Consider the following 118,971-nt stretch of genomic DNA (forward strand, 5'->3'; position numbering starts at 1 on the left):
TTCTGGGCCTCCATTTTCCTGTCTGAAAAGTGGACATGAAAAATGATACCGTCCGTGCTTCACAGACTTCTAGGGAGGATTAGTTTCGATCTGGGCGAATAGTGACAACGAGGACTGTTGCCACTTCTTGGAGTTGGGGGTGGATGGCAGTGTTTCAACTAAGTCCTAAACCACAGATTTCCTTTTGTGGGAGCAGATAGCGTTCACTATTGATTCTTCTCTGAACTGTTCAAGTTCACACTAAGAAGTGTCCCTCCTGTTCCAGCACCCGCCTCCCCTCCTCCCTCTGCTGGGAATCAAAGCCAGGCCCGCCCTCAGGCTTAGCAAGTGCACTGCCACTGAGATATATATCCGGAGCCCTATTCCCCTCTGTAAAAGCCATGTCTCCATTAGGCATGCGCACTGGGGCGTGGCCGATGGAGGGCGGTCCGGAGTTTAAAGTCAGCCTCAACTACCTCAGGGCCTTTGTACCGGAAGTTTCCTTTCCATGAGAGTCTCCATTCTCTTGTGAGGTTCGCTTTCTCAGTTTGTTTTGTCCTGATCAAATGCTGCCAGGTCAGGAGGACCCTGTAGAAAATAGCTTTGTCTGCTGCCCCTTCAGTCCGATCAATCGTATTGTTTGTGTCCACAGATGTCCCTCCACATCCTAACATGGCACATAACAGATCCATGTGACAAGAAAGAAAGAATTGAGGGTACTTTTTTTTTTCCTGGAAGAAAATAATTATAACACGAAAGATAGTTTTTTGTTTTGTTTCTAATGAATGGGAACTTGGAGGTAGGTGCATAGTTTGGCCACAAGGGGGCAGCAAAGCTCTCGTTAAAAGCTAGTGAGGGCATCTTAACCATTGCAGCAAATGGAGAACAACCACACATGCCATGGCCAGCATATGAAATGGAGTATTTTAAATCTTAGCTCAGCTATTTACTATATGATTTTGGTTCAGTCATGACCTATTTGATCCTTAATTTCTTCATTCATAAAGTAGGACAGTGTACCTGCTTCCTTAGCACCTTCCTTTGTTTGGCTGTCTTGACAAGGAAACGGAATGATTAAAATAATAGGTGATGCTGGCAGGATGGTTCAGTGGTTAACGGCACTTGCTGCCAAACCTGACGACATCAGTTCAAGTCCCATGATGCTCATGGCGGAAGGGAGAGAATGACTCCTGGAAATTATCCTCTGAACTCCATGTTTGCACCATGGTGCGCTGTGTGTGTGTGTGTGGGGGGGGGCATGTGTGCATTCACACACACACAATCCATCCATCAAAGTGTAATAAAAATAAAATGATAGGTAAAATTCTGATTCGTAACCAAATATTGGTACTGTGAAGAGTCAAAGGATCTGTTATTGAATATGTTTTATGCACCAGACACCTTGAGTCATTAAAGTGATCAAGTGAAGAATGACTAAAGGTTAAATGAGAGACGGTATGACAGGTGAGAAAGCAGACAACATACCCAAGGCCACGTGGTTTTTGGCAATAACAGTAGCTAATACCAGCAAACGCTTATCACACACCAGGCACTCATTGCTGTAAGCACTTTGCATGGCATTTCTCACTCTTCCAATGATCCCATATTGTAGGCTTTCTTATTATACCCATTTCATGGAGCAAAAAACCATCGGACAAGAACCTGGTTAAATGAGAGCTGAGGCAGGAATGGGGATATACTAAGTGATAGAACACATGCAGGAGAAGAAGAAGAAAGAGGAGGAGGAGGAGGAGGAGGAGGAGGAGGAGGAGGAGGAGGAAAACGAAGAGAGGGAAGTAGAAAAAAGGCAAGGAAAACAAAAGCTGAGACAGAGGCAGATGTAATAACGCACACCTGTAACCCCACCACTCAGGAAGCAGAGGCAGGAGGATATGGAGTTCAACACAAGACTGAGCTCCAAGAGTGAATCTGAAGTCAGCCTGGAGTATATGATCCTTGTCTCAAAAACAAGCAGAACAAGAAAAGCTCTGATGGTCCAGTACATATAAGTGCCATACCATCTAGCAGAGATGAGATTTAAATCAAGCTCCAGCTGGCTGGGTGGTGGTGGTGGCACGCACCTTTAATACCAGCACTTGAGAGGCAGGTGGATCTCTGTGAGTTCAAGACCAGCCTGGTCTATAGAGCGAGTTCCAGGACAAGCAGAGCTACACAGAGAAGCCCTGTCTTGAAAATAATAAACAAATAAAATTCTGTGTATCAATGGTATGCCATGTAATTGTACTAACTTACTCATATTTTATTAACATATATTAATTATATATACTAATGAATTTTATTATGATTTTTAATTTTTTCAGACAGTGTTTCCCTGTATAGCCCTGGATGTCCAGGAGCTCACTAGGTAGTCCAGGCTGTCCTCAAATTCACAGAGGTCTGCCTGCCTCTACCTTCCAAGTGCTGGGATTAAAAATGTGTGCCACCACTGCTCAGCTCATTATGACAGCTTGAAACACATGTACGTAAAGTATTTTGACAACAGCAACCCCCAGATTATCCTCTCTTGATCCTTTTCCTTCCCAACCAGTCCCCTTTCTTCCTGTCTTGTGTGCGATGTAGTGAGTTTAATTAGGGTTGCTTACCTGAGCATGCGTGACGGGCTATTTACCAGAGTCACTTACTAACAGTGACAACACTGAGGAAGCCCCCTCCCCCAGCCACTCTTAATTGTCCTTAGAACCTCATGGAAAAGGTGTGACCTCGTAATTCTCTCTCCCCGTGGGATGTGTTGAAATATACATACACTGCATAATTTTAAAGATTTTTTGCATTTGTTTATTTGCGTAGTGTGTCTGTGTGTGCAGGCATGTAGGTCAGAGGCAAACCTTCAGAAGTTAGCTCTTTCTTTTTATTATTAATTTGTTTGTTTTTCAAGACAGGGTTTCTATGTATAACAGCTCTGGCTGTCCTGGAACTCGCTCTGTAGACCAGGCTGGCCTCGAATTCACAGAGATCGACCTGCCTCTGCCTTCCAAGTCCTAGGATTAAAGGTGTGTGCTGCCACCACCTGGCTATTTCTTCCTTTCTACCACGTAGTTTCCAGGGATAAAATCCCGTTTGTCAGGTTGGCAGTAAGACCCCCCTTACATTCTGAACCATTTTGCCCTCCCAACATTGTGAAATTTTGTTTTGTTTTGCTCTTTTTGAGACAAGTTCTCATGATGTATCCCTGGCTGGCCTAGCTCTCGCTATGTAGATCAGACTGACCTCAAGCTCACGACTGTTAGGATTAGGGAATATGATGTCATATCTTGAATATGAATTTTTTGGGGGAATATCCTTTTTGCTATCTTTGATAGCTCGTGAACCTAGGTACTAAAATAAACTGAGAACTACATCTATAAATAATGTGAGCTCAACATTTTGTTTTGTGCTAAAATTTTGCTTTTTAGGCTTTGTGTATTGTGTATGAGTGTTTTGCTTGCATACAATTATTTATGTCGCATTTGTGCCTGGTACCCTCAGATGTCGGAAGAGGGGGGTCAGATCATCCAGAACTGGAATTATGGACGGTTGTGAGCTACCTTGTGGGTGCTCGGAACCAACCCAGGTCCTCTGCGAGAGCAACAGGTGCTCTTAGGCGCCGAGGCATCTCTTCAGCCCTTATCTTGTGTTTTCGAGACAGGATTTCACCAGGTAGCTACCCTCCCAAGTGCTGGGATTATGCGATGCCACACCCAGTCTGTGTAATGCTTAAATCAGGCTAAACAAATTCATCTCAAATGTTTGTCACTTATCTACGGTGACACTATTCACCGTTCTTCTTAACTTCTCCAGGGGTACCACATGCTGTTGTTCCTGACGGTCACCCTACTGTGGAATTGCCCGTCAGAATGTCCTCTTCTTCTCTGTAATGTTTTCTCTTTTGAGACCGTTTCATAGCTCAGGCTAGCCTGGGACTCATTATGTAGCTCAGGCTGCCTCTAATTCTCCATCCCATCTGCCTGCTTCTTCATTGCAGCCCTCCCAGTGCTGGGATTGACATAGGCCACCAAGCCAGCCAGTTCACTTGTTACGGATCATCCATCAATGTACCCCTTTTCTTCCTCACTCTAGTCGATGCCATTACCACCTGCTTTTTGAGACAGGGCATCCCTTTGTAGTCCAGAAGGACCTGGATCTTCTGGGAATCTTCCTGCCTCGGCCTCCAAAGTGCAGGGATTACAGGCCTGAAGTACCACACCTGACTCACTGCTCAGTTTTCTCCCATCTGCCTCTCCCTACTCTCCCTGGCTTCTGGTAAGCACCCGTCTCCTCTCAGCTTCTCTGAGATCAGCTGGTCCATATTCGGTATGGGATGGGTGAGATGTTCCACCGCAGAATGATCTCCAGCTCTATTCCTGATGTCGCGATTGGCAGGCTTTCCTTCTTATGGGTGAATAGTATTCCGCTGTACATTTTCCTTATCAGCTCATCGGCGGATGCACACAGGTGCTTTCTGTTTCTCCACTCCTGCGGCCAGTGCTGAGATGGACGTGCAAGTGTAGCTGTCTCTCAGGCATACTGATTTGAATTTCCTCTTCGTATATCCCCACCCAGGAGATTGCAGAGCCATCTGGGAGTTCTACTTTTATTTGTTGTTGTTTTTTTTTTTGAGGACCCCCCGTACTGTTTTCCATAAAGGCTATACTAATTTACATTCCCAGCAGTGTGTGAGTTTCCTTCTGCTCTGCTTCCTGACCTTGGTTACAGTTGTGACTTCATGTATCTGCATGACCTTAATTATAACTGACTTCTGCTAATCTGCACGCTCTCTGAGGCCAAGATCATGCCAGTGTTTCCCACAGCTCCTTCCCCAGATCCTAGTGCGGTGCTGGCTATCCATCACCTTCTCATTGAGCACTTGTGAGACAAGAGATTTCAAAAGTACAAAGGGATATTGTTTTCATTATTTTATGTGTGTGGGTAGTTTGACTACGTGTAGGTCTGTGTACCACATGAATACCTTAGTGCCCATGGAGGTCAGAAGGTTTCAAGCCACCTTGTTGGTTCTGGGAATCAAGCCTGAGTTCTCTGAAAAAGCAGTAAGTGCTCTTAACCCCTGAGTCACCTCTCCAGCTCCGCACACCATTTTCTTTTGCCTGAACTTCTACTGTTGTCAATGACACCTCACCTAATATCCAGGAAACTGGCTATTCTGGCCCACTTCTGCCAGGAGGAGGAATGGGTTGAGAGAGGGAGCCTTACACATGGGGCCAAGGAGAAGTGCTAGTTAGATATGTTACCACTTCCAGTTCTGTCTGTATTAGAAAACTGGAAAAAGTCAGATGTGGTGTTGCGGGTCTTTATTCTCAGCACTTAGAAAGCTAAGACAGGAGGAGCTTGACTTTGGGACTAGTCTGAGATACATGGCCAGTTGCGAGCCAAGCTAGAGTACATAGCGAGATTTTGTTTCTAAAAGCAAAAATGTGAGAGACAGAAGAGGGAGAGGAAGGGGGGAGAAGCTGGGGGAAAGCGGGAGAAGGAGAGTGACTGTCACACTTTAGCCATGTCACGAAATAGGAACAATTTGGAGCTGGGAGACTCTTAGATATCACTGAAATCATACCTCAAGTCCCCAGTTCTCCTTTCTAGGAGTTGGGGATACAATGATAATCAGGATTGGCGTGACCTCAGTCCTTGAATAGGGTGGAACAGATAAGCAGACATTATAGGACAACATGATAAGTCTTCGGAGATGTACAAGCATAGTGTACTCTGGAGTCCAGAAGAGGGGCTAATCTAGCCAGGAGGGGAGGGTGACCTCGAACCTCATTTCTTTTGTTTGTCTTTCGAGGCCTGGTTTAATTACTTTTCTACTGCTGTGAAGAGACACCCTGAACAAGGCAACTCATAAGATAAAGCATTTATGGGGGGGGGATTGCTTGCAGTTTCAGAGGGTGAGTTCATGACCAGCATGGTGGGGAGCATGGCAGCAGGCACGCAGGCATGGTGCTGGAGCAGTAGCTGACAGCTTACATATTATCTTTAAGTTGGAGGAGGTAGAGGGGGCTGGGGCTGGCATGGATTTTTGAAACCTCAAAGCCTGCTCCCCAGTGACACACCTCCTGCAACAAAGTCACACACCTCCTTACCCTTCCCAACACAGTTCCACCAACTAGGGACGGAGCATCCAACTATATGAGCCTGTGGAGGCCATTCTCATTCACACCACCACAAGGTCTACATCCTGCTACATAGCAAGAGTGTCCTCAGATACTAGATAGTCTAGACTGCTCTTGAATTCCCAATCCTCCTGCTTTAGCCTCTTGAACAGCTGAAATAATAGGACTGATGTACTATGTCCACTGAATGCAATTGAGCCCAACCAGGTCATGGATGGGGCTGGGGGGGGTTGGAGGTCGGAAGAAGGGAGGCGGAACGGGACTGTGGAAGGTGTGTTTTTGAAGGAAATCACGTGAGTGTGGAGCCCCCAAGGGTGGCTCTGCTTTGATGGGCAAGGTTGGCCTCATCGGGAGAGGAGGCTGCAGGGCCAAGGCATGGCCCTGTCACTTGGGGGCTTGCACACTATAACAAAGGCCGTGGAGAGGGCTTAGTGCGGGTCTCTTCAAGGCAAGGGGTGAATTCATGGTTTGGAAAGGCCCTGCCCCAGATGCACACAGAGGGTGCACGTTAGTCAGGCACTGTGAGTGGAGACAGTTCAGAGAGTATGTGCTTCTGTGGGAGCAGTTGCATATCTGAGAGATGTTTACCCTAGCAACAGGTCATTGTCAGAGATACCCAGTAAAGGGTGAGTACTGGGTTTCTCTAAAACTCTCATAGTACATAGATAACTCAGTAACAGCAAAGAAAATGGAGGCCTCATGTTCCCAAGGAGCACCTCCTCACATTCATCTGTCACAGAGAAGCCCCACAAAAGGAAGTTTCTAGAAGGCAGACGTATAAATGATCAAAGATGCCAACAAAGCATCACACATCTGGAAGAGGCAAGGACAGATTTCAGAGCGAGCATGGATGCGCCATAGCTTTTCTTTTGGACTTTTAGCTTCCAGAACTGTGAGACAATAAACTCCTTTTCCGTTCCCATATTTCAGGGGGTCTGTATTATTACCACTACCACAGCCCCAGCAAATGGATGTAGGGACTGTTTCCCAGGGAATGGCAAGGATGACTCCAGAAGAGGCAGATGCCCCAAACAGGGACCACTGTGCTCAGCAAGCCCCTTCGCTGTCAGTCACTCTCCTTTAGGAATGAACCTATAATGTATCCTCTGCAAGTGGCCCTCAAGGGGACTCGATAGAAGAAAGCTGTTTCCAGAAATGCCACAGCCACTTGAAATCTCCTGCCAAGTGTTTATTTAGTACCTCCAGCTCCTTGATTCTGCACTAGGCTCGGGAGTTTAAGACAAGGGAGTGTGGGCACCAGGGAGGTGGCTCCGCAGTTGAGAGCACTTGCTGTGTAAAGCCTATGACCTCGGTTCAGTCCCCAGAACCCACAGCAGGAGAGAAGAGATGCCTGAACGCCATCCTTTGCCTCCACACTCACACTCTGGCACACTGTGTCCCTACTGGCACAGACCATTAAATGCATGCTCACACAGGGCCAGATTGGTCTACATAGTGAGTTTCATTGGCAGGGAGAGCTACGCAGTGAAATATTGTCTCTCTATCTCCAGTTCCCAAGTGTATACTTATCAAATAATTGTCAACAATGATTTATTGTCTGTTTATTGCATAAATACACTATGTTAGGGGGCTGGGGAGGTGGCTCAGGGGGTAAAGTGCTGCCTCAGAGGCATGAGGGCCTGAGTTTGGATCCCAGCATAGAGAAAAGTTAGACATTGGTGGTGGGTGTCTGTAACAGGGCACGGCTCAGGGGAACAGACAAGTTGTTAGCCAGCCAGTCTGGCAAACAAAACAAACAAACAAACAAACAAACAAACAAACAAACAAACAAACACAAAGAAGAGTTCCATGTTCAGTGTGAAACCCCAGTTAAATTAAGGCGGAGCTGGGTAGTGGTGGTGCACACCTTTAGTCCCAGCACTGGGGAGGCCAGCCTGGTCTACAGATTAAGATCTAGGACAACCAGGGCTACACAGAGAAATATTGTCTCCAAAAAAAGACATTATGTTAAGGGAAATGAAAACCTGGCTTTGGAGGGACACTGTGTCCAAGAGCAGAAACAAGTAGTTGTTGTTAGAGCTGCCGTTGAATCAATCAGAACTCCGTGTTGTGGACCAGGGAGATGGCTCAGCTGGGAAAGCAGCTGCTGTGTAAGCATGAGGACCTGAGTTCAAATCCCCAGGACCCATGCGAAAGGGAAGCTGTGGCGTCGGGCACCTGGCACCCCAGTGCAGGAAGCAGCAACAGTGGAGCCCCAGAGCTCGCTAGCCAGCCAGTCTAGTGTCAACTCCTGCTTCCCTGAAGGAGCATCTCCTACAAAAATAAGGTGGAGGGCAAAAGAAGAAAACATTCAGCATCAGCATCTGCCTTCCATACATACTTGTGCATACTTGCGGGTACATGCGAGAGAACATGGCAACATACTCAAGACTTGCACAGGCACGCACACTAAACACACAAAAACATCCAAGAAAATCTGGTTTTCTTTTCTCTTTTCTTCCTTTTTCTTTCCTGAGGCGGGGTTTTATTATATAGGACAATTAACCTTGGGCTTGCTATGTAGCTCAAGCTGGCCATTTATTTACTTGCTGTGCATACATAAGCTTAGATGCTAATACACACCACAGCATGTATGCGAAGGTCAGAGGACAATTTACAGGATTTGCTTCTGTCCTTTTACCAAGTGGCTTCCAAGGCCATGCCTGTTTTTTTTTTAAATATATATTTATTTATTTTATATGAATGGGTGTTTTATCTGCATGCATGTGTGTATACATCATGCATACCTACTGCCCACAGAGGCCAGAAGAGGGCATTGGGTCCCCCTGGAACTGGAGTTACATATAGTTTGGGTTTTTTGTTTGTTTTTGTTTTGTTTTTATTTATGCTTTGTTTTGTTTACAAAGAACTGAACACCAAAGACCAGGCTGATCTAGAACTCGTAGGTGGTCTTTATGTCTCATCTCCTGAACATTTGAGATTTCAAGCATGTACCACCATGCTGAGAAAAGTTTGAACGTCAGTAGAAGCTATTTGAGGTCTCCATGGGCTGCGTACCCTTCTCACGTGCATTCATTTGATTCTTGTTGTAGTTCATTATTATTTTTATGTGCATGAGTGTTTTGCTTACATGTACATATGTGTACCACATTGTTGAAGGAGCTGCAGGCTGCGTTCCTGCCACCCAGCTCCCGGCCACTTGGCTAGCTTATGCCCTGAAATAGCAACACACAAACTGTATTCTTTTAAACACTGCCTGGCCCATTATATCTAGCCTCTTCTAGGCTAATTCTCACGTATTAATTTAGCCCATTTCTAATAATCTGCGTAGCACCACTAGGTGCGCTTACCGGGAAAGATTCAGCATGTCTGACCTGGCGGCTGGCTGCATCGCGTCTGGCTCTGAGAGGAGCTGCCCTGCATCTGAGCTCACTTCCTCTTCCTCCCAGCATTCTGTTCTGTTTACTCCACCCACCTATGTTCTAACCTATGAGGCCAAGCAGTTTCTTTATTAATTAACCAATGACCTTCCTCCATCACCACATGTGTGCCTGGTGTTTACAGAGGCCAAAAGAGGGCATCAGATACCTTGGAAATGGAGTTACAGAGGGTTGTGAGCTGCTATGTGGGTGCTGGGAACTGAACCCCGGGTCCTCTGCCAGAGCAGCCAGTGCTCTTACCTGCTGAGCCGTCTCTCCAACCCCCTGGTTATTATTGCACACGGACTACATATATGGCCTTGTGTTAGATTCAGTGAGTATATGAAGAATTTAAATATGGTTTGTTTTTATGGGTCTTCATGGCCCACTCATATAATCTCAACACTTGGGAGGCTGAGACAGGAGAATCACAAGTTCAAAGCTAGCCTGGGCTACAGGGTGGAACTCTGTTTCACAAAAAATATGGTTTGGTTTCAATTGATTACCAGTTTTTATCTGTGTAGGAGAATTACAGGGTACCTTTCCCTCAAAGTAACAAAATTAGCACATGATGGATACAATCTGACATTCAAAGAAATGCTTCAGGAGCAAAATAAATTGTAGTTACTTAGCTAGAGATGATGATGGCTGAGTGAAATCAAATTGCATTCAAGCAAGGAGAGTCCAGAGCAATGCATCAAACACACTGGGCGTGGCTTCCTGGGGCAATAGATGTCGGGTTGTCTTCAATGCTATGATTGAGCTGGCGGTGTAGCTCAGTGGTAGAGCACTTGCATCGCATGCTGGAAACTCTGGGTTGCCACAAAGAGCCCCACAGTGATAACAAGAGTGATGGTAATGAAGGAAATAAAAGAAAGGCTGAATTATTCAAGGCAGGTAGCTTGTCGGTCCAGTAGGGATGATGTATCAGTTTCTCTTTCTAAGTCTTCAGTCTCTGGAGCCATCCAGCTAGGCTCTCTACTCTGCTTCTGTGGTCACTAAGCAACCTCCTGGTTAACTGTGGTCCCCTGCATGGATCTCCCTCTCAGAAATAATAGGCTGAGTTCTTCTTCTCTCTTGACCTTTATTTTTCAACATGTTTTCCTCACAGTATTTGATCATTCCCTTATTACAACATTAATATATGCTGCTTATAGAGAAAACAGACATGCAAAAAATCCTTCAACACAGAACAGCTACTATAAAGAGTTTCATGCGAGTCCAGGTCCTCTTCATGCGGCTATGCCCCTACAACACATATGTATGTCTGCCTTTTGTGGTCAGTACTTATTTTTCTGTTGTATTGGGTAAATTATTTAATTATATAAATGATCTAAGTTAATTTTCATTTGTTTTTGGTGGGCATTGAACCTCATTTACTTATTTTTCTTAAAGTATTGCTATGTGGCTCAGGTTGTCATGAGTAGCCCAGGATGGCCTAAAACTCATGCGAATCTTCCTGCCTCAGCCTCCTGGGTGCTGGGATTGTAGGTGTGGGTCACTGGGCCATGTTTTGTGTTTTCTCTCATCATTTGGATATTAAGGGCTGATGAGGTGGCTCAGTGGGTAACGACACTGACTGACGAGCCTGAGGCCCTGAGTTCGATCCCTAGAACTCTCAGGTAGAAGGAGAAAACTAACTTCCCTAAGTTGTCTTCTGAGCTCTACCTATTCTCTGACAAATAGAACCCCCAACTCCACACACATTATTAATGCAGACACCTTAGGGTTCTTTCATCATCTTTGGTAGCTATTTCTTCTCATAATTTTTCCTCAATGTATTATGATCACCATGATTCCAAATGATTTATTTATTTCTAGCTATTGTTTTATTGCTACTATTCTTGTGTGAGCATGAGTGGGGACACACATATTGTTAGGGGGAGCAGACCTTGGGTGTCAGTTCTCACCATCTCACCAAAGGAACACTGGAACTGCAGACACATGCTACCATAGCCAGATTTCTGGGGTTTCTGGGGATTCAAAATCAGGTCCTCATGCTGTCGAGGTAAGTACTGTGTTCCCTGAACCATCTCTCCAGCCCTACATGACCATTTTTAATGGCCACACAGTATTGTGTTCCATGAATACTCTGTGACTTATTTAATATAGGGCCTTATTGTGCAACAGTAAGATTGTTACTGGTGTTTTCCTCTTGCAAACAGCGTCTCAGCCAGCTTCCGTCCGAGTGTGCATTGTGCACATAAGTGCTCATTCACTTGGGCTAAATTCGCCTGGGCAGAATAGTGAGATCAAGCCGTGTGAGCATTTGAAGGACCGATTGGCTTCCATGCAGGAGCTGCCAATCTGCACCCCCCTACCTGGAAGAGAAGAGTTCTCATTTGCTGCCATCCTTGCCCAGGGTGGATATTTTCCGTCTTTTTAGTCTTTGCCAATCCGTGGGCACAATGATGGGTTATTGTTGCTTTAATTAGCATTTAAAATTGTTCCTGAGGTTTTCTCATTTATTTAACAAATATCATTCAGAGCCTGTTGCGTGTCAAACACTGTGTTAGGCATCACTGATACAATGGGGAAGACAAAGGGCCACAGATGTTGATCTTACACAGGTTTTTATTTATTTATTTATTTATTTATTTATTTATTTATTTATTTATTTAAGATTTCTGCCTCCTCCCCGCCACCGCCTCCCATTTCCCTCCCTCTCCCCCAATCAAGTCCCCCTCCATCATCAGCCCGAAGAGCAGTCAGGGTTCTTTGCCCTTTGGGAAGTCCAAGGACCTCCCACCTCCTTCCAGGTTTACACAGGTTTTTAATCTAATGAAAGAGACAGGCAGTAGCGAAATGATCCCATAAACAAAGGTCAGACCAAACACACACACACCGCACGCACACACGCACGCATGCACACAAGTGCGCGTACGCATGCACGCACACGCGCGCGCACGTGCGCGCGCGCACACACACACACACACACACCACGGCAAGAAGGACAAACACTAACTGCTCTCTGAGCATAAAACAGGGGGACTTAGGCTTTCTGGGAAGGCTTCCCTGAGGAAGTGGTAATTAAGTTGGTCAGTAAAGGCAGAATAGGCATTATCAGGTAAAGCAATTTAGGAAACATTTTTGCGTGAGCAACATGCAAAGGCCCAGAGGTAGAAGGGAACATGGTGTGCTCAGCTCAGTGAGTTGGGGGTGAGTTCAGAGATATGCGCGGGGCCAGGACTTCTAAACCTTAGGGCTAATCAGCCATGCTAAGAATTTTTGTGTTTATGCTAAATATAAAAGAAAATCAGGAGTAATATCGTGATCAGACTTGGTATGAAATTCTCACTGTGGCTGTAGCGTGCAGGGCAGGGAGGGGAGAGAGTACATAAGCGGATGAGGCAGAAGGAGTATTCAAGAGGGAGGGGGTGAGCCTGAGCGATAAGGCTTGAACCAGTGTGGTAGTCTTACAGACATGGAAACCAATTTACAGGCACAGATTCTAGCAGTATTAGGACAGATAAAATGGAAGCAGGAACTGTGTCAAAAAAGAAGTCTTCCCTAAGGAGCTAATGATAGTTAATGGTTGCTGGAGAAGGGGAAATGGCTTTCTTCAGTGGTAGAGACATTGGTAGGTTACCCATGCTCCAGTAAATGACTCTTACTCACGCTCCTGCAAGTAACCCCAGTTAACCTCAGGGAGGAGCTGGGTACGGTGGCACACACCTTGAATTTCAGCCCCAGTGAAACAGAGGCAGGTGGATCTCTGTGAGTTCGAGGACAGCCAGGGTTATACAGTAAGATGCTCTTTCCAGATAGAGAGACAATAAGCCAAATTCAGAGAGTTAACAAACCAAACAGACATGAAGGTATGAGGTGGAGTTGGGAAAAAGCTCAGTTGGAGGGACATGAAAAAGTGATGGGGTGAAATTGACACACGCACACACACACTCACATGCACACACATTTTTTTGAAGAATAAAAATACATTAGGGACCAGTAAAATGACTCAGTAGGTAAATGTGTTTGCTGTGCAAGCCTGGTGCCCTGAGTTCAATCCCCAAAACCCATGTAGAAGGAAAAGGGAGGAAGTGATCCCATAAAGTTATCTTGACCTCCACATTCCCAGCACCACCACCGTCACCAATACAATTTAATAAAAAGTTAGAAAATTAAACCATTATTTGGGATTTTAAAAAGTTTATGTATATGCCTGCCTGTGAGTCTGTGCACCATGTGGGCAGTGCCCCAGAGGTCAGAAAAGGGTGTTGGATTCCCTGGACCCGGAGTTATAGATGGTCATGAACCCCCAACGTAAGTACTGGGCTTCAAACCTGGGTCCTCTGGAAAAGTAGTACTCTTAACCACTGAGTCATCTCTCCAACCCTAGATGAAATTTTAAAAAAAGTAAATGTAAAACAAAACCCAATTAATTATCAGTTGACTGTGGTGGCCAGTATTTGGGAGGTTGAAGATGGAAGAGCATAAGTTCAAGACCAGACTGGGTTAATGTAGTAAGGCAGTCTCTCACCATAATCCCTACCCAGCCCCACTGCCCAAAACCCCAAACATTAATTGCCAGCAAGTCTTGACCTATCTCTAGTCTGATTCTCTCTCGCTAGCTAACGAACCCTGTCCCAGGCTGTCTGCCTTCTGCTCAGACCATGCCCTGTCCACTCATGAGACCTCCAGTCTGCCCTCCACGGGACTTTTATAAAATAGCAACTTGACTAAGCTATAATTCACATTCCACACAACCAGCTCTTTTCAAAGGTACAGCTCAGGGCTGGAGAAATGACTCAGCAGATAAAGAGGACAAACTGCTCTTGTGTGGACCCAGGTTCAACTTCCAGCACCCCACATGATGACTCAGAACCTCTGTAACTCCGGTTCCAGGGCATCTGAAGCCCTCCCTATTCTGGCCTCTGTGAGCAATAGGCACAAACGTGACACACAGACATACACGCAAGCAAAACACTCATGCACATGAAATAAAATCCAAGTAAAAATGCACAACTCAGTGGCTTTTAGTATTTAACAAGGTGTGTATGGCTTTCGCAGTGCTTATTTTTAGAACATTTTCATCACTCCCAGAAACCCCATACCCATCAGTAGTCACTCCCCATTCCCTTCCTGCCCTCCAGCTCTTGGCTGTAATTACTAATTAGTACTACTAATTTGTAATTAGTGGTTACCAATCCACTGTCTATCTCTGTAGAATTCTCTGTTCTAGGCGTTTCATAAAATTAGAATCATACGGTATTGTGGGTTCCTATTTGTTTCTTTTTCGGTTTCTTCATTTAGTATGTGTTCAAGGTTCACCAGAGTTGGAGTGTATATTAGAACTCCATTCATGGTTTGTTGCGGAACATACTGTAATGTGTGGACATTCTACATTTTATTGAAGCCATCCATCCATCGATGGAATATGTTATTTCCATCTTGGCTATCATGATCAATGCTGCTGCCACAAGCATTCATGTACAAATTTTTGGATGAAAATATGGTATTGTGAATAGTGAATATTTGTTGGCTATACCAATGGGTTATACTTTCATACATGAATATCTTGTACTTTGCTCATGCAGTCCCTCACTATCTTTTCGAGTCCCAACATTTTCTGCTGGGTCACTGTCTTCTTCTCAAGTAGTCATGCTATGTTCGCGTGTGTGTGTGTGTGTGTGTGTGTGTGTGTGTGTAGATTCTGCATATGATAAAAAACAGCCTTAGTCTGGCTTTTTTTTTTTGAGATAGGGTTTCTTTGTGTAGCCTTGACTGTACTGGAACTAGCTCTGTAGACCAGGATGGCCTCGAACTCACAGAGATCTGCCTGCCTCTGCCTCCTGAGTGCTGGGATTAAAGGCATGTGCCACCACGGCCCAGTATCTGGTTTATTTACACTTTTCCTGAAAATGACAGTTGTATTATTTATGTCCCAGTAAAACAACATTGGGCATATAACACATAACCTATTTTCTTTATTCACATCCTCTGTAGGTGAGCATCTAGAATAATCTCATATCTTGGCTAATGCGAATGGTTCTATGATAAAATGAGTGAGCATATTGTCTATGTAGTGTGCTTACAATCTTTGTGGTATGTCTTAGCTATTTTTCTGTTGCTGTGCTAAAATACTCTGACACAAGACAAAAACTTAAGGAAGGGATGGTTCATTTTTGCTCACAGTTCAAAGTACAGTCCATCATTGTAGGGAAGTCAAGACAGCAGGAACTTTGAAGTGCTGGTTGTATTTTATCCACAGTCGGAAAGAAAAGAGCAATGAACGCTTGTGGTCACCTCATTTTCTCCTTTTCATACAGCCCAAGACCCAGCCCAGGGAATAGTGCCACCCACAGTAGATACGTTAACCTCACCTAAGTTCAGTTAACCTAATCAAGACAGTCTCTTAGAGGCATTCCCAGAGCCTCATCTCCCAGATTATTCTAGATCTCACTGAGTTGAAAATTGAGATTAACCATCACAATGTATATGACTAGGTGTGCCATAGCTCCTTCTCATGGTAGAATTTTTAGAGTTTTGAGGAACCTTCATTCTGATTTCCATAGTGGTTCCACTAATTTACCTAACAGTGAAGATTAACTATTATAGAAATCTATCTAACTGTAGAAATTATGTCATTTGATAATAGTGTTTAACGTTTGAGTAACTGACAAACTGTTTTCCCGAATGGCTACACCATTATACAATAGTACCAACTGGGCATGAGCATTTCAACATCTCCTAATTCTTGGCAACACTTGTTATTGTGTCTTTTTTATTATAAACATCCAATTAGATGTGAAATGACATTCCATTGTGTTTTTTAAAGTAGCATTTGTGTGTGGGGTGTGTGTGTGTGTGTGTGTGCACATGCACACACCATGGCCTGGCATGCATGTAGAAATCAGAGGACAAGTTTTGGGAGTCAGTTGTCTTCCTCCATCGTATGAGTCCTAGGGATCAGGTTGAGACCAAGGTTTAGTGACAAGTGCCTTTACTGATGAACAACTTGCTGGCTCTCACCGTGGTTTTGATTTGCATTTCCTTGATGTCTAATAATATTTGGCATATTTTCATAGTGGTCACAAGCCTATCATCATTGGAGAAATTCCCATTCACATCTTTTGCTTTTAAAATAAGTTATTTGGTTTATGGATTTGTGGTAATTCTTCATATATTTTAATTATAAGTGTTATCAGATGTATTTTGTAACAAGTCCTCCATTCTTTTTTTTGAAGATTTATTTATTATATATAATAGTCTGCCTGCGTGTATAGCTGTCGGCCACAAGAGGGCGCCAGATCTCATCACAGATGATTGTGAAGTGAGCCACCATGTGGTTGCTGGGAATTGAACTTAGGACCTCTGGAAGAGCAGCCAGTGCTCTGATTGTCTGAGCCATCTTGCCAGCCCAAAGTCCCCTGTTCTTTATCATTTCAATTTCTTGTTTGGTATCCACTTGAGAACAAAATTTTGGAATTTTGATGAAGTTAAGCCTATTTATATTTTCAGAATAGTAAACAATTCTTTCATTGATAGAAAAGAAGAGAGGGGGTTGTCAGTTGGTAGCATGCTTGTCTGGCATGAACAAAGCCCTGGGTTTATTTCCCAGCACTGCACGGACCAGGTGTACTAGTATACACTCATAAGCTCAGCACTCCAGAGTTTGAGATGTGAAGATCAAGAGTTCAAGGTCATCCTCAGCTGCATACTGAGTTCCACAGAAAGCAAAAGAAGATCATTGTTAGGGATTATGCTGGGTTAGGAAATTAGTGGTTGGAAATTCTCCAGTGGCCATTACCTCACTAGCACTGATTAGTTAGCTAGTCTTCCAGTATCAGTTCACTAGCACTGATTAGCTAGCTAGTCTTCCAGTAACACAATGGTATCCATCTTGTTGAATGGATTTTAAGTCCAACTAGAGAGCAGTTGCTCACCACCAAGGTAAGTACGCCATGATGGCACCCCACAGGGTTATCATGCCATGCCTGTCATGATGTAGCTCATAGACATAACAACAGTCTGTAAACATTTGTCTTTATAGCCACAGATAGATGTAGTCTTTACCCCTTATCAAGGAAACTTATCTTTGCAATAGATGAAGACCACTACAAAAAAATCATAACCAATAACAATGAAGAGTGGTGGAGCCCAGTCCCAATGGATACATTCACAAGACACTCCCACACTTAAACACTCAGGGAACAATTGTAGAAGAAGGTACCAAAAAGACCATACGAGCCAGAGGATCAGGGAGTTTGTTGTGAGAGTGTCCTGTACCCATAAAGTCTCATCAACATGACTGCCTAAACGTGAGCTTAGCTTAGCTCAAGGCTGACACCAAAGAAAATGCCAAACTGGATGGGGAAGAACCCATAAGGCCCCAGCCCTCCACATCCAAGCACGAGAGGTGGACTTGCCTAGGGAAGAATAGAGCAGTTGATTGTCCAATGCCGAACAGTCAGCCATGAAATCAAGCATACAATTAATATTATACAGACTAAGAAGGTTATATTTATTAATATATATATATAAATATATGCATATGTATATAACACACACATATATAACACATATATGCATATAATAACAATGAAAAAAGAGACCATGACTTTGAAGAAGAATGGGGAGGGTTATATGAGAGGGTTTAGAGGGAAGAAAGGGAAGGGATAGGCATATAACTATAATCCCAAACATAAAAAAACATTTAAAAGTGCGTGTAGGACTGACAAAGATATGAAAATCAGGTTACTTTTACTCAGGCATAGCAGCAATCACGTTTAATGTAAATAAAGACAGATATTGTCAGAGCAAATAAGAAGACATGCCCCAACAGCTCTGTAAAATATAATTTTTGTGAGGGTCATGCTTTATACTGCCATGAGTGATATATAAGAGAACGGAGGGAAATGATGGCCACGGGAAAACTGGCATGACTGGGTGAGGAATGCCAAGACAAAGAATAACAATAGTAGAGGCAAAGGCACATAGTTAATAAACCATTTTAAATATGTCTGCCTGATAAAAGATGTTTCAAAGTTCATGAGGCAAAACTTGACAGGGCTAAATGGAAAAATGTCGTGTTAGGGTTTGTTTCAGTTTTCAGTACTATGAATACAATCTAGGACCCTGGCACACATAGGCAGCTCTCCTACACGGAGACACCACCTTGTTGTTGTTGTTGTTGTTTTTTTTTTTTTTTTTTTTTCGAGACAGGGTTTCTCTGTGGCTTTGGAGCCTGTCCTGGAACTAGCTCTTGTAGACCAGGCTGGTCTCATACTTATTTTTATTTGTTTATTTATTTATTAAAAATTTCCACCTCCTCCCATTTTCCTCCCCCTCCCCCCCACTCCCTCTCCCCCTTCCTCTCCAGTACCACCTTGTTTTGTTTAGTTTAGTTTTTGTTTTTTTGAAACAGAGTTTCTCTCTGTAGCCTTGACTGTTCAGGAACTAGCTCTTGTAGACCAGGCTGGCCTTGAACTCACAGAGACCCACCTACCTCTGCCTCCCAACTGCTAGGACTAAAGGCGTGTGCCACCACAGCTGGGCTAGTTTACTCTTTTGTTATATTTCTTTTATGCGTGCCATTTCTTGAGCCTGCACCACGGTTCATGTATGGAGGGCAGAGGACAACTTGTGGGAGTCACTTCTCTCCTTCCACCATCTGGATTGAGGTCAGGTTTAAGACTTCTATGTTTTGTCTGCATGTATGTCCATGTAAGGGTGTCAGATCTTAGAGTTACAGACAATTGTGAGCTGCCATTTGGGTGCTGGGAATTGAACCTCTGGAAGAGCAGTCAGTGCTCTTAATCACTGAGCCATCACTCCAGCCCCAAAATTGATTGTTCAAGTATTGAATAAATCAGCCTTCCTGGAGTATATATCACTTGGTTATATTAATTTTTTCTATATATTTACAAGTTGATGTGCTAATATTTTGTTAAATGCTATCTATGCTTTTAGTGTCAGATCAAAGAACCTGTCACCTAATACATGGTCACAAAGATTTACATTTTTTTTAAAGATTTTATTTGTTTATTACATATACAGTTTTCTGCCTACATGTATGCCTGCAGGCCAGAAGAGGGCGCCAGATTACAGATGGTTGTGATCCATCGTGTGGGTACTGGGAATTGAACTCAGGACCTTTGGAAGAACAGTCAATGCTCTTAACCTCTGAGCCATCTCTCCAGCCCCACAAAGATGTCCATTTAAGAGTTTCATATCATTAGTACTTATGGTTTTTGATTCATGCATGTGTATGGCATGCACATAGGTGTGTGTGTGCCCCTGTGCCTTACAAGCAAACTTAAGAGAGGGATGTCAGATGTGTTCTTTATCATTCTACCTAATTCCTTTAAGACAGAATCTCTCCTCTGACTTGGAGGCTAGTTCCAGGACAGCCAAAGCTACACAGAGAAACCCTGTCTTGATACTGCCGGCCCCCACACACCAACTTTTTTAAATCTAGGGTCTGGAGAGATGACTCAGCAGTTAAGACTATTGGTTGCTCATGCAGAGAATCTGGGTTTGATTCCCAGCACCTGAATGGTAGCTTACAACTATCTGTAACTCCAGTTCCAGGGGATCTGACATCCTCTTCTGACCTCCCTGGGCACTAGTCCTTCATGTGGTGTGTATACATACATGTAAGCAAAACACTCACACTCATAAAGGAAAATAAGTATAAAATTTAAAAATATTTTATCTTTGTATATATAAAACACACCACTGTTTGCCTGTGCGTATGTGACCTTTGCCAACAGAGGCCAAAAGAGGGCATTTGATGCTGTCAAACTGGAGTTACAGATGGTTGTGAGCTACCTTGTAGGTGCTGGGATTCAAACCCAGGGCTTCTGCAAGAGCAGCAAGAACTCTTAACTGTTGAGATATCTCTCCAGACTTCTTTGTTTTGGAGATGGGGTCTCACTGTGTGGCCCAAGATAGACTCAAACTCACAGCTATCTGAGTCTGTCTCAGTCTAATGAGTACTGTGAATACAAGCACATAACACCATGCGAAGTTTGCTTTTTCGTATATGGGATGTGGTAGGAGTCCAGCAAGTCTTTTGCATGTGGATATCCATTTGTCCTAACATAATTTGTTTAAAAGATTAATTCCCCCATTGAATTATCTTGACAGATGCTCTGGCCCCTTTCCAAAAATCCACGTGTTGAGATTATAACCACAAGGTCATGATATTGGGAGTGGGGTGGCTGGGACATTAGCCTCCTTATAAAAGAGCCCCATCCGCTGTGTGAGGACATAGTACCAAGGTGCCAGCTATGAATCAGAGAGAATCTACCAGCACCTTGATTGTGGCTTCCCCAGCCTCTTGAACCAAGAAGAATAAATTTCTGTTGTTTATAAGCTGCCTGGTGTGTGATATTTTGTCAATAGCAACCTGAATGTACAAGACAACACTCTTGCTGAAAATCAATCGACTATAAACCACAGGGTTTATTTCTGTACTCAAATCTATTCAATTGATCTTTATGTCTATTCTTAAGCTAAGACAGTTCTGTCTTTTTTCCATTGTGTGTGTGCGTTGTGTGCATGGGGAAGGGCATGATTTGCAGGTGTGCATGGGAGGGTCCAAGGTTGATGTCAGGAATTATCCGCGATGCTCTTCTACCTTATTCACTGAGGCAGAATCTCTCAGTCAAACCCAGAGCTCACACATATGGCTAGTTTTGCTAGCCAGCTTGCTCTGGGGATCCTCTTCCTGGGCTATCTTCCTAGTACCTCACTGTCTTGATTAATGTAACTTTGTGATGAATCTCTCTCTCTCCCTCCCTCCCTCCCTTCCCTTTCCATGGTGTGTGTGTGTGTGTGTGTGTTTAGGACAATATCTCTGTGTAGTCAAAACTGCTATAGTAGCCTAAGCTGGCCTCAAACGTATAATCTTCTTGCCTTTGATCTGTTGAATGTTTCTCCTCTTGGACTTTTTGTTTGTTTATTTTTTGTTTGTTTGTTTGAGATGGAGTCTAGCTGTCTAGCCCTGGTTGGCCTGCTACTACCTAACCCAGGTTGGCCTTGGCCTCACAGCAACCCTTTCATTTAGCCTTTCTTATCTCAACAGATCTGCACAACCACACTTGGCTAACATTTTCATTTCCTTTTCATATTTTGCACTTCTGGGAATCAGATCCAGGGTCCCACACATGCTCAGCAAGTGCTCCTCCACTATTCTGGACCTTAAGTCCCCCTTTCCAGACTATTTTGACCATTCTGCATCCTTTAAATTTCCATATGAATTTTAAGATCAGCTCTCCAATTTCCAGAATTACAGATAGTTTTGATTTTGATATAGATTGTTTTAAATCTACAGGTTGATCCGGGAATGATTGCCTTTTTAAACAACTTTAAATCTCAGTACAAAAATCATTAACGATAAATTTAACAAAAGAAATGCAAGCGGTTGGGGAGAGGGTGCAGCTGAGAGAGTGTGTGCCACACAAGCAGAAGGTCTTGAATTCTGATCCCCAGCACCCACATAAGCTGGGATGATTGTGGTCCTGTACATTTATAACCCCAGCATTCAGGGAGGTGAATGACAGAAAGGGACAGAGACCGGCAGATCCCTGGAATTCACTCAACAACCAGTCTAGCCAAATCAATGACCCTCGGGTTCCGTGAGAGACCCTGTCGCAAAAGGAATAAAGGTGAGGAGCAATTGAAGGAAGGCACCCAGCATTGACCTCAGGCCTCCATACTCTTCCATACCTGCATGGACACACATACACAGCACACACACACACACACACACCAAAATAGATGCAAGATTGATACACTGAAAAACAAGGCCTAGGATGTGATTCTGTTGGCAGAGTCCTTGCCTAGCATGAAGGAGGCCCCCTCTATTTGATTCCTGAGCACAGAATACAGCTGGGAATGGTGGTCTAAGCTTGTAATTCCAGCTAGGAGGAGACAAAGGCAGAAAGAGCAGAAATCCAAGGTTATCCTTGGCTACAAAGTCAGTTTGAGGCCAGCCCGGACTACTTGAAACCTGCCTCAAAAACAAAACAAAATCAAACAAAAACAAAACAAAATCAAACAAAAGCAACTCATAGAACATTATCTAATGGATGAATGCTGATTGGTGATTACTGATGCTGAACTTCACTTGGTATCCATCACTTTCGATTCCCGTCTCTTCTAGAGTAAATGTCTACTATTTGGTCCTTTCTGGGATTTCTTTTCATTTGATCAGAGTTGTTAAATAGTTCACGTTCAGTCGTTCATACATGGTTGTTTAGCGTATTTCCCTATAATCCTTTTCACTTCCGTACAAATTCTCTCTTTTCCTTTCTTCTCTCTGGTTCTTTCACTTCCACTCTAATCTTTGTACTCTTTCCTTTGCGCTTGTGGGTTTTCAAAAATTATTATTATTTTCTATTTTTGAAAACATATTTATATTTTACGCATATGCGTGTTCTGCCTGGGTGCGTAGTTGTCCATGCTCCCTGAGATCAGAACAGTGTTGAATCTTGGAGAACTGTGATTGCAGGTGGTGTGGGACACCATGAGGCTGGTGGGCACTGGACTCGGGTCAGAGCAGCGGAATCATCTCTTTGACCTCCCCTTATTTTACTCTTGATGGTGTGTATCCGAGTGGGCTGCTGGAGGGTATGGACACTTGTGCCTCGTGCCCATGGCAGAGGCCAGAAAGAGGCTGTTAGATCCCCTGGCGCTCGACTTGCACGTGCTTGTGAGCCACCTGTCATGGATCCTCACCAAGAGCAGTGTGTGCTCTTAACTGCAGAACCATCTCTCCAGCCTCCACTGTGGGTTTTATTTGACCTTGCTCTGGTAGTTCCCTGGGGTGGGAGGCTAAGCTATAGATCTGAGTGCTTTCTTGCCCTTTTTAATGTAGATGTTTATAGCTACGCATTGCCTTCTATGTACCACTCTGGCTTTACCCCTTTGGCCCACTGCTGCTAATAAAACTATGTTGCTGACCTCTTTCTTGGTTCTCGACCCCTGGATTCTGGTTTCTTCTTACAAGGACATTAGACCTCTTCAGGACGGCCCCACCCTCACGAGCTGATTACCTCCCAAACATCCCAGCTCCAAATATTGTCGCATTAAAGACGGCTTCAGCATATTAATGTATATTGGTAACTCACTAATTTGCTTAATATAATAGACATAGGGCTTGGGATGTAGGTCAGTTGGATCCCCAGCCCCACATACACTGGGCACAGTAATACACACCTGTAATGCCAACATCTGGGAGAGGGAAGCAGGTGGATGATAAGTTCAAGGTCATCTTTGGCTGCGTTGAAAGTTTGAGGCCAGCCGGGGCTGCTTGAAAGCCTGTCTTTATTAAAATACAAAGAAAAATTATTAATATTGATTTATTATAAGATAACATTCTTCTGCGCATCCTACAGACTTGGAGGTATTTAATATTCCTATGACCCTATATTATAGATTCTCTTCTTATCCTTATTTTAATGATATAAGAAAACAAACTATGGAACATAGAGGTTTAGTATATTGCTTAAGGCCACGTAGCTAGCAAGAAGCTCTGTGAGGCTTAAACATAAGGGGTCTGGCTTCAGATTCCATTTTTTTTTATACCAAGCCACATGGACGAATAAGTTTGAACAGCTTGAAGAGAAACCATTAAAAATTTTAAAATGTTCATTTGCTATTTGTGGGGTATTGCCTCAAAAGGCGAACAAGATTTAAACAATGTATTTAAGCCCAGAGAAACTGGGTGAGTCCAGCTGTTGTAGCTTCATACCATGAACTTTGCAAATCTGATTTCCCATCCAGTGTGAGAGAGGAAGCAGCGGAGGGTGTGAGTTTTCTCTGCCCTCAGGCCTTAGCCACAACCAGCTTCTGGGTGGTTTGGAAGAGACTGATACCAGATCTGAAAATGTCCTGAGCTACCGCCACTGATACCAGATCTGAAAATGTCCTGAGCTACCGCCACTAACCAAGGACTTTAGGGGATGAATCTTCAAATTCAACTTGGTAGAGCTCAGCAATTCCTAAGACTGTGTCTTCTCATGGAGGAGACAATGCACCTGAACTCACTGGAATGGAAACAACAGGAGGCGAAGCATGGCTCTGCGGATTTGGTCAAGGAAACGCAGACTCCACCTGGCCATGTGGATTAGGCAGATGGTGACTGGAAGCATCTCATCTCCTATTGCAGAGCTGACTTGAGCCCAGGAGACGCATAGATTCTGAAGACTACTGTGCCCTATTTGGTGGGGAATAAGTCAGGATGGCATGAGGACTCCCTTCCCTGGGTACAGGGGTAGAGGGAAGGATGCAAAAGAGGGTTTAGAGCACAGGATCCTGAGAGCTCAGACCTGGAAGGAGAAGGTCTCTCTCATCTTAGGCTAGATGAATAGAGCCAGGAACTCAGAAGCCAAAATGACCAGGGTCAAAACAACAGGGACAGAGCCAGTCTCCGGATGCACCATACCTAGCAGAGGTCTGGGACGTGTGACTGTTCTGTCTTTTGTGTGGCAGCCATGGAGTGTGCAGAGGCACAGCTGACTATAATGAGATAGGCAGGTGAGGCTCATAGACTTTTTTTTTTTTGATACAGGGTTTCTCTGTGTGTCCCTGGCTGTCCTGGAACTCACTCTCTAGACCAGGCTGACCTCAAACTCACAGAGATCTGCCTGCCTCTGCCTATGGAGTTCTGGAATTAAAAACATGAGCCACCACTACCCAGTCTCAGACATTTTAAAAGTATTTATTTTTATTTTTTATGTATGTGAATGTTTTCCTTTTACACACACACACACACACACATATATATACCATGCACATGCAGTATCTGAGGAGGTCAGAGGAAGGTGTCCATCCCTGGAAATAGAGTTATATAGACGGTTGTGAGTCACCCAATGTGTGTGCTGGGAACCGAACCTGGGTCCTCTGGAAGAGCAGCATGTGCTCTTGACTGCTGTGTCATCTCCTCAGCCCAGGTATTTATAGAAATGTAATATAACTGCCTATCGTGGTAGAAGTCATAGTCCACACAAGCAATTTTGTTCGTTGTTTTTGTTTGCTGGGAGGTTTTGTGTAGCTGGGGATCTAGACAAAACTCTAGCACTGAGCTATAGCCCTAGCCTTTGGCTTTTGGAGACTAGTTCCTGCTATATATAGCCCAGGCTAACTTGAAACTTACTATTTTCCTGCCTCTGCCTCTCAAGTTCTGGGATTCCAGGCATGGATTAATTCACATGTTTTGATACATATAAACAATTGTTTAACAAATGAACAAAATACAAGTTTTAGAGGCATTTTTTAAAGATTTATTTATTATGTATACAGTGTTCTGTCTGTCTGCTTGCTGACCAGAAGAGGGCACCAGATCTCATTACAGATGGCTGTGAGCCACCATGTGGTTGCTGGGAATTGAACTCAGGACCTCTGGAAGAGCAGTCAGTGCTATTAACCTCTGAGCCATCTCTCCAGCCCTTAAAGGCATTTTTATGATCATATTAGGACTATAGAAAATTTATGTATTTCTTTCCTGAATAAATTATCAAAAGCTGTGTCAGAATTTTATACATAAAGTCAGGCACGGTACATACCACCATCCCTGCACTTGGAAGGTACAGGTAAGGAGGATCAGAGTTCAAGACCAGCCTCAGCTACACAGCAAGTTGAAGGCCAGCCTGAGCTACCTGAGACCCTGTCTAACTCTCCCTTACCTCCACTGAAGAATTTTACGGGTGAATGTGGTCTAAGCTTCTCAAGATGAATGGCCAGCTGCTAAGCAAAGTAGGGGTCCTCCTAATGTTCCTGAATGATATCATCCTTCCGTTCCTTTACTTTCTCCTCCTCTTTCTTCCCCTCTCTTCCCTTCCTCTTCCTTTCTGGTTTTATTGAGGCAGGATCTTGCTATGTAGCCCTAGCTGGCTTGTAACTTACTATGTAGAGCAATATGGCTTCATGCTAGTGGCCATCCTCCTGTGTCTGCCTCCTAAGTGCTGGGATTATAAGCATATAGCACCAAGATCAGCTTTGAGATTAAAAGTAAACTTTTATGAGTTGGTGGGGGTGGCAGGGTGATGGGGCCCAAACCTAAGCCTTGGGCATCTAGGGTAAATATTGCTAGCCTTTCTTGTGGAATAATCTTTTTGTTTATTCTGAAGATGTGTCACTCTGGTTGGTTTAATCAGGAGCTGAATAGCCAATAACTAGATAGGATTCCCCAACAGAGATGATGCTGGGAAGAAGAGGGCAGAGATGCCAAGAGACAGAGCAAACAGGATGGGCAGTGTGGAGATGAGGTGATAAGGCCATGAGTCAGAAAGTAAATGAATAGAAATGGGCTAAATTAGGTTATAAGAACTAGTTAGAAACAAGCCTAAGATAAGGCCCAGCTTGCATAATTGATATGTCTCCGTGTCCTCATTGGGGAGCTAACGGTCCTGATGAAAATGTCTGACTATAAGCCCCCTTTCTTTGTTTTGCTTTGAAAATGTTATTTTATGTGGATATGTGTTTTGCCTGTGTGTAGATCTCTGGCCACACATGTGTGCAATGGCCATAGAGGCCAGAAGAGGGAGTTAGATCCGCTGGAACTGCAGTTACAAATAGTGCGTGCCGACGTGGGTCCTCTGCAACAGAAGCAAGTGAGCTTAACTGCGAAGCCATCTCTCTAGCAAGCCCTGCTTTTTAAAAAAGTAGTCTTAGCTTCCTTAGACCTCATTATGTAGACCAAGCTGGCCTTGAATGCATAGCGTTCTGCCTGCCTCTGCCTTCTGAGTGCTGGAATTAGAAGTGAGTGCCACCAAACTCCTATCACAAATCTCTAAATGGAACCAGAATAAATAGCTCCTACTGGCCTAGTTCATTTTATTAAATACTAGTGTTCTATTCTTATTATTGGGTCGATCAATACTGATCAATGTCCAACAATGAGTCTGGAAATGTGCCCTTTTGAGTTCATACAGTTGATTAAACACTTGGGAGATGCTTTGCTTTATTGCTCTTACAATGCACTTTCATCGACAATTTATTCCATATGTATTTACCTGTATTTTTTATTAGGTGATCTGCAAAGGCAAAAATATGAGTAGTCTGTCTAAACAAACTCTCCTAGAATTTCAGGTATCTTGTTTGGATTTGTGATCAGACCCATGGCAATTAATTATTTTTTTTCTTTTAAAAATATATTTGCATTAGTTCTTTGGGAATTTTGTACAGTGTATTTTGAGACTATTTACCCATCTTCCCCCATATCCACCCCATATTGCCTACCCAGCCAACTTTACTCCATGGCAGTTTAATGAAATCCCTAATGTCTGACCTGGGATTTGGGAACTAATATTTTTATTGTTATCACTGCCGAAAGCTGCTGCATTTTCTTTGGAAACCAGAAGTGTCCAGTTTTGAATGTTGAGAAGCTTGGCCCCTAGTGTCCCCTGAACGGACAGTCACAGGACCTTCCATTGAGGTGAGCCAGGAAGCCATTTGTAGTGAAGACCAATATCAAGCTCAGAAAACATCCTTGGCTCTTTACCACCTTGTCACAAAGTGAGCACATCAAGTCCCTAAGTTCCACAATAAGGATTGCATTCTCAGGGAACTTGCATGGTGGCAGATGAACCTCCATGTCAAACAGCGACACAAAGGCCACCTGAGGATCCCTTCATGGAGCTGGGCCCTTGCATACTGTGTGCAAACATGGAGGGTATTTGTCTCGTCTGCGGTGCTCACAAGCTAGAGCTTACGGTCTTGGACAGGAGAAAGTCACATCAGTAAAGCCTTATTCAGTGGCTTGAGTCTGACTTAAGATCTCCATTCCCGAAGGCCCAGGGGACGGTCTCTTTATTGCTCTGGACCATAACAGCCAGACTATCTTTCTGTCCCCTTTCTCCTATCCAGACTGTAAGCTCCATAATGACACCTATTCATGGCTGGATCCTTTGAGTAAGATGCTCGGCACACAGAAGGTGCTCTGTAAGCCCTTATGAAATAAATGAGTATACATCGATCAGTTCCACTCACTGTCTCCCCCTTTGAATCCTGACTATGTCTCTGTCTTCTTCCCTCAGCTAAAGATTGACCTTACAGATGGTTTAAAATGGAATGACCTCCTTAGGAGCCGGCTTCACCAATTAGCTGCAAGTCAATATGCTCCCAGGTGATGGGACCCTACTTTACAAAGTTATTTAATATTGGGCAGTCAGGTTACAAAAGAAAATGCCGTCAAACTCAGTGGTTACAATTTTACCTTAATTGTTTCCAACAAGAACACACACAGCATGACTGGTTCCTCTGAGGTCCTTTCTGACCAGGTAATGACACAACCGTGGGGTCCAGCTTGCTTTTCTGTTGCCGTGATAAGAAACTTAGGGACAGGAACTCAAGAAGGAACTGAGACAGGAACCGTGAGCACTGCCATCCACTGGCTCACTCCCTGACCAGTTTTCTCATGCAGCTCAGCCAAAAGGTACTGCCCATAGGGGGCTGGACCTCCTACATCAGTTAGCCATCATATGACAGTACACCACAGCCAACTCTTCAGCTACAATTCCTCTTTCCCAGGTAACTCTAGATCAGGCCAAGTTGACCATAAAAACAAACCAGGACACCAGCCACCAGCTTACCCAAGGCACTTAAACTGTATTTGCTAAGGTTCGTGAAATACCTGAGGGAAAGGTAGATTGAACTTTGGAAAGAAGGAAGAGGGCTAGTTAGAAGTGTTTTCTGCACCACCGTGATATTTGTAGTCCTTAGCTGGGGGACCAGGGATGCAGGGTGCTTGCTTTAGTGCTTGCCCAGTTTGCACAAAGACCTGAGTTCAATCCAACACAGGGCATTTTGATACACACTTGTGTGGTCCCAGCACTTAGAAGATAGAGGCAGGAAAATTCAGCGTGCCCGATCATCTTCAGCTACATAGGGAGTTCAGAGCCAGCTGGGGAAACCTGAGATTCTGAGGTGAGGGTAGGGGGCTGAAATGTTTAAGGATGTAATAATGTAAATGTAAAAGGATGAGGTTAAGGGTATTAGCTGGCTAGCATGATACTTCATAGAATGCTATCCTGGTAGGTTTTGCTAAGACTCATAGCCAGTTCTTCACCTTTGCAATTTATACCCCTCAGTCTCAGAAGGTTTGCTTATGCTAGGCTAATACATACTAATCAAAGCAGCATACCAACTTAATAATTTACAAAAAAATATGCGCAACACCAGGGGCGAAAATCTTTGAGAAAAAAAAAAACAGTGACAGATTTGGGCATATAAATATTTCTACCTCTTTACACAGAATTAACTATCAATAAAATTAATGGCAAAAGATGACTATCCATAGGGAAAGGCCTCATAGGAGCTAACAAGAGAAAGGACACGTGTTTCCATGTAAAAGTAGTGCAAAGCACGTACAGGAAATTCATGAAAACAAGAACTACAGCTGGCCAGTAACTGAACATCTCAGTTCTCCCGCTGCTAGCCATGGTGTGCTGTCACCAGCTTGCCAACTGGGGTTGTCATATTGATAACTGGAAATCAGTCGTGGTGAGAGTATTTACACCATGGAAACCAGCAAGTGACGTGGAGCAGCCCTGTCGTTTGTTGCTTGGAGAGCTAGCTATTAAATATTTACTGGCTCAATGCTGTGTGCAGTCAATCACTGCCGATCACCTGGACCTTTCCCAAGTACACTGAAGCGGGCCCATGTCTTCTGTCTCCTTGGCATCTTTAGAGAAATTCTGACCCCTACCTACATACTTCTGTTTTCCTTCACAGTCAATTGTACATGCTGAATCCCATCCGTCATGTCTTAGTCATTCTTCAACACACGTAAGTGGTTTGGAGGCCACCAGTCCTCCAGATCTCGTCTCTGCAATAGCTGTTGCTGAACCGGAAGAGCTCCAAGAAGCTGGAATTTTATTTTATGGCTATGTTTTATCTTCCTGGACTGCCTTCCCATCCACCCCTGTGTGTGTGTGGGGGGGGGGGGCTACAGCCGCTCAAGGCCCTGTGAATACCAGCAACTCTACCTTTCAGTCCCAGCCCAGCTTCAATTCTTTGTTTTCTTCCCTCCCTCCCTCCCTTATTTTCTTTCTTTCTTTTTTCCTTTCTGGTTGGTGGCTGTTCAAGACAGGGTTTCTCTTTGTAGCCCTGGCTGTCCTGCAACTCACTCTGTAGACCAGCCTGTGCTTGAACTCACAGAGATTCGCCTGCCTCTGCCTCCCAAATGCTGGCTTCTTTCTGTTTTCTTGAGCACAGACTTCACACATACATTGCTTTTACCTGGACTGTCCTCACCGCTCTTCTCGCAGACTCCTATGGAATTTTCAGACCTCAGCTCAGACATCACTTCGTTCATGGAACCTTATACGCAGATAACTAAACTACTGACCAAGTTCTATCAGTCCCTAACCCCTCCCTCCAGCATTCTCTACTTGTTTGTTTGTTCATGCTTTTGTCCCTTTATTTACTTATGTGAAATTTTTATTTATTTACTTGGGGGGAGTGGGCATGAGCATGCCACAGTGCATATGTGGACTTCAAAGGACAACTTGCAGGAATCTGATCTCTCCTTAGCTATGTGGGTTCTGGGGATCGACGTTGTGGTCCGTGATCAGTTGATCCTATTGTTTTAAGGCCCGTGCAAGATACAGAAAAATTGCTCACCTAGTAGAGAGCCAGGGGGCAAAATGAGTAAAAGGTGAGACCTCAATCCTACAATCCCCTTAGAGAGCATGCCCCCATAACAATAATTTCTAAAGAGGCTCTGATTCTTGAATTTTCCACCACTTCTCAATGGAGCCCAGTTGGGAACCAAGTCTTTAACATATTGGCCTTTGGGGGCAGGTAATATCTAACTATAGTAATGGGGTGCTATGATGTTTTGATACATGTATACATTGTTTAAATTCAGGTAAACATTATATATATATATATAAATTTATACATATATAAAATATTTTACATATAAAATATAAAACATGTATATATATCAACTATCATTCAATTATGGTGAGAAAATCCAAAACATTTTTTTTTATTTTTGTGAAATTATAGTACATTATTATTATTATTTATAATAACTCTGCTATATAATGACACACCATAACTTTTGGGGAGCAGTGTTGGAGATTGAACCCACAGCCTATGTTCATGTTAGACAAAAGCTCTGCTACTGAAATGTACTCCTAGATCTAGAATTTTTTTCTTTCTAGAATTTTGTACCTTTTCTTTATTTTTTTAAGACAAGATCTCATGTAGCTAAAGTTGGCATCCGACTTGTCTAATTGAGGATGGTCTTGAACTCCTGATTTTCCTGCCTTCACTCCCAAGTGCTGGGATTCCAGGTATGTACCCCATGCCTGGCTTTAGAACATCTTACTTCTATCTAACTGTAACTTAGTACCCAGGTTATTGGCCTTTCCCCATCCCTGCTCGCACTTCTAATGCACATTAAGTATTATCCCTTAAGAAACAAGGATAGTCAGGCAGTGGTGGCACACGCCTTTAATCCCAGAACTCGAGAGGCAGAGGCAGATGGATCTCTATGAGTTTGAGGCCAATCTGGTCTACAAGAACTAGTTCCAGGACATGGTTCAAAGCTACAGAGAAGGGGCTGGAGAGATGACTCATCGGTTAACAGCACTATCTGTTCTTTCAGAAGACCCAGGTTCAATTCCCAGCACTCACATGACAGCTAACAACTGTCTGTAACTCCAGTTTCTGGGGATCTGATACCTTCACACCAATCCACGTAAAATAAAGTTAAATAAAATATTTAAAAAAAACAAAGCTACAGAGAAATCCTGTCTCAAAAAGAAAGAAAGAAAGAAAGAAAGAAAGAAAGAAAGAAAGAAAGAAAGAAAGAAAGAAAGAGGAAGGAAAGAAAGAAAGAAGGAAAGAAAGAAAGATGGGTAGGCTAGGCAAGGTGGTTCATGCCCATAACCCCAGCACTCAAGTAGAGACAGGAGGGTCAGAATTTCATGGTCAGGATGGAGAGATGGCTCAATAGTAAAGAGCACTTGCTCCTCCTCAGAGGGCCTGAGTTCAGTTTCCAGTATTCACTTTTACAGCCTGTAACTCCAGTTCCAGGAGATCCAACACTCTTCTGGCCTCTGAGGACATCTATACCCATGTGGCACACACTCATACAGTTACATACACACATACATAAAAATAAAGATTTAAAAAAAATTCAGTGTTATAATTGTATTCCATTCTTAAAATGTTCATGGTCGTAGGGGCTTCGCACTCATGATCTCATCTAATCCTAATCCCTTCCTCAAGGCCCCACCTCTAAACACTGTGCTGGGATTGCATTTACGCCTACCTTCTCAATACCTCCCAAATGGGACAGCATTTCAGCCGAAGGTTTTGGATGACACCAACCATGCAAATAGCATCCTGAGACCTGTCACTCTACTGGGGAGCACTAAGTACTTCTATCACTCTCTGCTCCAAATTCCTTCTCCCTAGGTGAAGGCAGAGTGACCTTTTCAAATTGCAAATGGGTTCCTGTCACTTCCGCACTCTGAGCACGTCAACAACTCCTCACCATCTAAGGGACCATGTCTCCAACAGACTCCGGTGACATGGCATTGGGATACCATGGTGCCTTTTCTAGAACTGTTGAGGACTTCTGTGAGCGGGAAATAGGCCTACATGATGTGTGTGTGCAGTATGAAATCACAGCCACAAGCCCAGATGCCCATCAAAAGATAAACTGTTGAATTAAGCATGATCGGTGGTGGAATTGCCTCTTTAATATTCATTCGCTACTCATTCGTTCATTTTGTTGCTTGCTGACTGATGAGCAGGAACATCTGTCAAAGATTTAGGGAAGATTTACAGTTTAAAAAATTAAAAAAAAGAGAGAAAATGCTACCCATTAACTTTTTTTTCATTTGCTCAATGAGCAGCCCATTTGTGCTAGCCACAATTTCAGACACTGACTGGGCGGTGTCCTTAGACAGTACAGTCTGAGCAAAAAGCCCAAGCAATTTGTTGCCACTAACCCAGCTCTTCCAGACCCGGTCCCATCTCATTTTGCAGTCTCTGTAGTCATCGACTCCTTGTCCCACCCTTTCTGCCTGAGATCTGCAGTTTCTTAAATGCGCTCTTCCTCTTTTATCTATTTATTTATTTTCTTTGCAGCACTGAGGATAAAACCCAGGGCCTCCTGCGTGCCAACACCGAGCTATACCCACTATCTGGACTCCTTCCTTCCTTCCTTCTGTTCTTTTTATATTAGTGCATGTGCGTGTGCAGATACGCTTGTGCCACAGCACACCTGTGGAGGCCAGAGGTCAACTCTCAGGAGTCCGTTCTCTCTTATGAGTTCATGGAATTCAGGAATCAAACTCGGGTCATTAGTGCCTCTGCCTGTGAGGCCGTCGATCTGACTTCCTTATTTATAGTATCCTTCTTGAAAAGGGATGTGTATGTGTGTGTGTGTATGTGTGTGTGTGTGTGTGTGTGGTGTAGTCTCTTCATGCTGTGGTGTGTGTGTGGAGGTCAGAGGACAAAATTCCGCACTTGGTTCCCTCCTTCTACTATGTGGATCCTAGGATTGGACTCAGAATTCAAGGAGCCTTCCTTTATCTGCTGAGCCATCTTTGCAAGCACTCTTATTCTTATTTATATTCTTATTATGATCTGGGATAGGGTGCACTGTAACACAGGCTGGCCTTGAACTCATTATATAGCTGAGGATGATCTTGAACTTCTGATCCTCCTGCCTCCACCTTCCAAGTGTTGGGACTTTACAAGCGCAAGTCACCATGCCTGTTTTTTGCAGTGCTGGGGACTAGAACCCAGGGCTTTGTGTTTGCTATGCAAGCACTCTACCAACTGACCTACATTCTAAGTCCCAGACTGCATTCCTTATGACTTACCAGGCAACTAAGAGGCTGATGGACAGAGGTCACATATTGTGAGCCAGTGATCTAAAGTAAAACCAGGAGTAGCAGGCGATAATGCACAAAGGAATCCTTAGTTCATCCTGACTCAGCCTCTTAACTTCTACCCCACCCCCCACCCGCAATCTCTCTTTCTTTCTTCCAAAAGAGACAGAATCTTAGGCTGGCCTCAAACACATATTCACTTATCTCTGCCTCCTGAGTGCTGGAATTAAAGGTGTGTGCCACCATGCCTAACTTCTTTGTTTTTGCTTTTCCAGATAGGCTTTCTCTGTGTAACCCTGGCTGTCCTAGAACTCACTATGTAGACCAGGCGGGCCTTGAACTCATAAGAGACCTGACTGCCTCTGCCTCTTGATTGCTGGGATCGAAGGCATGAGCCACCACTGCTTGGCTTCTGGCTTTTTTTTTTTTTTTTTTGGGTTTTTTCGAGACAGGGTTTCTCTGTGGTTTTGGAGCCTGTCCTGGAACTAGCTCTTGTAGACCAGGCTGGCTTTTAACTGATTTTCTAATGCAGTTGGTGCTGTCTTGATCACTTTGTTTTTGCTTCCTTCTCCAACTTCCTGATCTTAGGTCATTCTGAATGCTTTTCTACTTACCTGAGACCAATTCCGCTGGCTTTCATTTTCTCCTCTCATAAAGCCTCAGTTTCAGGATAATTTCAGGATAATGGCGTTTCCTGAGCTTTTGGCTGCATGACACGGTTATGTGCTCCCCCCACCCCCGCACCCTATCCGGTATTAGCACACCCTACCTCATCCGTCACAGTGATCTCTGTAAAGCTTGACTGTAAATGTTGGCTCCAATTAGGAGCCATTCCTACCTAGCAGGCGAGTCATTTCCCCTCTCAGGCAGAAGACTGTGGCTTCACAGACATTAACAGTCACCTGCTGACCCTAAGGAACTTGTGGCTTGCTCCAGCTTCCTTAAGGAAAGTAGAAATGTGAGAATAACTCATTTACACGTCTGTTAATTTCTTCACTCAGCAACCATTGACTAAGCACCTGCCAGAAACTGTGCTGTACGGGGGCCTTGGTAGCCAGGGTGCCACAAAGATGCCCCATTAGATATGCACATATGTTCATGGTAGTGCTTACGAGTCCAGAAATTCCTCTTCATAAAGTCTCCCCCTCTTCCTCTTCCTCCTCCTCGTCCTTCTTCTTTTAAAAAGTTAAGACAGAATCTCACTTAGGCTAAGCTAGCCTTGGACTTAACTTGTAACTAGAATAGTCTTGCTTCTGCTAGACTAACCAGCTAGAATAACCTTCCTTCCACTTCTGGAGTGTGGAGAGCACAGGCAGGCTAGGATTATAGCACAGTTGAGATGCACGCTGCTGGGACCCAGATCCAAGGCTTCCTGTATTCCAGGTGAGTGGTCTACCCATCAATTGAGTGGTCATTCTCCTCCCCTAATCTCTGGTTTTTTTAGTCTTATCCCCTGAAGTTCTTTTTCCTATCATGAAAGAAGGAGAAGAGGAATAAAATTACTAACTGAGGCCCTCTGCTATCTCCTTTCAGCCTTTCTGCTTGTCCTGTGCCTTATAAGGTGACCAGTACCAAGGACTGGGAGGCCTGGGAGGCACAGGCCTCGGCAGTTCCCAAAGCTCTGGAGTACTGAGTGTTCTTTGTAGAGATGGACAGCAGGTAAGTAAGTAAGGAACAAAGGCATTGCAGGAGACTTGAATTACACACTATCCCAGGCTGGGAGGTCCAGGACTGTAGAGAGACCTCGTTAGGGCTCTGAGAGCCTCTGGGGACAGGAAGCTGAGTGTGACACATGCTTAGCTCACCAAGGTATCTGTGGTGAAGTGTCCCCAGTGCTGTGAGCTAGATAGTATGTGGGGTGTGTGTTGGGTTAGAGGCCAGTAGGACTCCTGGGGAACCCCATAATCCCATTTTGGCCTCCTGCTCAACCATCCTGGCAGCAGCTCTTACGGAACTCAGTAGGAGCGGGGAGGGGAGGGGCAGAAGACTTGGTCACCAAGGGGAGCCCCGCCCCCTTCACAAAAGTGGCCGGGGCTGGGGTTGCAACACTCCAGCCTTTCTTAGGGACGACTCAAGGACTGCCTACTGGAGGCCTAGCCTGAAAGCAGCCAAGACCTCTGATTCCCCACCCCCATCGGGTTGAGGCCCAAGCCTTAAAGCAGTTCCTCAATTTTAGCCTTGGTTTTATGTGTTTGTGGTATAACCAGTCCAGGGCCTAACCATTCCCCAAGTGTTCCTGAGGGTCTCAGGAACTACAGCTGTTCCTCTTCCTTGTTCCTGTCACCCACCCTGTGGGTCTCTGATGGTGCCAGGCCCTTCTCTTTGGCCCACTCTCTTGAGTCTCTAGAAGGATGATGGAGTACAACAGTCACCTCCCCGCTGAATACTTAGTTCTTCATGGCTGCCCCTTCTGCCACCTTCTCTGTATGCCACTCTCCTCTGCTCTGGAATCACTGAATGGAATAGCACATTAGGCACTGGGGACACGTTTCATAGAGCCCTTGTTGTCAAGGTGTGTAAGTGACATAAAGAGTTAGTTCCCCGAGAGGACGTGAGAAGAATTCACTGCCAGGCCTAATGAAGGACCAGGGAGTTCTTTTTGGTTACATTGGTTCCCTGCCTCCTTTCTCCCCATATTTTCTAGGCTTGGCCTTTGTGTGAGATCCCTGTCCTAGGTTCTCTCTCTCTCTCTCTCTCTCTCTCTCTCTCTCTCTCTCTCTCTCCTGACTTCTCGAGAGAGAGACCTAAGATCCTATGATTTTGGGCCTCTGACAAACCGTATCATGCCAAGTTCATCAATCACAGGGAGCCATCAAAGAGGCGATCCCAAGACAGAGAGGTCTGGGGAGGTGGGAAAACATGCTAGCAATCACAGCTGGCTCTATGGAAAAGGGGAGCAGCCAGGCATAGTTCTACATTTTGGAAGTTATGTGCTCTGTGCCAGGTAGGTCATGTGGTCCAGGGCTGAATCAGGATTGAGGAGCAATTGGAGCTGGACAAAACACCGGCCCTGTTGTAACTCCATCTGGCTCAACAGAGCTAGAGACCTCCAGTTCCCACTCTGAGACTCCCTTCTGGCTCCCTACCCTAGAAGGTTGAATGCTCTGCCTCCCTGTTTACCCTGCTCACACTGAGGGCAGGGACCAGAGGGGAACCAGTGAGGTCAGTTCTTATTAGGTACAGTAGTGGGGAGCCAGGCTCCACGGAAATTACAGCCTCCTGCGACCACGGCTTGGGAACCTCAGGACAGGAAAGACGTCCTCTACAAGCGATAGGTCAGTTGTGGGGCTGCAGTGCGGCTCCCCCATTAAAGCTCCATTTCTGAGCTTGAATGTGGTGGCGCTGCAGGTGCTGCAACCCCTGCCCTGTCCCGTCCCCCCCCCCACCCCCCGCTCCAACCTTCCCGGGCCAAGAAGATAACTTGGTTAGTTAGGATGGACTACAGTGAAGCATTGAGACTCCAGAGGCCAGTGCCCCCATCCAAGTACCTGGGGTTCTCGGTGGGGAGCATGAAAGGTTATGGGGGCTGGGAAAAGAGAGGGGAGGACTGCAGATCTCAGCTTGGGAGCAGAGCGGGGGAAGGGCCGGGACTCCCTTCCAGCCTCGAGTCTGGGGGCTCAGGGATATAAGGGAGAACAGGGGTGTGTGTTTGTGTGTGTGTGTGTATGGCAATTCAGCAGAGGTCGGGACGTACCACGGAGCCCAGTAGCGGCAGGGAGGGGGGGCGGAGGACGTGGTCACCGAGGGGAGCCCCCGCCCCCTTCACGGAGGCCGAGGCTGGGGTTGCAGAGAGAACTGGAACTGGGCTCACCCTAGGGGAAGGTAGCGCGGCCAATCCGTCCCCTCCCCACACCCTACTCCGAGGGGGTGGGCGATAGAGAAGAGGTTGGGTTGGAGCAGCGGTGAGGGGGCCCCTCCCTGGCACCTCCCCCCACCAGACTTGGTCGCGCCCGAAGTGTAACACTTTCTCTTTGTCGGAGGAGCTCCTCTGTTTCCTGTGCAGCAGCTCCCGTTGCGGAGGCACCCGTAGCAGCCCTGGCGGACGAAGGAGCGATGGCAGCGGCCGATATAGCTCGCCAGGTGGTGAGTGCAGGGCTTGGGTACCAGCCCCCAGCCTGGGAGGTGAGGTGGGGGGCTTGGGACGGCTGAGCAGACTTGGCCACAGCCACCACCACTACCACGAGGAGGGCAGCAGGGTAGCATCCAGAACCAGAGGCAAGGCGGGACTTTTGCCCTGGGGTCAGCAGCTTAGTCTCCTCTGTCCCCAGCACGTCCTGGAGACCTGTGGTGGCAGGAGGGTGGGGGGCGACTGGCAAAGCCTACTGGAGGGCAGCTGAACTTACATAGCGGGAGAGAGCTGCAGTGAGCGCCTCCACCTCTCTTGCGGCAGCTGTGGCCCCGCTGCTGGGGCGTTGCCGAATGAATGGCCGCATGAGTACCAAGCCCTCGGGTTCCTGTCCCCTTAGTCTGGCGGCACCCCTCAGCACAGCTGCCTGCTGTGACTCCAGCTTGCTCAGAAAGCGGGTTGCGGAGCTGGGGATAGCCTGGGACCAAAGGTTGAGTGTGGTGAGGGGGCGGGGAGATGAATGACTGGAGTAGGGTTTCTCCATATGCATTACATATGTGACTGCGTCTGTGTGTGTATCAGTGTGTGCTCATATATGTGCATGGGCGCCCTTCCGCCTTCCCCGTGGCAGGGTTATGTGACCCTGAAGGAGTCGGCCCGTTTCTCTGTGCTCACCTATGGTGTGTCCAAATGCCTCTGTGTCCACTTGTGCTGAGTCCCGCAGGGTCCAATTTGTGCGTCTGTGGAAGTGGGGGGTGCACTTCACACGGCCCGTAGGTGGCTGGCTGTATATTTTGGCACGTTTCCGAGTGGTTCTCTGAGGGTCAATCTTGGGTTCAGTGTGCATGGGCTTGTATGCTCAAACCTGTTGGAGCTGACATCTTTCTGGAGAGACTGAGGAAAATAGCGTGAGACCTGCAGAAGTAGTGTTCCCTCTCTTTTGGTGGCACCAACTCTGGGGAAAAAAAATCATTTTAAAAACTAAAGTTTTCCAGCCTGGGATGTGCAGAGAAGTCATACCCGAGGCTCCATGTTTGTTTGTTTTTAGATCAGAAGTTTGGTTACAAAGGAAGATGCTTCCATTTGTGGGAACAATCTAGTTTTTCTATTCCACCAGCTCCATAAGCTGAAGCAGAATGGGGTCGAAGTAGGGCAGGCATAGCCCACTACCCAGAATACTACCAGATGAAAAATGATAACCTTGTAACCTCACATTTCCTTAGAGACCTGGCTGTGCAATGCGACGCCAGTAGAAACGCGGGAGTAGGAAGCAGCCTCTAGGTATTTGGTATAATTGCAATTGATTTGTTTTCTAAACCCGAATCCAGAATCGGATAACATTTTCTCTCCAGATAAAGAAATTTCCTGTCTGGCTTTGGAAGGTCAGGGTCATTTATTTGAGACCTTCTCTAGCCCTTGTACGCCCCAGCCCAGAGCTGGCTCGTCGTGCAGTCGTGATGTGAAGGGCAGAGGCAGAGAAGAGATCCTTCTCGATGGTGCTGGGATTGGAGAGGTTGTAATATTGTAATATTTTGAGAACAACCAGGGCAATTTTCTTATCTGCATTTGAAAGATGCCGTAGGTTTTGAGGAGATGGATCCGTTTCCCAGATTACACTTGCTTTATCCTTAGTGACACCCCCCCCAAATGACACTAGTGATTTTCCTTCTTGTCATAATGAATTTGTGTCGACCTGCCCTCCCCACTTTCCCTTTCCTGGATTAGGATTGCAAGGCCTATGCTGGCAAGGGGAACATTTCAGAAGGCTGCTTCACTGTGGGCACCTAGAGATCACCTTTGTTTTGCAAATGGGGGTGCAGTAAGGGGTGGCTTAGGGTCTCTTGATTTGCTTTGGGTGGTTCCAGTTTTCTCTGGCTGGCCTTACCATATTGTATATGGAAAAACATAATTGTATGGCAAATTCGGAAGAGGCCCAAGCACTTGAGACTTTGTTATCATGATAAATGGGTTTTGGGGAAGACTGACGTCACTCTCCATGCCTCCCTCCCCCAAGCCAGTGAAGCTCTTATTTATGTGTCATTTCTCTCTGCTTTCCTCTGAGTCTGCAAGAGGTTGTAATTCACCAGGGGAGGCTGGAATTAACTCAAGAGATTTTGAGTGGCTGGTTGCTTTTGGTTTCTTCAGAGGACTGGGGAAGAGACGACTAGAGAGCCAGGCTACCTGTGGCAAGCTTAGAAGTTCTTAGTAGACTCGGAGGCATGATGCCATGGGAGTAGCGTCTTGGTGTGTATGTCTGGGTGTCTTCACAAAGTCACTGGAGGGTCACTGTGGCCGAATATCATTAGGAAAGTGCCATAGGAGTTATTGTGTAGGGCTTACATTTGGGTGTGCGTGAGTCTTGGAAGTTCCTAACTCAGGTGCCTCCCATCTGTGTGAACACCACAAATGATTCTGGGTGACAACACTATTTCTCCACCATTGCTATGAATACCTGTTTGACTGATGTGCACAACACTATGGCCAGCCCTTATCAACCGTATCGGAAAAGTAGCAGCTATCGTTCATGACTTTCCAACTTCCAGCCTAGTTGGAGATGCAAACTGTGGATACTGATAGAATTCAAGAAGTAGTAGAAGAGCCTTGGGGTGCTTCCACCTGTGAGGGGGCTTGGACTGCCGTCGTTTTGTGTTTCGAGAGGCTGCATGACTGACTCATCCAGGGTGACCTAGGAAGGCACAGCGCGGTCACCGAAAGTATTGCATTATCGGTTCAGACTGTGAAGACTGTGCTTTCCAAAGTAGAGCGCGCGCTTGAGTCCAACTTGAACAAATCCCACCCACAATGTGGGCAGCGCTGCCTTTTCCAGTTATAGTCCATTAAGCCCTTGCCTCTAATGAAAGCTTGTAAGGACTACAAGACTTGTCTTTGCCAGGATTGGCCTGGAGGAGCTGTCCTCAAGTTACCACCCGCCATTGAGGAGAAGCCTGCTTCTGCGTTCCAGCCTTACAATCGGAGTAACAGTTATCCACAACTGTTATCCAAAATCAAAAGTTGTTTTGAGACAGACTTTCACCTGTCAACCGAGGTTAGCCTGGAACTTCTGCCTGCGGTGCTTTGGATAACAGTTACCTCGTAGTTTCCCTCTTGATGCTCTTCCCTAATCCCTAAAAGTAATAATTGTACCCCAGAAAAAGAAAACCAAATCCCATAGAGCTACCTGAGGCTATAGTGCTGACTTAAGTTTATATGGCCCCAAATAGTGAAAAACTTGATTCCAAGTCAAGAGAATAGGGGGTAATTTATTATGCAGTTTCCTGACTGTTTAGTGCCTTTAAGATTTGTCAGAAACATTAGAGGAGCTGGGTGTGGTGGCGCACACCTTTAATCCAGCACTCGAGAGACAGAGGCAGGTGCATCTCTGTGAGTCTGAGGCTAGCCTGATCTACAGAGCGAGTTCCAAGACAGCCAGAGCTACATAGTGAGATCCTGTGTGTAAAAAAATATGAAAGGAGTGTACAGTGCCAGCTAAAAGACCTCGTCCTTTAATGGAGTTCCCAGTCCAATGGTGAAGGCAGACACATGTCTTTATGTAGGGCTGAGAGGGCTCAGTGGGGAAAAACCAAAATGAAACAAAAACCACTTACCATGGAAGTCAGGTGATTTCTAGACTCAACACAACCCTCTGACCTCCGCACACATGCCGTGGCCTGCGAATCCCCACCCGCATCCTGCATACACACACACTTACACAATAATAAAGTTTTTTAAATCCCTATTTAGTTATCATTATCCTAAGTGCTAAAGAGGAGAGCCAGTGCCTGCCATGAGAAGTCATTATAGGGGACCTAATTCAGCTATGGATGAAGGCTGGAAGCGAGAGGAGAGACTTCCTGAGGGGTTCTGGATGGGAAAAGGGTAGGTGTGAAGATGGGTGACATCACACTTCTGCCACTTGCTTGGGAACAGTTCCTTTGTCAACTCACCCACTGCTGTTTTCATTCATTCTTCAACATTTATTGACCAGGCACTGATTCTGCCAGGCCGTGTGCCAAGTGCTGGGGATGTAGTGGTGACCAAGGCACAGAGGACCTCTGCCCCTTCTCAGAGCTGCCAGATGAGGCAGGAATGAGCCCGGTTTCCTCTTGACATTTTAAATGCAGGAAATGTGTCGGGGGTGTATTTATTACAAAACTTCATTACCATAGACGAATAGGTCTGTAGAATGCAATGAGAATTTGATCTGCAGTCAGATGCATAGCATTTCCTTTGTGGAGTGCCTGATATAAATATGCTATTAATTGCTGGCTTCGTTGCTAATATGGTCCTACACCTTGTGTTCTGTAAGGGAAAAACCCAATTGCTTTAACTTGGACAAAACTAATTAGGAAAGTTTGTCTGTTGGGGGGAAAAGCACTATTATAAAATTAAATGGCCCTGGTTTGTAGACTTGCTGAGATTTCTAGATTGTCAAAGCCGTGCCTTAATATTAACAGGAACAGTCGAGAAAGCCCTTATTTGTATGTGCATTGAAACTATACATGAGACCCATGGAAAGAAGAAAAGGGGATGGGGAAGGGAGGGAGGAGGAAGGGGGAGAAAGCAAAAAGAAGAAAGCCTTGCCTAGATGTAACATGCTTAGCTCTCCGGAAATGCTTCCGTCTGTTTAATTTTCTTCCCCCAACAACTTCCTGATCTCTTCATGGTATACCTGCAGCAAGCAAGAGACTTAATCCAAAGTGTAATTGCTGATCGGTGGATAAACAATGACCACCCACCAGATTACCCAGACTCCCTCTTTAAAGGTACTAGCCTTTCCAAGGTGTCTCTAAGAAATAAAAATTCTGCCACGTCCTCATTTCCCCCTCTTCTCCTTGCATCCGCCAACATCCCCAAAGCGGTCAGAGAAAAACAGACTTGAGTGATGTGGAGACTCTCTGATGTTAAAAAGATTCTCAGCTTAAATCCAAGATAGCACAGTCACGGGTTGTGTGGGTTCTCTCTCTCTCTCTCTCTCTCTCTCTCTCTCTCTCTCTCTCTTTCCATATTGCTTTAAATAAAAATCTTGGAGCCACCAGCCATGTAATGATGGATTATTTTAAGTAACAACTGGAGGGGGTGCAGAATAAATTAGAAACACAGACCCCTTCCTCCTCGGTTTGGCAGGAGGCTGCTTCTGCTGCGGGGATTTGAAACCGTGGGTTTCTGGGCTGCCTGCATAGAGGAAGGAGGCCACATGCTCAGGAGAGTGAGAACTAACGTTCTCCTCGCCTCTCCTCCAGTTTTGCCTCTCCTCCAGCATCTCCCCACTAGGGACAGCCATCACCATCTGCTGGATTATGCAGCTGGCCCCGGAGTTGGGTCGTTCCTGTGACCAGGGAAATATTTCCAGGCCGTCTCAGGGACAAGTCTCAGGGACAAGCCTCAGGGTTCCGGTTATCGCTGCCAGGACTCTCTGAAAGCCCTAACGAGGACCCTGGGGTAACAAGAGCAGAGCTCTGCCTCTCAGCCCTGATGAAGTGCAAGGTGGTGTTCAGTTTCCTCTCACAGAAGAGGCCCCCAGCTCTGAACACTGGCGCAGAAGCAAGAACTGCTTTTTTTTTTTTTTCAGATCCCCATTAAACGAGACCAGATGGAGGCAGAGGCAAGTTCAGGCTCCCCAGAGGGTAGTTGGGCATTCACCCAGAGGCCTATGGGTAAACCTTTTCTTTCCAAAAAAAAAAAAATCCCAAAAACCCAGATTGGAGGTAACAATGACCAGAACACCTAGAAAACTGGTCAAACTGCCTGACTTGAAGGAAATATGTGTGGCTTTTGTGGAAACGTTGACCCACCCAGAGCAGGGGTCACCCCTGGCCTGAAGTTGAGATATTTTACCTAGACAATGGCTTGTTGAGTTAGGTAGACTCATTAGCTCTGGGGCTCTTGAGTAGAGCTGGGCAGCTGGCCAAGCCTAGAATCAGGCTGGAGTCAGAAGAGAGAGAAGGAAAGGAGAGAGAAAAGTGGGGGAGGGGGGAGAAGAGAGGCGAGAGCTGGAGCCCAGACCTCCAGAGCATTGGTTGCCTTGGTTGCCTTCTGCTGGCCAGAGCTATCGCAGCGAGCCCACGAGCTTCCAGTTCATTTTCCTTGTCCTTTTTCACTCCTACCTGCATTAAGCCAGGAGCCTCATGGCCTGGAATTTTAGCAGCAGGAAGAAATACATCTGGTATTTAAGTCAGCTTTTCCAGCTGAGAGAAGCAGTCTGCCTGGATCCCAGCATCATTCTCTGCCTCTAAATCACTGAATGACTCGGGGACGAGTCCCTTCCCCCACTCCATTTCTCCCTTTGCAGAAAGAGGCCTTGGGTTAGGTGATCTTTAAGGGAGTTTCCAGTTCTCAAGCTGTGCTGTCCTTATGTCTCCTTGCTCTCCAGGCTCGATTCTGTCAGGTCCTTGTCTGCTGCTGCTTCTGAATGAGGTGGCAGAGCTGAGCTCCACCCCTTCCCTCCTTCAGCCTTGAGCTGAGTGAGGAAAGAGTTTTGGAGAAGGAACCTATGCTTTTAGCTCAGCAGGGTCTCTGCAAGTGAAGTAGAAACACCCATTTGAACATTGCCTGTCTGCAGAGGTATATATAGCTGTTGACTTTTGATAAAAGACACACGACAACCCATTGTTTGTCCGAGGACCCCCACTTCAAATGCACCAGGGGAGCTGGCTAGTTAATGGAGTCCTGCTACGAATCTTTATAGAACGAGAAGCCACTTTGGAATTTATCTTTGGTATTAAAATCAGTTTCATCCATCCGCTTTCCCAACGAGGCGCTTTCATCCTTGTATAGTAAAGATGGCCTCCTTTGTGTTTCCCCGAGGTCCCCTAAACTGCTTCCCCACTGAAGCTTTGGCAAACCTTGTTCCTCCGTGGAATGCTCCCTAACTTTCTCTCCCAGCCCAGGACATTATAGTAATAGGCTTTTCTTAGTCCCGCTCCATCAGCCCATGAACACTGCTGGCATCTGATGTCTTGGCTACCCTCGTTTTCATTTTTTTCTTGTTAAAATCTTGGCCCTTATTGGTCTTCTGTGGCTCTCAAGGCAGATGGTATAGTACTTTCCATTCCTTTGTCAACACTGAAGGCTACAAATGGGGTTTCATCAGGACTTCTGACATGCTTCGGGACTTAGGATTTGTCTTCTGGCTTACACGACTATAATTATGCCGTACTGTTTAATAGTTATGTATTGTATGTAATAATAAGATAATAAGAATTTATTGTATTGCTGGTAAAAACAAATGTCTTATATATAATAAAATTGCCCAGATGCTAAAGGCTTTCCTTAACCAAACTTGCTGATTATCTCTGTGTGTGAAGCATTTTCTGGTTGAAGTTGAACATTTTTCTAAAATATCCGAGGCCACTTTCCTGCGTAGGAATGTATCATCATAGAGTCTTTTTTCAAAACAAAACATTTTTTCCAGATTATAAAACTAAAGTATGCCTATTCTAGAAAAAAAGACTACCACCAAAGTAACCTGTTAACACTGCTCACTGGGATGCTCCTATGTATGTAAAGGTTTGTTTGTTTTGCTTTGCTTTATATAACAGTTTTTGGCAAATATTTCCACATGCTATTAAGCACTCTTAGGACATATTTTCATTAGTTGCTTAATATTCCATCATATGTCATTGGATAGGTGAATCGGTTTTGAAAGTCTAGGGGACCGGCACTTTCGCAGTGCCAGAATGACGGAGTGAGAGAAGGGTGAAGGACTGGGCCGCCACTAAGCCTTCAAAGAGGCTGTTGAGAATCACATTTGAGCGCAGAAGACCAGAGGAGAAAGTTAAGGGAAAGCCAAGTCACAGGTCGTGAGTCCCAGGCGTTTCCTCCTCATCCTTGAGGATGACACTGCTACCTTAGCTACACCTTGGGTTTGAACAGAGACAGGAAATTCTCTATTGACACAGGTGGGCCCACTTAACTTGCTTTCTCTGCCCTGGATGTTGGAGAGGTAGTGGGCAGTGGAGGACAGCTGTCCTCTTATTGGGTGTTTTTGGGACTCATTACTTTCCAAAAAAAAAAAAAAAAAAAAAAAGGCAACAAGAGAAAGATACACAGCTGGAAGCGCCATAACTCATTGTTCTTAATAGGTACTGTATGAATATGCAATCAAAAACTGAAATTGGTGTGTCCTTGAGAGAAGGCGGAAGAGAATAAGAGCAGCGTTTCTGCCTCTGCTACAAAATGCGGTATAACGTATTTGAAAACCACAGGTGACTGCAGATGAGGAGCAAACAGGAAATGGAATTGGGAGGAGGGAAGTGGGGGCTCTCTCGGTTCTCAGGAGCACCTTTTCATTTTGCCTTCCTTTAGCGCCTCACAGACTCTATAACCTAACTACCCTACTCTGAAGGCGAATGAGCAAGGGCTTTCCTTTTCTTATGAAAAATATCCATAAATTATTGCAGGTAACATGTGAGTTCATCTGTTTAGAAAAGAATCAAACACTACCAAAGCTGACTACACCTCTGATTAGGCTCTTGGTTTCTACTTCCTGTCCCTAGGTAACTATTGTTATCTTTTGGTTTGGTGTCTTTTCATGCATCTGTCTAGGTCTTGTCATACACATACATACACAGACCTTTTGTACGTACAGGACTTATGCATAGCGTCCCACAGCGACTCTTTTCCGTCTTATTCTATGTCTTGCAGGTATTCACATCAGTACGTATGAACCTGCTGCATTCTGGCTAGAGATTGGTCCAGACTATGCGTGTTGATAATTTGTTTTTCAGTTGTCCAGCATTTAAGGAATTTCTAGTTTTTCATTCCCGTAAACAATGCTTTAATGTATTTCCTCGTACAGAAATCTTTGAACAACTGTGTGAAATTCCACTGAACAGAGGTAGTTGTGGGACTATGGTAGATTGATGATTTTAGTGATTCGTGGTCATGAACTTGGTGCTACCTGCTAGTCAGGATAGCAATGTAAGGTTTCAATGTTAGATGTGCTGGGCCAGGTTTCTACTTCCATCTCCTCTTCCGCACACTGTAGTCAAGTGAACATTCAATTAACTGCAATCAGAGTAATTAGGATCTCAATTAATTATACCACCTTAAGGAGAAGGACTAAAGAGATAAGGCACCGGCGGTGCTGTAAGAGAGAAGGGAAGACACTTCGAGGGCTTGTCTTGGGGTCAGTGAACAATTAGCCCAGTATTCTGTCTGGAATTTGCATCCATATTTTTCTCTGAACAGGGATGATCTTGATGTAAGATCAAAGCAAGACAGGTACCCTCCAGACAGAATTTCCTAAATCAAAAACTGTACAGGTGTTTTTGGATGCTTTCTTAACCACAGAGATTGATACAAAAATCTGACTCCTTCAACCTAGTAAATAGCAAGAAAAACACCTCCCATGTCCAAAGACTCCAGGTTCTCTAGTTTATTTAGGTAGAGTGGGCACTGGGTAAAAGACACAAAAGAAATAAACACCCCAAGTCACGGGTGACATCACTAAATGCAAATCTGTTGTTCCTTCTCTGTAATTCTTAGTATTTTATTTTTTGCCTCAGATGACAGGAAGCTGGTCATCTTTTACTTTTCGGAATATTTACCCCTCTTGGTAAAATCCCCTTTACCTTCCCGTGTTCTGTGGGTGTTTCCAATATTCATTCTTTAGCTTTCCCTGCCTCTGCTACCTCTCAGACAGCACATCCAATTTGACATCTGTCACTCCTAAAGTTTCTTTCAGCCTTAAATACCTTTAGTTTAGATGATTTACATACACATTGCACATACACAGTTGAAAGCCTTTACTGTCATCAATAAAATGCAGATTAAAGAATGTGATACCATTTTCCAAGGAATCAGTTCCCAGTAGATAAAGGCCCATGATGCTTCATGGGTACACAAACATAGACACAGTAGTGATAGAAACACACGTTAGTACTGTCCTCAGCTAAGTGATCTACCAGTGTTTAAAATGTCTGAGCCTTTGGAGCCAGCAAGATGGCTCGGGGGGGGGGGGGGTGTGGTAAAGGTACCGCTACCAAGCCTGAAAACTTGAGTTTGGCCCCAAAGACCCACATAGAAGGATACAGCCAACTCTTGCTGATTGTTTCTTGACCTCCACACAGGTACTGTGGCATGCGTGCTATCACAAACAAACAACAAAGAGATGTAAAAAAAAATATGAACCCTTTGCTCCAGCAGGCTTCAATTTTAGGAAATAGAGATATTTTCAACCCTATAAATAAAAACTGTTGTTTATTTTGTTTTGTTGTTGTTCTTTATGTAGAAAATCTGGAGATAACAGTAAATGTCCAACAGTAGAAGTTATATTAGGGGTAGGTGGCAGACTCCTTCATGTGTATACTACATGGCCAATAAAAATAGTGGTTTGGAGCCCAGAGAGATGGCTCCATGGTTAAAAGCTCATATCCATACCACTCTTGCAGAGGATCTGCATTTGATCCCCAACACCCACATCAGATGGGTCACACTTGCCTGTAACTCTGGCTTCAAGGGATTCAACTCCTTCTTGTCTCTTCGGGCACCTGCATTTGTGTGTACATACCCATAAACAGACACACACAAGTGCACATCTTTCAAAATAAAATGGATCTTTACAAAGATGCTGTTCTAATGAAATTAGTGATTTGTAAGTATACCTAATTACTCAAGAAAACATTTGCACTGAGTGTCAGATTGTGCAAAAGAACAGGTAACGGTAACCCCGCTTTGCTAAATAAAGGTGTACCGACTGGCAGGAAGTACATGCACATATTGCTCATCTTGGGAGAATGAGAATATGATAGATGATTTTTATTTTCTTCCTGTTAATTTCTATGTTTTCTAGTAATTTCTACTAATGTAAGCATTTGGGAAGTAGAGGCAGAGAGATCAACAGTGTAAGTAAGACTTCTTTGCAATATATTGAGTTTGAGACAAGCGTGGGCTACTTGAGACCCTGCCCCCAAGTGAAAATTTACCAAACACCTACCACATGCCCACCATTATCTTCCAGAGCAATGTAAAGAGCCCCAAACAGGGAAAGGAAGAACATAACCTTTACTTTACAAGCAATGAGCTTAGGGAATTTGGGGTGTTTTGAGCAGGGAATGCCATGATCCATGTAATATTTAATTTTTTCTTAGATTTATTCTACGTGATCAGAGTTTTGCCTGCAGATTTGTATACTCCCCATGTGTGTGCCTGGTGCCCTCAGGGGTCAGAAACTGGAGTTAGGAACCATGATGAGTGTAGGGAACCAAGCCTCTACAGGACCAGCAAGTGCTCCTAACCAGTGGGCAATCTTGCCAGCCCCACGTGCAGGAAATGTTGTAAAGCTCATTCTGTCTGCAGCCTCACTGATGGAAAGAACAAGAAAGTAGGGACAGGATATGTCTCCAATGGGATCGAACTGGCAAGCTGATGCCCACACATCTTGAGGAAAAAAAATGCTGGTTAAAGTCAACTGACCTGACTGGAGACTCAAAAGGGGCAGGGACTGGGGTTGGGAGTATAGCTTAGTTGTAGAATCTGGGCATGAGAGTTGTCTGCCACTGTGCCCCATTTTTGTGGTGCTAGGAGTTAAACCTAGGGTTTGTGTGTGTGTGCTGGGCTACCAACAGAACTACATCCTGGGCCCCATGTTTGGCAATTCTTTCACAGTGAAGTGAAATTTAAAGGTAAGGTGCTACACCCCCCACCCCCCCCCCCCCCCGCTATCTTTAGATTGAGAATTCCTTGGACTTCAGAGCACTTGAATGCTGAATTTGGAGACAGAGAGAGATGATAAAATATGGCTCAGGAAACCTCAACTCTGAGTCTGTCCCAATTTTGAAGCCTGCTACGTAGGAGGCTCCCTGGGGAGAGCATATTGGCTCTTAAGGCTCTTTGCCTTGTGGAGCGAGCGCCTGAGCACCAGCGGCAGTAAACTTCCAGCCTACTCTGTGCTTTAAAAGCAGAAAGGAAAAATGAGAACTAGGAAAAGGGAAGTGGAAAGGGGGCGAAGTGGGTGTGGAGCAACGTGTTGCGCATCCCTCGTGAAGCTCCTCGTCTCTAGGTGAGGAGCAAGGAAGCATCAGGCGGACTCGATGACGGCATATGGCGGTCTGTCGAGTGCGCTCGGCTGGAAGTTTGTGTGGAGAAAAGTGAGAGGCGAATGAACATGCCAGATGGTAGTCACCATCACAAGCTTTCGGTGGATCTAATGGCAGGGATGGGAGCCGGGAGACCCCCAACTAGGTGAAGGGACTGTCTGACTACATCCGTGGCGGAGTGGCTCTTCCGCCATCGCATCCCATCCATTCTGGTTGCACCGAGTCAAGCAGCGGGTCCAGTTAGTGTGAGAGCTGCCTGCTGGCACAGCCTAGGATTCTGGTACAGGTCTCCTGGCACAAACCAAGGCCTTTTGGGTTGCTCTTGGCATCGTGCTGGTTACGGAAAGTTTGGTGCAGCCTCACCCCACAGAATCTCTGCCTATTTCCATAGCCCATCATTCTTGTGAAGCTCGGTCTGCCTCCAGCTTCCATTCCCCACCCTTCTCCTGACACCCCACCCTTGGCTGTGACCATTAGCAGTTGGCATATTTCTTGACTACACGCAGGCCCTTTTTGTCCTTCCCCTTGGTTCCTTGGAAATCTGCCTGAGTTTGAGACTCTCCTTGTTTATAAAATCATTTAACTATAAGAAGCCTTGGCCCTCTGCTTTCCAGGGCTGGGAGTGGCTTGGCTGACCCCTGTGGAGTCAAGGGAACCAGAGGAAGCCCGGAGACAGCTCCCTTCAAGCTAGAGGGAGCTACAGTGTTTTACTGGATGATGGGCCAGCGTGGGGCCAAGGATAACCTTATAGTGATGCGATAAGAGCAGCTACTGTTTGGATGCCTTCCACGTGCCAGGCAGTGTGCTTGCTGTGCGCCTAAAAAGGATTGGCCTGTACAATCTCACATTAACTACTAATTCCTGGCTTTGTAAGGGACAGACTGAGGGTTAAGCAGCTTGTTAGAGGTTGAACTGCAGAAGTTGGCCTCTGACTCAGAGATGCCTGATTCAAAAGTCTGTACTTTAAGAATAAGTTTTTATATTGTGTGTGTGTGTGTGTGTGTGTGTGTGCTGGTGTCACACGAGTGGGGAGGTCAGAGGATAACCTACGGGAACTGATTCTCTCCTTCCACCATGTGAGTTCCAGGTGTCAAACTGAAGTCATTAGTCTTGGTAGCAAGCACATTTACCCACTGAGCCACCTTGTCTGCCCAAATCTGTGCTCTTAACCTCTCTGCTGTACCACCTTGGTAGGTCTCCAAAGGGTCCGAGAAAGAAAATTCACTGATGCCCAAGGGCTTTGGAATATGTATGGAATGTGTGTGCACATATTAAGTTTCTTACAGGCATTGATGGATAGATTTTCTCCTCCCATCACCTCTAAAATACATCATACCGTCTCATATGATAGACGTGCAAGGAAACTGAGTCTCAGCGAGGCTCCCTAGCCTCTAGATGATTAAGTTGAGCTTTCAACCAAGTTTGGTACATCCAGTGCCAGCCTGGGCAAGCTACCCACATCCTTTGTTCCGTCTAGAAGTACAGTGGTATTTATTCCTTAACCTACTGGATACCTGGACTCAAACATCCATGATTTCCAAGCTGATGGGCCATGTTGCTTTGAAGTGTGTGTGTGTGTGTGTTGGGGGTGTGGTTGAGGGAAGAGATGACACATTGGGCCTTTGTGGTTGTTACTTCCTGACACAGAACAGAGTGTGTGTAGATGGAGTGTAGAGACCCAAATGGCTTTTAAGCACACTGTCATCTTCTCTCCTCCCTTTCTTTCCAAATTAGGGCGAAGGTTGCCGAACTGTCCCCCTGGCTGGACATGTGGGGTTTGACAGCTTGCCTGACCAGCTGGTGAATAAGTCAGTCAGCCAGGGCTTCTGCTTCAACATCCTGTGTGTGGGTGAGTATTTCCATGGTAGGAAACTCTATTACAGGATATAGGGTCCTTAATGGCTCGATGTGGCTTTGCAGGTAATTAGGTTAAATAATGTGTCATTCTCGTCTAGTAGCAGACTCGCCCCTCCTCCTCCTCTTATCCCTTTGTTTATTTTTGTAAGGGGCCAGCTGCAATTACTTTTTTTTCCCCTCTGCCCAGACCAGAATCGGAGGCCATACCTTGGGGGAAAAAACAGAGCTTTGTGAGACTCAGTGGAAAATTTTGTTAAAGGGGGCTGGCTGGCTCAGTAGCTGCTGTCGGGTCTTTTTGACGGCAGAAGATGAGAACCGGGACAGAACGGGGAGGGAGGTGATGGCTGAGGAAAAAGATGCCCGCCTTCCAGTGGCAGGTAGTCGGCCGGGTCTCTGCAGTTTGTGTGGGCTTGGTACAGTTGGAACGCCAGCGTAGGAATCACATAGCTGTGTACAAAGATCTTTTATTCCCCTACCTGTATCTCTGCCTGGCCTTTATTTTGTTATGGTTTAAGACAGAGTCTCATTATGTGGCCTAGGCTGGCATGGACCTCAACAAGTCTCCCAAGCTAGCCCCTAATTCTCAGTCCTCCTACCTTAGCTTCCCGAATGTCGGGGTCATGGTCACACACCAGCATACCTGTATGGGGAGGCATTGTTTTAGCCCACTTGATGTGCCAATCACAGCACAAACAGAGTGATAATAGTTGTGAAGTGAACGAATGCACTGAGCCCACAGGAAACATTTGCTAGACTTTTCAACAGGTTCTCAAGTTAGCTCTTCTGGCCCCTCACAGTGAAGCCTAAGAGTAGCATCCTCATCCTCACAGAGAGGAGAATTGAGGGGGACAAGGGACTTACCTGAGGCAACATGGAAGAACTGGCAGGGCCATAAAGCAAGGCTATAGGCCTGGCTGACCTCTTGTTCCTCCCATTGCCTCTAAGCACTGTCAGCAACAGCCTCTGAGACCACGAAAGTGCTTTGGAAACCATTGAGTACCATCAAACAAACATGAGGGACAATAGTACCTTGTCATTCTTTAAGAATGTGTTTTGCAACCTTAAAAATCCCCAATTTACAAACACAGTGGTAACATGTAATTTTCACCCCACAGTGAAAGAGAAGTATACCTGCATATTTTCACCGACCTCCTTTTGAACCGTAATGGTCGCATAAATACCATAATAAAGCCCATTTTCACACTGGCTGGAACACTTACAGGCTTCTGCTAATTTCCTTCTCTTATTTTTGTATAGAGCATCTAGGGAACTCGTTCACATCATCGATTCAAACTACCACTGAATTATATGCTTTACTGTTTAATGCACTGAAAATTTCTTTTTTCTGCTGGATGTGGTGGTATAGATCTATAATCTCAGCACTTAGGAGGCCAAAGGAAGAGGATTGTGAATTTGAGTCTAAGATTGGCTGCATGATGAGACCTTGTCTTGAATAAACAAACAAATAAATAAAGATCTTCAAAATTTTTTTTCTTTTGATTTTTCGGGGCAAGGTTTCTCTGTGTAGCTTTGTAGCCTGTCCTGGAACTTGCTCTGCAGACCAGGCTGGTCTCGAACTCACAGAGATCCACCTTCCTCTGTGTCCTGAGTGCTGGATTAAAGGCGTGCGCCACCACCATCCAACCAAAATTTTTTGAAGTCATTCATTTTCTTGGTTTTTTTTTTTCTCCTCTATTTCCAGTACTCTTTACCAGGTCATTCCCTGTAGGGAATTCACTGTACTTGTAAGGACAAACAGAGCAATAAGGTCACTTCTAAATATGGGTGACAGGCAGTCAGCGAGGCTCACTCACTAGCAAAAGTGACTCATTCCCATGTATCAGCTTTGGAGCCTATGAGATAAAAATATGTGCTTTATGGAATTACACATAAGAGGCCTTAGAGTCTACACAGAGGTTGCCAAGTCTAACTCACAGTCATGTTTAGGTGTTAATTAGAACAGGGATAGAAAATAAATGCGAGACAGGGTATCACCCTCAAGAACAAATGTCATCACGTCTAATATTGGCACTACCAAATTTCTGTTTAGCTAACAAGATCAATCTTTGGCTAATGGCCAACTTATTTCACACAATATTTGATGACTGAAATATCCCAGTGCACACACATACCAGATTCCCTTGGCATTCCTCCCAGAATGCCTTATGACCTGTGCTGAAATGGAGATGAAAGCAAAATGACAAACCCACCATAAGCAACCTTTCAAACTAGAGCAATAGACTGGACTGACAAAGCCCTGTGACTCAGAATGACACTCGGATGACAAAGTGTAGGGAAATGTCTCATAGGAATCTTAAGATTCCTCGGGGCCCGCAGGCTGAGGCAACCATGATCAAGACGAAGTGAGTGGGCTAGTCAACTCACGTTCCCACCAGGAACCTGATGGCATGAAGCTGCTGAAGGGGCTGGGGCAGGCTCTCTCAGAAGGGAAGGGAGGGAGGGAAGACACGAAGACCTTTTCATCCCCAAGGAGTCAGAGATCTTTTTGTTCTCTCTGCTTCTCAAGCTTGAGGAAATGGCTGTCCTCCTGTAATGCCCATAGATAGGACCATTGGATAAACCAGTCCCTATATGGGTCAAAAGACGCTTATAGTGTGTGCATCCTATTCTCTTGCTGTATTCATAACCTTGCCATGGCTCAGGGAACCCTCAACTTGCATCAAGGTCACAAGTGACTCCGAGACTGCCATCTCAGCCCAGCTATAGTGCTGTGAACTGTCACGGACTTGGCCCAGAGTCCACGGTGAGGTTACTGAAGGTGATCATTACTCCTGCAGGAATTTTAGAGACTGTATTCTTATGCCTAGTATCTCTATGTGACTGTCACATTTACCTCCTTGGTGACTGTTTGAAAATGCTTCTGTTTGGTTCCAGAAATTGTTTACCTGAAGTATTTTTAGCATCAAATTATGGCAGTGCTAGCCTTGACAGCTACTCGGAGAGCTAGGGCAGTTTTTTTTGTTTTTTGTTTTTTGTTTTTTTTTTTTACATTATTATCTATCTTGATGTTGCCCCGCTGATCTTATGCCCACACCCAGCAGAGTAAATGTTGTACATTTATGCGGGCCTAAGTGCATGTGTACTTGTTGAAATTGAGAGAGGAGGGAAAGAGGAATTTTTATGAATCCAGAGCCTAAATTAGAGTGCAATAAATTGACTGTGCCAATAATTTTCATCCATAATTATTATGATTTTTAGCTAAGCATAAAGATGTGAGCATATATGACCTCAGTCTGATAGATTCTCTAAGGCTGACAGTAGTTACCAAGTGTGGTAACATTCCCTCATCCTCACCCCATCAAAAATCATATCCCAACCCCTTAGTTTTGTAGATTTTGAGTATCCTGTGACTGTAAACATCCTTATAGGAGGCCTCAAAAGAAAAACCTGAGGTCAGGTTGTGGGTTGTGGTGGCACATTCCTTTAATTCCAGCACTCGGGAGGCAGAGGTAGGCGGATCTCTGTGAGATCGAGGCCAGCCTGGTCTACAAGAGTGTAGAAGGAGCTGCAGGCTGCTTCCCGTGGGCCGGCTCCTGGCCACCGGCTAGCTTTACCCACAATAATTACAAGGAAACTGTATTCATTTAAACACTGCTTGGCCCATTAGTTTCAACCTCTTATTGGCTAATTTTCACATCTTGCTTTAACCCATATTTAGTAATCTGTGTAGCACCACGAAGTGGTTGCTTACAGAGAAAGATTCTAGCCTGCATCCATCTCAGAGAGGAGAGCTATGGCGTTTGCCTCACTTCCCTTCTTCCCAGCATTCTGTTCTGTCTACTCCACCCACCTATGTTCTGACCTATCAAGCCAAGCAGTTTCTTTATTAATTAACCAATGAAAGCAACACATAGAAAGAAGACCCATCTACATCACAAGAACTAGTTCCAGGATAGCTAGGGCTGTTACACAGAAAAACCCTGTTTTGAAAAAAACAAACAAACAAAAAACAACGAGAGAGAGAGAGAGAGAGAGAGAGAGAGAGAGAGAGAGAGAGAGAGAGAAGAAAGAAAGAAAGAAAGAAAGAAAGAAAGAAAGAAAGAAAGAAAGAAAGAGACAAACCTGTGTAGGTAATACCAATGTTCTGGGACCTGGTGCTTTGTACTGCGGGGAAAGAGCCCCAAAGAGCCTTTACCCCTCTAAATGTGCTGGCAGTGCTAATGGCCATGAAAAACACGGCTCATAATGATAATATTTACTTTGAAGCTGCTCAGGATTCCAGGCTCAACTGGGCTCTGTTGAACTTGGAAAACACACTCAGGACAAGCAGAATTGAGGCTTTACTGCAAGAGGTATGCAAAGGGTAGCTAGTAGTCTATGAAGGTCAGGCTAATGTTCCATTCCTCTATCTCTGGGAAAGACAGGTATTAGCCTTAAGCTGCCATAGTGGTAGGTCACTGGCTAACATGGCACCATGGGAGAAAACAGTCCCACGGTTTGTGGCATCCACCGATTTGCATATTATTTCCACTATAGCTGGTTTTAAGCTATCGATGTCACAGAACACGAGTTGGGGAAGAGGCACAGGAAGCTGCATGTGCTAGCTGAAACGCACCACAGTCTGTCAGGTCCCACCAAGAACAGGAAAGAGAAAGGACAAGGTCACATAGCCAGGCATGACCTTGTCCCTCTCCACAGACTCCCGTGGCTAACTCTAGTTCCTGGAGTGTTTCCTTTTGGACACCTCCCTGTTGAACTCAGCGGCCTTTTCTCTTGGCTTGTTCCACCATTTACAGCTGAGAGAGACCTCTCTCCAAGCGAACACGGACCGTGGCCATCTTGTTCTTTGCTGTGATTTCAGCCACTATAATTGTATCTGGCTGTGATCAGACAGAGGCTTCGTGAATACTTGTTGAGCGACTAAATAAACCAATAGGTCATGCTTGTGGCTTCACTAGAGTGTATTGGTTCAAAACATCGGCTACTTGCCTACCTCGATGAAAATACTGGCTCTGCTGTGGATTAGTTTGTGACCTTGGACAGTCATTTCCTCTACAGTATATAAAGGAGGAAACCTGGGTCCAGAGAGGAGGAGGAGGAACTTGCAAATTCATGAAGCTACTGGATGACTTGGTTAACCTGACTATAAATTAAGGGTGAATTGTGTCTAGGGGCTCACTGGGTTACAGTTCAGGGTTAGACCATTTTTTTTTGCTTGTTCATTTTTTTTTGTTTGTTTGTTTGGGACAGGGTCTCATTTTGTAGCCCAGGCTGGCCTGGAACTCACAGACATCTGCCTGCCCCTGCTTCTTGGTGTCACCATGCCCAGTCAGGAGTAGAGCTCTTGTTTAACCTGGTGAACTTGAGTCCCTGGACTCCATTCCCAGAACAAAAAAACCAACCAAACAAAAAAAAAACACCCACAGTGTCTACCTTATAAGCTTGCTGTAAGGAACAAATACAACCTATGGAGGTTGAGGGTAGGCCTCAGTAGTTGAGCGCATGCCTCAAATGTGTGAGGCCATCTTGGCAGAGAGCACATAAATGTGCTCCAAGCAAATGCTATTGGTGTATGCCTAGAAGTTCCAGCACTCGGGAGGCTGAAGCAGAGCTCATCTCAAAACTAAGCCAAACCACTTTTCCCAGACAAAAAGACGCACTATTGTCCTTCCAACCTTCCCCTTTACAGGAAAAAAGACTAGAACCCAGACTGGGGACAGGGCTGAGATTTTGTCACATAGCAACGTAGTGGTGGCATATGGAAGATTTATCTCTCTTACTTCCTTTCTTTTTCTTTCTTTTTTTTTTTTTTCTTTTGAGACAGGGTTTCTCTGTGTAGCCCTGGTTGTCCTGGAACTCACTCTGTAGACCAGGCTGACCTCGAACTCAGAGATTTTCCTGCCTCTGCCGCCAGAGTGCTGGGATTAAAACTGTACGTCACCACTACCTAGCAAATTTAAATTGTTTAAAAAAATTTACTTATTTTACATGTATGGATGTTTGCTTACATATACATTTGAGTACTACATGCATGTCTGGTGTCTGAAGAGACCAGAAGACAGTTTTGGTCCCCCTGGAAATGGAGTTACAGCCAGCTGTGAGCTGCCATGTGCATGTTGGAAACTAAACCCAAGTCTTCTGCAAGAGCAGCTAGTGCTTAATCACTGGGCCGTCTCTCCAGCCCCTGTTATTTTTAAAAATTGTTGTTTCCAGTACAATGTCAACAATAAAGCCAAGTGAGAGGAAGAACAAGAGTTCAAAGAGTTAAGAAACCCTGCTCTCCATTGTGACACGCTCTGGGAGGGCTGGGGAGAAGGGGAGGGAAATTGAGCCCTTGGGACTCATTGAGTTTCCTGCTGGAAGCCAGTTGCCAAGTTCCTACCTTCTTGCTGAAGCATGATGGAATCCGCTGACCTGGTCCCAGTTAGACCACGTGTCATTTCCCCCTCCACATTTCCTAGTGAGCCCAAAGCGACAGCATTCTAGTCTCAGGCTGAGTCTGTGTCAGCCATTGAGAGAGGATGTCCCTCCAGCTCCAGGTCCCCCATGATGGCAACTGAGAGCAGAAGAATCGTCCAAGAGTCTCCGGAGGAACTGGTTGCGTTTTCTGCCGTCTTCTAATGCCTACATTTATTGCAATTCCCCAGACATGGGAGTTCTTCCTTCTCTCCCAGACCTTCATTATTTAACATCTAGTTGCCACAACCCTTTCTGTTGCTGGCAGGCGTCTGGGTGGTCAGTTTCCTTGCTGGTCCTCCCTGCTGCTGGGCCAACGCCACCCAGCCCCCATTTCTCCAGCTGTGCAAACAGGGTGTGTCCCGGGCTCCTGAGACCTTCCAAGCAAGGCTCTCTCCAGGCACTGTCAAGGATACAGAGGATTCTCTGGGAATTTCTAGGATGTGGAGGCAATGTGCCCATTCTGGAGGGCTGGGGCGATTGGAGCCTGCCATTGGCCGGGAGCAGCAGTTTTGAGCTCAGGGAACAAAGAGGATGAAGTTGAGGCTGTACATGGGAAACCCATTAGACATACAAGAAAACTAGATGAAATGCACCTGAAACACATGGGTGTCCACAGGGAAGTTGAGTTGGAGCACGGCAGCCGTCCTTGCATTCCCACATCAGAGATTCTGGCCCCGATTGCAGGTGAGCTGTGCCACTTCCTTTGGTGGGGTAATGGGTGCTGTATTCTCCCGCATGCCTGCGTCTGTCACCTCCCATGACAAAGACCTCACTGCACCAGACTTTCTTGGGACCCGAATACTTTCTTTAGGGAAGGACAAAAAAGGACCTCTTCTTAAGAAAATTGTTGTCCCTGATGGATATAGCAGACCCTGGCTGGAAACACAGTCTGTGTGAGGATTTCTGTATGCCCTGGCCATTCACCTCACAGTTATGCCTGGCTAAGAAATAGGGCTGCAGCCGGGCGGTGGTGGCGCACGCCTTTAATCCCAGCACTCGGGAGGCAGAGGCAGGCGGATCTCTGTGAGTTCGAGGCCAGCCTGGTCTACAAGAGCTAGTTCCAGGACAGGCTCCAAAACCACAGAGAAACCCTGTCTCGAAAAAAAAATAGGGCTGCAGACCTTGGGAACCAGGCTAACTTGAAAGCTCTCATTATAGGTAAATTTTTTATAGGTCATTGTTTAGGATAAAAGGAGCTTGGAAGATTCATAGCTCCACACACTGAGTGGATAGGGAGAAAGGGAGCAGCTTTGATTCCCCATCATGCAGCTCTATGCTCTGCCTGCAAATGTGTACTGTTGGTATCCAGGGATTTTTGCCAGGCTAGAAATTACCCAGAGTAAACCAAAGCCTAACCATGAGGATAAATCAAAGGTCACACAGTCTCTCCTTGGTTGGGAAGAGGTAGGAGAAGAGGAATGGAAGCTAGAAAAAAAAAAAGGTAGTGTGGTCTAAGGTGTTTCAAAGGATGGTCCAAGGTCATTAACTTGTTTGTTTGTTTGAGATAGGGTCTAGCTAAATATCCCTGTCTATCTTTGAATTTACTCAGTAAGCCAGGCTGACCTTGAATTTAGATCCACCTATCTGTGTCTTTCAAGTTTTGGGATTAAGGGCAAGTACCACCTTGCATAGCCTGTAATTAATTATTGACTTAAAGACCAGGCTGGTCTCAAACCCAGTATGGAACAGAGGTTGATTTGACCCTTCTTATCTGCCTCCGTTTCCCGAGTGCTCGGATTACAGATCTGGGTGGCACGTTGCTCAGTTCCTTCAATGCTGGCTACAGTTATACTAAGCCTCACTCTACTCGCTGAGCTACATTTCCAGCCTTAGCTACTGACTTTTAGTCCTAATATTTCCGATTCACTTGGAGTAGGATGAGGAGCCAAATACAATCTGAAGCCATAGAAATGGTTCGAAGTAGTTTTAGTGCCTAGCCCAGCTGTGGCTTCGTATCAGATTCCTGCCGAAGTCCCTGACGCTAGCTTCTCTCCAATGTGTGATTGTGATATCCGATTCTCCAAAGACTCCTTGGTTCTAGGCCGTGGTTTGGCATCCTCTAGTGTCCCAAACCTTTACTAGTCCACCATAACCCTTCCCCCATTCATCGCCCAAGTGTGAAATTCTAGTGTCACACAGCTGACATGTTAGCTAAGCAAACAAATGTTTGTTTGAAATGTAAGAAGAACTTGTGGCTTAAGTTCATTCCTCGGTAGATAAAAAACGGTCTCACTGAAAGGTTGTGTAGGCTGGGAGAAGCCAAGGTTAGAGACAGTCTCCCCAGTTAGGACACAGAACTGTGACTTCTGTTTAGGCCTGGCAAAACCTGAAGCAGGGCACGAGAGGAGGGGGTATTTATTTAACAACTGTTATTTCTTTACATGTTCTACTTCAAAAATACAGAAAAACTAAAGAAAAATGAGACCTATATATAAGCGCACTACTCAGAGATAAGCATTAATAAGAGTATATTATATTTCTTATACAGCCTATTTTTAGAGATAATTCTACCCCTCTATCTGTACGTGTAGCATTTCTTTCTCTGCCTCTAAAAGCAATGTATGCTCAAGGTAAAGCTTCAAATAACAGAAAAAATATAAAGGCTAAAGTGGAAATTTCTCTAGGATTGTGAGCTGTCTGCGGCTGGCCTGTCTGCGCTTTCCTTTGTCATGTACCTGATGATCTATATCTTACGTACTTCTGCATGGTTTTCATGTAGTGCTGTAGTATGAAGGAATACACTTCTTCCTTCATACATGCATGTGGCTACATAGTCACTGTGCGATATCTTTTGCTTTTCAGGGGAGACAGGCTTGGGCAAGTCCACCCTCATGGATACCCTGTTCAACACCAAGTTCGAGGGGGAACCGGCCACCCACACACAGCCAGGTGTTCAGCTCCAATCCAATACCTATGACCTCCAGGAGAGCAACGTGGGGCTGAAGCTCACGATTGTGAGCACCGTGGGCTTTGGGGACCAGATCAACAAAGAGGACAGGTAAGGAAAGCAGTGGGGTGGAAAGGTGAACGGAGGAAAGGGGCTTACCATGGGAATCTTGGAGAGAGCACAGACTCTGGGGCCCAGCCTGTCTCACTAAAATGACGTGGGCAGGCAGCTTATAAACATGGCGTCATTGGAGGGTCCCTGTCTAGAACAACTGTGCCCCTCCTTATACTTTGCCAAAAGAAGGGTGTCTTTCTAATACATGTGTGTGGAGCCTTGAGTCTGTTCAGCCCTGTGCCAGGCCCGCCGGTACTTTAATAATCTAAAAGGAATGACTTAATCTCTGCTCGCAAGGCATTCATGAGAAAGGCCTGTCTTAAGCAAATAATTTCCACCGAGAGGAGTATGTCCGGTGAAGGACAGAGTACAGAGAAGTAAAGGACAGGCTGCAGTGAGACCACAAGTTCTATGCCCAGAAGCCAGAGAGGCTTTCTCAGAAGCCTCAGGATGTCAGTGACGTCAGCAGGTGGGGAGGACTGGGAAGAGGGACCAAGGAGGTCTAAGCAAATAAGCAAAGAGGAAGGAGGAGAGCCAGGAGAAGTTGTAGGGGCTTCAGGATGCGTGTGAGGGGTGAAGGAGGCTGAGATGAGGATATGATAAAGCCTAAGGCAGGGGAGGAAAAGCTGGTAGGGCCCTCACACATTTCTTTAAAAAAAAATGTTTGTAAGCCAGGAAGTGGTGATGCACACCTTTAATCCCAGTACTCAGAGAGCAGAGGCAGGTGGATCTCTGTGAGTTAGAGGCCAGCCTGGTCTACAGAGAGAGTTCTAGGGCAATTAAGACTGTTACATAGAGAAACCTTGTCTCGAAAAATCAAAAAAAACTCTTTGTCTGTGCAAGCGCAGGTGTGTGTATCACAGTATATGTCCCATGGTGCATGTGTGGAGGTCAGAGGTCAAACTCTTAGTTGTTAATTATCACCTTCAGTCTTGTTTGGGAGGGTGTTTTTTTTTCTGCTATTTTATGCATATGACAGACTGGCTAGAAAGTGAATTCTATCTCGGCCTCCTATCCCAGGTGGATTACAGATGTGTGTCGCTCTCTCCAGCTTCTAGGTTCTGGTGATCTAAACTCAGATCAAGTTTTTGTGGCATGTGCTTTACTCGCTGAGCCTTCTTCCCAGCCCTTTATTTTTAAGATTTATTCTACTTTTAAGCATTTGTACGTGTTCATGCGTATGCATGGGTGGGGTATGTGCTTGTGAGTGCAGGTGCCTGTAGAGATCACAAGAGGGCACCAGATTCCTGGGAGCAGGAGCTGCAGGCATTTGCCAGCTGCCTGATGTGGGTGTCAGGAAGCAAATTTGGGTTCTTTGGAAAAGGAGTAGAAACTCTTGACTGCTGAGCCCTTTCTCCAGCCCTTGGGTTTGGCTTTTTTGGGGGGTGTGGGGGGGGAGTTGTTGTTTTATTTGTTTTTGGAGTAAGTTCTCACTATGTATCTTTGGCTGGCCTGGAACTCTCTATAAAATCCAGGCTGGCCTTGAACTCTCAGAAATTCACCTGCCTTTGTCTCCTGACTGCTAGGACTAAAAGTTCACCACTACACCCAGCTTGTATTTGTATTTTGTTTTGTTTTTCAAGTCAGGGGTTTCTCTGCATAACAGTCCTGGTTGTTCTGAATCTCACTCTGTCAACCAGGCTGGCCTCAAACTCACAGAGATCCACCTGCCTCTGCATCCCTGACACTGGAATTAAAGGTGTGTGCAGGGTGATTGAGAGTTCAGTGCCAGTCTGCATAACATACTGAGAATTTGTCTTTAAAAAAAAAATCTAACTAAATTAATAAAATATATGATAGATAAATATTTTAAAATTCAAATAGTACAAGCACAAATAGGAAATGATAAAACTTCTCCGGGATTAGGGTAGGGAGCAGGAATGAAGTAAGCTGAAATCCCTTGTAATAAAAAGCAGTTTGTTTTTGTTCTTGAAGTGCTGGGGATCGAACCTAGGACTTTGGCATGCTAGACAACCACTCTAATTCTGAGCTATATCCCCAGCCATTTTTAAATTTTCTTATTTGAGTCTAGGTTAGCTTTGAACTCTATCCGTAGCACAGGTAGGCTTTGACTTTGTGATTCCCCCTTCCTTATAATCCTCTCCCAGCCTCTCTAACAGTGGGACTGTAGACCATTGCCATCAGGTCCTATAAAAATAGTGTTTTCTACATGTTATCAGGGGCATTTTAGCACAGATATGTAAGTACAACTGCATTGAAAAGGACTTCAGAACACCCTGCGCTTTCTGTGGCATATACTTAAATAAGGACAAAACAACCCAAAATGGTGGAGTCATGTTTGGCGTTCTACGCTCATAGTTACAGTACTTGGTAATCCCAGCCCACAGGAGGCTGAAGCAGAAAGATCAAGAGTTTGAGGCTGTCTTGGGCTACACAGTGAAACCTGGTCTCAAAAATACTAAAATGGAGACTGTTGATATTCCCCAGTTGGTAGAGTAATTGCTTAGCATGCACAAAATCTGATGGAGGTGGGTCTTGTATTTATCTGTTGCTTTCATTGGTTAATTAATAAAGAAAACTGTTTGGCCTCTGATAGGGTAGAATTAAGATAGGCGGAGTAAACAGAACAAAATGCTGGGAGAAAGAAGCCGAGTCAGGAGTCGCCATGATTCTCCCACTCCAGACAGACACAGGTTAAGATCTTTCCTGGTAAGCCAGCTCGTGGTGCTACACAGAATATTAGAAATGGGTTAAAGCAATATGTAAGAGTTAGCCAATAAGAGGCTGGAACTAATGGGCCAGGCAGTGTTTAAAAGAATACAGTTTCCGTGTAATTATTTCGGGGCATAAACTAGCTGGGTGGAGGGATGCAGCCTGCCGCTCCTATTACTACAAAAATCCTGGGTCTGATACTCAGCACTGCCTCCAAGCGCGATAGCACAGACCGGTAATTGTGACACCAGGAAGGTAGAAGTAGGAGAATCTGAAGTTCAATCCCATCCTCACTGCACAGAGAATCTGAGGCCAGCCTAAGGTACTCGAGATGCTGTCAACAAAGAGGCACGCATGTGTAGGATCCCAGCATGTGCAACATGGAGGCAGGAAGAGCAGGAATTCAGGGCCAGCTTCAGCTACAGAGTGAGTTTGAGCCCAGCTTGGTTGCATTATGGGATAGTGTCTAAAATTAAACACACACATACATACATACACACACACAAGTGTATGCATGCACGCACATATACAACAACAACAAGTTTGCTGGGTATAGTGGCATGTGTCTTTAATTCCACCACTTAGGAGGTGGAGACAGATAGATCTCTGTGAGTTCTAGGCCAGCCTAGCATATGTAATCAGTTCAAGGCCAGCTAAGAGTACATAGTGAGACTTTGTCTCAAAATAAACAAACACCCCCCAAAAAACAACCAACCAGCACATAAAAACTCCAACTACTACTAATAGATGAAAGAATAAAGGAATAATGAGTGCTGGAGAAAAGGGAACCCAAGGGTGAGAGACTTCAAGATAGGCTAGAGAGAAGAGTGTCTAGGAATTTAAGCTTTGGTCTTAGACAGGCCTAGGTTCAGATCCCATATTGCCATTTGCTAGACTGGTGACCTTTGGCAAAATAGTTCAATTGTCTATGCATCAGTTTTTAAGTCACCTGTAAAATGAGTATGACCTAATCGTCTTTACGCTATTAGGCTGTGCTATAACATACTGGACATGGATGACAAAAAAAAAAAAAAAAAAAAAAAAAAAAAAAAAAAAAAGCTGAAACCTTGCCTGGCACAGAATAGCTAATAAATACCTATTAAGTAAAAGGCATTATTATGATCATGATTTTTATTGATAAGAATCAAAGGAGAGGGCTGGAGAGATGGCTCAGAGGTTAAGAGCATTGCCTGCTCTTCCAAAGGTCCTGAGATCAATTCCCGGCAACCATATGGTGGCTCACAACCATCTTTAAAGAGGTCTGGTGCCCTCTTCTGGCCTGCAGCCATGCACACAGACAGAATATTGTATATACAATAAATAAATAAATATTTTTAAAAAAGAATCAAAGGAGAGTAGCATTATGTAGCATTTAGGAGGAAATATAAAGTCCAAGAAAAGGAAAAAACATTTTAAAAGTCCATTGGGTTTGGCAGCTTGAACACTGTATTTAGAACTGATCATTCCCGGGAGATTGTAGGTAGAAATTAGGTTGCCATTCTGTTTGTTTGTTTCTTTGTTTGTCTTTTGGTTTTCTGAGACTGGGCTCCTCTATGTAGCTTTGGAGCCTGTCCTAGAACTAGTTCTGTAGACCAGGCTGGCCTTGAACTCACAGAGACTCTCCTGCCTCTGTCTTTCAAGTGCTGTGATTAAAGGGTGTGTGCTATCACTGCCTGGTTTAGGTTGCCACTATTACTTGTGAATGGGACATAGAGACATCAGAACAGGCAAAGGCAATAGAACAGGAAAGTGAGTACAAGGTCAGATGCATGTGTGCATGGAACTGTCCCATCTCTAAGTCAGCAGGGCCAGAATGGTCTGTTGAAGAAGTGGCGCTGGGAAAATGTGCCATCCATTTAGAAAAACATAAAACGAGACCCTCCCACACAAACACCGCCACAAAAATAGATTCTTCTTGGACCAAAAACAAACTCTAAAAATATAAAGAGAAAATGTCGGAGAATATTTTTATAACTTTGGGAATACAGAAAGCTTTTTGAGTTGTGAAATAAAGTCTAAAAATCACAGAAGGAAAGATTTGTTAGGTCCAAGTTAACTAGAGGAAAAGTAGTTTGGGGCCGGAGTGATGACTTGATGGTTAAGACCACATGATGCTCTTCCCAAGGACCTAAGTTTGATTCTTGACACCTATATCAGGTGACTCGTAACCACCTGTAACTCCAGCTCCAAGGGATCTTATGCCTCTGTGGCAGACACTTGCACTCACATGTACATACCCAAACACATACATGTAAATAAAAATAAAATAAAACATTTTTTTTCAAAAAGTATTTTACTTTTCTTTTTTTCTCTGGTTTGTCAAGACAGGGTTTCTCTGTGTAACAGTCCTAGCTGTCCTGATACTTGCTTTGTAGACCATGCTGGCCTTGAACTCACAGAGATCCGCCTGTCTCTGCCTCCCAAGTGCTGGGATTAAAGGCATGTGCCACCACCGCCTGGCGTATTTTACTTTTCAAACTATAAAATACCATAAAGCAAAAGTGAAAACAAGCTATAGATGGAACAAAAATATTTGTAACCTATGTAATAGGAAAGGATTTTGACATAAGAAGGGCTTCTACAGTCCCATGAGTGATGAACAGATAATTGACCATGAAGGGAAATACGAATGGAACAATCCCCATTCTGAAATGATGCTCATTCAGCTTCCCCAGCAATTAGGGAAATGCAAAATAAAACAATGACTTTTTCACTCTCAGATTTGCAAAAATAAAGATGATATAATAGCCAGTACCACCAGGGAATTTCATTCACGTGGGTGTGTAAATTGATTCAGATTTTTTTTTTTGGAGGGCAAATTTGGCAGCATCCATTAAATTTCTGAATGTGAATAATTCATGACCCAGCCATTCCACTTTCCTTTGTGTTGCCCAGAAAACACAAGCGCATGCTTATAGGAAGCAATAGTGTTCACCGCAGCATTGCCTATTATATTTAAAACCTTTAACCTATCTATATGTCCATCAATAGAGCAGCTACATTAACTGTGATTTGACCATACCATGGGATTGTATTTGCAGTTTATATTCACATGGATACAGCATCAGGTCATGCTGTTGCAAAATGAGAAGTTGTATCATGGTGTCATGTGTGGAAATTCCCCCCCCCACCACACACACAGCAGATAATCTTCTATCTGTATATAAATATATAGAAAAGCTCTGAAAAGATATTCAGCAGACAGAAAACAGTGATTACCAGTGAAGCAGGAAGAATGCATACATGGATTGTTTGTGTAATTGAAAGGAAATTGAAAGGACGCTGTTTTGAAAGAGGAAATAGATAAAGTAGGGGTAAACCGTGGGTTTAAAAAGCTGGTGAAAAGAGATAAGACAGTGTGTGAAAGGAGATAAGAAGGACGGGGCAGTAACTGAGGATAGAAAGATGATGAAGGCTTAAACAGGAACAGAAAGTTATAGGATAGAGAGATGATGAAGGCTTAAACAGGAACTGCTACATGTCTATAGTGTGCCAGAAACAATGTGAGAGGCTTGTGACACTGTTGGGGACGGCAGACCCTCAGACCCTGAATTTTCTGTGACCCCTTGCCTGACAGAGTAAACAACTTGTTTTCCTGAGCTTGCAGCTGCTCTGAGCACAAGACCCTCATGAGTTCCTGGTGGCAGGGGAGTGGTTTTTCTGGTGGGCTTACAGCTGAAAAATCCCAAGAGCTAGGGTGTGGTCATTAGTCATGGAGAGCCCTATATAAGCTGCCCTGGAACACAATGAAATGAACATTTTTGATTCAAAGATGACCCGTGTCTCCCCCCCCCCCCCGTGTGTGTGTGTGTGTGTGTGTGCGCGCGCTTTTCAATCTCCAGCCCCTTGCCTGACTCGCAAACCATCCTGTGGTGTACAGGCAGGCCAGTACAAGAAACATTACATTGATTGATTGATTGATGGTGCATATGAGGGTAATGTTGTGTGACAGGACTTTTTCTGGGGAGACACAGTACACATATCTACTCACCCCAGCTAGGGAGCCCATGATAGACCAAGGTATGGACACCACCAAAGTCCAACTTGGTGAACCAGTAAGTTTTATTGGTTTTACTTACAGGTGTGTGGATGAGGGGTTACTTACAGGAGCAGAAATGACCCAAAGACAGCTGCATCACCAAAGCCCATCCTAGCATGAGTGACAGACAGCTCACAAAAGCTGGGAAACCTAAAGCATACTGCACAGTGTTCAGGCAACTCAACAGGTTAAAGAGTGTTCTTTCCCAAGCTTGTCTGGTTTCTGCTTCTTCCAGGCAGCTGGTGTGGTCTGAAAGTCTTCTTTGCAGCTTGGCTTGTTTAAGAGTCCTCTTTGTAGGTTAGCTAGACTGAGATCGCCTCTCAGCAGTCTTTGTTGCTTACCCTTTGAAGGGAGAAGCCTAGTGAATCCGCTCAGTTTCAGGGACTTCCTGAAGCTACTTTGAGTTGTTTACGTTCTGGATGAAGGGGCTTCTCCACAATATGGGATGTTTCGGTTTCTAAGGAAATGGCTACACGACAGCGGCTGTGCTAGTGAACGGGTACCAGGGTATATGCCTGAATGGTAGAGGACAGCCTGTGGGAGTTGGTTCCCTCCTACCATGGGGGTCCAGAGCATCAAAGTCAGGTGGTCAGACTCAGCAGCAACTGCCTCTACCCTCTGACCCATCCTACCAGTCCATTACTGATGTGGGAGAGTCTTCTGTTTTGTGTTGATTTCATTGGTTAATAATGAAACTGCCTTGTCCTTTAATAGGACAGAAAATTAGGTAGGTGGAGTAAACAGAACAGAATGCTGGGAGAAAGAAGCCGAGTCAGGCAGTCGCCATGATTCTCCTCTCCGAGACAGACACAGGTTAAGGTCTTTCCTGGTAAGCTACCACCTCGTGGTGCTACACAGATTATTAGAAATGGGTTAATCAAGATGTGAGAATTAGCCAACAAGAGGCTAGAACTAATGGGCCAGGCAGTATTTAAAAGAATACAGTTTCCGTGTAATTATTTTGGGTAAAGCTAGCCGGATGGCGGGAAGTGGCCCACTGCTCCTACTACAGAGTGGCGCTAAAGCACAGTCTTTACTGAGCTTTCAGCTTAGTGGAGGGGATGGAAATGTATGCAGATTCTGCAGAGTGGGGCTAAGTACCCTGATATAGATATAATGGATTCCGGGTGTAGAAACAGGGAGGAACAGCATTGGCCAAACCTTGTTTTGAGAGATGGGTAAACGGGTGGTCAGGAAAGGATAGGCTAAGTCCTGAAGCCATTGCAAGCGAGCATGAGTTAGCCACCCTGAAGGTAGTTGATACTCAGCCTGCAATGAATGAATGCATAAGATATACATTGGTAGAGAAAATAGTGTATCTGTGGTGGTTTGAAAGAAAATGGCCCCCAAAGGGAGTGGATGTAGCACTTTCAGTTCCAGTACCATGTCTGCCTGCCTGCCACCATGCTCCCTTTCCTGATAATGGATTGAACCTCTAAGACCATAAGCAAGCCTCTTCAATTAAATGTTTTCCTTATCAGAGCTGCCAAGGTCCTGGTGTCTCTTCACAGCAATAGTAACCCTAACTAAGACAGTGTCCATAAGTTTTCATCATTTGATACCAAAAGCATTCATTATATGTATCGACTAGGAGACTGACAGTGAGTTGAAGAGTGAATTAGAATTTTTTTTTTTTTTTTTTGGTTTTTCGAGACAAGGTTTCTCTGTGGTTTTGGAGCCTGTCCTGGAACTAGCTCTTGTAGACCAGGCTGGTCTCGAACTCACAGAGATCCGCCTGCCTCTGCCTCCCGAGTGCTGGGATTAAAGGCGTGCGCCACCACCGCCCGGCGTGAATTAGAATTTTAAAGAAGCAGATTATTCTTTTCAGGAAACTTCTTTTTGAATCTGGGTATGACAGCACTTGCCGGACAGAGGTAAGTGGATCAAAAGTTTAAGGTCATGGGGCTAGAGAGCTGGGTCAGCAGTTAAGAGTACATATGACTTTTCCAGACAACGGAGCTAAATTCCCAGCACAAATGTCGGGTAGCTCATAGCTGCCTATAACCACAGCTCCAGGAGATTTGATGCCTCTAGCTTCCCCAGACATCCACTTTATGTGCATGCCTCACCCCCACATAGACATGTGGTTAAAAAAAATGAATCTGGGGATTGGAGAGATGCCCCAGCAGTTAAGAGCACTGACTACTCTCCCAGAGGACCTAGATTCAATTCCTAGCACCTACATAGCATCCATAACCACCTAGAACTCCAATACTAGGGGGTCTGATGCTCCCTTCAAGCTTCTGATGGCACTGTATTCACATGGTGCATAGACGCGCGTGCAGGTTAAACACCCAGAGATATTTAAATCTAAATATTTCTCATTTTTCATACAATTCATTCTTGTCATTTTCTTTCCTCTCCCTCAAGTCTTCCCACATCCTACCTACCTCACTACTTACCCAACTTCATGTTCTTTCTCTCAGGAGAGAAAAAAAAAACAAGAACACAAAATAAATAACAACAACAAAAAAACCTCAAATCAAAAGGAAAAAACACCAAATCATAACAAAAAAGCAGACAGAAAGCATGCCCCCTTCTTTGGGCTGGAATTTTGTCTGGCTTGAATTTCTGCTGGTTTCGAGTGTGCCGTCACCGTCTCTGTGGGTTCCTGTGTGTATCGGGCCTATTGTGTCTAAAATACACTGCTGCCTTGGAGGCGTTCACCACCTTTAGCCTTTCCAGTCTTTCCCTCTCTTCTACATAGACCACTGAGCCTAGAGGGAAAGGATTTGCTCAAGACATCCCACTTAGAGCTAAGTGCCTCGGGGCCTCTCTCTGTTTATGTTGTCTAGTTGTGGCTCTCAGTCTTAATAACCATCTATTATAAAATTCTAGGTCATTCTTTGCTACATAGTAGGTTTGAGGACAGCTTGGGCTGCAGGCTTCACGAGATCCTTTATTTTAAAAAAAAAAAAACCTGAAAAGAAAAGAAAACACAGCCTTTCCATAAATATTTCTTGAGTACCCATGCTAGGCAGAGATTTCAAACTTGGCCGCTTAGGGGAGAGAAGGCACAGGAGCATGGCTGGGGAGGTTCAGAGTTGAGGAGCATTGAACTGGGTTAAAAAACAAGTTCCCTTTTGAAATGAGGGAAGACTTAAGTATGTTCATAAGTTGAGGGAAAAGAGTCAGTAGGAAGAGAGGAGATGGAGCAAGGATTCCAAAGAGTTTGAAAGGGTTGAAACCATGTGCACGGGATAACAAGCCTTGAATAGATGAGAAATACTTCATCCTCAGATTAGAAGGAAATGGGATCCATCTTTAAAGAATGGTTGATGGGGTTGTATGAGCTTTGTGGCCCCAAGTTGGTTGGTAAAATAAGCTGTCAGATTATCATGGGAGTGAAGAAGTCAGAAACCATATTTGGAGCTTGAGAAATCAAATGAAGGTCTGGAATGGTCAATGAGAACTGTGGAAAAGGAGCCAATCAAGACCAAGTAAAAGGGCTATTATGTTACCCTGAAGGTTCTGATGAGGTTAGAGGTCATTGTAGGGAGCAGAAGAGACCCTAAGTGAGCAAAGTCCTGAGTGAATGAGTATTTTGACACGGGCATGGCCATGTCAAGAATATCCCAAGACCTTGAATCCATGGGACAATTGGAAAAACTGTTATCCCTGTGATTTAGGCTCACAAGACGTGGCAAAACCCTTTTTGTGACTCTGTGTCTATGACTGATCAATGTGTGCAAAGACTTGCAGCCGCAGCCTGCTGCTCCCAGATGTTTACAGCCCGAGACTGTTTACCTACAGAGACCAGCCAACCTCGCCTGTGCTGTACCTAATAAACATGCTGAGGAGCCAGGTGGCGGGGCTACAGGGAGCAGAGCCCAACCCGATCCCAGCTTCACTGTACGTGTGTCTGTGTACCTGTCTTTTCTTCATTCCCTCGTTACCCCTAGCCAGAGTTCTGGGACCCAGGCCATGCAGAACTTGGCAGACCATGAATTTATAAAAACATCAAGACCCATAGTTTTGTATTTTCTTTCAGCCAACTTTGACAGTGATGGAGTCGTCAGCCTCTGCCATTTCTTCAGTTGGGTAATTCTACTAGGGCCAGCAGGGTGGGGCTGAACAGAGATGCAGCCTTTAATAAGAATGCTTCCTAATGGATACAGTCTCGCACATCTGTAGACCCAGCTGCTAGAAAGGCTGGGGCAGGAGAATTGCTTAAGTCCAAGAGTTCAAGACCAGCTTGGCCAACATAGCAAGAGCCTGTCTCAAAAACAAAAACATCGTTCAACTGACTAGCCATGTGATTCAGCTTTGGCGAAGAAGGGAAGATGGAGAGACGTTGATATCTTGTGAAATAAGGAAAGGGCCCAAATTCCTGAGCATTAGCACTCTGAGGAGATCATTCATGTAAAGGAGGATCAAAGCATGGGACGGCTAGATGGACACCAGGTTGTGGCCAGAGAGTTGGGTGTTACACAGAGGATTTCTTGGGCAGGGAGCAGAGGGAGCTGAAGGGATGAAATGAGGGCAGTCACACACAGCGTATGGGGGCCGAACATTGTTAGCATTGTTAGCATTGTTAGCAGGCACATTGTAGTCACCTAGGGTGGGGAGAAAGGGTGGGCCAAAGGAAGACGGGCTAGGTCTCCAGGGAAGAGAGGCTATACATTGGCAACGAGGAGGAGCTGGCTGGAGGGGTTGTCTGGGAGAGCTATGTGCTTGCCCCCTTTATCTCCCCTCAAGGTGCATGGTTGTGGAGATGGCTGGTGGGTGGTGGTGTCTCCGAGGGAGAATGAGGGAGACGAACAGATAGATGAAAGCTGCCAGCACATCTCAGAGTTTAATGTATACCCAAACCACTGAGGTTCTGACAAAACTCAGTGAGACAAATTAAGATGAATGGTTCCATGGCATTTAATACACTCACAAGCACCACTGCTGTCTGATGTTCAACCTTTACCCACAAAGGAAACTTCACTGAACAGCTCTGCATTCCTTTCCCACCTCAGCTTCCGGTAACCACTATCTTTTCTGTCTCTGTGAACTTCATTATTCCGGGTGCCTCACACGAATGCAATTCTATGCAATTTGTCCATGCATGAGTGCCTGTCTCCCACCCCTTCCCCCCCCCTTTTTAACGTTGGGGATTGAACCCAGGGCCTAGCATGTGTTCGGCAGGTTCTATGAGAATTTCTTTATAGCTAAAGATCTTTTTATTGTATGGATAGTCCATATTTTCTTGATCCAGCCATCAGCTGATGGACATGTAAGCTGTTTCTGCTGCACAGCTGGGGTTGATGGCTTCTAATTCATTCACTAAATTTTAGCTCCCTGCATTTCTTCCTGCTGCTTAAACTTGTCAGGCTGGTCTCTGCCTCAGCATCCTTATTGCGTTCCTGTTGCTTGGCCTACCCTTCTCCTGGATCTTACTGGGGCTTACTGGTGGACTCATCCTTACAACTCAGATATCAAACCCTCAGAGAAGCGTCCCTTGTAATGGTATCAAAAGTCCCTGAACTTCCAGTACTTTCTAGTCAATATTCTATCTCCATAATACATCTCAGTACCAGAAATGAAGACGTATTTGGACCTATAGTACTGGGCTGTGGTCTCTGGCCTCGTTCTCAAAATAACCTTTGAATGCCTAAAATGTACCAGTTGTATTAAAGTACAGTTGCCAAAATATTATAAGCTATGATTTAGTAACCCATACCCTTATCTGTTAAGCCCTTAAATAATAGTATCTATTCATAATTACCAGAATATAGAGGCTCTGATGGATGTAGATGCTATTTTGACAGATGTGCACCCACTGGACTAGGAAAGGAAAATATGGCTGATTTCTACTGGACAGAAAAATCACAGGTGCTGCAAGCGGTGCTATAGGTTTTTACCTTGGTTTATAACTGAAGAAACTGCCAAAGTTCAGTTTGAGATGTATTTTGTTTCTGTCCAAGTTTGGAAATTCTCTAAATTCTATCTAGAGGCTCTTTGGAGGTCTGTGAACTCCATGTTTAGAATTGTATGGGTAGGACTGGAGACATGGTTCAGCAGTTCGGAGCATTGTTTGCTCTTGCAGAGGGCCCAAATTCAATTCCCAGCATCCACATGGGCCCTTACAACTATCTGTAGCTTCAGTCCCAGGGAATCCATCACCCTCTCTGGTCTCCCTGGAATCAAGACATGCACGTGGCACATAGACATATAGGCAGACAAAACACTGATGCGCGTTACAAAAGAATAAGTCCATGCATGGTCTGCAAAAGTCTTGAACTTGTTGTCTTAAAAGGGAAAAGGTTAATTGTAGTGATGAGGGAGGAAAGTGCTGGAAGAAAGCTGTCTTCTCTAGCCCTCCATGGAACTAGGGTGTGGGTCATAGAGAAACATCCTCTTGGGAGGGGCATGAGGAAAGCAGTGCCTTGAACTAAAAAAGAAACAGTCGTGCAGTTGCATACAGAAGTAAGGGTTTTCTTTGCCCCAGAGTGGCGTTCAGTAAGGATAGCCACACGTGGAGAAGAGATAGCCACTGTGAGAAGATGAGCCATGGGGGCAAAGGTGAGAGAACTCAGAGCCGTAGGTGGAGTCCTCACTGTATGCCAGACAGTAGACCAGACACTGGCGAAACAAAGCTGGCTGGCACAAGGCTGAGTCACCCTTCTTTCAGAGCCCAGATCCTGGTGGCTGATTGGCTGGTCTAACTGGTCTGATCTACGCACCTCTTCACAGCCTCTGGGAGCCAGGGACAGTGGCAATAAGATGAACACAGCGCTTCGGAGATTCAAGGGGAAGGAAGCTGAGAAAAATCGACTCTTCTGTCTCCCCCACCCCTTTGTGTGAAGCAAAAACTGAAATAAAAAGAAGTTATATAATAGAGGAAAGCAAAGCCATGCTCTGATCATATAATTCAAAGCAGCTACCCATCTACCAATTAGCTACATCTGAGGGATGCGCCCTCTATTCTCACGATGAATTCTTCGGGAACCTTCTATGACTCTTGGCTGTCAAGAAATCATTTGTGCTTCAAAAACAGTCTTGACTGGCGGGGAGGGGGGATCAAAGGAAGAGAGAAAGAACAATATTTTTAGATTTTTTTTCCTTTGGGGTGCCAGAGATACCCTGCACCTGGGTCTCTTCCTGAAGGCAGTTCTCCGGATGCAGGATTCTGTGATTCTTTTTTTAAATGCTGTTTTTCTCCCCTTTTCTAGGGGGGCTCTTTCACAAAGGCTCGGGTTAGGAGCTGTTGCAGGTGGGAGGTGTTGGCTGGTCTCATACCTTCCTTTGATCATGTTCTCTTGTGGCAGTGGGATCTGAAAACTCCCTGCCCTGGGCTGAGGTAATGAACCTCTTCTTCCCTGAAGGGAGGCAGCATCTCCAGTGGAGAGGCAGCCTGCAAGCTGAGGAGAGGAGGAGAGAGGTAGGGCTGAAACTGAGCTGACCTAGTTTAGAGCAGAAAGACGGAGATGTGGTCAAGGGTGAGGCTGAGCAAGTGGGCTGGCTCACTGGGTAAAGATGCTTGCCTCCAAGCTGATGTTCCTCCACCCCTGGATCTCTCGGGGTGAAAGGAGGGAACTGACTCACGCAAACTGTCCTCTGACTTCGACACTTATGCCACACACCTACACACCTACACAATAAATAAGTGTATTTAAGAAAAAGAAAGAAAGGGGCTGGAGGGATATCTCAGAGGTTAAGAGAACTGACTGATGTTCCAGAGGTCCTGAGTTCAATTCCCAGCAACCACATGATGACACACACCCATCTACAATGAGATCTGGTGCCCAGAACACTATATACATAATAAATAAATTTTTAAAAAAAGAAAGAAAGAATGTTGTGGCAATTGGGGCGGCTCCAGTGCAGATAAGGCTAAGAAGAAAGAAATTTCCAGAAAGGCCCAGGACAGGGAGGAGGACTGGGCTGATTATCTTTTCTGAAGTCTTAAAAACTTAGCATATAGCCGGGCGGTGGTGGCGCACGCCTTTAATCCCAGCACTTGGGAGGCAGAGGCAGGCGGATCTCTGTGAGTTCGAGGCCAGCCTGGTCTATAAGAGCTAGTTCCAGGACAGGAATCAAAAAGCTTCGGAGAAACCGTCTCAAAAAAAAAAAAAAACTTAGCATATATTAATGATATGTGCTAATGTGTTTCGTTATGAGACTTTTGTGCGTGAACATAGTGTTTTCTTTAGTACATTCGCTCACATTGCCCTCTTTTGTCCCCTCCCACTGATCTCCTTCCCCTTCCCAAGTAGCCCCTCTTCCGCTTTTATCTTTGTTTTTTTCTTTTTTTTTCTTTTTTTTCGCTTTTATCTTTGTAAATAGAGGTATTTAATAAATACACTTTCATTTATTTATGTGTAGCATGTGTGTATATGCATACCACAGTGCATGTATAAAGGTCAGAGGGCAACTTCAAAAGCTAGTTTTCTCCTTCTATCATGTGGGCTCTGGGAATCAAACTCAGGTTCTCAGGCTTGATGGCAGGTACCCTTAACCACTGAGCCATCTCACCAACTCCTTTTTTTATGCCCTTGTGTTTATGAGCAAACCACTAAGTTTAATTAGGGTTACTTATAGGAACATGAATAAGGGATTAGTTACAGAAGTTACTGGCAACTCACCAGTGGCTACACTACTGAAGAAAATATCTCTCCCTCCTTTAGCAACTGCTAACTGCCTATAGACCTCAACTCACTATTGTTTAGGAGGCCGTGCTGAATCAGGTGTGGTGGTACACATAATTTAATTCTAGTACTCAGGAAGCAGAGGTGGAAGGTTCATGGATTTGAGGCCAGCCTGAATAACATGAGGCTATTGTCTTAGTTAGGGTTTTATTGCTGTGAAGAGAAACCATGACAAAGACAGTTCTTATGAAGGAAAACATTTAATGGGCTGGCTTACAGTCTCAGATGTTCAGGCCTTTATCATCATGGTGGGACATGGTGGCATGCAGGCAGATGTGGTGCTGGAGAAGGAGCTGAGAGTCCTACATCTTGACTCACAGGCAACAGGGAATGGTCTAACTCACTGTGTGTGGCCTGAGCATAATGAGACCTCAAATCCCACCCCCACAGTGACGCACTTCATCCAACAAGACCACACCTACTCCAACAAGGCCACACTTCCTAATAGTGCCACTCCTTTTGGGGGCCATTTTCTTTCAGAGCACCACTGCTATATAGCAAGATATTGTCTCAGAAAAGAGACAAATAGAGCTGTGCACGGTGGAGCACACCTTTAATCCCGGCACTGGGGAGCAGAGGCAGACAGTTGTGCACGGTGGAACACACCTTTAATCCCGGCACTGGGGAGCAGAGGCAGACAGATCTCTGTGAGTTCAAGGCCTGGGATACATAACAAGTTCCAGATCAGACAAGGTTATAATGAGACCCTGTCTCAAAAACAAACCAATAAATAAATGAATAAATGAATGAATAAATAAATAAATAAATAAATAAATAAATAAATAAATAAATGTCTTGTTGAGTCGAGAAGACTGCCAATGGGAGCTTTGCATGGATTTTCAGTGAGCTGGGGTTCCTATGTAGATGATGGGAGACGTACCTTTAACAAATTTTGTCTGGATGCTTAGATCAGAAGTGGAAACATATGTGACTATCGAGGTTGTTAATTGGGATGCTTCCCACATTGCTGCAAGAATGAGCAAAGGTCCCGCAGCACTGTGACAGAATCCCCTAGGGTGGGTCACAGAGAGGTCTTGTGTCCAGAGCTCCAAAGCCAAGGCAGGGTGTGGGGAGCTGCAGGAAGCATCTAATGGGCTTAGATCAAGGGTCCAACTACAGACCCCACCAGAGATTGCCTTGAGGCTGCTGGGAAGATAGAGGCATTTTCTTCCCAGGTCCTGTCCTTCCGGAAGATACCACAAATCTAAGAGAACATTGATTCCTGCAAAGCAGCAGCAAACATTCCAATACCATGTAGAGGTTTTTTTTTTTTTCACTGCTTGGTCACAGAAGGGATTTTGGGCATAAGAAGAGAAGGCCCTTGGAAGGAGATAGGCATTAAACTGAGCTGTGAGATATGCAGAGGAAGGATGGGGATGTGGAGATTAATGGGCATTCCACAGTGAAAAAATAAATTGGGTTCACATGTGGCCCAAAAAGACAGCCAAAAGCTGTCAGTATAAGACCCCACCAAGAAGACACGGAGAAGCCCAACTAGATGGGGGAGGTCCAATTACAGAAGACACATTGTGTTTCTAACTGGGATTGACTATGTCAAAAAAATCAAGCACTTGACACCATTTCTCTCCTCTCCTCTCTAGCTATAAGCCTATAGTGGAATTCATAGATGCTCAGTTTGAGGCCTACCTGCAGGAGGAGCTGAAGATCCGGAGAGTACTGCACACCTACCATGACTCCCGAATCCATGTCTGCTTGTACTTCATTGCCCCCACAGGACATTCGCTTAAGTCTCTGGACCTAGTAACCATGAAGAAGCTGGATAGCAAGGTATGAGGCAGGAGCTGGGGCTGAGCAAGCTGGACTCTTACTGATCTGATATACAAGGGATGCTGGATTCCAGCAGACGTTTTGTGGCATCCTAATCCCACCCTCTATTCCCTTCCCCCATAAGGATGGTGTTACAGATCGTGCATTTGGGCTATATGCTTTGCCATCTGGGTTCCTAGTATTAGGAATGGCTTTGTCCTGAGTGTCTTGACAATAAGAACGAACACAAGCAAGATAGCTGTTCAAGTTTAAGGGTGCTGGTTTTGGCAATGGAATACAGTATTATTCTTTACTTTAAATTTTTTTTAGATTTATTTTATTTGATATTTTCAAGTATTTTACTGCATGTATGCATATCTGTACACCACTTGTGTGCCTGGTGCTGAAGGAGCTCAGAAGAGGATGTTGGATTCCCTAGGACTGGAGTTAAGGATGGCTGCGAGCCACCAAGTGGGTGCTGGAAACCAAACCTAGGTCTTCTGCAAGACATCGGCTGCTATAAACTGCTATCTCTCCAGCCAAGGCCCTAGCTTTGATTCCCAGCACCATAAAAATAAAACAAATTGAACATTAGATTCTTTCAAAAGCCTAATTACTACAAATTTCCTTCCCTAACATTTGGCATGTCCCAGGCACTATGTACATATATGTTATTTCATCTCTTCTTCTTTTCCATTTGTATATGTGTGCATGCATGTTTGCATGTATGTACACATGTGTGTATGTGCATGTGCATATGGATGCTATGTGGAGACGGAAGGTTGATGTCGGAATCATCCTCCATCATTGATCTTCTACCTTATTCACTGAGGCAGAATCTCTCAGCCAAACCAGAATTCAGATATATAGCTAGTCTTGCTAACTACCTTGTTTGATCTACCTTCTGATGCTGAATTATGGGCAAACTGAATGCTTGCAGGTTCAGGGGATCCAAGCTCTTGTCCTCATACTTGTGCAGCGAGAGCTTAGCCACTGAACCCCGTTTTTGTTATTGTTGTTTATTTGTTTTTGTTTTAAACAAAGGTGCTTTTATTGTATTTTGTTTAAATTTTTAAATTTTATTTATTTTTAATCAAAACTTTTTCATACAATGTATTCTGATCATGCTTTTCCCCTCCCACAACCCCTCCCAGATCCTCCCCACCTTTCCACCCACACACCTCCATATCTTTTATCCCTTTCTCATTAAAAATCAAAAACAACAACCCCCAAAAAACACACAAAAAGAAACTTCATGAAAACAGAAACCAAATATATAAGTACAAGACCAGTAAGGCAAAAGAAAAGAAAAAGAATGAAAGAAAGAAAAGAAAAGAAAAAGAGAAAAGCCCACATGAAGCAGTATGAGACAAAAAGTCTACAAGACCACCATTGAGTTCACTGCTGGCCATGGGTGTATCTTAAAGTTAGTGTACCTAGTGAGACTCCATTGGGGAAAAAGTAATTTTTCCTTTGCAAGTGGGTATCATCTACTTCTTGGTTAGAGATGGAGCCTGTGTTTACTTCCCCTCTCTCAGCAATGGGATCCTGTCTGGCTTGAACCTGTGCTGCTTCCGTCTCTGTGAGTTAACATATTTAGCAGTCCCATTGTCTGGAAGACACTGTTTCCTTGGTGTCACCCGTCACCTCTGGCTCTTCAGTTTTTCTACCCCCTCTTCCACATAGATCCCTGAGCTCTGAGGGGGAGGATCCTATTTAGGACTGAGTGCCAAAGTACCACTTTCTACACATTGTCCTGTTGTGGGTCTCTGTGTTAGTTCCTGGCTATTGCAAGAAGAAGCTTCTCTGATGATGGCTGAGCAAGGCACTGATCTCTGGGTATAGCAGAATGTTGTCAGGAGTTATTTTATTGCCATGCTCTTTTAGCACAACTGTACTTAGTGGTATTTAGTACTTAGTATTTAGTATGTAGTATTTAGTTTTCCCCTAGGCCCATGACCAATCCAGTCTCAGGTCTAGCAGTGTCAGGCATGAATTCTGTTTCATGGAGTGGGCCTTAAATCCAATTAGGCAGTGGTTGGTTACCTCCACAACAGTTGTGTCACGGTTGCACCAGCATATCACATAGGCAGGTGACATTGTAGTATGCAGGGTTTGTAGCTGGCTGGGTGGTGGTTGCCTTTCTCCTTTGGTAGTGTGCAAAGTGCATTCCAATAGCATGAACACCAGTAATAGCGGTGAAGGCTCTAGTTAGGCACCAGCTCAACTTCTACATATTTGATGACGTATCTAAGTGTTGTCTTCAGCAACAGGGACTGGGCCTTATTTTGCCCTTCTAATAATCTAGTAGTATATTTAAGTACTGTTACTTACATTTTACATAGTACTGTTAGCTACATATGAGGTCACTGAGGCACAGAGAGGCAAGTACCTTGCTCAAGGTCAGACAACTTGTGATGGAGCTGAGATTTGCCTTTAGCTCCAACTGCAAGTTATTTTAGTATACAAAATTCTAATTTACATGTAGTCATTTGGTAGCATAGCCACTATAAGAACTGAATGTCAGCTATAATCAGAATAAGAGCAGTTTTTTCCATTTTTGCAGCAATGAGCTCACTACTTGTGAATAATAGGCTGTTTCTGAAATGTCTCCATGCACAGCACGGCCCCGTATAGGGCGGCAGTGAGCCATGTGGCAGGCTGTTTGCTGGGTAGGCTGCATTAAGTAAGCAGTTTTTGGTTTATGTTTATTGTGGACTAATGAGGACTAGGCAAAAAAATAAATAAATAACAAGGAGGCTTGGATTTGCCTGCTGTTCCATCTTGGCAAAGATCTGGATCTCTTGACCCCAAAGACTTCAAGAGATAACGACAAGGTCCGGTCTTTGACTCGCATCCCAAGCTTTGTGAGATGTGTCTTCAGGGGTCTTCAAAAGCACAAAAGACACAGGACTTCTTCAGTTCTAGAGCCCCCACACGCTCCTTTCAGAGTCTAGGGCCTGAGCAACATTCATGCTGCCCCAGTGGGGTCTGCAAGCAGGAACAACTCCATTTTCTTCAGGAACCTGAGCTTAGTGTGCTCTGTCTCCCAAAGCCACGCGCATGGCAGATTTCTTTACCGTTGGCAATAAAAGCTTTCCCTCTTTCTGGAAGGATTTCAAGGGTCAGGGTTCAGGTGAGTTGAACTTTTGGGGTGGCACTAGGTCTTTCTCTTGAATCTGAAATTAGGCCTCCATACCTACTTTCTTTGCTCAGAAATAAATCCTACAACACAAGCATTGTAACTTAAGGGGTAGGGGATGGTAAAGCAGGATATAGTGTAGTTTAAGCTACCCTCAAACACACCATGTAGCGAAAGATGGCCTTGGACTGGTCCTTCCACCTCCACCTCTCCAGTGCTGGGATTACAGGTGGAGCTGAAGATGGAGCTGAGGGCGCATGCTAAGCCAGCATCCCGCCAACTGAGCGCATGCCCAGCCCAATCTAACGTTTCTGCACAGGTCTCATGTCAGATTTGTAATACTGGGTCTTTTGTGCCTACCTGGCTACTGCAGGAGAGCCACATGTTCATCCTTATCAAATTCTGCCCCTGCTTCCTTTCTCTGACCTCCCACGTGGATCCATGGTATATCTGGCTGGGGAAAGCCTCGGTTGGACAGGTTGGGACAACTTATCGTTACCAAAAAATGGCTGCCTGTCACATAGTCAACCACAAATTCCCTGTCGTCTTTCTTCTTTGAAACACTTGGGCAATGACCTTGATTCCAAGACATCACACAGCCCACCAACTTTATTCTGAATTGATAGACAGTTCATAGTTGCTACCAGCTTTGGGACTATGGCTGAGTTTGATTTGAATTTCAGTTCTACTACTTATTTGCCCTGTGGCCTTAGGCAAGTTATTTAACCTCTGTGCAGTTCAGTTTCACTTTGGTAAAACACTAGCAGCAATGCCTTCTGGGAAAGTTGTTGGGATTAATTTTGCTATGCCATCCATAGGGTACTTAGCTTAGTGGCCAACACATAGTAAGTACTCGTCATTGTTATTTGCTATTTGGCTAAAGGTGTGCAGTGCTAAACTATTCGCTGAGCTAGCTACCCCCTCTGGGTACTGGTGGGAGCCCTAGGCTCTGGAGTTGTAGGTTGCTAGTTAAGGATCCCACTTTGTTCCTCCTTCTCTTAGGTGAATATCATCCCCATCATTGCCAAGTCAGATGCCATCTCTAAGAGTGAGCTGACAAAGTTCAAAATCAAAATCACCAGTGAACTTGTGAGCAATGGAGTCCAGATCTATCAGTTCCCCACGGATGATGAGTCGGTGGCTGAGATCAACGGAACCATGAATGTGAGTGGGGGCACAGGGTTCGACCTTCCAGATGTGTGTTCTTATGAGCAGCCTTTGGCAAGTAGCGGTGAAGTACCTTCATCGGCCCTCTTAGTGCTGATCTTAACTCTTGAGTGTCTGAGACTCGGGTATTGGGGACAAAGGACCCAGAACCTAACTAGTTTCTGTTTCTAGTGATGGCTGCTGTGACATCTCAGTAGTACAAAGATTAGTAACTAGGGGAAGGGCAAGGCTGATGCAAGGTTGCATGCGGAGTGAGAATTCAGGCCTCTCTTGCTCCTCGTTTTTGGCTCCTGTGCCTGTTCATATGTGTGTACAGGTGTTTACTCATGTTTGTGGTGACCAGAGGTTGATGGGTGTCTCCCCCGAACACTCTCCACTGTATTTACTGTGCTAGGGTCTCTTGCTGAAACCGAAGTTCACCAATACCTCCTAGTCTAGCTGGTCAGCTTGCCCCGGGGGTCCCATTTTTCCCTATGTCTGCCTTCTAAGTCCTAGGATTACAGGTAGCTGCTGTGCCCGGCCACCTTCTCTGTGAGTGCTGAGGGGCTGAACTCAAATTCTTGAGATTACCAGGCAGGTACCCTATCCACTGTGCCATCCCCCCAGCCCCCAAACTGCCTTCTTAGTACCCCTCAGATCTAGGCCAGGCAACCTTCCAGACTGAACTGCAAGAAAGGAAAACTATGTTTGTCTCTGACCACAACAATGCCGGCACAGCAGGTACAGCAAAAGCCATAAAGGCCAAAAAATCAGCTTGGCCTCAGAGGCACAGGGACGGGCTGTTGGCCAAGAATTGAGCCCTATTGTCATGAACCGAACAATGAGAAATAGCCTCCAATTTTCTGGCAACCACAGTGATTTTTTTTCTAGGATCTTAGGCTGGAACACAGTGATTTAAAAAAAAAAAAGATTTTATTTATTTTTATTTTAGGTATGTGAGTGTTTTGTCTACATGTATGTAAGAGTACCATGTGTGTACAGTCTTCATGGAAGCCAGAAGAGGGCATTGGATCACCTGGGACTCAAGTTATAGATGGTTGGGAGATGTCTTGTGGGTGCTCAGAATCAAATCCAGGTCCTCTGCAGCAGCGGCCGGGGCTCGCAAGCACTGAGCCATCTCTCCAGCCCCTGTGATGTTATTTTGAGGCCCCAGGGTTATGATTTGCCTTATTAAGTGTGAATGAGTTTACAAATAGAGTCCTCTTTTCTCTCCTCCCCCACCTCCCCCACTAGAGGAATGAGTAAGAGAGAAGGCCGAGAGTCAAACACTCCCGGCCTGCTGTACAGTGTGTTGCTGCTGTTGCCGTGAAAGCGTCACTGTTGTGATTTCTAGGAGACAGCTAGCGGCTTTCAGCAAGCCTCTGCTTCAGGAACAGATTTCTTTTTCGCTTTTGAGAGGCATCGGTTTTTCCTAATGACATAATGTCAGGGGAAGCCAAACTCTGGAAAGCCTTGTAATAAAAGCCATTTTTAGCAAACTTTTCCTGCTGTTGGTGCCCTCTAAGTTATCATTAGAACATCAGCTGCCACCTCCTGTGAATTGGCCAACAAATCAGCATAGTCAGGCCGCAAGTCACCGTCTCGCCTGACGTCCTGCCCACCCTAGATAGGTTTCTGAGTAGAAGCCCTTCATCTGCCTCAACAAGTCTGGCTCAAGTCTGTGTGCCGGGAGGTAGGTAGAGTTGTGTTCTTTGTGACCTAGTGTGGGTGTGGACAAAAATTAAAAAAAAAAAAAAAAAAAGCCAAAATACTGCTGTCCTCTCCAGGAATCAGGGCATTTGGATGGAAATGAGGGTCTGTTATGATAAGAAAACCGGATAAGGTGCCCAGCCTGTAGCGAAACAGGAAGTGCTTTCTGGGTGTCACTTGCACTGATGTCTGGAAGCATCTAGTCACCTCAGGGACCTCAGTCCTATAGATAGCTTCCAGGCTCAGCCTCATCGTTTGCTTTGCTACAAACAAAGAGGAATAAGTTTTCCGCAACGCAAAGGTGTCCTACCAAGCTCTGTCACTACGTGATGGCTTAGGAGTGGCAGTCTCCCTTTCTCTGTTCTCAGCTCAACTCTGGCCTCCTGCTGAGCCTAGAGCAGATTCAGCCTCAGAGTTACCTTCTCCACCATGCTGCGGTGGCAGCCAAGAGATTGTGGGCCCTATAGTACGCGTAATAGCCCAGAGTTTGCCCCTGCTTCGCCTTGAACAACTAAACTAAAAACTAGTTGTGGTAGCCCATGCCTGTCATCCCAGCACTGAGGCAGGAGGATGACATGTTTTATTCTGGCCTAAGTTACATATAACCTGCCTCCAAAAGAAAAGAAAAGTAAGCTAAGTCTGATGGGTTCAGGGTCATCCCTCTACGTGCGTCACTCAGAATTCACTCCCTTGCATGTCACCATGCTCTTTTGAATGGGAAGGGAAGAGAAAGGGTACCCTCCAGCCAGGATGCCTGGACTTGGGCATGTCTGCGAGAGGGGCCTGTATGGGAAGCCTCTGGGTCCCAGATGATAAATTGGGAAGCAGGAGGGAGGAGTCACTGCTATAATAAACACAAAAGTGCTTTGCCCACTTGCCAACATTACAACTGTGTCAGAGTCTCCAGAGAAACCATGGTTTATGCACTGGTATCAACAGAGATGGGGAGGGCGTGTTTGGGTGCTATGAGGTCTGGGTCCTGGCCTTTCCGTTCTAGATATGGTTCCAGATCCCCAGTTCCTGCCCACTGCACAGCCTGTTGTCATGGGAAATAGAAGAGGCCGAAGTTGTTTTATTTATTTATTTTAGCCTAGTTAGAGAAGACTGTGCAGCTGCCCTCTTATTCCCAAGTAAGAGATATTCATGGGTGCGCATGCCCAGCATCACCCTCAGCTTTTGGGTGACTCTGGAGAACTTTATTTCAGATTGTGGAGGCAGGAGACGGGGGAGTTGGAGAAGAGGGGAGGGAGTTCGTTGGATGCTATTTTCAACCCCTGCTGGGATTCCTCTCAAAGCTGTAGGCTTTAAATCTCAGAATTGCCACAGTGTTTAAGTTAATCCATTCTTTTGAGACCGGGTCTCACTAGGTAGCCCAGACTGTCCTTAAACTTGTGACCTTCTCGTCTCAGCTTCCTAATTGCTGGCATTATAGAACTGAGTCACCATGTCCAGCTTATTGTTTAGATGCAGTGTTGCTGCTCTGGTGTAATGACACACCTAGAGTCTCAGCACTTGGGAGGCAGGAGCAAGTGGATCAGAAGTTTAAGGTTATCCTCAACCACACAGAGAGCTGAAAGATAGACTGAACTACATGAGACCCTGTGTAAGAAATACAACAAAAATGTAATGCTATTCTTTTTTTAATTTTTATTTTATTATTATTACTATTTATTATGTATACAATATTCTGTCTGTGTGCATGTCTGCAGGCCAGAAGAGGGCACCAAACCTCTTTACAGGTGGTTGTGAGCCACCATGTGGTTGCCGGGAATTGAACTCAGGACCTTTGGAAGAGCAGGCAATGCTCTTAACCACTGAGCCATCTCTCCAGCCCCTATTCTTTTTTTTTTTTTAAGATTTATTTATTATGTATACAGTGTTCTGTCTGCATGCATGCCTACAGGCCAGAAGAGGGCACCAGATTTCATTACAGATGGTTGTGAGCCACAATGTGGTTGCTGGGAATTGAACCCAGGACCTCTGGAAGAGCAGCCAGTGCTCTTAGCCTCTGAGCCATCTCTCCGGCCCTGTAATGCTATTCTTAGGATAGCTCAAAGTATAGCCAGGGATTAAAGAACAGGCCCAGTTACATGACTAAGCTCAGTTAGTTGGCTGTTTTGTTAGGCATTGGATTTGATTCCCACAAATTGTATTTGTACCAGTAAGAGCACATGGTTGACAAATTGGATCATAGGGGAGGCCCATAGGCCCTGGTGTGTCCTTTCCCTCCACCCCACAATGGTGTCTCTATTATTCCCATGTACTTCTGTTGGAATGACCAACGTACTTGAGTGAACTAGGGGACAGTCTTGTTTAGTCACCAGTGGGAATCTGAAATGGGGGCGAGGAGAAAGAGTTTCATGACTGGTAGGCACTGTCCACCCTGCGAAGAAACCAAGGCTTGTTAGTATACTCCACCAGACAAGATCCTGATGGAATCTCACAACCTAAAAACAAAAACAAAAGCAGAAAGCATTCTTCTGGTCTTCAAAGCATAACTCGTGTCGTGACACTTTCAAATGGGCCAGGGGAGGTTTAAGGTAGACATGAAACTGGAAAGTATTACGTTGTGTGATGTTTTACTCTTTTGCCTTTTGGGGGGGGGCAACACTCAGGTCCCAAATAAATCACACCTGGAGGCTTATTTTTAGGAATGCCTGGCCTTAGCTTGGCTTGTTTCTTTCCAGCTTTTCTGACTTAAATTATCCTGACTACCTTTTGTCTCTGGGCTTTTATCTTTCTCTAGTTTTGTATACCCTTCTTTATTTCTTTCTCCATGGCTGTCTGTGTAGCTGGCCCCGATCCCCTCCTCTCCTTGTTCTCTTCTCTTCTTCCTTGTTTCTCCTTCTACTAATTCCCTCTGCCTACCAGCCCTGCCAATCCTTGCTCCTGCCTTGCTATTGGCTGTTCAGCTCTTTCTTAGGACCAGCAGGTGTTTTAGACAGGCAAAGAATCACAGCTTCACAGAGTTAAACAAATTCAGCAGAAACAAAAGTCACACACCTTAAAGTAATATTCCTCAACAGTATTGTCCATGTGATAGTATTTGGAGATGGAGCCTTGCAAGGCCTGGAGAGGCAAACCTATAATCACAGCTACCCTGAAGGTTGCAGCAAGAGGGTCCCAAGTTGTAAGACCTGCTTGGACTACAGGGTGAGTTCAGGACAAACCTGGGCAACTCACAACCTCTTGTAACTCCAGCCCCAGGAGATCCAACCCTTTCTTCCAGCCTCTGTAGGCCCCTGCACTCACGTGTACATGACCACATAGACATGCACATGCCCACATACAGACATGCACATGCCCACATAGACATGCACATGCCCACATATAGACATGCACATGCCCACATACAGACATGCACATGCCCACATAGACACGCACATGCCCACATAGACACACACATGCCCACATAGACACACACATGCCCACATACAGACATGCACATGCCCATATACAGACATGCACATGCCCACATACAGACATGCACAATTCAAAATCAACCTCTTTTCAGAAGAAAAGAATTCAGGCCTTTAGCAGTTAGTTGGGCCATAAGGGCTGCTCCCTCACTAATGAGATTAAGGGCCTTTATACGAGAGACTTATGTGTAGAATTTAGCTAGCTTGTCTACCTTCTGCAATGGGAAGATGTAACAAGAAGACCCTCATCAGACACCCAAAGGTGCTACTACTTTGAGCTTAGATGTCCAGCCTCTTGAACTACGGAAAGTCTATTTATGTCTGTAGACATTACTTAGTCTCAGGTATTTTGTTGTAGCTGTACAAAATGGATGAAGTAGTGACTCTGGGGCCAGACTCCCAAGACACGCTATGTATTTTGATAGCGCTCTGCATCTGGGAGACCTCATATCTTGGTGTCCCTCCCTCATCATAGGTTTAGGCAGAGTCACATGGGGACCCCTTATTAGTCTGCTCATTATGTGTCAGCAGGGACCTCATCTTGGAGCTATCAAAAGTCTCCTTCCCGGGGCCTCATGTATGAAGCATCACCTGGTAGCCTCCAGCAGGGACCTGAAAAACTAAGAGAAAGTCTGGCCTCCACTGAACGGGGATATCGTGGGTAGCACCTTGTAGTGTGACTGAAATTTAAACCTCCCCTCTGTCTTGCTTGATTCCATTCTGGTTGTCATAGCCACATGTCTTTCTAGAGCGTCATGGTCAGAGCTTGTTTCCAGTGACTCCTGGCCTGTCGTGTTTAGTTGACTTACAGCAGACGCTCTTTAGTCAGGACACCCAATGTCAACCATCCTAGGTGGCTCGAGAAGGCTGGCATCCAAGGTGTGGTGGCATCACTACTTACCAGGAAAACCTAGCATGGGAGTTTAGGACATGCAGGACTCCTTTAAGCTCTCTGTCCTCGCTCTCTCTGATACTATCTAAGGTTTATATTTCTGGCCCTTGGAAATGATCTGTTTGCCTGTACTTTCCAGAACCATCTTTGATGCCAGTGACAAAGGAGTGTGCTGTGGGAGGTTTTATGTGGCCTTGGAATTGAGTTTGGTGAGGCCTGTGTGTTTAAGAATAGTCAGGGAGCTGGAGGAATCAAATGACAGCAGTTTGAGGAAGCGGGGAAGCAAGTGACCCTGTCATTCTGACAGGGTCCCTTGATGATAAAAATAACAGGCCCAAGGGAAGACTGGCATTTCCTATGCTTTTATTTTCTTCTCGCGTTTTTTTTTTTCCCTACTTGAACCTAGAGAAGTGCCTCCCACTTCACAGACAGCTCTCCTGCATCACTTAGAGCTGAGAGGCCAGGATGCAAGCAGATGATGATACAGCATGGTTTTTGTTCTCACCTCCTCCCTCAGTCTAGCCCTCTGCATTCACTGGCCCTCATCTCTCCTGCAAGCACCGAGCTCTTGACCCTGCTTGAACTTTCCCTCTCATCTTCTTCCCTACTCTGACAGCCCCGCCATCCTCTATTCAAGGAGTATTTGTGAAGTACCTACTCTTAGCCCTCGGTCACATCCTGTCTAATAGGATTTTGAGACTGTAACTTAGGCTTTGTCAATGAGAGTCCAAGCTCCCAAGGTGCAAGGAAGGGTCTTCTACTTTTTTTATGTCCCTCATAGTGCACCCTCAGAGCTTGTGGGTGAAGATTTCCTGATTTGCCCTCTAGGTTCATGGGGTCAGTCTGAGCGCTTATCTAGGGTGGGCAAGAACAAAGACCGTCCAGCTCAGTGGTTTTAGACTGTGCTTTCAAACTCTGGAAAGACAATGATGCCAGATTCTGTACTCTGCCGGCCCCTTCTGATGCTCATAAACCCACCCCCAGCGATGGTGACTGGTGAGAGTAGCTTGCTAGGTCATATATCCACTTAAGTAGTTCCTGTCCGTTGCCTGTGTTTTCAACCATGCCATTGTTATCCAGAACAGAGAGTCAAGAACTAGGTCTCATCCCTGCCTGGCTATGAAGCTTAATAAACGCCTCTCAATGCTGCTGCAGTGAGTGGTGCCTCAGAGAGATGACCCAAAGTCCTGGAGACGAGCCACAGCTGTATTGTGGGACATTCGCTACCGTCCTGCTGGAGTTCTGAGTGTTTGTTTGCCTCTGTTTTAGGCCCACCTGCCGTTCGCTGTCGTTGGCAGCACAGAAGAAGTGAAGATAGGCAACAAAATGATGAGGGCGCGGCAGTATCCTTGGGGGACTGTGCAGGGTGAGTCTGTGCAGAGGGGCTGCACTTAGCTCCTTCTCTGTGTATCTGCTGCCTCTGCCATGATATGCCGAGCTCCTAGCTTGTCTCAGCTTCCGCTACTCAGTGTGGGTCTCAAACAGCCACGGGGGTCACTAGCAGCAAGCTCTGGCCCCATGCCCAGATTCTGTGATAGGAGCAGACTCCTTTTGTCTAATGGAGAAAGTACTCCCTTATACCCCACCCTGAAACAGCAAAAGACGAATGGACTCGGCACAACATAGAAAGGGCTATAGAAGTGAGTGTGTCATTAGGAGAGGCACGAGAATGTTCACAGCAGTGTTACTCATAATGATAAATTATTACAAACAATGAGGTGTCCATCAAAGTAGCCGGGGTAATTTGTAAAATGGTCATATAATGGGGTCTTAGACAGCAATGAAAGTGAATAAATTTCAGTTACATCTGTGTGGATGGCTCTCAGAAACACAGTGCTAAGCGAAATAAATCACACAATAATGCATATGGTAGGTTTCTATTTATATGAATTCCAAAAGTAGGCTAAAATAACATGATATATATTGTGATAAATTCATGCATGAGTGATGAATGATGAAACCATTTTTGTTAAACACACACAAAAACAATGAGAGCTGGAGCAGTGGCTCAGAGGTAAAGAGTACCTGTTTACTCTTGCAGAGGACCTGACCTCCGTTCCCAACCCCCACGCCACGAGGCTCACCTTCCTCCTCTAACTCCAGCTCCAGGGGATCAGAACCCTCTTCTGACCTCTGCAGACACCCTACACACACACACACACACACACACACACACACACACACTTTCCTCCAAGCCTCATGGCCTGAGCCTGAGTTTGATCTCCAGAGCCCACACGGTGGAAGGAGAGAGCTGATTTCTAAAGCTTGTCCTCTGACCTTCACACAAACACCAGCGCCCTCACAGGTGCACAGTGCACACCCACACCCCCTCACACTAAACGAATTAAAATAAAAAAATATACAAATGACTGCTAAACCCTGTCAGGATAGTGCTTCAGTTTCATTGCCAGAGGAGGCAGGGAGTAGAGAGAGGTGCATGAGATCAAAAAGAGGCCAGCAGGGGCTTCCAAGGTAATAGTAACATTCGCTTTGGTTGTGGGGATATTTACAAATTTTAAATTTCTTTAAATTGCACATACCTATTTCATGTACTCTTTTATAGATATGCTTATTTCATCATTTTAAAGAATTAGTTATATACTGTATACATGCATGACAATTCTTTTTGCAGTCTGTCTCACACATATGCTTCTCTTGTCGGTTCAGGGGGTAACATGAACTCTAGGACTCTGCCAGAGGCAGAGGTTTGGGGGCCCTGAATCTGTAGCTATAAACCAGGCTGTGACTGACAGTTTCTCTGTAAATTCTTCCCAATCCTTGGGCAAATAAAGGAGAGTGGGCACCCAAGAAGGGTGGCATCCATCTGTAAGTCCAGTCCTGGGAGGTGGGGGGGCGCAACTGAGAGAGGATCGTGAGTTCAAAGGCAGCTTCGGGAGACCGTGTTTCAAAGAAGCGAAGATGAAAGTTGATAGTGAGTTGCCCACCTCACATCCAAAGGCTGGTATGATTGAAGGCGCAGCAAAGCCCCACCCACAGTAGCTGGAATGCTTTTCTTCTTCTTCTGTGCTGCTGAGACTGACCTGGGGCCTCTTGTGCATGCTAGGCGAATGCTCTGCCACTAAGCTACCTCCTCGGTTCTTCTTTGTTACAATGTCAGAGACGGAAGTCAGGCCTCCTGCCTGCTAGATGAAAACGCTACTGTTGAGCTCCATCCCCTGTCTGGATGTGCCATCGGTAGTAGAAGACTGTTTGGCAGAGCTATGCAAAGTTTTGCACTTCTCCGCCATTTGCAGCTGGGGATGTGTCTTAGTCAGTGTTTTATTGCTATGAAGAGACACCATGACCATGGTAACTCTTTTTTTTTTTTTTTTTTTTTTTTTTTTTTTTTTTTTTTTTTGGTTTTTCGAGACAGGGTTTCTCTGTGGTTTTGGTTCCTGTCCTGGAACTAGCTCTTGTAGACCAGGCTGGCCTCAAACTCCCAGAGATCCGCCTGCCTCTGCCTCCCGAGTGCTGGGATTAAAGGCGTGCGCCACCACCACCGGGCGACCATGGTAACTCTTTGTGTTTGTTTTGTTTTGTGTGTGTTTTGACCATGGCAAACGTTTACAAAGGAAAGCATTTAATTGGGGCTGACTTCCAGGCTCAGAAGATTAGTCTATTATCAACATGGCAGGACATGGCAGGGTATAGGCAGGCAGGGTGCTGGAGAAGGAGCTAGGAGTCCTACGTCTTAACCCATGGGCAACAGGAAGTGAACTGAGACAATGGGCATAACTTAAGCATATATGAGACCTCAAAGTCTGCCCTCACAGTGACACACTTTCTCCTACAAGGCCACACCTACTCCAACAAGGTCACACCTCCTAATAGTGCCACTCCCTATGAGATTATGAGGGCCAATTCCATTCAAACCACCACCACCACAGGATGTTACACTAGAAACACCGGGAAAAGGCTTCTGGACCAAGAGCCACACCTTTGGAGTCTGTGGCCTAAAAGACAGAAACCTGAGGTGGGAGGAGACAAACCAGCAGACAGACTTCCAGTGACTTCCTTCCTCCAACTTGGACTACCCTCCTCTTATCCCAAACTGAGTTCTGCTGTTGTTTGTTTGTTTTGAACTCCCTAGTTGACATTTTTTTCTGGATGAGGAAGCAGTTGAACACTGCTTGGAAGCCTAAAAAAGACTTAGAATTATTCCTTTCTTATATCCTTAAAAAAATAGAGTTTTGTGTAGCCCAGGTTGACCTTGTAATCACTATGTAGTTGAAGCTGGCCTTGAACTCCTGACCCTCCAGCCTCTACCTCCTAAGTGCTGAAATCATAGATGCGTACCACCAGGCCTGGCTCTAGAATCATTCCTCCTGATCAGGGGTCACTGTCTTGAGCTGAAGAAGCAGATACATATAGCTTGCTCCCAAGGAGTTATTTTATTGCTGCAGCTTTTTATATTAGTTTATGTTCTGTGGCAATAGATATAGGTCGGTACTGACTATAAGGGACCTTAAGTAGAAAGAGTACATGGACCACTCTGGACTTTGGACAAATACTTCTGATGACCATATCTGACCATCTCTAATAGTACAACGCAATGGATCCGAGCCCGGAGACATCCTATTAGAGCCCCGCTTGCAGCATGGCCCTGGCCAGAAGTCCACTCTGCTGTGATTTAATCCACATCGCTCACCTTCTTGTCTACTACCCACAAGGCAAAGAAATGGTTATCTACTTTCCCCTTCAGATTGCAGTGGTCAGGCCATTATCCACCCTTGTTAAAACACCTCCTCGGAAGCTTCTACAACCCACATGGGCCACCCCTGAGGTCTGGCCCTCCTTTTCCCTCTCACCTTTCCTACCCTAGTTCTTTTCCCTTGCTCTCTGGAGATTCATCTATGGTCTTTGCCTCGCCCCTACACTACCGGGATTTGAAACCTAACTCTGCAACTTGCTCACTATGTGGCCTTGCCTAGCCTTCGGAGGCCTTGTGAAGATCACGTTCTATTATCTGCCTGATAAATTCGACTCTCCCTTCCAGCGTCATCCAAGAGGTTTTATCTTTTGGGAAGCCCTTGTTCTCCTGGAGTTCACAGGTCCCCCTCTTCTGGGCTTTTACTGCACTGCAGCCATGCCTCCACGTTTGTAATTTTGGCATTGTGTTATATTGTTCTGTTTACGTGCGCTTTCCCACTAAACTGCAGGTTCCTAAAAGTGTGGCCCCAAGACTTCGCTTCTGAATTATCTGGGCCAGAGAGAATACTGGAAACAGAGATTCCACTAATATTTATTGGGTGGATGGCTAGATAGAGGTGCACGCGTCGTCATCTGCAAAGCAATGTAGAGCAGATATTTCTGCGCAAGTCTGCTTGGTAAATTTGTGCGGAGGCCTTAATGAAAGTTCTTAGATATTTGTACAGTAGTATTGCCCTTTCATAATGTTTCATTCCCATTTTCACAGAAAATGGAATTAGGTTAAATGTGTAGGAGCCATATAAAGAGGCTGCGAGGCGATGTCACCATTAGACACTTTACTTCTCACTGCATCCATTTCTTCTTCTGCTGGCCTTCCTTTCAATATACTTCCAATGCCCCAATCCCCGCTATGCAGTTGAAAATGAGGCCCACTGCGACTTTGTGAAGCTGCGGGAGATGCTGATTCGGGTCAACATGGAGGATCTGCGGGAGCAGACCCACACCCGGCACTATGAATTGTACCGCCGCTGTAAGCTGGAGGAGATGGGCTTCAAGGACACCGACCCTGACAGCAAACCATTCAGGTACCGCTCACGCCAGGTCACGCCCGCCTGGTCCAGTTCAGAAAACCTTGCCCTGGACAATAATCAGCCGGGGAGGAGAGGTGTGGGAGTTAGCTAGGGGGCCCAAAGGAATTCCTGAGTCACCAGTGTTGCACATCTGCCACTTAGAAAAGCAGGGAAGGGCAGGGGTCCAGAGAACACTTTGCTGACTACTCACTGCTTTGGCCCCTCCCTTCCATAGACCTTGAGCTGGGCTTTCGTTCTACTGGGTGGCAGTCAGGAACTGTCCTCTGTTCCCACTTTCTTCATCTGGTTCTCCTGTTGCTTAAGACAGGTTTCCAGTATGTGCTTCCCTAGCATGCACAAGCCCCACTAAGTAAAGAAATAGGAAAATACAGAATAGGACCACAGCCACTTTGCTTGTATTGGTGACCTGCCTGAGGCTCTTCTCCCACCGCCTAAGAATTTCAGTGTGAGTTTTGTTTTGACCCCTGAAGATGAATAATCCCTGGTGTTTTCCTCACCTCAGAACTAAAGTGCTTTTTAGTACGCAGGTGGGAACCCTAGGCCAGTGGAAGCATCTGCTCTCTATACACAGTGCGTCATCAGCCCTTTACCGTGACTCATCTCCTTTCAGGAAATGTCAGGCATCCATGAGCAAGCCGAGGGGATATCTGTGGGAGGAAAAGGCACTCAAATGGCCTCTGGGATCCCACAGAACCTGTTCGTGGCAGAAAGAGGGCCTAGGACACTGTACAAGTGGTCCGTTGGGGGACTGTCTGCTTTAGGAATGGCAGCCTCCCACCCCTCAGTGGAGAGGCAGGTCAGGGCCCCAGAGCTCCTGTGCAGGGAGGAAAGCGAGTTTGCCTCTGCTGGAAGGCCCTCGGTTTCTCTCCCTTCACCTCCAGTTTTCCTCTGCATCTAGAAGGTGTACTTCTACCTGTCCATTCAGTCCTGGCCTTCCCTCCTTTGCCCCATCCTCGAGTCTTCTGTTCCTGCATCTTCACCTTCCCCCCTCTCCCACTGCCCTTGTCCACCTTGCTGGTAAATACTCCTGCCTCACGAGCCCTTTTTCAGTTCTGCTCTTTCTTGCCAGTTCCTCCCATCAAGAGCTTTGTCTCTGACAGGGAAAAAACACTTCAGTCTCCGCTGTTCCTCTTCCTCCTCTCTTCCTCAACTCACTGCAATCTGCCTTCTGCCTCCAGCTCTCCACAAAAGGGCCTCTCTCTAAGGCCTACAGTTGTAGATCGGTGGTCAGTTTCATCGTGGCCTGATTTCTATCTTTGATTTTAATGTGAAATGTTCGTTTGGCTTTCTTGAAATACCCTCTGCCTTCAGCTCTGTCAGTGTTGGGCCCGGCCAGCTTCATCCCTCTCCCCTTGCCCTCACTTTCAGGTTCATTTCTTCAGCTTTCTCCTTTAAATGTTACTGCCCCCTTGGGGTTCCTTCCATGGGCCTCAGCTCTTCCATACTCCCGTCTCTTTGTTCTGGCTCTTTCTATTCTCACAGGTCTAATTAGCACCCGGGAATCTGATGACTCCAAAGCTAACGCTTTACCATTGAACTCCAAGCCCACAGATGCAGCTGCACCGCAGACATTTGCCCTCAGACATGCTATGGATGCCTATCCTGAATCCCCAACAGTCTGCCATCCAGCCCACGTCCTTCTTCTCCCTCTTCCATGCTGTTCATGTTCTACCATCTAGCTAGTGGCCCAGGCCAGAAACTAGAATCAGCTTCCTTTGGGAGTATATTTAGAAACTTTAATGTCGATCATAAGCACAAAGATTCAAAGAGAGATGCGCACCAAGACAATAAGATACACTTGAGAAAGCAGGTATGAGTTACTCAGGGGACAGCTGTCTGGAATCAGCTTTGATTTCTTCCAAGGCCTGGAAATTCTGCAGCCCTTGTTGCTCCTCCAGATCTCTCTCCATTCCCTGCCAGCCCTGACATGAAGATCCTGCCCTGTCATACTGAAATTGCTGCATAGTTTTCTTCCCAGAATAGCCAAGTGGACTTTCCCATGTTCTGAGTGATGAAAACCACTCAGGGGATATGTGTCCACTTCTTCCATGTGGCATCCAAAGCCTGTCCTCTTCTTCCAGACTCAGGAACCTCCCCTCCCAGTCCTCCGTGGTTCCTGTGATTCCCCCAGGCCTATTCAAGTATGCTGCTCTGTTCTTGGAACACAGTCCTTCTGGTCTTCACCCGGCTGACTCTGACTCTTTTTAAAATAATATGTACAGACCAGGGCATGGTCTTGATCTAGGCATCTCCCGATAGACCCCGAGCTCCTCTAAGGCAGGCACGGTGACTCTAGGCGCTAGATGCTGAGCGAGTGACTAGCATCATGTCTATTCGCACTGCTGACTTACGTGGTAGCTGTAATCTCAGCAAGTATTTGAGGAAGTGCTGAATCAATGTGGGTGGTTCTGGAGCCAGGACCTGGCGGTGCAGTGCAGTGGGAGAGAGGCCATACATGAAGAAACAGGAGACCCAGCTTCTGGTGTCAGCTCTGCCTCTAACTAGGTGTACAATCTTCAGCGAGTCACTTCACCTCTGTGAGGGGGGTGGGAGGGGGAGAGAGATTTCTAGAAGGTGGTATCCAGTTCATCGGGGCTCCTCTGCCCCTTCAGTAGCTCTGTAATCTTGCTGCTGTATGCCAAGCTGTCCCCTCCCCTCTGATGGTCCTCTCTTTACATTTCTCTGTCAGAATTAGAATTAGAGCAGAGAGGATGAGGGGGGCTCAGGATGGTTGGGGCCCGTTTTCTTGAGCAGGACTTGCCCGGGAGGCAGTGGAATTGACTGAACCCCATCTACAGTTTACAGGAGACATATGAGGCGAAGAGAAATGAGTTCCTAGGGGAGCTCCAGAAAAAAGAAGAGGAGATGAGACAGATGTTTGTCCAGAGAGTCAAAGAGAAAGAAGCTGAGCTCAAGGAGGCGGAAAAAGAAGTAAGTGTGGCCTGGAGAGCAGGCAGGTAGGAGGGGAGACTGAGTGCAGTGCTAGAGACCTCAGCCTTGACAGGGCAGCTGGAGGGGAGAGGGACGCGCAGCCTCTGGACAGGACTGGAGTGCAGCTTGGGTGGAGAGAATCTTCTTGGCCTTCATTCCCTAAGGCTGGGATATTTTCTCATTCTGTTAATTAAGTAGAGGTGTTGCCAATCAACATGGTAGCCAATAGCTATAGGTGGATTTTTTTTTTTTTTTTGGAAATTTGAATTCATTCATTTGCTTAGGTTTCGAAGCCTATATGTAGCCCAGGCTGGCCTCAAATTTTAGAACCTCTTGCTTGCATCCTAGGATTACAGGCATGAATTACAGTGCTCAAAATATTTTATTAATTGCTTATATTTATGGAGTATGATGTGCAATTTTTATGTTTATATAATAGAATTATTAAATCAAGCAAAGAGTCACTTCATTTCATATGTTTATCTTTTTTGTTATTTTTCAAGACAGGATTTCTCTGTGTAACTGTCCTGGCTGTCCTGGAACTAGCTCTTATACACCAGACTGACCTTGAATTCCTGAAATCCACCTGCCTCTGACTCCTGAGTGCTGGGATTAAAGGCATGCACACTACCAGCTGTTTTTTTTTTTCCTTTTTTTTTTCTGTTGGAAATATTTAAAATCTAAGCCAAGTCTGGTCACACAGGCTATAATCTAGCAAGAGCACAAGTTCAAGGCCTGCCTGGGCTATTTAGTCAATCGCTGTCTCTAAATAAGAAAAGTTGAAAGGGGGCTAGGGATGTAGTTCAGCGGTCAAGCTCTTGTACAGTAGCATGCTTTAGGCCCGAGGTTCAACATTCCCAGTACTGATAGGGGGTGCATTTGAACTATACTCTTGACCATTTTGAAATATACAATAAAATTTACAGTTCAGCTCTTCTCGTTAGCCCATTGCAAATGTAAATCCTGATGCAGCTGCGGGTGCGGAGCCGCTCTAGGAGAACACCCAGTTCTCCTGGGCAGTGGGGCACGTTGATTCAGGGTGTGGAGCCACACCTGTTGTCAACAACTTTGAGCAAGCACAATAACTCAAACTCCCTGACCTTCAGACAAGGTGGAATAGGCCCACATTTTTGGAGTTATTTTTTTGGAGCATTGGATCCTCTGGAACTGGAGTTACAGATGACTGAGCGCCAAGTGAATGCCAGGGACCAAAACTGAGTCTTCTGGAAAAGCAGAAAGTGCTTTTAACTCCTGAGCCATCCCTCCAGCCCCTAATAAGTAATAAGCCCCTGATAGTAATCAGTTCTTTAAAAAGAATCAAACATATGCAGTTATTCTTTCAAGCAACGGCCTTGACTTGCAAGCATCCTCTACCCGGTCCCATCTCAATGCCAGAATAATATCAGCCAGCACTTCCCTTCTCTTGGTCTTAGTTCCTAAACAATCTAAGAACCCAAATTTGGCTGCACATGCGTTGGGGAGCAGAGACAGGTAGATCCTAAAGTACGGGCTTAGCCAGAAGGAGAACTTTACATATGGACGATCCCATTATAGAATCCCATTATAGAATCCTCCAAAGACTTGTTGACCTTGGGCAAATGCCTTCATTTATGAGACTTTCTGTTTCCTCATGAAATAGACTCTACCTCAACTGTGTTGTAAGATAAGCATGCTGGCCTATATCTTTATCTCAGTACTCAAAAGGCGAAGACAGGAGGGTTGTGAGTTCAAGGTTAGCTTGAACTGCACAGCAAGATCCTGTCTCAAAAAGAAAAGGAATAGAGTCCTGTGTTAATGAAAATGTTTTAATATATTAGATTTAATTATATTAGTTATATTAGATTAGGCTTGTAACAAACTTAAGTACATATTATTAGCAACTACACCCAATAACTACTACAGGGGTTCTTTGAAATAAAATCTTTGTTTACACAGAATACATTGGTCCTTGACCATTTCAGGAGCAGAGATTCTGAGAACAATTACAGCAATCTACAATAATCCTTAGTGTCATCATGGCTGTTACTGGCAGGAATGTTTCTTATTGTCCCAGAGTCCAACTGGGTTGCAGACACAGTGGTTCGCACCCACTCTGGTCTTGGCTGGGCTGAGGACTGCTCACTGCTGCAGAGGGGTGGGGGAGACTCCCTCTAACTTCCCTGTGCCTCTCTGCCAGCTGCATGAGAAGTTTGACCGTCTGAAGAAACTGCACCAGGAAGAGAAGAAGAAGCTGGAGGATAAGAAGAAATCCCTGGATGATGAAGTGAATGCTTTCAAACAGAGAAAGACAGCAGCTGAGCTGCTCCAGTCTCAAGGCTCTCAGGCTGGGGGCTCGCAGACTCTGAAAAGGGATAAAGAGAAGAAGAAGTAAGTAGCAGGCTTTGCCGCGGGGGTGAGTGTATGTGTGTGTGTGTGTGTGTGTGTGTGTGTGTGTGTGTGTGGCATCTTTCTTTTCCTGCCCAGCCCCTCCCCTCAACTCTGTCCACCACCTTTTAGGATTTAGAGGCCAAGGGGGCTGGTGGGCAGGTGTGCACCGCAGGCTGCAGCTAGACTCCTGTAGTTAGTTCAGTGTCCTCATGGTGCCCAAGTCTGAGTTGCTGAGAGAAGAAGAGCACTCCCAGAAGTCTAGCTTTGCCCTTTGGCCCATCTGGGAAAGCTCTGCAAACTCAGGGCGGATAGTAAGGGAAGAGGGGCTAGGAAGTAGGAAACAAACTGTGAGATGTAGAGGGATAAAGAGAGGAACAAAAGGATGGACATACCAGGATCTTTTAGTAGAAGCTCTATGCACTTCCCCAGACCCTAGACCAGCGCTTCGCAACCTGTGGGTCAAGACCCCTCTGGAGGTCAAGTCAAGACCCCTCTGGAGGTCAAGTCACCCATTCACAGGGGTGGCCCACGACCATCGGAAAACAGATATTTACATTATGATTCATAACAGTAGCAAAATTACAGTTATGAAGTAACAACAAAAATGTTATGGTTGGGGTCAGCACAACAAGAGGAACTGTTAAAGGGTCGCAGCATTAGGAGGGGGGGAACCCTGCTCTAGACTTTCAGTATCATGCAGCATACAGGTCTGCTTGCTCCTCCCACATCTGAGGGGAGGGGCCTACAATCTTACTCTGCCTCCATTCTAGCTGCACCCTGTGAAAGGTAAATGCTGCCACTGAAGGCTGCACCCTGTCTCCCATCCTCCATCCTTTTGCTATACCTCTTCCTGCTGGCTGCTTAGGTATAGGTATGCCCAGCCCGGGGTACTAAGAACTTAGTGGGGTGGGGGGTGGGGGGGGCTTTGGATGCAAGTGTCCTCTGCATAGGCCATTTTCAAGCTTGGGAAATGGTTCAGAAACCATTGTTTCTCCAAGTGTTTGGTAGGTTAGCAGTCTCTGCTTGCAGAAATACCCCATTCCTCATTTCAGAGCCAGAGAAGAGGAAAGAGTTTTGGCAAGCAAGCATGCAGAGATTCCCTTGTGCTCTGTGCCTATTTGTGCAGTGGGACTCGGGGTATTCCGGGATGGAGTATTTAACAACATCCTTACTAAAGGACCTTTAACATCCCAGAGATGCCCATGCTCATGACCTTTGATTTGGGGCCACTGATTTGAGTCAGCCATTGGATACTTTCCAGAAGGAAGAAGTATCTTTTTGCCTCTGTGCCTGGCTTCTCACTTAGGAATCACACCATGAATGTAGACTATTTTATATTTCACGGCACTGAGTTTTGTGATCCTGTTATCCAGTTTGACTACATATTATGTAATTTGAATATGTTATCAACTTGGTCCAGAGATTTTTTTTTAAGAATAGAATCTTTTTCTTGGGGTGGGGGTGGGGTCTTGAAACAGGGTTTTTTGTTTGTTTTTTGTTTGTTTTTTTTTTTTTTTTTTTTTTTTTTTGGTGTGAGTGTGTAGCCCTGGCTATCCTGGAACTAGTTCTGTAGACCACTCTGGCCTAGAACTCACAGAGATCCACCCGCCATGCCCCCCCACCCCCAGAACAGAATCTTACAGCTACATATCAAATTCACTAAGGTTCAACTAGGCAGATGGAAAACCTCTGTGGATGCATCATCTATTAACTTATCAGTCATGGCACATCAGTTATACTAACAGAAAACGATTCATATTTTCCTTTTTAAAATTTCTTTGGCACTGGGTGGTGGTGGCACATGCCTTTGATCCCGGTACTTGAGTTTGAGGTCAGCTGGGTCTATAGAACAAATTTCAGGACAACTAGGACTGTTACACAGAGAAGCCCCATCTCAAAAATCCAAAAGTAAAGAAACAAAGTAAACAATTTGTCATCACCTGGTTTGTTTAGGATGCACTGATGTTGTAGGTCAGTGATTCTCAACCTTCCTCATGTTGCAGCCTTTCAATACAGTTCCTCATGTTGTGCTGACCCCTAACCATAACATTATTTTTGTTACTACTTCATGACTGTAATTTTGTGTTTTCTGATGGTCTTAGGTGACCCCTATGAAAGGGTTTGACCCACAAGGGGGTTGGGGGCCCACAGGTTGAGAACCACTGCTGTATCCAGTCCCTTCAAGATACTCAGTGAAAGCTCTTCCCAGACCAGACTTTTCCCCAAACTGACTTCCTCCCACCTCATGCAGAAGACTGGATGAGTCTTTCTTTCCCCACTCTCCAGAAATATCTGGGATTGGTGCCAGTGCCCCTTTCCAGTTCTGGGATGGGTGAAAACCTTGCTGGGATGTGGCACCTTACACTAGCATTCAGAGCCGGCACAATAGCCCGTCCCCATCCATACTCTGTGAGTGGCCCCAGGTCTGGGCTCCTTCTGCATCTCTGTGAGCAATTGGTGAACTTGGAGAGAGGCTGTGCCACTAAGTTTATGCTGCTCTGCTCCCATGGCGCTTTTGCTGGTGATGGTTTGGCGAAGGGTATAAATCCTTGTAGTAATTTTTTTTAGACAGACTGTGGGTGGATCTGATCAAGCCCCAGCTTTAGAATTTCCTCTGGATGCCCCTAAAGAGACTAAGAAAGAGTGGTAGTGTTTTAGGGTCTACCAAGCCACACTTCCCTGTTCCCTTCCCCGTTTCTCCTAATCCTTTGACCTCTAACACTTCATTATTTGTATCAATTCTTAATATTGCATTTCTCCTCATGCTCACTCCACCTTCATCAGCTCTTACTGTTTTACAGTTAACTCTGCTGTTTGCTGCATGCTGCATGAGACCCAGGGTCCTGGTAAGCTTTATTAACTCTAAATAGAACTGCCAGTGGCTTCTAGAACATACCTCCCCAAACCCCACACTTGTGATACATATAGTTAACCGTGAAAGAAATGGCTTCATTCGACCTGCTACTTTCCTCCCAAGACTTCCAGTATAAAGTTGTAATCTGTCGTGGTTTTAAGTGGGCTTGTTACATCTGGAGTGCTTGCCTGCCTGCCTGCCTGCCTGCCTGATTAGATGTATGTGTGTGACGGCATTTGCACACTTCTGTTGCTGGAACAGCTGTGTAGCATAGGAGAGAGATCATCTGACCAGCATGTAAAGTTTCAGCTCAGACACTGTTTTCATACAGAGCCATAATCATGACTTTCAAAATGAAGTGTGAGGATGCAGGAAACTGCTGGGTTCACAGTCCCTTGCCTGCCATGTCACCGTCAATACTGACTACCCCACACATACACCCCAGATACAAGGTTGTGCAAAGAGAAATTGCTTCTCTGTCCCCCTCTAGTAACTGCTCCTTATCTGAGGGGTTCAAGTTCTCCAATTTCTTTTTATTGCATGCCCCACCCTCCAAAATATAACCAAAGTGGAAGATAGTGAAGAGACCTCAGATACTATAAGGAAATCCTTACATTTAGTGCTGTATAGAACAGGTGAGGTGGTTTGGCAGGCTTCATGGCAGCATTTACCTTTCACAGAAAGCTGCTGAAGTCTCGCAGCTTGCGTTTAATCCCTAGAAACCATAGAAAGGTGTAAGAAGAGAAACAACTCCATAAAAGTTCTCCTCCGGTCACTCTACACCATGGCACGTGTGTCCATAAATGGTACTAAGAAATTAATTTTAAAACTTTAATTCTGGGTCTGGAGAAATGGCTCAGGCGGTTAAGAACACTTTGCTGCTCTTCCAAATGAGCTGAGTTTGCCTCCCAATACCCACACATTAGGCGGCCCACAATTGCCTGTAACTCTAGCTCCAAGGGATCTGACAACCTCTTCTGGCCTTTGTGGGCACCTGCATGCGCATGCGTTTGCGTGCGCATGCGCATACACACACACACACACACACACACACACGCACGCACCTCTCTCTCTCTCTCTCTCTCTCTCTCTCTCACACACACACACACACACACACACACACACACATACACGCCTCTCTCTCTCTCACACACACACCTCTCTCTCTCTCACTCACACACACACACACACTAAATATAAATCTTTTAAAAATTAGTTCTGTAAGAACAAGCTTCATGAAAACCTCTGCTAAAGAATTAGCAGGTAATTCTTTGTAAGAATCTCTGAGGGCTAGTGGTTGTGTCTACAGAAGTAGAACAGTCCATGCTATCGCACAGATTTTAAAGAAAATGAAAGCAGTCATTATAGGATAAAAGAAAGCAGTGATTAAGCGCCTTTTGTATACGCTACCAAAACCAGGAAGTGGGGTGAAATTGAATAGAAATATTTTTAACAGCGCACTTAGATTTCTTTTTAACTCTGACACGGAAACTTTGAAATGTAGAGAGAAAAGGGGTAATAGTACACTTCAGCCCCCGTATTCCTGGAGCCTGGCCATCAAAGAATCATTGACATACAGCCAATCCTGCTTCCTCAATTACCCAGACATGCTGAATTGTTAAGGCAAAAGTTGTATCATTTTATGTGTAAAATGCATAGTATGTATTTCTAGGAGATAATGATGCTTTAAAATAAACACAGCCATCATTATCACACCTATAAAATTAGCAATAATTTGCCAACATAAAACATCTAGTTGGTGGTGAAAGTACCCCAGTGGTTGCATAAATTGCCTTTCTTACTTTTGGTTTGTTTGGGTTGGGGACTAAAGTATTGAGAAGATGTCCCCTGGCTCAGCCATGCGGTGCTTTATATGGAGAGCCTGCTGTTAGTCATCAAATCAAGGGTTGCAGTCATTGCACTACAAACCTCAGGCAGCTGGCAAAGGAACCCTCCTTTCAAGCAAATGCCAGCAAGGAAGTCCATCCAGGCTTCTGAAACAGAAAGCCCAGGGAACTGAGTCAAACAAATGCATCCTAGAAGAACAAAGCAATGATTTACAACCTGTTTTAAAAACAAGCCCTGGGGCCCCTGCTAGGGCACCAGCTTCAAACGGCAGCTTTCTATTTAGGAAGACTAAATTCCTAGAATATTTGCTCACTACCATAGGTCAGGTGCCTAGTCAAGTGTCTGACACATAGTAGGAGCTCAGTTCATATGGAGTTTCTTTGTTCTACCATTTTTCTTTTTTAAAAAATTTTAAAGAGCCGGGCGGTGGTGGCGCACGCCTTTAATCCCAGCACTTGGGAGGCAGAGGCAGGCGGATCTCTGTGAGTTCGAGACCAGCCTGGTCTACAAGAGCTAGTTCCAGGACAGGCTCCAAAACCACAGAGAAACCCTGTCTCGAAAAACCAAAAAAAAAAAAAATTTTTTTAAAGAATTGTTTTTTTTTTATTTAACTTTATTTTATGTGCATTGGTGTGAAGGTCTCAGATCCCCAGGAACTGGATTTACAGACAGTTGTGAGCTGACATGTGGGTACTGGGATTGAACCCTGCTCCTCTGGAAGAGTAGTCAGTGCTCTTAACCACCAAGCCATCTCTCCAGCCCCTGTTCTACCATTTTCAATGAGAGCAGGAAAGATGTATTTTGGTGAATTCCATTTTGACTAATTCAGATTTCATTGCACACCGAATGATTTTCACCCAGAGTTCCCTGGGTACGTCTTTGTTAGTAGCCATCCTTAAAATGGACCCTGGAAAACTATCACTAAAGTCACGCCTTATAAGTGAGAGACGATAAACAGCTGGAGCAGCCAATTTCAACCCCAAGCTTCTGTGTAGTCGACTGCAAAAGCAGTTCTAGATCATTTGATCTGGGAGGGCCTTAGCTGCCTAGGATCTGCAAGCAGCAAAGGTTATGTGCCTCCTTCCCAAAACCTTCACTTGAGGGGTTGATCAGAAAAGCCACCTAGAAGGCAGGCTGAGGGAAGCTTCTATACATGGGAGAGCAGGCACATTCATTGTGAACAGTTGATTGCATATTCTCATATATGCATGTTTGTCTAATTCCACTCCCCGTAAATAGCACTAATTTAATGGGATGACTGTTGTGTCTGTTTTTCCAAAAATCCCCGAGAAAATCAACTTAAGGAAGGAAATTTGGTTCTATTTATGGTCACTTGGCCTCATTGGTGTGGCGTAGATCTTGGCAGAGCATCGTGGTAGAGGGGTGTACAGAAGCAGAGCTTCTCACTTCGTGCCAGCCAGGAAGCAGAGAAATGAGGCAGGGACAAGATACAGCATCACAGGACTTGTTCCAGTGACCTACTTCTTCCAACAGGCCTGCCTGTAATACTATGAATCTTTCAACAGGATTATTCTGTTAAATCAGAGCCCTCAGACTCTAGTTGCTTCCTCAAAACCCCTTAGCTGACAAGGAAGCCTTTAATATATGAGTCTTTGAAGCACACATCACATCTAAACTATAAAAGAAATCTCATTTTCAGGTCATAAACAAGGATTTTGAAACAAAGCAAAGAAATTCTCAGAGACCATTAAGACTCTCCCAGTAATAGGAGAGTCTTGGTTAGATATCTCTTATCATGGATATAATACTTTATAACCACAGGCATATCAGTCAGTCTCTTCATATGTGACACAGGGACCAATATGACTTAATATACTTATATCACAGAAATGAAATCCCAGCAGGAGACAGGTCAAAGTACGGCATGAACACAAACCAGTGGGCTTCTGTAGCTCAGGTTTACAAGTCACTGGTTGGAACCCCACCCATCACACACTTGACAAACAGGTATTGGCTTAGGGTTGCAGTTAGCCGGCTAAACATGCTACAAAAGATGCCAAAGTTGAAACCTCGGTTTCTTCTTGTCCTTTGGGACAAGAGGGCTGTGAGCCTGATGCTGTGTCTGGTAGCCTAAGGTCACTAGAGACTTGGTATACATGGACAAGGTTATCTGGATGTGTGTATGTGGGATTGTATGTCAAGAATAGATTTTAAAAATTATTTGTGTGGGATTTGGTCTTTATTTTGCTTTTTTAATGTCACCACTGCTGCCATTAATATGAGAAAGCATGTTCCCAGAAGCCAGTGCATAAGACTTTTAAGACCATCTAACATAGCTATTCTACTTTAGCTATTAGTTATGACTTAATTTCTTTCTGGCTATTTTTTAGGGATCCATCCATTCATTAACCCCCCTTCTCTTTTCATTTTCAGTTTGGGCTTCCTGTAGACGCACCCTTTCCTGTGCAACAGAACTGGGCCTCCCTCTCTTATTTCCCCCTTACCATGTTGAGGGGGCATACAACCCATGCCCTCCCCTCTCTTCCTGCGAATGTTATAGAAGCCTGAGAGTCAAATGATGATGCCTGGCCTCTGACCAAGAAGCCAGCAACGACATAGCTTGGAGTCACATGCCATACCTTAGTCCCTCTCCTAGCACCCCCAACCATATGTGCCCCTACTTCTCTATCCCTATCTTTGCCAGACTGTCACATGTTCAGGAGTTGCTATTTGCTACTCTTCCTCATGTGAATTTGACCACTATTTGTTTCCTTGAGGTATTTCCATCTACCCTGGCTGATAAATACCAGTCAAGCCTCAGAGCTTTCCCCTTACACTCCTGCATCCTAGTCAATGGGATTGTCCTCCCATTCCTCTAAAGAGCCATAACCTCTTCTCATAGGCTTCAAAAGAATTGCTAGTGATACCTATTTCTTCTACCATCTTAGCCCAGCCCTTTCCCGATTCCATTCAGCACACATTTCTTTGTACCAAACCCTTTCTATAAAACACAATTTTCTGGGCAAGACAGTGTATATTTCCCCTCTAATTCTGGACACCCCACAGATAAAGAAGGGAAAATAAACTAGCATATTATTACCAGCCTAGAGTCTTGAATGATAGACTTATAGAATTCTCCTTGGGGATTTCAGCATGTCATTGGTCATTTCTTGCCATCCCAATGAGATGGACTAGCAATAATAATAATCCCAGTTTTTAAACTGGTGAGTTGCTTCAAGAAGCTAGGCTTGGGGCTTGCCTGGATGAGTATGCTAGTCTACCTGATGATTGTAATGATGGGTTGAATCTGCATTTACACCCGTGCCACTTCAAAGAGGAGAGACCATTAGCTGGAGGGAAGAAGAGATGCTGTTGCTTGACATTTACTTCAGTCTAAGGATTTGATATTTTAAAAATACCCTAGTCTTAAGTTTTATAATGGGTCCCATCTGATTGTGGCTTTTGGAAGCCCTTTGAAGTACAGAGCCTTCCACTGTCAGGACCATGAGGCACAGTATGGCTTTTGGTGTTTGCCTAGTGACAGAGCAACAGCTAGAGGCGACCTGGCAATGATCTGTGGCTAATATGGCGTCTCTCTGCCCTTCCTTTGCAGTAATCCATGGCTGTGTACTGAATAGTATGCCCTGCTACAGCTGGACTGGACTCCACTTAGCCTTTTAAGAGAAGGTTCTTATTTTAACTGACAACTTTTTTTAATGGTGCCAGACAGCTGGGCCCTCCACCCCTGCTCTGGTACTTAAAGCTTCTCTCTCTCTCTCTCTCTCTCTCTCTCTCTCTCTCTCTCTCTCTCTCTGTTTTATTTGAGTTCTGCAACTTGCTTCTGCCTCCCAGTCCAACTGGCGTGGACCATGACCTTCTTCTTTTTTCATATTTTAAAGGTGGTTGTATAATCACTACCTCTAAAACACGCAAGGTGATGATACATTTACAGGCTTTCGGAACTGTTGCAAAAGGGCAGAGCCATTCTCTACAATCACAGTTAACACTCGGAAGCCAAGACTAAGCCCAGAGCAGAACTAGTTAAAAGCGAGCAAGTCAGTGTGCACACTTTCTCTGTTTTGTGGTCAAAGGGAGAAGACAATGTTCATATGTACTGGCCTGTGGCCAGAGGCAAGTACAGGGTCACAATGGGAAAGCATGAGCTAATTTCTTGGGAAAAACCAACTGGAAGTAGAGAAATTCAGGTAACCCTATGCCTCAATGTAAAACAGAACAAGGCATCACCACCAAAACAGAAAGCCCAAAGCAGAATCCCCAAATACCTTCAGTTACACAGTCAGTAGTCGGGGGAGTCAGGCTACTGAGTTAACTGAGTCTCCTTGAGAAAGACCTCTTATTTGTAGCCATGGGATTCTGTGGGGTTTTTGTTTTTAAGACAGGTTCTTACTATGTAGCCCTGGCATCACAGCGTAGATTAGGCTGGCCCTCAAATTCACAGAGATCTGCCTGCCTGTATTTAAAGGCAAACACCAGCTACGTGCAGACCCAGCTGTTTTAGACGTTTTAACTCACCTTCCTGGAAATGAGGCCTCTCCTTTGCAATTGTATATAAATACACTACTTGAGGCTTGCGGATTTCAAAATACTTTGCAAGTATTTGAGCTAGACCACTTTTCAAAAGCAAGGAGGAATTGTACATAAGGTGGGAACTTTTTGGCCAGCATGGATGATGTAACCCCCTACGAGGATATTGACATGTAAAGAAATGAAGGCACTTATCTGAGGTTCCACTGCTATTTCTTGGCAAAGTCCAAGCAAAATTTTGTCTCTGGGTTCCCAATCCTTTCACCAAAGGGACCCAAGTATTTATGTATGTTCCTGAAGACAATTTTTTTTTTATGTTCAGAGAAACCAGTCATTGTTAGAGGAGTCTTGAGGGTTTTCACATAGAAGAATAGGATAGGATGGATAGGGGCAGGTGGAGAGAAGGCTTCAGGCCAGCTACCATGATGCCTGATGGTCAGTTAGCTTTCCTATAAATCTGAACCAGGACCAGGCCAATGTCCATTTCACCGGTACACTGTGTGGCTTCTTGTAATCAGGGAACTTTGGTGGAAATAAAAAGCAATCAAACTCATTAAATTGAGATGATGCTAAATTTCACTGAGCAGCTCTTCTCACTGTAAATGGGAAGGTTTTTGTTTTTCTTCACTTGAACATCTTTGTGTGTGTGTGTGTGAGACAGGGTTTCTCTCTGTAGCCCTGGCTATCCTGGAACTAGCTCTTGTACACCAGGCTGGCCTTGAACTCCACAGAGATCCGCCTGCCTCTGTGCTGGGATTAAAGGCCACCACTGCCCGGCATTGAACATCTTTTGAATCAGTACGGTTGTTACTATTCTTTAAAAATACTCAAAAATCTGTTTCCTTCTAGTGAAACAAAAACCATTAGATATGATCTGTGCTCTTGTTTTTCTAGACTAGAATGGAATGGCTTTCCTGAAACACACACACACATACACACAACATTCATTTCTCTGAAGTCAACAAGTCTGGTTTCCCCACCTAGTTCGGGTCTTTTTTAAAAACTCACTTGGCATTCAAATGTGGCTGTTAATATGTGCTTAGTTTTTAATTAAAGCAAGACTCATTAAACTGGTGTGTGGTGTTCTTCAAACCTTCTCAACAGATTTCTCCATGGTGATGGTCCCTCCGTGACCTGTTCCTGTCTTCTTGGCATTTAATCTACGCTACCTTCCACTGCCCACTCCCCTTGCATGCCACTTTCAATGTCCTTTCTCTTCAGCTAATTTCGTGTTTTCTCTCTCTTTCTCTCTCCCTCTCCAGCTTTTTTTAACCTTGTCTTCAGCAGCTGTACTAAGTCTAAAGGAGAAGACTGCCATTATAGAAGAGTTAGTTAGGGCTCCATATTGTCTCAAGCAAGAAACCAACCAGTTCCCCTCCCCTGCAACTGTGCACATAACACCACACTCGAGTGTACATGTGTCCCTGTGTCCAGGCAAGAAGCTCTCTTCTGACTTACATGGTGTTTTACATGGAAGTGTCTTGTCCTAAACTCACAAGGCAGGAAAAGAATCATCAGAGCTGGAATTGGACCAAATGTAACCTCAGCCGACGACAGAACCACTCACCCAGGTGTTAAGTGATTGGGGCAAGAGACCTCAGCTGTGGGTGTGGAAGTACTGTTCACAAGGTTTTGAGTTTTCTGTTTGTTTTTTAAAAACAACTCTCTGGTTCAATGGGTTGACTGTCTTCAGCCACTGTCAGGCTGATTCTGAATATGGATGAGAAAGTTGAGTGACATTTGCATCTTCAGCATTCGAAGACCTTCTGTAGCCCCCAGCGAGGGGGAGGTATGGAGCATTAACATTCTGCTGGAGAAAAACTGACTGACGGGGTTTAAGCTTAGTGAGAACAAAGCTTCTCCACGCAAACTTCCAAGGGGCTTTGGGGGCTTTGCAAGAGGTTTCTGCTCAACTTGGTATCTGGAAGGAGAGCTTTGATGTTGGTAAATCTGCCTTCAATTCATTGGCTTTACTTAATATCCGAATACCACGTGAGTGTGCTCCTTCCCATGTAGCCATCCCACAAACACCAACACTCTGCTGTCCGTCTCTTGAGAGAGCCTCTTTGCATGTTTTCCAGAAGCTGTGTTTGTTTTCCTTTCTTCTCTGTGGTTCTTTTGGCTCAAAGGTGTGACCAGTCACTGCCCTTCTGGGGCTTTCCTTTTCCACAAGATACATCCCAGAACCAGCACTGTTTAGCTCATTATCTTTCTAATGTCCATGTCAATTTTCAATAAAATTCAAAGAAATGTTCCATGGCTCCATGATCTGATCCCATCAGTTGAGGGCATGGCTCACCACAGTTTGCTTCAGTAAATGGGTGGCTCCCTCCCAAGTGGATAATTTGGGAGGCCCAGAGAAATACCATGGTGCCACCAAGCCTTCCTCAGTGGACCACCACACCCCTTGCTTCCTTCTGGCCCTGAAATTCCAGTGGGGCAGGGTGGGTCTCTGCTTTCCCTTTAATTAGTACTGGCTGGGCTAATCAGATAAACTGAGAACCAGACAGTAGAGGGAAGGGGAAAATACAAAATGGCATCCCACAGAGCAAAGTCCAGGTAAGTTTTAATTATGGAACAAAAGCAGCTCTGTGCTGCTCCTCATTTACTCTTGTGATGTGCACATTGTCCCAATTTCCCAAGTTGAAAGGCATCCATTCTGTAGATACTCAGAGTCGCCTCCCATCCTCCCAAGCATTAAGGTAGACAGAAAGGAAAGTCGTCAGTTTTCAGAAATCTAGTGCGTGAAGGGGGGCTTGCTTCCCTGCACTTCATTTGCCTAATGATCAAAGACTGAAGAAAGGACCAGGGCGTCTTCTCCATAGCAAAACCTGAAGCCTCTGCTTGGGTACCAGAGCAGACAGCACTGACCTGCCTCTACGCAGCTCACACGCTAGAGGGCAGCAGAGTAAAGCTATAGTCACTTATGACGTCACTGAACACTGAGAAGCAGGTGGAGGTGTGGAAAAATACAGAATCCTTAGCCTGTTGTGATAGCGGGAAAGTTGTGATAAGAAAGGCAAAGGCGTTCTGGTAATATGGTAAGGCGCCTGCTGGCAGGCCCATCTGTCTGCGTTCCATCCCTGGGACCTATATGGTGGAGGGAGTGACCTGATTCCTTGCAAGTCCTTCTCTCATTTCCCCACACACACTCCACCCAGTTTCGGGGGTGAGGGAGAGAACGAAAACCCTAGGAACCTCTTCTATTGCCAAAGACGACAAAATCTCAAAAAAGTAAAGGCGGGGATGATGGCACATTCCTATAATTTCAGCATTCAGAAAGCATGGGGAAAACGAAGTCTTGTCTGACACCAACCTGGTGTCAAAGATAGAGTCCAAGGCCATTCTGGGTACACATCCAGACCCTGTCTCAGTAAACCCAGCCTGGGGTGGTGGTAGGGCTTCTCTAGAAAAGAGGAATGCCAGTAAGTCCTTCAGAGAACTGATACACATTGAAAACAAGATACAAAAAGTATCTGGGTATTTGGGTCATTGAGATGGCTTGGCACAAAAAGATACCTGCCGCCAAGCTTAATGACCTGAGTTTGATGCCTGGAACTGACATGGTGGACACAGAGAATTAACTCATGCAAGTTATCCTCATGTGCATGTGCCATGGGTGCAAGCAAATGTGGGTGCAAACTCACTAAAGAAATAAAAATGAAAAGATTCAGTCATGGATGGAGCAGAAGAGATGACCAGCCCACAGGTTAAAAGTACTGCGGCTCTTGCTGAGGATCAGATTCCAGCACAAGACCTAGGGCAGGGCTTCTTACTGCCCAGGTAACTCCAGCTGCATGGGTTCCCTTTCCCTCTTCTGACCTCTGAAACTCCAGAATTCACAGGCACATACCCACGCATAGACAGAAACACACATAATTTAAAATAACTCTTTACGGGAGGGGGCATTAAGTAGACGAGGTTTCTTTGTATCGTGTTCACTGCCAACCTGAGTTATGGGTAATAAGCACATTCCCTTCTAGAACCACAGTTGCCAACTTTGGGAAGTGACTCATTATTATATCATTTCAATCTACCAAATTATTATTATTATTATTATTATTATTATTATTATTGGTTTTTGAGACAGGGTTTCTCTGTAGCTTTGGAGCCTGTCCTGGCAGTTGCTTGAATAACCTCGAACTCACAGAGATCCGCCTGCCCCTGCCTCCCAAGTGCTGGGATTAAAGGTGTGCGCCACCATCGCCCGACTAATAGTATGGATTCTTAACCTCTGTGCTATCTCTCTACCTCCAACACTGATCTTTTTGAAGTCCTGTTTTTGGTTATTGTCATTTTTATTTATTTGTTGGTTTTTCGAGACGGGGTTTCTCTGTGTAGCTTTGGTGCCTGTCCTGAACTAGCTCTGCTAGACCAGGCTGGCTTCGAACTCACAGAGATACACTTGCTTCTGCCTCCCTCCTGAGTGCTGGGATTAAAGGTGAGCGCTGCCACCGCCACCACCTCTGCCCAGCTTGTTGTTGTTTTTAAAGATACAGCGGAATGTGTGCGCTGTAAAGATAGCTCAGCAGGTAAAAGTACTTGCACAATGACAACCTGATTACAAATCTAAGAAGAGAACCAAGTCCTCAGAGTTGTCTTCTGGCTTTCACAAATGCACCATGCCGGGTGGTGGTGGCACACGCCTTTAATCCCAGCACTCGGGAGGCAGAGGCAGGCGGATCTCTGTGAGTTCGAGACCAGCCTGGTCTACAAGAGCTAGTTCCAGGACAGGCTCCAAAACCACAGAGAAACCCTGTCTCGAAACCCCCCCCAAAAAAATGCACCATGACACCCATGCACCCACAAATACAATCAATTAATAAGTAATAAACTATTTTCATTTTGGATCAAGGTGTTACTGAAAGATTTCGGCGCAAGTAAACCCTAGCAGGTCCCAGGGCGGGTGGGAGAGAGAGAGAGAGAGAGAGAGAGAGAGAGAGAGAGAGAGAGAGAGAGAGAGAGAGAGAGAGGTGGAGAGGGAGCCAGAAAGCTGCACCTTCAGAAGAAAGGCGGGCAGAAACCAGCTTGCCTCAGCAGGAAAGTGCGCAGGGGAACTGAGAGTGGGCGGAGCTTGCCTCTTAAAGGACAGGTTATTGACAGGGAAGGTCAGTAAAATGGTAAGTTACCTCATTCCTCCACTATATAATTGCTAGGCTTACTCGTCCCTCTTCCATCAACAACCTTGCTAATAAAAACCTATGTGGAGAAAATGTACATACACCTTGCTCCTCATCAAAAACTTCTTTCCAGATTTAGCATCTGTTGGTAGTTCTTGCCTGAGCAAATCTGCAAAATGATTTTTCAATTTCAGCCCTTCCTCCCCAAGGTTTGGTCAATGCACAGTGATTTCACAGTAAGCAGGAGCCTTTCCCTCCCTCCCACTTGTCTACTTAGCGTCATTGCGGATTTATGGCTCTATATGATAAATATGTTTTATATGAATATTTGGGGATTTAATTACTAACTTTTAAACTTAACATACAAGGTAGTGGGCTTCATTAGGACATTTTCATAGATCGATCCAAGTCACTGTACTCTGTTCTGATACGCCTCCCTCCTATCTTGTTGGTTCCCTCCCTCCCCAGTCCTCTTCCTTCTTCTGCTTTCAAGTCATTCTTATTCCATTTTCCTTTCTTTTTTTCTTCCTTGACCCCTCCCTTCAGATTTTTTTCCTCCCTTCTCATGTTTCTCTTTGGCTTTTTATCTCACACACACACACACACTTCCCAACGTTTTCTACTTCATTACTGTTCCTAATTATTTTGGTGCTCAGGCCTAATTGGAGGTTCCTAATTATTGCTTTAAGTCCATTAGTAAGCACTCCTCAAGTGCATTTATGTTGAGGGGTACTCAGGTCAAGAACTCTGGGGGGGGAGTGAAAGTGTAATTGTCCAGGGGAAGAAAAGGCACTAATGGGAGGGGAGGGGGGACAAAAGCAAGGCGGGGAGGAGTATGTTCAATCTACAATATATACTCATAGGAAAATTTAAAAATAATATTTTTAAAAAGAATTTTATGAGACTGAGACAGCAGGATTGCTGTAGGGGTGAAGCTAGCCTGGGCTCCAGAGTGAGACTTTGTGTCAAGAAAATAAAACAAACAAAAGCCCCTCTAAGGATTTCTATGCAGATAACAGCTGATGAGGGCGCGAGGCTTTCTTCAGTGGTGGAGCTGATGGTAAGCTGCCCATGCTACTGTAAACTACCCTAATTGTTATCCCCAAAGTCTATGGAAGTTGAAAGGAGGCTAGGTTAGGAAGAAGGGCTTGGTGGTAAACTAGAGAGTTACAGTAATAGGGAGTGCAGGGTGTAATCAAAATAGGCATGTAACTTGCTCCGACACACACACACACAAATTTTGAATGGTCTAATTTCTGATGTGCTAATAGGAATGGTGTTTACCTGGGTTCTGAGGTTCCCTCCTGCCATTACTGACTCCTTTACAAGAAAGGTCAGAGAAGGAAGCCTGGCACAGTCAGAGGGCTTGTGCGCAGTCTAGAGAGTGGCAGAAGGCTGTGTTTGAGAACAGATGGATGTTTAGTTTTGTGGTATGGTTCAGGACTGCATTGGGCTGCCTTTATACTCTCTTTCTTCCACAGCCTCAGTCTTTATTTAGATGATCTGTTTCTGCTTAGGTCTCAGCTGATCCCTGAGAGATTCTGTACCTTGTGAAAAGGGAATAGGTTAAAATAGATTGGCTGTAGATTTTATTTAATAAAAGATTTCCAGGGAGAGAAGGACACAAGAAGGTCATGCAAGTGTTTCTTCTGCTTTGTTTTCTGGAGACGACACGGTTTCTGTTCTCTAGTGGGAATCATAAAGAGAGCAGCATCAGGACTGTTCCAGGATAAATGGCCTCTTTTTCTTGGCTGTCTGGGAATACAGGGGATTGAATCCAGGCCTTCCTACACGCTAGGTACTCTACCACCCAGCTTCATCAACAGCCCACTAGATGGCCTCAGTTTCAATGCTTTTTATAATTCAAAAGTCAGATTATTCCTTGTTCCCTCTGTCCACCCCCAGCTAATACTCTCTGACATCCCTACAATCCACTCAATTATGTGTCTCTTTAATGCCTAGGTGATTTTATTATCTTTTGAAATTAAAAGAAAATTGCATCATTTCCCCCTTTCCCTTTCCTCCCTTCGTGTCCCTCTATGCACCCCTTTGGACTCTTTTTCTTTCTTTCTTTCTTTCTTTCTTTCTTTCTTTCTTTCTTTCTTTCTTTTTTTTTGGTTTTTCGAGACAGGGTTTCTCTGTGGTTTTGGAGCCTGTCCTGGAACTAGCTCTTGTAGACCAGGCTGGTCTCGAACTCACAGAGATCCGCCTGCCTCTGCCTCCCGAGTGCTGGGATTAAAGGCGTGCGCCACCACCGCCCGGCTGGACTCTTTTTCTTTAATTGTTGTTACACACACACATACACACACACTCCTAAATATACAAACACAATCTGCTCAGTCTGTATAATGTTTACTTGTATGGATATAGCTTGACAAGCAAAATTAATTATCACAGGAACTGTGGTCCTACAGCAATTTCATAGTTTGAAAATAATCTATAAGAAAGATAGATATTTACTTAGGCTTCTCCAGAAATTCAGTGATAAATTTGCGAGATACACACTGGCTTAAACACCCAAGCCAAGGCCACGGGTGTGCTATGTAAAATGAGTTTTATATGAACTCCCTGTATAAGGCAATTTAGGAAATGGATCACATATCTGTCATTCTGGAATCTAGAACACTGCCCAGTATAGTTACAACTCCCTAAGTAAGTAAGGATGTCTATGGAATAGAATTGTGTCTCAAAATCAAGCAGATTTCAAGTTCATACCAAGAGGAAAGTGGGGGGGAAAGGGACCTATGGGTGTCAGATATAATTGTAATGAGTCTACAGGAGTAATGGTGTTGGTAGTTTCAGGATTAATACTAATATGGGAGACTCAAACTTAAGTGCAAATCTGATGAAGATTTATTTCAAACTACGAGGAAGGAGCTTTCCTTTCTCTCAGATTTAAGGAGAGACGTGTTATACTTGCAATGCTGCTTTGGATGAGGGTTGGCAGCATAGACCACATCTTAGTTCCGTGGAGGCTGCAAAACTGCTAAAAAAAATTGATCGATTTCTTAGAGTGCTGGAGGCTAGGAAGTCCAAGACCAAGACAGTAGTGAATGCAGTTGTCTGGTTAGAAATATTCTCTGCTCCAAGATGGTTTCTTGCTGCTGTATCTATCAGAAGGGAGCAATAAATACTGTATCCTTACATGGGGGGGGATAGAAGACCAAATGCTGTATGAAATATGTTTTATAAAGATCTAAATTTCTTCCAGGAGGAAGTACCCCACAGGCCTAATTAACTCTTAAAGATCCTATCTCCTTTTATGTTCTTGGTTTTCCCCCGCTTTCTGATTTTTTGAGACATGCTTTCTCTGTGTAACAAAGAGCCCTGGCTGTCCTGTAACTTGTTTTGTGGACCAAGATGGCTTCAAACTCACAGAGATCAGCCTGCTTCCAACTGACTCCCCAGTGCAGTGTTTCACCATCACATTGGCCACTAAATTTCAGCAACTGAATTTTGAAGGGGGCATAACCATAGAAGCCCAAAGTTAATCCACTTATTAAAATATCAACTTAAGATGTAGACGGTAAGAAACTAGGATGGTGCAAAGAGAAAAGCATTCATTCATCTGAGTAGCCTATGGCATGCCAATGGAAGCCAGCGTAGGCATTAACAGCAAAAGAGGAACTCCCTGTTTTCATAGAAGGAACATTTTATCAAGGGAAAAGGAGTCAGTTGTTTTAACATTTTTCTTTCTCAAATTTTTATTAGATTTAAAAGACACAATACTAACTTATAAAAGATATTGAAACCAAAATAAAAATTATGCCCATTGAGTGGAAACAGTTAAATGTGTACAAATGTGTGAAAATGGAATACTACAATATACTCAGTAAGAGATACACCTAGCAGGAAATTTGAACAGCAATTCTTAACAAAACATAATCAAGAATTTAAGATTTTTTTTTTATAAATGATTAGATGTGGAGTCCTTCAATCATGAGTTTTGGTATTTTTAATAAAGCATAGATGCTAGTTATTGAGATTTTATTATACAGCTATTTTCTGGTGAAAGTAATTCTCTCTCTCTCATGGGCCCTTTCCAGTTTCCTGGCATCCACCCTCCCTCACTCCCACAGCGACATACGTACAGTAAAAATCAGACGCTAAATTTGTCGTTCTTGTCTGTCAATCTGCAAGTTGGGCAGTGATTGGTGTCTGTAATCTCAGCACCCAAGAGGCCTAGGAAGGGATGTTGGTTCAAGGCTAGCCTTGGTTATATAGCAAGACCCTCCCATATATATGGACGCGACACAGAACTGTCTGCAATTATGATCAGAAAAGTGTAAAAGACCGGCTTGAGAAGTAACGCTGTTATTTCTTTGCAACCACGCTTTCACAAGCAGCTCCAAAGCTGATAGTGAAAGGAGCGTTGATTTTTCAAACTCTTCTCTGAAGAGGCATCTCAGAGAACTAAGAGGAAACACATGCCAAATCCCAAATCCCCCGAAACCTAAATCCCTTCCAAATGACACAGCCTCAGAATCGCGCCACTTAGAGACCCA

The 118,971-nt window shown here is 45.0% G+C and overlaps 1 protein-coding gene across 7 annotated transcripts; it reads left to right on the top strand.

The window, feature by feature from the left end:
- Positions 1 to 35,926: 35,926 nt before the first annotated feature.
- Positions 35,927 to 111,600, top strand: Septin6 (septin 6). Of its 7 annotated transcripts, XM_057759152.1 has the most exons (12): positions 35,927 to 35,952; positions 38,274 to 38,376; positions 52,132 to 52,246; positions 61,477 to 61,672; positions 78,625 to 78,811; positions 82,935 to 83,096; positions 90,369 to 90,465; positions 94,666 to 94,834; positions 97,639 to 97,771; positions 99,948 to 100,138; positions 102,940 to 102,984; positions 107,235 to 108,399. In XM_057759152.1, exons 1-11 carry the CDS (start codon positions 35,942 to 35,944, stop codon positions 102,941 to 102,943), a joined length of 1,368 nt encoding a protein of 455 aa, XP_057615135.1. In that variant the 5' UTR covers positions 35,927 to 35,941; the 3' UTR covers positions 102,944 to 102,984; positions 107,235 to 108,399. The 7 variants fall into 7 exon arrangements, with proteins under 7 accessions (XP_057615135.1, XP_057615134.1, XP_057615132.1 ...); XM_057759151.1 differs by lacking the exons at positions 102,940 to 102,984; positions 107,235 to 108,399 and adding an exon at positions 110,609 to 111,600; XM_057759149.1 differs by lacking the exons at positions 102,940 to 102,984; positions 107,235 to 108,399 and adding an exon at positions 108,415 to 110,598.
- Positions 111,601 to 118,971: the final 7,371 nt, after the last annotated feature.

The sequence above is a fragment of the Chionomys nivalis genome, chromosome X (assembly GCF_950005125.1).
Source record: "Chionomys nivalis chromosome X, mChiNiv1.1, whole genome shotgun sequence".
Classification (NCBI taxonomy): Eukaryota; Metazoa; Chordata; class Mammalia; order Rodentia; family Cricetidae; genus Chionomys; species Chionomys nivalis.

Coding starts and splice junctions, on each gene's coding strand:
- Septin6 (XM_057759149.1), top strand. Junction 61,673..78,624: donor CAGATCAACAAAGAGGACAG/GTAAGGAAAGCA, acceptor TCTCCTCTCTAG/CTATAAGCCTATAGTGGAAT. Junction 83,097..90,368: donor AGATCAACGGAACCATGAAT/GTGAGTGGGGGC, acceptor CCTCTGTTTTAG/GCCCACCTGCCGTTCGCTGT.